This window comes from Eulemur rufifrons, chromosome 18 (assembly GCF_041146395.1).
Source record: "Eulemur rufifrons isolate Redbay chromosome 18, OSU_ERuf_1, whole genome shotgun sequence".
Taxonomy (NCBI): Eukaryota; Metazoa; Chordata; class Mammalia; order Primates; family Lemuridae; genus Eulemur; species Eulemur rufifrons.
The window spans coordinates 43,237,369-43,381,547 of NC_091000.1; positions in this window are offsets into that span (position 1 = coordinate 43,237,369).

A 144,179-nucleotide genomic window follows, 5' to 3' on the forward strand; every position below is an offset into this window, starting at 1 on the left:
TAACTGACTATTATGATTTATTTTCCACTTAATTTTTCATTAATGATTATTCAATTTATCATATATCATTTTAGAAACCTGCTTGAAAACGCTAACTACCCAAATCCTTAAGTGTATTTGAGCCAGTATTTATTCCTTATTTGTAATTTTATTCTTTTAAAAAAAAAACTAATGTTAGAAGAATTATATTTTAATAAAAAAATTCTATTTAAAAATCTGTGCTATTTGTAGTTCAAATTCCTATGACATAATATCTCTCTTTCTTCTCCCTTTTCCTCTCTCTACCTCTCTTTTTTTCTCATTTTCCGTCTGCCTTTAATCTTGATCTTTTTCTTCAGGATGAGCATGTATTTATATAACAATATTTTTTAAATGTTAAAAATATAAAACCAACTTTAATGACCTTCACATGCTTCTAATGGAAACTGACTTCAAAACAGTAATCAACTCAGTTTCACATTTTTATTCAAGACACTTATGTAAGGTTGGATTAAGTTGTTTGAACTTCATCCAAAATAAATCACAAAGATTGTGTCTTATTTTCCATATTTTTAATGTATTATTATTTCTCTTAAATCTTAACAATCTGTCACTATGTTCCGATAGAAATTGAGGTTTACAATAAATTTCTGTAGTCTATATAATAACGTTACATATTATTCTGTCATTTCCTTGAGTAGATATTTCATCAGGTTTTCAGATATTATCCTAGAACTTCTTATTTAATGACTGTTTTGATGCCAGCCACTTTCATATACCCGTGCAATTTCTGTAAACAAACACACACATGAGTGCAGACATTTTTATATTGCAGAAACTTACCAACTATTCCAACACAAAATCAGATAACCTCCTCTGAAATTGTATTTATATATCTTAGCCAGTCTTTAAAAAGGATAAACAAAGATGCTGTCAAAATATCATAGACATAGTCAATAAAGAACTATTTCACATTGATGATTGGGCCCCTCATAGCTGTTCCCAACACGATCATGGATGGTTTCATAGAACTCTTGTAATGAGAAAGAATCCTTAGATTAGTTTTTCACCATGGAAACACACAAAAAAGACATAGATTTTAGACAGTACCATAAGCTTTACTTTTTAATCAGTGAATCGTCTCTGGTTGTTCGGCACAATATTTTGTGGGAAATTGATCAACAAGTTAAAGAGGCAAATCAAAATTTCCAAATTGTCCTTGGGTGTTGGGAAATGTGTATAACGTCATTCTACAGAGAAACATTGAAAGAATAGTTAAATCAAAGATAGACACGTTTTTATTCTTATTGCTTAAACAAGTTTTGTTAAATTTTTCTTTTCTTACATCCTGAGGGAAACTAACTTATGAATGGCCTTTGATAGTACTTAGCTAGCATTCAATTTCTCATTTTACAAATACAAATGAGATAAATAACATCCAAGCTGTGAGCTAGTTTAAGGCAAATTGGGATTAAAAGCTTTCTCCTAAATTCTCACAGGAGAGATCTCTGAAGAGTTAATATTTGGTGGAAGGAAAGGTCACCAGAAGGAGTTCAACATCTTAGAGTAATGATAATTGTAAAGCAACCATGCTGGCCCAGATAATCTCTACATGCAGATGACAATAAGATATTCAAACATGCTATCAGAAGACAGTAATGGACTTTGACAGGAGGACAACATGAATACATTTAGCTCATGTACAAGCAATAGGAGTCACTGAGACAAAAAGCCAAACCAAACCAAAACAAAGCAATATGGACACTGTCACTGGAAATAGGATGATTCCTTCTAAATACAGACTTTGCCTAAAATTTAAATTAAAATTTAAAGCTTCTAACAATACCAGTCCTGGAAAATATAGTTTTGAAATTAATCAGGTCCTTCATGGCAGAGTATTTATGGATGACTTGAGAAAACATTGAAAATGAACATGATTAGATTCTACATAAACACTTCACCAATTGATTTGAAGGTTTGAGTTGGGCTCATTCTAAAGGATGCTGATATTTTACTGAAATCGTACTTTTATTGTAAGCACACATACATACTTATATTGTGGTAGTTAGGGAATTAGGAGATAAAAAGTAAGCTTAAAGTAACAGTATATACTGGAAATAACATTTGGCAAAGTATCAGGAAACAGAGTTTTGCCATTGATTAACTTGCTTCTTGACTTATTTTTTTTTAGTTTCCTTAACTACAAAACGATTTTTACCATGATCTCTCAGTGTTCCTTCAGCATGAAATTATATGATTTCTGAGATTGTTTTAATATTAATGAATGTCACATCATAACAAATTTCAGAAATGTAAGAAGAGTTGATAAGATAAATATGAATTAAGAATAACATTAATTATCTGGGTTGATATCTAACAGACACAATTGAAAAGATCCTTGGGGATTAGTTTGGTGGTTTTTCTTGCAAAAAACAGTTAATCAACAAAATCAAGTCAATGCAATGAGTATTGAGTAGATTCAAGATATTTTTAAGATAGTTCCTATTTTGGACATACTCTGAAAACTATACAATAAATCTATCAATAATAAAAAAATGCCACTTAAATATGTATAACAATTTTAGACCCTATATCTTAATGTCTTCATGTAATCTCCTCTGATAATTTTCCTGAGAAATACAGAGGCTTCCTGTTTGAGATATAATAAACTACACTTTTGATTCAAAATCAGACATTACGATTTAGGAAAATATTTGTAGAGGATAAACTACTCCAGTATCAAGAGAGCAGCAGACATTTCTTTGCCTCCCTCCTCTCTCCCTTAGGTGCAAAAATATAAGTCTTGGGAATAGAGGATTGTCTTCAGGTAGAAAGATCCCAGAAAAACCAAGGATTTGCGTGGGTTTCCAGACAAGAAAAAAATATTAGCAATAGGTAGCCTTTGACTAAGTTGGAACTTTTACCTCTGCAGCTAACGTCAGAGGTGGACTCATTCAATACACATTCCAGTTTCCTTCTCCCTGCTTCCTTTTACTATAGAGACCTGAGCAATTATAGATAGAATAATAGAAGTTACTAGTTTTGTTTCCCCCAGGAGGTTGTTGCATGGACAGTTTTATTATCTGGAAGTTGTTGCTGGTCCTTTGCAAGCTTGCTTTACAGATGGATACACTTGATACCACAGGGACGTTATGGGTATTGATCCTGGTAGTTTTAAACTCTAAGGTTTGGCATAGATTCACAATGTCAGAAACAGCTAGTAACAGCAGACTTTCAGTACACTAATTTACCCCGGTCATATAGTGGGGCCCACTTCCTTTCCCTATGACTGCTCTGTTTTTTAGTGAAGAGATATCATAACGCAGAAAAAGTGCTTGTGTGTGTGGGTATGTGTGAGCACATGTTCTGGAGCAGGAATACAGAGTACAGGAGCCCTCTAAGGAAGGTAGAGGAAAATGATACTGAAATAAACTAAGGGCATTTTTATTAAAACTATTTAACTAATATAGTGATGTCTGGTTAAGGATCATTGGTAAGATTATGAAATTAGTTAAGTACAAATTAATATAAATGAAATGTTATATCTGCTCAATTCAACCAATAGAAATGGCTTTGAGTGTTTAAAGTTCTAATTTTTAATATTTAAATCGTGATAAATCATTCATTGTCTCTAAATTCTTTCCAATTTTTGTGATGTTTAAAGTCCAAGAAAAATCTGTGTTATTTGAAGATTTTTTCTCAAAAAAATTGCAAGTACGTGGATTGATTCCTAAGTATTTTATTTTTGCTTGTTTTGTTTGTGTGATTTCTTGTAAAATACAATGTCATCCAGTGTGAAAAATGGACCGACATGAGATTTCAAGCTTGAATATGGAGGAAATGTATAGATTAATGTTTTGAGGAACATACAGAAAGAGTATCAGGAGTGAATGAAAGTTTGGCAGATGGCGCTGTAATGAGTCACTAGAGGTTAAAAACCATGAAAATGTAGCAGACGCTATTGGTACAGTTTTGTGAATTTCTCCAAAAGACCCTAGCAGTTCAGAAGCAAAAGGAGAAAGCAGATGGTGAAGTTTAACTTGGTATGGAATCAAAAGGGCAGGAAGAATAAAGAGACAAAGAAATGAAAATGATGGACACTATTATCCCTGCAAAGCTGAAACCAAGATTTCCTGTAACTACACTCCTGAGAAGAAACATTTACTACATAAAACTACTTCTGCCCTGATGTCTGCCCAAGTGAATATGATATCAGGTTGGGTGAACAAAATTTGTCCTAGGATGACTTTTCTAACAGCCGTGGATTTGCTCCTCTTTCTAAATTTTGTAGGTGTGGGACCAGTAAAATCTTGCAGATATTGTTACAATTTTGGACTTTTTTTCCTAAGAATAAAACATGGAAGACTTACTGTTGAACTAATTCAACTTTCTCTGTCTTAAAGAAACCATTTCCATTCCAGGAAAAGACAGCCAAGACTATAAGTGTGGAAGTAACTTTATTCCCTGGGGGAATCTACAAGGGCTACCAGGAGCTAAGATCAAGCTGAATTAGCACTGCTGAGGATGAGAATTGATGCTGGGCTTCAATTTCTTTGGGCTTTAGTTCAAAAAGGAAAAATTTTGATTTGGGCTCTAATTTCTTTGGGTTCCAAATGAAACATTTAAAAATTCCTTCAATTTAATAAAATGAAATTTTACTTTATTGAATTCTAAGTTACAAAAATCATTTAACTTTTTCTCTGGGAGCTTTAGAATACTAAAGTTCATATACAAATCATTTAATCATATACATATATATATATATCACAAACACGAAACACATATGAATCTAAATTTACTCTGTTGGGAATGCCGATTTTTAAAAAATTGCTTTCTAATATTACAAAATGAGCAGTTTTATCTGAGGAGCTAACTAATGGATCCTGTGCAGCCCGTGAGGGACTTGACTCTGCAGAATGGTTTTGCATTTGTTTTCCTGGGAGCTCAAGGAGTGTCAATATTCAGGGACAGATAGTATAAATTTTCAAGGTAGGTATTCAGTACCAATAGGTAGGGCATAAATATCAACTTTAAAGCCATGTGTGTTACAAATTATCTAAATAGGATTTTTTTTTTCAACCTAAAGACCAGGTGGTAATGAAAGGCTTCTTTGTCATCTTCCTTTGCCTGTAGGTAGGTTCTGTGTTTTCCCTGCTCATCCTTTTACTAATGATAGAGCCCTTTGAGGATTCCTGCATTTGTGTGGGTCTACATTCCACTTTCATCTTCCATAGGCTTAGATCTCATGTCCTTCCTCCATAAAGATGTTAAAGGTCAGACCCTTTGGTTACTAGCGAGTATCCTGTGTATCATTCCAGAGTGGCCAGTGCATCCTCTTAACTATGTGCTTGAGTGAACTGATTTTTGCTCTTCTCTATTACTGGAAGAGTTTTAATCTAATTTAATTTGATTTGAACCTATGCATTTCATTAAATGCTAACATTGTATGTGCCATTTCTATGTATTTGCAGTGGAAGAGTTTCTGGCTGTCTAGTTAACAGGTTGCTGCAACCAGAAGTTTTTATTTTGATATTATTCAATATTTAAACTTTTAAAATAATTTTTTCTATACTAGTCTATTCAAGTTTATTATTTCCTGGGATAATTGATAAGCGATGCTTTATAAAACTGTTCCAGTAACTTTAAATTTCCAAATTTCTTGTTATAGAATTAAAATATATTATTAAATACTGAACAATATTGAGGTTTATTGAGTGTCTACCACATTCTAGGTACTGTGTATGCATCAGGGACATAACAATGCCCCAAACAGTCTTTTTCTTTGCCCTCATTCAGTTTATATTCAAGTAGGGAATCCATAATGCAAACATAAAAAAATATAAAGAATTTTTGAAAATCCTTAGGCTACATTTTATAATTTTGCACATAGCAAAACTAATAGTGGTTTAAAAAATAGAGACATAAAATTATTTCACAAAAATTGTATGGAAGTAGTCAGGCAAAGGCTAGGGCAGGGGTAAAAACTATGAAATCAAGGACCAGACACTATTTTCTCAATCCACCATCTGTAATATGATGGTGTTATTTTTGATCATGATGATGATGATGGTATTATGATGTTGTTTTCTTATGCTTGTTGTCATGGTTTGAGGAAATTCAAGACAGTGAAGTACTTTTATCTCCAGGATCAGTGTTTAGTGCTTGTATTATACATTCCAAGAGAGTCCAATCATTTAAATGAAATAATAGATAGGTTTGTCTTAAAGAATCCTATTTGGCACTTATGTGACCCAATCTTAGGGGGCATATTGTTGTCCATGTGGATTCCACGGTAGTTGGATAGATTGGTAGCAGGATTCATTGCTCATCACTGCTTCCTCTCTTTTGTATTCAATTTTAAAACAAATTATTAACATTTGAGTGCAGATGTCTTTTATATAGAATGTCTCTTTTGTTCTTTTGGGTAGATGCCCAGTAATGGGATTGCTGGATCAAATGGTAGATCTACTTGTATCTCTTTGAGGTATCTCCATATTACTTTCCACAGGGGCTGTACTAGTTTGCAGTCCCACCAGCAGTATGAGTGCTCCTATCTCTCCACATCCACGACAACATTTATTGTTTTGGGACTTTTTGATAAAGGCCATTCTCACTGGGAATAAGTGGTATCTCATTGTGGTTTTGATTTGCATTTCCCTGATAATTAGAGATGTAGAGCATTTTTTTTATATGTTTCTTGGCCATTATTCTCTCTTCTTTTGAAAAGTTTCTGTTCATATCCTTTGCCCACTTTTTGATAGGTTTGCTTGATTTTTTCTTGCTAATTTTATAGCAGGATAATTCACAATTGCAAAGTTGTGGAAACAGCCCAAGTGCCCATCAATACATGAGTGGATTAATAAAATGTGGTATATGTATACCATGGAGTACTATTCAACTACAAGAAACAATGGTGATGCAGCACCTCTTATATTTTCATGGATAGAGCTGAAACCCATTCTACTAAGTGAAGTATCCCAAGAATGGAAAAATAAGCACCACATGTACTCACCATCAAATTGGTTTCACTGATCATCACCTAAGAGTACATTTAGGAATAACATTAATGGGGTGTTGGGCAGATGAGAGGGAGGAGGAGGGGATGGGTGTATACATACATAATGAGAGCGATGCTCACCGTCTAGGGGATGGACACGCTTAAAGCTCTGACTTGGGGGTGAGGGGCAAGGGCAATATAAGTAAGCTAAACTTTTGTACCCCCATAATGTGCTGAAATTAAAAAAAAGGAAAAAAACAAATTATTAAAATAGCTGACCATAAACATAGAGGCTAGTGAAACAAAGTACCGTTTAATATAGTAACTCTAGACAAATATCAAGAACAAGAAATAAAAATATTATAAATAAACATATGAATTTATAATAAAAGAATGAGAGAGCTAAAAGAAAAAAAACTTTCAATCTGATGTAGTAAGTCAGGTTCTGAGGTCTTCTATTTAATAAATATAATTCCTATGATATGGAGGTTTAATGCATGACCCTGACAGAAGGTTGCTGAGGTGGATTAGATACTGAATAATTTTATTTTAAGGGTATGATCAAGAAAATTATTTTTAAAAATGCTTATAAATTTTAAAATAATATATAAATATAAAATTATTTAAATCCATCTTTTTCCTCTTCTTGTTTGCTTTTATATCTTCTCTGTTTTTCAATTATATTGTCAGTATTATTATTTAATTATTGCATTGCCAGAGCAAAGTAACAATACTAATATTACCAGTATTAATCCCCATGTATAATTTGATGGTTTAACATGTACTATTAATTATGTTTTGAAAATAACTATAAAAAAATTGTAGAAAGTGAACTAGAAGTGTAATTATGAAATATAAACTTCAACATGCATTATCATTCTCATATGAGTTACTAGCAGCAAAACAGACAAAATGTAAATCCTATGTAAGAAAATAATCAGTCACAAAATTTAAAATAAAATGAGATGCAATCTTATTGTGAACCTTGGAGATAAATCTGTCATTTGTGTCATAATTACATCTGGAGAATATTCTTTTACTAATTTTCCAGCTGCTGCAAAAGTTCTTTTTCACTCTACATGAGTGATGAAGAATTTGTTATAATCTTATTCCAAATACTGTCCCCTTGACTCCTTCATCTTCAAACAATTCCATCTTTGGCTTGATACTTTTGAGATCTCTAGATTCATTATGTATAGATGAATATTTCAAAGTAGAATTAATTATGTTATTTTAATACCATCATGTTAATTTTTCAGTTAAGGAAGTCTCTACACCAGAAAAAGGATTATTCTGGTATTACATATTGTGTTTATCTTTTCATCTTCCTTTTGAAAATTATGGAATTATAAGGTAATGTACATTTGCCTAACACAATTTTAATATGTACTTTTCAAATGGTTAATTTTCACATTTCATATGTTTTGAATATATAGAAATAATGGAATATTATACTAGAAATTATAGATACTGTATAAACTACAGGCAATACTGAAATATAGAAATTTTTAAAAAATCTGGTATTATAACCATTACAATCACTGTTATGATCATCTTTATTATTTTTATATTTTGAAAAATATTGCCAAAGAACAGGGTGAAGGAGATCGTGCATGAGCTCTGGAGCCTTTATTAAAGAGGAGAAAGTAATTAAAATATCAACTAGAAAGAGGATAGTAAAAACAGACAGAATTATTCCTTACTAAAAATAGACATTGACAATGTGACTTTATTATCTATCTATTATTTTTGCACCAACTTTTCAGTCTTTGAAGATGACACATGGTGAAACTAGATTTTTTATTTCTACCATTTGGTATTACTTGAATACATATAAAATATATGACAATAAAATTGCCACATAATTGTGTGAAGTAGACCACCAGATTTATGCTCATTTATTCCTCATGTCATACTATTATTTTTTTATACTTTTATATGAAACTATACACAAACACAAACACACAGCCATACACACAAAAACACAAACTTGGAGAAACTTTTTCCTGGCACTCTATTCACATTTACTGCCCCATTGTCCTTATCATCCTTCAGCCAAGAATGGCCATGTGACATTTCTGGAAAATGAAATATAGGTGGGCACCATGTTGTCATCTCTTATTTGAATTTTCATAATAGCAACCACACTTACCTATAATACTGGACTTCTCCAGAGAACTCTCCACATCACAGCCATTTTTAAGTTACGAATCTGACTCTGTCTGCCTAAACAATAAAAGTGGGCATTTGGGTTGTTTCCACATCTTTGCTATTGTGAATTGTGCTGCTATAAACATTTGGGTACATGTGCCTTTGTTACAGAGTGACCTTTTTTCCTTTGGGTATATGCCCAGTAATGGGATTGCTGGGTCAAATGGCAGGTCTACTTGAATCTGTTTAAGATACCTCCATAATGCTTTCCACAGGGGTTGCACTAGTTTGCAGCGCACCGTTTGGGGAGTGGTAACACTTGAAGGTGCTGACTCGGGAAAGGGGGGGTGGGGAAAAAATATGAAACTATTGTTTTTAACTTGCACTGTTCACTTAATAATTTATCATGAATATTTCCCATATTATTTCATATCATTGTACAAGAAATAATGTATACATTATGAGGACATACTGTATCTAACAAGAAAAAAAATGTAATTTCTAATTTTATAGAAATGCTTGTTCAGAAAAATACTTTCTCTCACTCCCTCAAAAAAAAAAAAAAAAAAGAGGAAGAAAAAATATTAGCATTTTTTCTCTCTTATTGGAGAAATAATGAATGTTAATTGCAGAAATATGGAAAATAAATAAGAATACAGATGAATATTATAATTATCCATAAATTACATCTTTAAAGTCTTATTTTGCATATAACTATAAAGTACATGTTTTCATTATTGTTATTTTACTACAAAATCAGGATCATTCTCCAAATAGAGATTTTTCTTTTAGTTTTTTCACATTATAATGTGAACATTTTCCTATATCATCAAATTTTCTAAAAATTATGATTTGTAATAAATAACATAAAACTTTGTCTTAAAAAAAAAAACAACAATAAAAGTGGCATTGTAAATAAATAAACTGAATAATAATGGTAGACACAGAGGAGGCAGAAAGAGAAGTGTGCAGTTAATAACCAGGAATGCAGGGTAGTGAATGTTGATCAGAATGTAAAGTGCAAAATCAAGGTCACACATGGTTTTCTGATTTAAAAAAAAACTGGCTAAACTATGATTCTATGAAGTCAGTTCGAGAATATAGGAGGATGAACAATTTGAGGAAAAGATAATAAGCTATGGTTGGAATATGTTAAAGTTTAGTTGACTATAGGGAATCCGGAGTGTGATACAGTAGATAATTTGATACATGGTCTAAATTTGGAGAATAAGATTTGCATTAGGAATACAGATTTAGAAGCTATGGTACGTGGAGCATGCGATTGTGTGTATTCCTGATAAAGACTGTGAGGAAACGTGAGGGAGAAGATAGTTCTCTCAAGAACTCCTGAAGTGCAGAAACATATTTGGGATCCAGCAAGGAGAGCTGAGGAAGAATGGTCAAAATAATGGCTGAATGGAAGAAAAAGAGAAGTGCTGCCTTTAGGAAAGAAGATGATGAGGATAATGAATTGTCTCCACTGAAATTAAGGGAAGAGAAGTAATTTGTGACGCTAGCAAGAACATCATATAAGGAGTAAGAGGGTGGAATAGAATCTGGCAAGCATTGCAGGGCAGTGAAAATTGAAAATAAACACATTTTAAAATATTGGTTATTAAGAATGTTGCATGCAAGAAAGGGTGTGGAACCAAACCAATGATTTTGTGTTGTTGGTATTTTATTCATTTGTTTTTGAGATGTGACAAACATTCACATGTTTAAATGTACATGGGGAGAAGACAGAAAAGGGAAAAGACATTGATACATAAAGCAGATCGAGTAAGAAATGACAATTGTTAGATCCTGACTCTACGATATGAAAGGTGAAACAATTCAGAACAGCAAAGTTGGAGAGCAGAGTTTTGATCAGAAAACGGCACATATTTTCAACAGTAAAAATGTAGAAAATTATCATAAAACAGATGAATGTGTGTTACAGAGATATTTGTAGATTTGTGTGAAGTAACACCTGCCCATGGCTTGTTTTCTCTCAAAAGAAGGAAGTGTTCTTCCTGATGGATTTATAAATGAGTTGGAGGTTCAGGAAGTTGAAAGCATAAAAGATCGTGTGGAGAATAGGTTGCTGATTCCAGAAACATAAATGGATTTCGTATGTCATTGAGAGTCCATGTGAAATTTCAGGCATTGACTTTAAATAGACTGGTACCATATGTAATATCATATGACTTTTTCCATGTATGCTCAGTAGCCCAGGGTTGGATGAGAATAGAGTTAGATCAAGGCCACAGAAATTTTTAACTTTGGAGAACCATTTCAAATAAGAATTCTCTATAAGGAATTATCTGATCCAAGTCTTCATTGCTACTAAACTTGTTCTTTCCTCTTTTATTTTTACTCTACATTTTGTCTTTAACACTGTAGCACTTTCCACAGTGTATTAGACATAATTCTTTATGTCTTATCTCAGCTGATAATAGTAAGGCCCTTTATTCATACTCATAGTTCTAATGTCCAGCACATTGTCTTGCATTATCTGCTTACTGCTGGTTAAAAGTTGACAGCCGGAGGGGAAATAGTCCTGAGATTTTATCATGATTATACATGGCAAGGAATATTCTCCCAGACCTCTGCTGGGTTAAAAAGGGAAAATCTAGAGTGAATTTGCATGATGGATCATAATGGAAACATTTATATGCTAAACATTAGATACTTTATTCATTTCGATATCTAAAATATAAAGCTCTACTGTCCAATACGTTAGTCACTAACACAAAGATGCTTCTGAGGACTTGAAATACAGCTAGTTCAAATGGAGATGTGCTTTAAAAGTAAAACACAAACCAGTTTTTACAGATAAGTATGGGCAAAAATGCCATATATGAATTTAATATATTACATTGATTGCATATTAAAACACAAATATTTAGATATATTGAATTAAATAAAATATGTTATTAAAAGTAATTTCACCATTCTTTTTACTCTCTTTTTAATATGCCTACCATAAAATTTAAAATTACATATGCAATTCTCATTTATGGCTCCCATTATATTCCTATTTGATAGTGTCAATATAGAAAATAATACTGAGCCAACATTTATAGCTGTTTTTTAAATTAATAACCTTTTTTCAGTAATAATGTTAATTTTCTAATATCTTGGATAATCTAATTTTCAAGGGTCACTGAAGAGTTTCCATATTCTTAACATGACATGCCACATAGCACATTGGATTTTTAACTAAATTCATTAATATAATTGCTAGAATTTTAATGAGTGTCAGAGTTTAATTAATAAATTAAATTCTTATAAAATAGTTAATATTCTTAAATCAATTCTTTGTGTGTTTGACATAGTCCGATGTTAACATTTTGTTTTTCTTACAAGTCATTGAATTTCTAATTGCAATCTATAGGCAAGTTGAGATCATTTAGCAAAATGCTTATTCCTGCTTAGAATAATAAATAAATTATCTTTTACAACAGGATCATTTTTAAAATTTCATGTATTAAAATCCATGTTTCTAAAATAAATTACACATTTATAAATTTTATTTATAGGAAAGTAACATGGGTAACATACATGAAAAGAAACAATATTTATATGACTAAGCACCCACATAAATTTCAGGAAACTTTGCATTCAGTAGTCTGTAATAGTTCTCACAAATATTTAAAATGATAAAAACAAATGTGTTCTGTAGCTTGATGTCATATTAATAAAAAATTGTTAGCTATTTTATGAAAGAACATACCATCTTTGTTCCTATATATGTTTACAAGCCGTGAGCTAAATGTCCGCTGCTACTACTGCTATGAAAACTTCATTAATATATTGGAAGCAATACTCTGAAATTTACTGTTAGATTTTCATAATATTTCTTAGACCTGACTTCCATTTTCTGTATGCTTGCCATCTACCTGTAATGCTATTAAAGCTACTCAAAATGCTGTGCTACCAGGAGAGAAACTATAAACAGACAACAAAAACAATTTATAGAACACTTTTGGAAAAATATATATACTTACATTCAAAAGAATCCTCATTTTATTGTAGTTTTATACTTTTCTTATTTTATAAGAACATATGTATACCACTGAAGATATTATTTAACTTATCTATTCTAAAAATTATTGTATGAATTAAACAGATAGCATGCACAATGAAATTTGATTTTACATGTACATATACTATTTTGCCATGAATAGTACAGTTTTGTACAGATATGCCTTCAATTATTCAGTTAATAATGAATTATCTAACAAAATTGACACTTTTCATTGGTACTGAATATCAAGACTAAGTTACATATAGATAATGTTCTAGGTTTTCTCTTTTAAACCAGTGGAAACAGAATTGAAGAACCCATTGTGGCCAGAAATGTAAACCCCATTCTGAGGATAGCAATAGACATAGAAAGTATGGGAAAATAAACATTTGCAAATGCCTATCATAATGATCATTTGTCCTATTGGTGGCCATACAAAATTTTTGACTACTTACCCCTATGTTTGGTATTTTCTACATTATGTATATCATCTCAAAGTTAAAGCCAGAAAACTATCTTATCATGACTTCCTTGAAGGTAAGATAGGTTTCACCAATCACAGGCATTTTTGCAGGAATTAGCACTGAATGCTTTGAAAAAGAGAGTTGAATGAAATGGTGCCTTAGCCACTAGCTACTTCACTTTCAATAGATTTAACTCAGGCTCAGGAATCATATTCAATCTGCCTAGTCATGTCTTATAAAAACATTTTATAATTTTTGGAATATATGGTGAAGAAAGTTTTATTATATTTATATTTTGCCATATAAATTTTGTCACATGGTACCTTTGTTGCCGTCTTATAGATAAAAACTATAAATGCGTATTTTATAGTAGAACCTGAAGAATACCATACACACGTATTATAAGTGACCAGAGAAGCCAAGGTACAGGTCAAAGGAAAGAATGTCAGAAATAGTTTTACCTGGGGAATTCTTAAACTATTTATCTTGTCTAATTTAGCATATCCAAATACAACATTTGGACAGAAAAAAATTCAATTTAAAATAAAATAAAAAATCCTGCTGGCAAATATTTTTATTTTACATCCTAAACATGAATAAACATTTTGCTAATTGATCTCTATTACCAGTAGATTGTAATTAGGAATTCAATGAAGTATTGAAAGAAGAACAAAACACTTGATATATGGCCACATCAAATGAGGGGAATTATTTTGAACATAATTTTATTCCAAACATTTTTGAATAATTGGGCTGTGGCATCCTTATTTATATTATAACAAATTTTAAATAATATTAGGAATTAAATGCCATTATGTAATATACCACATGGAGAATATGGAATCTTTTCAATTACCATTAAACACTGGGTTATTAGAAAATTAACGTTATCATTGGAAAATGTGACTATTAGCAAAAGGTAATGTAACCATCAATTTTACTTTAATATTATTGTTTATATCAGCTCAGCACTGTCCAACAGAAATATAGTGTCAGCCACATGTGTGAAAAACATATGGAATTTTAAACTTTTTAGTAGCCACATTAAAATGTAAAATAAATTATATATTAGTATTAACACATTTTATTTAACCCAATATATCCAACATATGTTCCTATTAAAGTACAGTCAGCATAAAATGTTAGAGATTTCACACTTTTTTTGTACTAGGACTTCTAAATCCATGGTTTATTTCACACAGCACCTCTCAATTCAGACTAGGCATATTTCAAGTTTGATAGCATTATGTGTCTAGTGTCCACTGTTTTAGATGGCATAGCTTTTACTAAGGGAAGCATATCCTAATAATCACAGAAATATGCTCTTATGTATATGTATGGATTATTTAGTTATGAAATTCCTGGAGCAAAGAGGAATATTTCTGGGGCAAAAAAAGCATGGAAGGGTTGAAGAGGATAAAGAATGAATGGGCTCTGTTCCCCACAGAATCATTTGATTTTGACTTGAGCCCATGCTAATAAAGGATTACAGGAAACCCTTTCCAAAGCAGAAGATAATGGAAAATTTTGGGGAGAATCTAGGCTCAGAAATGAGGCTTAAAATGAAATTATGAAGGATTTCTTTCCTCTCTAGTTCAGCATAGAACCCATTATTTTTTTAGGACCCCAAGGAAATAAAGCTATGGGGTTAGCAATGAATTACATTATTATCATGGAAAGTGCATTCTCTTCACCAGGGCCAGAGAGACATATTCAAGAAGTTTTATAAACAAGCAGATATAAAAAAAAACCAAACAAAACAAAACAAAACAAAAATGGGAACTGGAATAGAAAAGGAGGAGTTGGACAGACATACAGCAGACATACAGTCACGACTATGACATATTGGTTGAGAAGATATTGGTTAGGAATTCTTTGTGACTTCCAGGGGAAAAAAAATTAGCATTTTAGTTTGAGAATGTGGCAGGTATCAATCCTCCTAGGGAGAATATGGGAAATATTATATATACTATATTTTATATATATTATATACATGTTGATACTATATGTATCTGAAATTAAATAGCAACTTTTTATATTTATTACTTAATAAATGAAGTATTTAGGGATGGTTTCATTTCAAATACCAAAACTCATGTATCTACATTTCTGTCAATGATATTATTTCAGTATGGTAACTATAGCACATTATATTTATTGAGCAGTCAAACCTGTCTGCTAATGATAATCTGTATTTGCAGCTGCTCCTCAGTGCTAGCATCACTGCCTCAGCCCCACCTCAGGTCATCGGGCATTAGATTCTCATAAGGAGCACAATCTAGATCCCTCGCATGCGCAGTTTACAGTAGGTTCGCACTCTATGAAACTCTAATGTCTGCTGTTCTGACAGGAGGCAGAGCTCAGGTGGTGATGTGAGCGATGGGGAGCAGCAGTAAACACAGATGAAGCTTCGCTTGCTCACCCTCCATTCACCTCCTGCTGTGTGTCCTGGTTTCTAACAGGCTGCCCACCAGAAGCTGTCAGTGACCCTGGGTTGGAGACTACAGTCCTAGAAGATGGTTTACGGTTGCTGAAGCAGTACTCATTTACAAAAGTATATGTAAGTAACATAAATAACCCCCAAACTAAAAAGCACATTGATGGCAGAGGTGGAGAAGTGATAACAATGGCATATTCAAGAATCTGTGTGCAAATATGACGTAGTATGATGACAAGTAGAAGTAGAAGACATTAAAACATATGAAATCCTTATGTAAATAAGACAGCCAAGCTCTGGCTTGTTGACAAAAATTGGTGAAAGAAGTCACAACCTGGCAGTGTATTCAATAATGAGGATTTATTCCTTAAGCAGGGCTTTGAGTAAACATGATCATAGGAAAATATGAGAAACAGCATTAATTAATAAAAAATAAGATCCAAGTCAGGTTCAGAATTATTGATCAGTAGACAATACTCCATAGAAATAATAACCACAACAAATACTGTAGGTGAAAGATTCTGTACAAAAATATTCAAAACCTGGTTTATAATACTAATATCTTAAAGTGCTGAAGAACTGCTTTATAGGAACAAATATAGACACTCTGAATGCAATGTGTTGTCTTCTGAGCAATTAGTTGAAAATTAAAATGATATACCTTTAATATTATTTTTCTATAAAAAGCATATTAAAAAGCTATTCCTGTCTTGATACCAAGACATTTGTGAATGTGGAAACATAATATTTAATAAAGTATATGTGATATATAGTATAAATATTTGTAATCATAGGTAAATAATTAAATAAGAAATTCAAGTAACTTATTCTATGTTTTCTTTAACTCAATGAAAATTCAATAAGCACTTCCTGTTTATAGGGCTGTGAGCTAACTTTTTTCTGAGGTGAACAAAGATGAATAAATATATAATTCTAGCTTCAAGGGTCATACAGCATAGAAATGAATATCTGTGATCAATATTTTCATAAAATAAAGTGACAAAAAATGAAAGTATAGAAAATGGAGTATTGATATGAATCTAACAGAGCAAATCATAGCCTGTGCTTCCGTTCGACCAGTCTGGCTAGGTGCTACGAAGTCAGCAGTGAAAAGTGGTCCTCTGAATCCCCCAAGGGTGCTGCCTTCTGTCCATGGTTTGGAGCTGCAAGTCAGGAGAAAGGCAGCCAAAGCTGAGATGGCAAACACTCGTTTTGATTTTGCCAACTCACACAATTACTAACTTTCAGCATCACTATTACAGCGATAATAATAGGCATAGCCAATAGTAATAACCATTTAGCCCTTATTCAAGAGTTGGGCTCTGAAATAATATGTCATGCAGCCTCTGCTACAGTCTAGTGTTATAAATATGTACATATGATGGTGTGAGAAGAGAGGAAGTAAGAAATAAGTGGAGAATTGCAGAAAAAGAAACAGGGCATGGCTGTGATATAAGAACTAAAGCGATAATATTTTATTCGTATAATACAATCCTAACATTCACTATAAAATTTCAAGTTTATATTTTGTGCAATTTTTTCTTTTTTTCTGTACATAATAGAAAGTGAAAGGATAACTTCAACAAATTTATGAAATTTAGAAGAGCTTCTTTTGAGGATATTTTGCCAAGCCTCTTTGAGGAAAACGTATATTTATTTATTTATTTTGAGAAAGTGAAGCAGAGAACCTCATTTGTTCTCCCTTTTTCATTTCTTTTTAAATAGTCCTCCAGAAACTTAAACCATTAGTGATTTAACAGCTAGTCTTCCTTCTAACTTCAATGTTATGATGTATTTTTGTATATATTTTTGGGCAATCCATGTTAATTTATATTCCTGCTTGTATAAGTGGTTTCAGCAAGTCCATAGGTATAATTGGATGAGCGCTGTGTGGGTCTATCTAATTAGAATTTTCAGTAAGTTGAACAGAAATTGCTTCTACTCGGATATGCATGTGTAATTTCCACTAAAGTGAGCAAGCATAACTAAGGGCAATGTTTTCCCCTTTGAGCACTTTGAATTCTATGCACTCCAGATGCTATGGAAAGTCCTATGATTATTCCCTTATTCAAACTGTTGATTTGTCATGGCAATATAATTCCTTATGAAATCACTTTCGTTTGTTTAAATGAAGTTTTAGACCCCTCCAAAGTAATATAAGTTCTGGTTATGGAGGCGTTAACTTTTCAGTGATGGAAGAAATATTTGCTAAGTGAAATGAAAATATTTGTCAAGGCCATCATGCTTCTAGTTTGATGATTCTGGACAGGATGCTGATACTAGCTGGCAGAAACATATGAACATCCCTGCAGATTAAAATGCAAATTTTATTGCTGAAAACAGCAATACACAGAAAGGCCATAGAGCCTTTTAGCTTTCTGACAGCAGCTTGCAGAACCAGTGCACTGAATCACTCAATATCTTTAAGTGTCTATCCTATTCTGGAACTCTAATAAACATCTGCTCACACTGTATGTATGCCAAATTCCAGTTTTAAGAATATACAGGCTTCAACATTAAATAACTGTTGGACTAAGCACTTTCTCTAGAGTAGATTGTGATTAAATATACTCTTAATTAAAAAAAAGAGGGCAAAGTAAAAGGTGACATATAACATTATATAGAGATCTTAAACCTTAGATATATTATTCTGATTCTATAAAAAGTCACACCTTGAACTTGATTTTTACCAAACGAATGTTATAATCCATGCAAAAAAATGAAATATTTTAATTTTGTAATAGAAACAAGAGATTGAGGGTTTTATTCAACAAACACTCATTAAGTGATCCTTAGATACCAGGGCCCCTGCTAGGTTAAGTGTACACAAGGAGAACGATGAAATAGTCTGTCCTCCACACACCAGAGTTCAGCAGGGAGATAACCTCATAAACAACTAATTTCAGTAGAACATGCTAATATCTTGTTTTAACAGTACATTCTATGCTCAAGACTAATTTTTTTTTTTTTTTGCAATTTCTAAATATAAAGAAGCTACTCTTGTCTAAATGGAAGAAAATTTTATTTCAATTTGGTCCTTAGTGATACACATTCAGAAAAAGTGAAGTTTAGTAGATAATCACAAAATCTAATGCTGTCATTATCTTATAACGACCACTGTGCTTTAGAATATAGCTACTAAGAATACCAAATTTGCTTGTGGCCAATGTTGGAAAATGGTGATAAATTTAGAGCTCCTTTTTCTAGGCTTCACGCTACCTCACATGTATTAAAGGGGACCTCCTGGTCACTTAAAGGGATATTTACATTTACTTAGATACCCATTAATATGTAATATACAATTTATTGGAAAATATTGCTTTTAGAGATCATTTATCACATTCTTTTAATTTTCCTAAATCTAATACTTAGACGACTTTATTTTCAAAAAGATAAAATATCTATTTTTGCCCAAGTACTTCAAATAAAATACATTATTACCCCATGTAGTTCAAAACTTTTGCTGTTTTCTGAATTTTGTGCAGTATAGTCAATGCTGATTCATCTGTAGACAGCTTAATATCTGTAGCATATTTTATATTAAAATTTCTCCTATCAACCAAAATAATTCTAGGCTACTATAAGCCAACCATATACTAATTTAATATGGTATAACAAAGTATAACTATCAATGTATGTATGTAAAAAAAAATCCTTGTCTGCATTCTGAATCCAAATAAAAATGGTTGGGGAAGGTTCTGTTTTATTATTTACTTTTAAATATATTTATGCTCTGCTTTTCTTTATCATTTTGAATATTGTAGAAATAATTGTATTTGCCTTATCTTTAATTTCATTCATGTGTGCTTTCATCTTGTTTCTCTTCTATTATCTTTAACACTGATAAAGGATTTTATCAACATTGTTTTTTACACAGCCTAAATGAGTGTTCTTAATGCATATGTCTAACATTTCCTTACAGTGTTCTTTGTTGCTAATAGTTTTCATTATATCACCACTGATTCTGAAAAATAAAAAAGCATGTATCAAATTTTACAAACCCATTTATAGTTTATATGCAACATAAATTATTCCATGTGGTGAAGAACTCAAAGAGAGGCTAGAAATCAAATACATATTAATGCTACTATTGTTTAATAGCTAAGAATATATTTATCTTCCCCTTACAGGTAGAAGGAGATACAATGAAAGATGAAAGGGTTGGGATTTACCTGTAATCTGAGAGGAGAAAATAACATAAAAGAATCATCACAAACCATTGTTGATTTAGTTTTCTTTACTCTGTGAGGGAGTTCAAATGTTAAAAATTAATGAATACCATCCTTAAGTGTTAAAGACAACAGTAGGCCGGGCGCGGTGGCTCACGCCTGTAATCCTAGCACTCTGGGAGGCCGAGGTGGGCGGATCGTTTGAGCTCAGGAGTTCGAGACCAGCCTGAGCAAGAGCGAGACCCCATCTCTACTAAAAATAGAAAGAAATTATATGGACAGCTAAAAATATATATAGAAAAAATTAGCCGGGCATGGTGGCGCATGCCTGTAGTCCCAGCTACTTGGGAGGCTGAGGCAGTAGGATCACTTGAGCCCAGGAGTTTGAGGTTGCTGTGAGCTAGGCTGATGCCACGGCACTCTAGCCCGGGCAACAGAGTGAGACTCTGTCTCAAAAAAAAAAAAAAAAAAAAAAAAAAAAAGACAACAGTAAAACAAACTATGCACAGATGTGTTAGTGGGTTGGAGTATAGTCCTGCTCTCTCAATGGCTTTTGTAATTAAAACTGTTGAACAAAGGGAGTGACTTGGCCAGCAAATGGCCTTGCATGTCAATGAGAGCTGGGCCCACTGCCATGGGTGCAAATTGAAGGGTGAGAAAAAGCCTCAAAAATATAATCTGTCTTCTACACATCCTTCTATGAAGAAAATCTTTCTAAACATCAAGGATTGAAAAAAAGTTAGAGAAATTGTAGCAATTTTGAGATTCCCATATGTTTGATATTTTAAAAGGGTTATGTGAGGAAACTTTTCTCTGTCTATTCAAATCTATGGGTTGGAGAAGGTGTACAGAGACACACCACACATCCCCTACACACTTAAGTTCAGGTAGACATGGCTTCCCATAACATTTTTCCTCTCTAAATAGTTTATTAATGATTTTAAACTCAGCCTTAATGTTATCTTTCATCCAATTCATCCAAATGAAAAGAGGACTGAAGCCAAGCATGTCATTAGTCAAGAATTCATGGTACCAATGCTACCAAAATAAGTCTGATCACATTCTAGCAACTGTAACTCTAATCACATAGTCGTTACAAGTTATTGACAGGGAAAAATAAACACATGGCTGATATGCTTTGAATGATAATTCTTTCATTTTTGTCTTAGGGATCCAAAAGTTGTTCATTTTCTCTGGAAATGCTTCTCTCACAAAATTCTGCAGCTTTAATATGCTATTGGAAACTATATGTTATATGTAGGACATCAAATACATACCATATTTTAAAGTACCATTATGACATTTTATCATAATGTGGCACATATTTACTAAGCTTTGAAGATATAATATTTATCTAATCAAAATAATCTATAGTTGAATAGGGAAAACATGGTGAACATGGGTATAAAATTTATATATTCATATATTTTTAAAAGGCAATAAAGGAAAACAGAATTTGTCAAAAGACAGCACATAGTAGCCAAGGTGAAGGTGTATATAATTAAAAGTAATGATACTATATATCTCATATATATATTTTAATATATGACATTTTATATTTATTGAAAACATACTGTTTACCAGTCACTGGACTAAGTTCTTAATATCATTTTACCCTCCTGAAAACTCTTACAAATTATGTAATAAGTTCTATCCCAGAGTTTAGAGAGATTTCCTTGTAATGAAAGGCTTAAATATACTTTTGAAAAGGTAGAAAATTTGAACTGTGTTAAGTGTCTGGCTATTAGTACCTGAAATTTTTATCATTCCAAAGTGTAGAAGAGGGCATGATAAATAAAGAACATAGTTTTAGGAAAAGATGTGGCAACAGATTTGTGATGATATCATTTAGAAAATATTGACAAGACCAGTTGGCAGTAGGGAAGTGGTGAGTGCAATGGCAGGAAATTGGTAGAATTTAGGAATGAGGTTTTCGGAGGATTTTGTGCACTTAGCTAAGGTTGCTAAATCTCCTGTGTTGCTTAATATATGCCAGATACTCTTTGAGAGGTTGTACATATAAGAAATAATAACACATTTTATACTTACAAGAGCCATATGAGATAGTTACTTTTGTTATCCCCTTTTATAATTGATGAAACTAAAGCCCAGAGTTTGACTTGCCCAAGGTCACACAGGTATTAAGAGACAAAGTGTTTGAATTTTCTCAGTAGGGAATGGAGAGTCATGGTAGCTTAATAAGTTGTGTAGGAGAGGGAGCTATTAAAGATTAAAGATTATTAAGTTTTTGAGACTAGTTAAATGGGAGAATAATACTGCCACTGACAAAATAGAAAGTCAAAAAGGGAATTCAACAGGGAGAATTTAACTGAAATAGTATGCTTTCTTCTGTATTTTTAGGATGTGAAGGAACTAGGATAAATTTCTCAAGGGCACTATTATGAAAATTGAATCAAGACCTACTCTTCTCTAATTTTTAATTTTACCTGATTCTCTACAAAGACAGAATCACCATAAGAATAGTAAAAATATCCTCAGAAGGGTGGTTCTAGAGGATACATTATTAGAAAATTGCTTCTAGTTTAAGTGTAAGTATAAGACTTTGGGACATAGCCAATTTATTTATGTATTTTCCAGTTATAGAGTGAAAGCTTGGGCCTGGGAAAGTAGAAAAAGAAGAAAACATTGATAACATATTTACACTAAGAACAATAGTGTCCACAACATGTCATTTATGTAGTATTTTTTAAGCACTGAAAGGATTGCATGCTAGAGCATTAGCTCGGGGTCTGTGCATCTCCCAGGAGCAGAGTCAAGTTATCATCTTTGAAGAGAAAAAAACCCGAAGTTCAAGTCTGGTTCTAAGACTTACTAATGTAATGCTAGCCGCATCTGTCTTTTAGCTTCAATATTGTCATTTTTAAACATAGGAATTATTTTAGAGATTGTCAGATTATCAATTAAACGAGATAGTACATGTAAACACACGTTATATATTACTGTATAAATGTGGTGCGTTTTATCACAAGTCCAATTTAAATGAGTGACCAGCATAGGGCTGACAGACACGTTTAACAGGATGGGAGAGTGCAGTATTGAAGTTCTCTTTGTGAGTTGAAAGAAACTGATCTCTTGAGTTTTGAGTTACACATCATAGCGTGAAAGCAGCATCAGTTGAATTAACAGTCATATTTAATTTTTGTTTTGAGAAAGTTGTCTGCATCATTTCCACATTTTATTTTACAGAAAAGCATTTAGGAACAACTTATTTTCTACATTGTGCTAGCTAGCAGGGGGGAAAGGTAAAGAAAAACATGTTTTTATGTGAGAGTCTGCGTGTGCCTACTGACTTTGTAGGTTAATCAAAATAAGTAATTAATTCTTTCTGTAATCTCATTCTTTCAATCTGACCATCCATTTTCTTAATATTTAATTTACTGCTACTTTTAATTATTTTCTTGCATCACACATATTAAATTGCTCTTTGAAATCACCATTTGGCTATTTTAATAATTTCTGTCTGATCTAAAATGTTTTATTTATCTAATCTTATTTTCTATTCAGAGCTCTCCAATTTGAAATCTGTATAATCCAGAATTAATTATAAAAAAGGGTATTATAATGTCAGAATTTAAGCCTTAAAAACACAATGCCTAACCAGGCAAAAATGCCGTTGGAGAAACGTCCTTGACAACTACGTTATCAAACAATATCAGTTGGGTTGGCAAAGGTTAAAACTGACAATTACCTCTGGTTGCTGCTCAAATGGCCACTGTGCATCCTGGCATTTTATTTATCTTATTTCAGCGGAATGAGAGTTTAAGTACACAAAGTAATCACCTGAAGGCTGAACAGATTGGACTAGACATTGTATCCTCATCAGAATTCAGCTGCAGTATAAAAGAATGAAAATCAGCATAAAATGGAGAGGGAATAAAAGATTGGCATTAAAAAAAAGAAAAATCCGTGTTGCTCCTTAATTGATATGAGGAAGAAAGGGGGTTGGTGTGACCTTAAACTTTGTTTTCCACCACTTTCTAGGTTGGTATATGACTATAAACTTAGTCAATTTAAAGATTTCTAGTTATCATTCATGTAATCTTAAAGAACCAAGTGTGATCAGAAAGGAAACAATGGAGAGGGCACTGTCATATATTCTTCTATAAACTTTCTCACTATATTGTGATTTAAAAGCATAAGTTATGCATAGCATTAAAATAGCCTCCTAAAAAATAATGCACCACCCATCATAATTGAACTATATACAATTGTGCCATAAAATATAGCTATATTTTTAATAAAGATCCATAACATATGCTGTCATGTGATTTTTGTTAAATAAGAAAGATTTCTGAAATAATTCCAGCTTATATTAAAATAAAACAGATGTTTTGTTATTAGTCACTCAGACTTGAATTAACACCTAATTATTTACATATGTACCTTGGAACGAATATGTACTGCAGTTTATGTCCCAGAATAATAAAAAAGTTGACAAATAGAATAAGTAATAAATACAACAAATACTTCTTAAAGGAAATTCTCAGTAGTTGTGAATTTCAGTTATTAGCCTAGAAATAGTTCAAATGGATAACTGTAAGTGACTATTGGGGGAGAACTTTATGAATAAGTTAAGTTGAATATATTTTTAGAATCTGAAACTGATATTTCAATATATATATACCAGAGGAAAAAAATATCAATTTGAGACATGTGGTGGGTATGGGATTAACAGAATAAGCAATATGAAATAGAATAAGAAATTTTACTTCCTCAGGATATATATTACAAGTGTACAGCAGATGATGGGAGGATGTACGTATAAAAATTCTTTGTAGGATTCATAGTAGTAGAATGAAAATATAACTGAAATGAAATAAATACCTGCTAATACAAAATTGCTAAATAAATTATAAGGCACCCATAAGATTAAGTAATATATAATCCAAAAAATTAAAGGCACTTCATATGCAATTAACATGAGATGCTCTTTATAATATATGCACTGTGTAGAACAGAGTGTTTAAAATAATCCTACATGTATCCAAATAATAATCAATAACTTACTAAAATTAATGATTGCAAATTTAAATATAAATTTTAAAGTTGGAAACTGATTACCTGTAAGAACTTATAATGAGGATAGTTATAGTAAAGAGCCTTCTAATATATTCCTATGCTTTTCCCAAAATTTGAAAACTTAAATATGATAAAATATTGTGTTTATAATGATAAAATAAATTGTGTTTTTTTAAAAAAAGATGATTATCTCACTTCACCCCTAATTGTGTCCATCTTTCATAAAAACTGGGTTTTTATATTCTCAGTCATTTAAAAATCCAAAATAGTCTTTGAGGAGATATTCCAAGGACTGCCTATCTGGTTCTTTATATTATTTTGAAACACATCACATTTTTTGTAAGAAAATTTCTGTATCTAATTCACCTGACAAAGAAACTTATTTCTGGGGAAAAGACTTAGTGTTCCTGTTAAATAAATTAGAACATGGTAATGATGTACATTCTATTTACATCTCTCTTAGAAAATGTGTATAATGATTTTGTAATGACTACCCTAAAAGCATTTTCACTATTCTAAATTATTTACTTAATATTGTTTCAAATTTAATAGCCATTTTATGATCTCTATTGTAGAATGCTGCTTATATAATGGTATAAAGGAAATCGTTTACATTTTAGATTAAATATTTAATGAAATGGAGAAATAATTAAAATACCATTGTACAACATGAATAGATTCTCCCCTGTAGGTTGAGCTTTAGTGTTCTTATTTGTTCCTGTGATTATAAGCCTTCAAGTATTTCATGATGAAACAACAGTATTTATAGAATAGGTTCTAAATCTAAATCTATTTTGCACAGAAAGAGTAATATGTAGTTTTGAACATTAAAAATAGGTTTCTAAAAAGATTCATGTGACGGAAAACACACCAGGTTCATGCTGTTTGCCTTTTTAAAATTTATTTTTCTCAAAATGACTGGGACAAATAAGCAAACAGTCATATAGTATACACTGTTGCAAATTTTAGTCCACATTTTAGAGATATGGAAGACATGGAATCAAAATTCCTGTGGATTAATTTAGGGGGCTCCTACCTGGCTTTGGCAGTGAGATTAGTGGTAACACATTTCCTGCAAATTGGGAAGCTTGAGCGAGATAAGTTTTGCAGTAAATACTGTTTCATTTTGTAATTCTTGGCTTTTAAGGACTGCGATCAAATGGAGATATTCAATAAGCATTGAAAAATGTGAGATTGAAGCCAAGAAAAGAAAACTACAGGTGAGATGCATTGCAGCCCTCACTGTGTTTGGACCACCCAAGGTAAAGGACATGAAGGAAAAAGAGTTGTGGAATAGCACACCAAGATTCTTAAAAGAGCCTAAGAAAGGGATCAAGGAGGTGTGCTGAGTTAAGGAAATCCTAGAGATAGTTTCATAGTGGTAGTCAAGAGAGGGGAATTTTTACAAAGGAGTAATGTACAGCAATGCCAAATGCAGCAATGAATTATGAATATAGACTACAAATGTTTGTGAATGATATTTTTCCACCAACCTGATTCCTGTCTGTATTATCTTACTAAGTAATATTTGTGATGCTCTTAGAACAGTAACCTGTACATAAAGAACACCATGGAAGTGTTTGATAAGTAAATTTCCAACAATTTAGAATTAGAGAGGTCACAGGTGACTCTGCAAAGAGAAAGAAAGAGGTTAGTGGGCTAAGACTTAGTCACAGAAAGCAGAATTAAGGGTTTATAAAGCTGTAGTGATGCAGGGTTGAGTGTTCAAAGCGATCATCCCATTTTTATAAGTTAACTTGGTAAAAAAAAAAAAAAGTCATCTGTGGTGGGGACCTAGGACTTGAATTCTTGAATTCAGTGGTAAAAATATAGAATTGTCATTGGATGGAATTAGGTTTCTGCAAAGGAAAAGATTTAAAAAAAAATCCTATTGTCAAAAAGGGGCTGGCTTAAGAGCATTGCTTGCATCTTTTGGTTTATCTTGAAACTTCTGATTGTCCCATGTGAGGCGACCAAAGGAGGAAACTCTCCAGTGCCATTTGTGGGTAAGTACAATCATACTGGCCCATTCTCTGATACAAAGGTAGTATTTTTGTCCTCAGTTAATACTAAGAAGTCAAAGGAGGACAAAATATTTTAAACCTTTATATCTGCCCCAAACAATTGCCACTAGTGGTATTATTTTTGTGGTGGAAATGTGGGCAAAAGAGATTTAGCTTCTAACCTAAGATCAAAGTCACTAGCAATGCATATACAGGCAGAGGGCTCCAGGGTCTCTGAGTAGAATATGCCATGGGCCGGATAATGCTTGTACAGATAAGCCATTTGATATGAAAATGAATCACCTATGCTTTTTTTAAGTTTTTTGTTTTCTTGTTATTCAACTATTATATTGCTAAGACAATACAAAGGAAAGTATTAATATTTTAAACACTATAAAATGATGATTAAAGAGACTTTGATAGTAATTAATCTTCCTTTACAAAGCATGTTTATATATTTGATGTAATAAGAATTCATTACCTAGGCCTGCACCTCTTTATGATTAACTTTTATATACATAGAAAACAGAGGGACAAACGCTTCCATTTCATGACTTATCAAAGAGATGAAGAATAATATCACAACTGATATGAAAGTGCAAGAATAGAATGTCTTTTACATTTGTGCTGTTAGCGTGGGCTTGGAATGACACAGAAGAACATAAATAATAAAATTCATTGAGAAATAGTCAATAAAAGTTGCACATCACTTCATGGAAGGCTAGCACAAAATCGTGGGTGATTCCACAACAGAAAATATAGCGTGCAACATGGTTTGAATATTGGGGAAGCTTCCTAAAAACCCAGCCTTCCTACAGTAGATTATACCTCATAGAAAAGAGACATCAACCTCTCCATAACCCTGAGCATGAAATGAGGAAGCTCACTAAAAACAGCTGCAGCTGCTTTTTCCTGAGAAGAAGAGGTGATGATGTGGTAACAGATGCTCAGCTTCTCCCTCAGTGACAGAGCATATTGGTGATTTCAAGTAGGGCTGGCATCTCAAAGAAAGCAATTAGGTTCTTTCTGAGTGATGGTGGTAAAGAAACCAAAGTAATTAGGACAGATTAAAGCAGAGAAAGATAAACATCTTGCCCAAACAGAGGTTGAAGTTATATAACCACAATTACTTTGGCAGGAAAAAAGAAGTCGTGCATATGGTCATAGGCAGCAATGCCTTCACATTTCAACTATTTGTTTCATATGAAATGGTTATTAAAAGTATTTAATTTAACATGGCATATGCAGTCACATCAAGAAAGTATGTTTGGTCAAAATATTTGCTGATGATCTTTTGCAACAGCTAAACAGTGTATGAGGATGGTTTAAAATGACTTTTTGAGAGAGTTTTAAAAATTTAATACTATGTAGATATACTTACCATAGACTCTGGGAGATATTGTTTGAGTTTAAAATCTATACTCTGAAATAGAAAAAATAAGATAAAAATAAAAAATAAAGAAAAAGTCTACACTCTGATTTTGCAGAGGTATTATCTAGTTGGCCGACAGAAAGTGCTATTTTTCGGACATGCTTGCCTGTTTCTACATTCCTGCTGGTCTGTTACTGTGACGTAGTGGGCAGCGTCCTGAATGTTACATGCTGGTGACATACACGTGCACAGGTAATAATATATATAAACTACTTAGTTTAGGCAATGCAACCAATAAATACATCTAAAAAGTGACTTAGTCATAGATTCTTTCAGTCTTCTTAAAACCCAAAATTAAACGAGAAAATGATTCTGTGTCTCTAAGACTAGAAAATTGAGCAGTTGAATAAGAAATATATGAGCTAGTGTCAAACGTGCAGATTAAGAAGCTGGCCTCCTTACTTCAACAGGTATCAAATTGTCAGTGACACAGTATCATGGCCAGCTTCAGACTGATGTGAATAATTCATACCTGTCAGGGAAGAGCAGCCCTTCTCTGACAGCATGCCCCTCCCTCACCCCCACTTGCCTGGGTGACTCTTCTAGATGGAACTGAAGATGCTAGAAGTTACTTATGTAATCCAAAGATTTAGGAGCTAATCATGAAACTACTTAGGAAAAATGGACTACTAATAAAGTGACATAAACAACTATCACTACTGGTAGCTCTTCCCACTCCATTTGTCACACACAGATGTTTGGGCCCTTTGGAGCCTAAAAAAAAATTAGACTAAGATCGAGAGACACATTTATTTTACCATGGGATTCAAAAAATGTCCATGCCCAAGTTGAATCTTTGAAACAGCATTAAATTTATATAAATTCTCACCTTTCTTTAAGTACCTCAGTCTCCTCCTAATTCCATCTCCTGCAGAGATGGAATCTCATGGCAACCCATACAACAGTAGAAGCTAATGGCAAGATTTCAGATGCTATCTTTTTGAAGGTCTACTTAATTTTTCCTTTGATGATTCCCTATTCATAGCACTTAACAATAATTTAGCCATTGTACACTAAATGTTCCAAATACATCTTTCTTCCTTTTTTTTCTTTCGGAGCATTGGAACTAAAATAAGAAACAACAGGGAACAATAACAGGAATTGAAATTGCATGGCCATTAATCTGCTAGCTATAAGTGGCATGTTTTTTTAGAGATCCCTTTATACATGCTTTATTTTCTATTCAATACATTCAAGGTGTACAGCATGATGTTTTGATACAAATATACATAGTGAAATGATTACGATAGGTAAGCAATTTAACATATCTGTCAACTCACAAAGTTATTATACCTTTTTCTCTGTTAAGAGGCATAAAATCTACTCTCTTAGAAAATTTCCATTATGCAATACTATATTATAAAGTATAGTCATTATGCTGGACTTTTTTTTACATCAATAGATTTAGGGGGTACAAATCTAATACAAAGTTGAATTCCATTGCCTGTATTAGTATATATTGTATGGTGGTGAGGTCTGGGTTTTTAGTGTGCCCGTTGCCCAGATGGTGTGCAGTGTAGCTGATGGGTGATTTTTCTTCCCTCACTGCCCCCCATGCTCCCTCCTTTTGGGTCTCCAACATCCATAAGACCACTCTGTGTCCTTGTATAGATAAATGACATGTTATTTAATTCGTATTTTTATTACTATGAATGAGGTGGAAGGTCTTTTCATTTACTTTTTTTCTGAAAACTGTTCAAGTCCTTTGACCATATTTCCATTGTATCTCTTATAACATAAATATTCACCGTGTAATGATATTTTCAAATCTTGCAATGCCAATTATTCCTAGTATGTCTCATTGTTTCTACCAATTTGTGGCTAATGAAGTTACTGAAATGGAAAAAAAGGCATCTTGAGAATGACCGTGTAACAGAGAATGGGGTATCTAGGAAAGTTTGCTTCCCCTAAATATTGGGTTCTCTTTAATTTTTTTAGTATTCCTCGAGAAATTAATTAACAACATATTAATTTTCATATTTATAGTTCCATCATGATGCAGAAGATGGAAAAGACTGCATTGACTATTTGCTAGTTCTTAAAACCTTTAGTTGTTAGATAAGAGTTATGCATGAAATAAAAATAATATGAAATAAATATAACTAAAATGTTTTAAGACCTGAATTTTTTAATCTAAAAATCAAATACAAATAAAGTGTGAAGTTCAGCATTGACTAAGACAAAAATGTTTTGAGTTTAGAAAAATAAACTTACTGAGTGCTGTGGTATCTCTGGAATTTCAAGAGGTATATATGTGTATTACTTTATGAGAAAGAGTACCTTATAGGCCAAGAGAAGGAAAAATAATAATAATTTGAAACACAATAAATTAATTTAAATCCATCTGACATGTTCAAAGTTTTTAATATCAGTGATTTCACTTATAATTTTTTTTACTATAACTATAATACTTCAATTCTCATAACTTTGGTTTCCAGATATGATGAGTTAAGGATATGGCGCCAGTTTCCTTGTGAGACTGATGAAGTAATACATTACTCAAAGTCATTCAGAACTACCAAACATTTATTTTAATATAAAAACATGACATTATTTTATAACTGACACCATATATAGCTAAGCAAAATAATATTAATTTATATTCTAAGAAAGGATATAGGCAAAATTTATTGGATAAAGGTTTTGCATCAGGTATTTTAAGACATTTGAACATTTATTAAAAACGGAAAACACTAAAAAATCAAAAGTAGCACTCAGATTCAGTGAAGACAGGAAGAATATCAAGTTGATTCATCTTTTCAGAATTTGAAATGATCAGACGGCACATGTGATGTGAGAAGTGGATAATTTGGAAGCTATCCAGGGAAGGCTGAAAGCATTAGTTCTGATACACAGTTTACTTCATATGTATTAGAATAGAGTGCTAGAAATGAAATTAGTATTTAGAAATATGTGTTTGCCCTTGTATTAAATCAGCCCTCAGAGGATTAGAGCTGAACTCCAGTGAACCGAAGTTAGAATAAAGATGAGATAACATGCAGGAGAGCTTCACTAAAAGAAGAAACAATCTGCCAATGACCAAGCACAGCCACAGCTGTACAGAGTTTGGAAAACAAGAATAATTTTGGTCTCTTAATAGCAGAAGTGATTCCCAAGTCACACCAAAAACTGACAAGTAATATCTATTATGGTTTACTTCTATTCTCGATGAAAATAGCTCTGTAGATAAACACAGATATATCAAAATTGACATCACTTCCCTATTCTTAATTATAGAAGACCATAAACCAGATTCTAGAGGGATTTTCCACTAATTGTGCAATAATATAGGTGGATTAGAAAGCACAATTTTTGACTAAACATATTCTTTATGCTGAACTCAAACTGGACAGGTAGAAACTGTCAGACTGTCCCCATTCCACTCCTCTACTCCTTTCACTTGAGCACACAGTGACTGAAATGTGAAGAAAATCATCTAAACAAATTGGGAACCATCTTCAGTTCTAATTTGCTGAGTTTGTTTAACCTAATGTCATACTTTATCTACCTTCCACTGTCACCAGCTTTCTTATTTTTACATTTATTGGTATATTATAACTCACAACGCACAATTCAGAGAAAAGTAGAATAAAGGGAAATGTAAAAAGCATCCTAACCAAGAGGAAAATACTGGCACCCTGTGCAAAGTCAGGAATTACAGCAGCAATGGATGATAAGGGATGTAACTTTTTATGCAAGACAGATTCCAAAGCACTCAAGCCGCATCTAAAGCATATCTGATGATCAGAAGAGTAAGAACTCTGATCTCAGTTCCTAAGGTCAGCTGAGAAATAAGTACATGCTGAGCATTCCAGATTAAGCCAGGTCATTCACATCAGCATAATATAGCGATTTTTAATCCTACCAAACATAAAGAAAGTACTTTATTATCTTGAAATGGTATCCATAGGGAATATAATCCACCTACACACATAATTAAAAAAAAATCCCTAACTATACTATAGAAGATGAATAAAATTATGTAAAATAAAATGTACTTAATATGCAAGGTGAGGATAATTTTTACCAGAGCAGTAGACTCTAAACTGGGGTAGATATATGCCTGAGAATACATAGACTTTCTAATGATTTTATTGTTTATTTTAGAAAAAGTTAATCATGACATCAAATAAAATTAATGGATTACATCCAAATGTTTAATTATGATCTCTAAAAGATAGCCTCAAAAGCTAAGCACCTGATCAATATGTACACTCACAATTACTGAAAAATAATATATATTCTGTCATGACCTTTACTTTAAAAATTATTATTTTAGCTCCACTTCATTATTACAAATTTCTTAATGGAAAATAACATGATAATTTAATTATACTTGTAACATGCTATGTCTATATCATGTTAATCTGTATTTAAATATCCTCGTCAGTCCATTTCACATAATGCATTCAATGAAATTTTTCTCCCTTTTCCATAATGGCTTTTATTATATGCTTCAAAACACATCAATATACAAGAGGGAGTGGGCAAGACAGCTGACTAGAGACACTGGTAGCCAGATTGTCCCAAAAAGAAGAAAACGTTTCAGGTGAAAAAGCATAGCCCAGGCACAATACTGAGAGGAAGGTGCCAGAACTTACCCTTATTTGAAATCCTATGGGAAGAAGTTGTGGAGCAGAATAAGAAGGAGCAAGATGTTGGCACAGACCAACCCCTGAGGGATTTGGAATCTGACAGAAAGGATAGGTGGGAACGTTTACTTTTTCTTCCCTCATACCTGAGTCAGTCTGCCAGCTCCCGGTCTGTTGGAGATTCCTTCTACCCTGACAAATTCAGTCACTGCTGCCATTGGTGAACTGAGAGCTTCTTGGGAACAGAGCAATAGGTTGCAGGCCCAAGTTGGGTCACTTTCCCCCACCACAGAACCAAGCTGAGACATCAGGCTCTATATTGCCTACTCACACGCTGGGTCCCTTTATCCTGCCAGGGAAGTCACAGCCCCTTCGTCTCCTTGAAATGGGATCCCACAGGAACATTCCCTAGCACCCACTTGGGACTATGACAACCACACAGGAGCAGGGAGACACAGGAGAGTGGCAGTATTCCTAGAGTTATGACCCATAGGGTGAGCTGCCCCAAGGGGACTGGGAAGTGCCACGAATGCTTTGTAGGACAGAAGGCAGCAGAAGGCATGCTTTCCTGCACCTGAGAGCCCCTGGCTCACAATCCAAAGTTGTCTGCATCCTCCCACTGGAGAGGAGTCCATAGGGGAGGAGAGTATCCCCATCCCAGAGAATAAGTAGCACCAGAACCTAGGAAGGGATGTGGAGGCAGGGACCTCCCCTTCTCCAACCACCCAGTGTTGTGGACATAGCTGCCTATGTTCCCAAGGCCAAGATTTTGGCATGGATGTGCTGTGAGATGGCCAGTTCTAGCCTTGCAGTGGGGATACAACCCCAATAGTACTCTGCTTATTGCATCTGGGTTCTGCATGGAGGATGAGGCTCACTTGCTTCCCTTCATAGACACCACTCTGCCACCTGAACACTGTCCCAGTGGTCCAAGTACCAGTCGACCCAAATTGCCAGAAACACCACAGTGGATACCTATCTCCATGAGCCAAAACGTAGTATACCTCTCCCTCTCTAAACTGAGCAACAGAGCTCCTGGCAGAGGAAAACATGTGAACTGCAAAAGCTATCTCGTTTGAACTGAGAGAAGAGGTTTCAGATGAGAACTGAAATGTAAGACCTGACACCCTAAAAATTCTAGAAGTAAACTTAGGAAAAACTCTTCTGGACATCGACCTAGGCAAAGAACTTACGACTAAGACCCCACAAGCAAATATAACAGAAACAAAATAAATAAATGGGACTTAATTAAACTAAAAATTTTCTGTACATCAAAAAAAAAAAAAAAAGAGTAAAAAGATAACTTACAGAATGGGAGAAAATGTTTGCAAACTATACATCTGATATATGACTAATATCCAGAATATACAAGGAACTCAAATCAGCAAGAAAAAAATAATAGTTCCTATTAAATGTGTGCAAAAGACATGAAAATAACATTTTTCAAAAGAAGATATACAAATGGCCAACAAACATGTGAAAAAATGCTCAATATCACCAATCATCGGGGAAATACAAATTAAAACCACAAGGCGATACCACCTTACTCCTGTCAGAATGGCCATTATGAAAAAGTAAAAACAGAATAAATGTTGGAGCAGATGAAATGAAGGTGGAACACTTATATATACAATGTTAGTGGGTAAACTAGTACACCTGCTATGGAAAACAGCATGGAGATTTCTCAAGGAACTAAAAGTAGACCCACCATTCAATCCTGCAATCCCACTACTGCATATCTACCCAGAGGGGGGAAAAATAGGGTTATATCAAAAAGATACCTGCACACTTATCCAGCACAATTCACAATTGTGAAAATATGGAATCAATGTAAGTGTCCATCACCTGATGAGTGGATAAAGAAAATGTGGTATATATACACCATGGTGTCCTACTCAGCCATAAACGAAAATGAAATAATGTCTTTTGCAGCAACTTAGATGGAACTGAAGGCCATTCTTCTAAGTGATGTGTCTCAGAAAATGAAAAACAAATACCACATAGTCTCACTTATATGTATGAGCTAAGCTATGGGTATGCATGGTGACATAGAGGGGTGCAATGGTCTTTAGAAACTCAGAACATGGGAGGACAGGAGGCAATAAGGGATCAAAAATTACCTATTGGGTACAATGTACACTATGTGGGGGATGGGTACACTAAAAGCCCTGACTTCACCTCTATACAGTTCACCCATATAACAAAAAACCACTTGTTCCCCCTAAATCTATTGGAATAAAAAATAAAAATAAAAAAAACCACATCAATATATTCATTTCTGCAGAATGCAATATGGGGATTTGATCTGGTTTAAGTAAGGTCCCCTGCAGTAATGAAGCTGAGAGCTGAAAATGTGATGTAACAAAGAGGGAAAGGAAAGAGACACAAAGCTATGGGCAACAGCATTTGCCAAATGGTGGTAACTAGATGGCATGTCACACAGGAATAGAATGCAATGGCAACAGTATGATGCAAAACTGTTAAAAATAAAATAATTGAAAAATCAGAATTTTTAACTGATAAAGATATGTGTTCTCTCTCTCTCTCTCTCTGTGTGTGTGTGTGTATACTGGATATCATACTTTTGAAATCCAGCCTAAATTTGAATCTTTGTGTTTTATGGCTATTGCCACTCCACATTTAACCTGCAACAAATAACTTGCTTCTCCTTTTTTTAATTGCAAGCTATAGTGATAATAATCATTGAAGGGCTCAATTTGGGGTAGATTCCCTGGTCTTGAAATTTGCAATTATTTTAACTTATTTTGAGAATTTTAATGTTCTTCTTATTGCATTTATTTTTGTTGGGTTTGAATCACCTTCTTGCCCATTCACATTTTAAATAATCTCAAGTCTGTGTCATCTACAAGCCCAATTAGTGTTTTTCAGATATCTCCATTCTAGTTTTTGGTGTTAGAAAAATATATTGACCAGCATGTTAATAGATATGGCAGCTTTACAAGTGTATCATTAGAGTTTTATTTTAGATGACTCAAACATCAGTGACATATAATGTTTATTATATATATTTTTAAAAAACAGTACTAAATAAAAGCTGGGATAATCAAGGAAATTTTGTGAAGAAAATGGAATTTGAGTTGCGTTTCCATATCTTACCAAAAAATGAAATGTATTTTTATATTTTGCAAGTTATATTTAACACCATGCTAGGAACTACAATGATCTTCACAATGTTTAGTAAATGGTGCTGAAAACTGCTATTCTCTTTCTCTCTAAGTTTTTTCTCAGTCGAGGAAAATTAAACTTAAATACTGAAACTGAGAACAACTAAACTGAACAATAGTCAAAACCATGGCTTCTGTGGCATTTGAGAAAAAATTGTTATTTATTAAATGAAAGTTTAATATATAAAGATATACTATAAATTTGTTAAATTACTTTTGTTTTACCATCGCCTTATCTAGGAAGCAATGATAAGGATACTTCAGGGATCAAATACGTATGATGGCAGAAGTAAAAACCATTCCTTACTATCTCCTTGTTTCTCGAGGAGGTGCTTCTGAAATTCAATAATCTCAGTAGCTGACAAGGAGCAAGAAGCCTGCTGGGACAGATGAGTCCAGAAATGCATGCCGCTCTCTATCTTTTCTCCCATTTAAGTCCAGCTTGAGGTGGAAGATATGTCCTTCCGCTTAACTCTGTCAGGGTGGAAAGCCTAATAGGTGCTCATGGCACAGGTGGAGAAATATTTCTCACACGGAGATTAAGATATATAAAAGTAAAAAAGTTTATTTTATTCTTTTAGAGGGGGGAGAAAAAGAAGGAGAGAGAGAGAAGGGAAAGTTGGGTGGGGAAGAGAGCAGGGAGATGCCGTGGCATCCCAAAGAAAGAGAAGGGGGTGCCAGCAGCAGCAAGGCCAAGTAGCTCATTGATTTTAAGGGGGATGACAAGAAAAAAAAAACAGTGATGGCTGTCAGTAGATAACAAAAGCAGCAGCAGGTAGATAACAACAACAACAAAAAAAAACTGTAAGGATGTCAAAGTCCAAGAGTTGGTTTCCTGCCTTCCTTGGAGAAGGGATTATCACAGGATGTGACTCCCTCCTGGAGATATGGTTGAGGTTGTAGCTCATTCTGCTGTTTACTTAGGAACTCTGTAAAAACAGATTCTCAAAAAAAAAAAAAAAAAAAAAATTGAAAGAGAGAGATTTACATCTCTTTTCTGTTCATTCAGCTCTTTCCAGAAGTTGTGAACAACAACAGAACTCCTGCAGGGTGCCTGTTAGTGAGAGAACTCACAGGATTGATCTTTAACGTTACTGGGGAGATTGTGGGATTAGGTATTTTCCTGTTATTTTTGCAAGGCCGCCCCTTTCAACTCAGCCTCCTAAGGTTTATAATTTCTTGCTGTTCCAGTCCCATAATCCAGTTTGACACTCTTACCCAAAGTGTCATACGTAGCCCAGTCATTTCTGGGATATATATTTTATTTCTTGCTTCACCACTAACCTATTTCTTGATTCAGTGTAGCAGGACATGCTACCATTTACCACAGATTGGCACTGGAATCTCTCTTCTGCAAATGGGAAAACTGAGATGAACAGAGACTGCAGAGTTGCTCTAGGACTAGTAGGACTTGCTGGTGAACCAAAGATCCCAAACCAGTGATCTTTTTTTAATTCCTGTTGTAGCTCATGAAATTCTAATACTTTTTATACTGATAATTATTTTGTTAGAATTAAATGCAACTTTTCTTTAGAAACCTTTTTCAAAGAGCTGAATCATGTTTGAATAGTACTAATGATTTCTTTATAACCTTATAGCTACTATGAGGTGTTTCGTATGCCTATGTTTGATTTAACAAGAGCAAATAACTATTTATAAAATCTTAAAAGAAATCTGTTTACTATTAAAAGAGGTAGGCTTTTGTTATTATTATTAACTAATAAGTTCAAGTAAAATAGCATGTACTGACACAATTGGGGAAATGTTAAGCTAAAATAATTTGATTTTATTTTAAATAATCCACGTGTATACTGTTCATGTTATATGGCTTGGAATTAGTAAGTCTATTATTTCTTGTAAATCATAGAAAATTAGAAGTTAAATTTTTTTTTGTTTCAAATGAACTAGAGTTTAATTTATTCCATAAAAAATTCATATCTATCTTTACATTGAGAAAATGATCTTTCTCAAGTCCTTTTTATTCTAGATCTCCATGTGATACAATGACAACTTTTGTGGTAGTATTGGTTTATAGAGGGGCTTTGCAATTTCCAAAAGATCTCTACTGCTGGAATCAGCATGCATAAAAGGAAACATAGTTGACAAAGAGAACAGCAAATCCAAAGCATAAATTACATCCTCAGAAAAAAAAACAGCATGTGGAAGAGATACAGCAAGGGAAACAGAAATGAATAGATAGAGTGCCCAGTGCTGCAGAATGGGTTCTTAAAAGCGGTTGCTAAATGTGCTAAAGCTATCACAAATTTTCAACTCGCATAACAAAAGAAAATTACAATGCAGTCTTTCAGGAAAAAGAAGAGTAGGCTTAACCTCTCATTAGTTTTCTTTAGGTACTGTTGAAGAGAACTTTTATCACTTCCATCTTCTAATATTCTTTAAGTGATACTTTTTTTAAAAGATGTTCAAACACTATCAATGTAAAGTCCTTGTCTTTTCTTAGCCATTGATTTTGTGATTTAAATAAATAGTTCCCGCTTCCTCCCAACCCCATTCTTTTGAATGCAGATAGAGTCTTTTAGAAACTCAAAAACAGGGTGACTGGACCTTAGCATTAAGAGAAAGAAGAGGGAGGGGGAGGTCACCCTTCAGGCCTTCTGAAGAAGGGAGAAGATGTAGAGCTATTTTTGCTAGAAGAAAGAGTTTAGAATTTATTTCAAGTGCAAAGGGAATCCACTTTGAAGAGTTATGCAACTATGTGGAGAATAGTTTGTAGGGGTTAAATATGGGAGAAGAGAGAACAGGTGGGAGGCTATTTAAATAATCCAAGAATAGATGGTGGTTAGCATGGTGATAGCAGAGCTGGTACAAAATGGAAATGTTAGATATAAGAATATATTTTTAAGACAGAAACAACCAAGAGTTACCAATATATTAGACATTGGGGGTTGAAGAGAAGGTAATTTTGGGGTTTGGGGTTTATAATCTTGTCTGTTCTTTGTTCTAGGTGTGCTCTTGGCCGAAGAATGACCAGACACACCAAAAGCAAGGTAAGCAGAAAACAAGGTTTATTGAGGAGAGAAAGACAGGATTATAGAGCACGGACAAGATGTAGGTTTACAGAGTAAGAGCAAGGTACTTTTGCCACACAATGGTGAACAGGCCTCTTGTCCTAACCAAAAAAAGGCCTTGGTTATGGTCTGGGTCTCATTTATAGCATCTGGATTGAGTCCTCCCAGTGGTTCAGATGTTGCCATGAACCAGGTTGATGGATAGTTGGGCGTTATATCACCTGTGCCTTACTGTGCATGTGGATCTCCCATGAGCCCCTCTGAATGGCCATTTGGGGTAAGGGTGAACTGCAATGTAGATTTAAGCTAATGACATGATAATTAGGCTTGGGTTGGTCTAGGTCACCTTCCAGACCCTATCATACTTACGCTGTTTGGCCTGTTGGCTAGAGTCTTCCGCATTCTTTTGAAGTTGGTGCATTAAGTTCTGACTGGTAGATTGGTAGGGCATTCCCTCCTCCCCCAGGCGTGGTAGTGGCTTAGGATGCTCTCTTATCCCCAGGAGGGGCTGGAGGTCCCTAGCTGTCTACCTAACAGTAAGACTAAAAGACAACTCCTTGATTTTTGACTTGAGCAAATGATTGGAACTGGCAATCTTTACTGAGCTGGGAAAGATTAAAAGAGAATGGAATGGGAGTGTCAGGAACTAGAAATGGTTTTTTGACGTGTTAATTTTGAGATCACTATAAGAAATCTACATGAGCATGCTGAGTAAGAAGTCCGAAATTGAGAGAATATAAACTTAGGGGTCAGCAACATATAGCATTTGGTGTGATCTATGTTCATGAGCCAGTTGAAATGAAGAAACATGCTGTAGAGAGAGCAGGAATAACTTTTTGAGAAAAGGAGAGGGAAGAGAGTCCAGAATACAGCAGAGGTACTGCCTGTTGGTTGGTAAGTGCAGAGATCTTTTATCCACAGTAGTGGGATGGAAGGCAGAAAATACAGATGCACATGCATGTGTAGTAAACCCTGATAAGATGAAATGAGTCCCCTTAGATTGTTTCTGTTTTCTCAATAAAGTATGAGCTAAAGTCATTAGCTGAGACTGAAGAAGGAAGACAGTAAAAGAAAATTGAGAGGAACATAGAAGATAAGCAATGGAGATTTTTCATAGTAAGAAATTAAAGAAAATATAAATATATAAAATGTCAGATTTTTGAGTAGAATGAAGTGACTATTGGAAATGGGTAGTCTTGAGTTAGGCTGGAACAAGTCATCTCTGATATGTGCAGTCATAAAGAAGGCAGAAAATTGATTTTAATTGAGTGTCACACTTTTCCAGTTAAGTAACACAGATGGAGAAGGAGAAAGGGAGTGAAGGTGTTTGCCAGGGTTTTGTTATAATTAGGAACATTGAATCCAAGTTGAATAAGAAATAAAGACATGGCTTGGAGAAAAAGTAATTCATAGAAAAATATGATTTGGAGTTTTCAATAAATTCAAAATGTTGGGGAAAAAGTGATCTAGTATAATAGGAAATGATGCTCAGAGAAGTTTTTTTTGTTTGTTTCTTTTTGTTTGTTTGTTTTTACTTATCTCTGAATTCTCTACCTACCTACATTCTTCCTCACCTCTGACCCACTCTGTCATCCATCACACTACTCATCTAAATATCATTCCTACTCTGTCATCATGGCTAAGAAAGCTGCTGGTACTTACGCTGGATTCAATTCCCTCAGCAAAACATTTATGGTACCCCCAAAATTTTAAAAAGTCACTTGGATTTCTGTTATGAACTCGAACTGATGTCCCTCTATACACAGACTTAATACCTTTATTCCAAAAGTTCTATCTTCCCACATTACGCTACACAGCTCATTTTTTCTTATTCTGTGTTTTGTTTAATCTTGTCCATTTAAACCTCCCTTTTATGATTCAGTATGTATACTATGGTAAAATATATCTAACCCCAAAGTTCCTTTAAAAAAGCAATATAATTGCAAGAAATTAGCTTGAGTGAGCATGAAACTATGAATATGCTCAAAAACACACACATGAGCTCTAAAACTGCATTCAGTGAAGGATGCATCTTTTAAAAGGGAGGCATTTTTGTTTGAATTGGGATATGCAAAGTTAAAGATAAGACATAAATTCAGACAGATGTTCTGCACAGTAAAAAAGGGAAGAATGTGACTGTCTCTGGAAAATCAGGGAGAAAAAAAACATTGCTAGTAAAGTTGCCACTACACAGGGAATACATTAGACAAAATCTGAGTAGGAACATTGGCTATTGGAAAGTGGATGTATCTAAGGAGATTTTGTATTTATTTTGTAAAAAAACATGATATAAAATCTCTCCTTTGTATACACACTATAATAAATTCTATGTCATCCAAGTATTTTTTTTTTAATTTGCTCTATTGAGGATAATTAAAGAAGGAGAGATACTCATTTTTGGAGACATAAGAATGAAAATAGCATGCATGGCTTCAGAAAAGAAGACGATAAGTTAGCTACAATCTCAGACACAAAGTGTCCCACAAAGTACATATCTGTTTAATATACCCTTCCTTAATGTTTCTACACTACAATATTTCTATCTTAATCAAACTTTCTATTAATATATACATTGTTTAGGTAATATTTTAGCACTTGTTTATATACTGCTATCTATAATAACCTAATTATTCTATTGTATAGATATTGTTTCCAATACAGGAATAATGTAATCCAAATTCTCTTTATTCCTTTGGAGGCTAGCATCTTGACAAAATCCATTTGTTATAATGCTAGTATTTTAGAGTTTAATAACCAAATATAGATGCATGGTGCTTTATCAATAATATCAGATCATTTAAAATATACAGCTTTTTAAAATCTTAATTAGCAGATATATTAAAACATTAAATTTTGACATTTGTCACTGTTTTTTTGTTTTATATTTTATTCTAAGTAAAAGTGGTAGAAGAGTGTTTATATGCAAGAAATATAGCCAGGAAACTAGAATCTTGAGTTATTTGTTTTCATTTTGTACTTAAACTTGTATTTTGTAAGCTATCAGTAGCATTAAGAATCAACAAATATGAGTCCTGAGGAAAATCTGGTCTGGACAGATGGATAAATGCAAGTATAACTGTTTGAGACATCCAAAGGGACTCATAATTTTGATCGTTTTTTTCCTACCCAGAAAATCTCCTGTATTAGAAAATGTCATTGCAATTAGACAAACAAAGACCATTGTCCAAATCCTGGCAGCCAATATTATTGCTGCCAGTACAATATCCTAATTAACTTTTGGGGTATTGTTTGAATTACTTAGCTCCATTTGTTGCTTCTATCCTTTTATCTCTTTTCTAAAAGTGAAGGTGGACTTAAACTAAATTAGTAACTGGTTTACTTTATAAAAGAAGAAAACAGAAGATATCATAAGCATAAATGGCATAAAGTATACTTGATTAAGCAAAAAATACCAAAAATTCCTTCTTTACTACATAATAGATTTCAAATTGCCAAAGTCAAATAACAGATGTTGGAGGTATGAGGATACACCTTCAAAGAGTGAAATATATTATGAAATCACTAATGATATCTCAACTTTTAGGCACCTTTTGACAATGTAGTCTAACATTATTATATACGTTTAATTTTATACTTTTATTTCACAGTAGATCATGCAGGGACTGTGTTTAGAATTCAGTGACTATTTTATTGAGATTAAAAGTTTGCTGCAATGGGAAACCTAGTTATTTCTAGGTTATTTTAATTGCATTAAGAACAGGAATCCTAGAACTCTCATTATTAATATTAGTGATTTTTTTTACTTTTCTAGTTCCTGATTTTGATGAAAGAGTAAAATAAAATTAATATTATTTTGGATATTAATGTTATATAACATAAATTGTCATAGCACTAAAAATGAACCATTGGCTAGAATGTATGCTACAATGTAACAGTTTAATATTTGTTAGTTGATGTATGAAAATCTGTGTGCAATCTAAGTAATCCTCTTTAGGCATAATAATTGAAGTGAAAACCTCAAAAAATGGAACTTAAAATGTCAAGAAAAACACATATTTATATTAATGAACCATGTTAATTATAATCAACTTATTCTAACATTTGAACTCTCTCAAGCAGTTAAGTTGTTCTGATATTTAATAGATACCTTTCAAACCCAATTGCTACCCAATTTACCCAATAATTGGCTTTTGTTTAACACTTGGGTCATATTTGTTGTCCAAATGTATGGCTTAGATAATCAAGAATCTTTTAGATTCTTGGTGATATAGCATCCAATTATTGTTTCAAGTAGACATTTCCTCGGATCATCAAAAAAGTAAGACAAGAGTATAAGTAAAAATTAGCCACTGTCATTATTTTCTTCTTATGTCTGAATTCATTAAACAAAGATAGAGAGGATTGTAGTGGTGGCATACAGGTTATAAATATGTCAGTATGAACCTAAATGTCTACTACTGAATCTATAGCTACTGAATGGGTTGCTACATTCCATGAGTTTGTTTTCCTCTTTTCTCCCAAGTTACTGTAAAATTATAGTTCCCAGTTGTGCATTTAGAATGAAATAAAGTCTACATTGCCAATATAAACTGGCAGTCTTTTTTTTCTCTTTAGCTAACTTCTTTTAAAAGGAGACATTAATGATTTTGTATTTAACTAAATATACAATAATAATTTGTGAGTCACAATTTGGTTTAGAAGAGAAATTGATAACATTCCTAGAGACTTGTGACATATCATGCATCTAATAATTTTCCAATAAATGAATAATAAATAATATGCATATAGCCATTTATAAACACACTAGTGTATATTCATTTACTAACTATAAAAAATTTATATTATTTTCAAATATTCTTCCATATTTAACAAGAGGACATGATCAATATAAAGCTACTGTATGACTCACCCAAAACTTTTTGATGGTATTTTTATGATTTTGATTTAAAAAGTTATATATCTCTTTTGATAAACTTGTTCTATGAAGTGTACACATATAGGTGTAACACATGTGTGTGTGCATAGGTGTGTGTATAAAATCAATAATGATTGTTCTAAAAGTCAGAGGGAATGAATAGGGGAATTTCATTGCTAGTGTAATTGTTTCACCATTATAGAAAACAATGAGAATTTTTGAGGGCTTTAGGGAAGACAAACTTAAATAAATAATTTGCCATGTTTCTTATTTACTGATAGTGAAATAAAATAAACTGAAAAATATGAAATTGTTGAACATATCAATATAAAATAAATGTCCTCAATGTGACTGATAAGAAACACTGTTGATTTTGGTTGTGCTACTTTCATAAGCAGACTTAACCGTTAGATACCCAACATTGATCTGGATGAGTTAAGCTTGACAGAGGATGGTGGCAGTGCCACAGATCATACATTGCTTACAACATTTTGCAATGAAAGGCTACCTGAGGCAGCGTATTAAAAATATTACAGTGCTACTTACTACTTTGAAATATTAACAGTTCCACAGACTTGCCACGATTTCTTACTTCCTCCTAATCGATGATTTTAACATTAGATGATTAGGCTGTGTTTCAGCAGTGCATACTTTATGGCCACATACTGTTATACTATGTGCTAAAAGCATTAACATTTGAAAATATTTATGTTGGCTGGATTTTACTTTTATGAGGAGAAATTACCTCGGATCACTATTATTCTCATTGTTTTATACATAGTTAACTATACAGTGTCTCACCTTTTCCTCAGTAAACAACCAGTTTGTGTCTTCATTAGTTCGATTCCACACTCCTTAACAAAAGTTTCTGCCCAGACCATTTAATTTTTTCAAAATATTTTTGATAATATATAAAGAATCTTCTATAAAATCCTATCATAAAGACACTCTAGCGGTGCATCCTCATCGCCATCTTTCAGTTTATGACTTCAGTCGTCTAAGTAGGTGTTGTAAGTCTTTCCAGTGTCGAAGGCTCCCTCTCCTTTATCATTCACCAGGGAAAACACTGCTGTGTTCTCCAAGCACTTATACACAAATCATATTAATCAATAAATTAAATGAAAACTTTTTCCTGGAAACTCACTAAGTACCTAGTCCAGTTTTAGCCATTAAAGGAAATAGAAAAGTTTAAAATAATTTCCAAATCTAGATTTATAATACTGATCTCATATGATTTAGTCCAACAACATATTGTCTTGATATTTCTAACTTCTGTTCCTGATAGTGCTTTGAATTAGTTACATATATACATTAAAACATCTTTTTCTACAAAATTACAAAATTTTTTCTTCCCCTGATTTTTTAAGACCTCAAATGTAATACGAATTCTTCCTCTCCCTTATTTTATCAGTGACTAAAATTTTATTTTACCTTAATAAAGCTTTTTAAGGCCACACTCTTGTTTAGTATGTCAGTGCCCAGGGATTCAGGCCCTCATTGTCTCCCATTACTAGACAATAGTAGATGTTCCCCAAAGCAGCAGTTTCCAACCTTTTAGACACCAGGGACTGGTTTCATGGAAGGCAATTTTCCACAGGGGTGAGGAACAGGGAGTGGGGCACGGAGCTCAGGTGCTGATGTGAGCGATGGGGAGCGGCTATAAATACAGATAAGCCTTCCCTTGCTTGCCTGAGGCTGCTCACTCCTGCTGTGTGGCCTGGTTCCTAACAGGCCACAGACAGGGATGCTCCATGGCCTGGGGGGTGGGGACCACAGCCCTAAAGTGTTTACCTGCCCTCATCCTTTTTCTGATTAAGCTATTCTAAAAATCCATTTGGAATGCACCCCTAAGTGTTCAAGATAGCCACTACCTAATGTCTAGACCAGCTTGTGATCAAAAAGCATTTAATAACAGTCTCTGTATGAAAAATTAGACTTTAATTTGTGTTGTGACCATAGGATCAATTTTCTCCACTTCATTAATGGCAGGCACATTACTGTGTGTGCTAGTATAAGAACTGCCTGTCTACTCTCAGTACTACACTGTTCCTGACTAGACTGTCTCCATTGGCTTTTATCAGCTATCTAATATTTGCCTGCCCTTTTTCCTCTCTTTCCTTCTGGGACTTTAATACATATATGCTACACCATTTTATATTATTACACAAGTTAATGAGGCTATGTTAATTTTTTTCACTCTTTTTTTCTTTCCTCACTTCACTTCGGGTAATTCCTATTGTTATAACTCAAACTTCCTAACATTTTCTTCTACAATTTTAATCTACTAAATTAATCTCGTGACTTTTTTGTAATTGTTAATATATTACACTCAAATTCTAGCGGTTTCATTTGTTTCTTTTCGAAATATCTGTCATATCATTCCCCATCATCTTTGTGTTTTATTTTAAATCTTTGTACATGTTATAACAGCTGCTTTGAGTTCTAACATACTACTTCTAGCATCTCTGCCATTTTTTGATATACTGCTATGGATTATCTTTTAGTCTGATTATAGTTTATGTTTGGCTGCTTCTTTCCATGTCTAATAATTTTATCATTTGTTAGATATTATGAAAGCTCTATCATTGAGTTTTTAAATTTTTTTCTTGTGCTCTTTGTAAGAATGTGGAAGTATATTTTATCTAATAGATAAGTTGCTTCCCAGTGAGTTTAATTCCCTTGAGATTTGTTTATAAACTTTGTTAGAGTGAGACTAGTTTACTCTAGGACTAGTTTAATAGTGTACTAATGGATGACATTTCTGGTATCTCTTCTAAATATTCTGTGTCTAGAATGAGGTTTCTCCACTCTAGCTGGTTAAAACTCAACATCTCCCAGCCAAGTATTTCATTAACATGCTCATGAGTAGTGTTACTTTCCCTGGCAGTTGTTTTATACTTGGCCTTTCGGAATTTTATCCAACATATGCACTGATTATTATTCAGCCAAAGCATAACTCCCTCCTCTTTTGTATTCTCCCCTTCATAGCCAACAGTGTTGGCTTCTCCCAACTCCAATTTCTGTTTCCTCCTAATTTGTTCAGACTGTACAGCACTTCTTGGCTTGTGCTTGCTACTTCAGACCAGGAATTACTGCTATACAGAAAACTGGAGCTGTTGTAATGATCATATTTTCTTTTTCTCAGAAATTATAGGCCTATGCTGAGTAATTTCCATTGTCTGAAAAATTGTTTTATATATTTTGTCCAGTGTCTATGATGTTAGAATTATTTTAATCATGTCTTCTTCACTAGTCAGTGAATCATAGAAGGCTGGTTTTTCAAAAATACTTATTCATTTGAATCATAGAGTGTTAACAGAATTCTTTAGAATTTGCCTGAGAAATTCTGAATTGCAGTTTCCACATGTGGGGTTAGGTATGTTTATTTCAATACCTCCATAAGTAGTAATGAAATGGAGCCAGAATTGAAAATCACAATGATAGAAGGCACGGGATTGTCTCCCTATATTCCTACTGTCTAATAAAGTGCCTAAACTTCAGCCAGCCAGGAAGTTCTTGTTGAATTTATAAATAAACATAGCTTTTGTGCTTTTACATATAAACAGTCTGCACGGTTAATATTTGTTTACGTTATATTGGCATATAATTATATTTGTTCTGAGTCATTATCATCATCAAGGGGATCCGATCTGAGGTGTAACTATAAAAAATGTCTATGCAGTTGTGATATTCAGGCAGGTGCCAATATATTTGTTTTTCCCCATGATATACTTGTATACAAAATGCCCAATTACATAATTGTATTTTCCCCTCAAATTTTTTGATTATTCTGTATAACGGACTGATGAAAACATGTTCATATATTTCCTTATAAGCAATCACTTAGACTAAAATATTTTTCAAATATAGTGCATTATAACAAAATTGTGGCATCTTTTTACTCTTTGACTTTGTTAAATGTGTATTAGCTAAATTAACACGATCAGTCACTACAGAATAAACCCAGAGTTATAGAATAAAATAAACATTCTCATATTATAAGACAAATACCACCACCATTATTCAATTGAAAAAGTAGATTTAAACCTCACTTCATTTTTGTAATCTCTTTTCATTTTAATCTAGCTATTAGTGATGTAGATATGTTATCTGGTATTTTCTATTATTATTATTTATTTTGACTTAGCTACAAACCCTTCAACAAAGGATTTAGCTACAAAAAGAACATAGCTTAAGAACTAGTCTTCCAACATCAAAATATGAGGCAAGCTGTGCTATGTCTGCTTTGATAATAATGTATTTTCAGAAATTCAAAAGCTTCAGGAATAATATATTTTAGAGATAAGTATGTATTATACACTGGGTTCAGTTTGCCTTATTTTATAAAGCCACCCTTGCTTTCCTTTCAAATTTGAAAGCCCTGCTTTATTATTTTGTCTTTATTTGCCTTAGTAAAAGTAAATTTAATAATTAAAATTGGACTTTTCTTATCTTTTGGTATTAGTTATGTTATATTATTAACTTATCGACTTGATGATTTCCTTCTCATTTATTCACCATTTCAATAATCACCTATTGAATACCTAGAATGTAAAATACTGTTAGAGGTTGTTTGCAGTATTCATAATGCAGACCGTGATCCTTACCCTCTAGGAGAATCAAGGTAGTAATAGAGTGATACCTCAAAAATAGCCATAGAAAATGAATAGACAATAAAATCAACATATATTTATTCTATGCTCTTTAAAACTCCCCACTAGATGTTAAGCAAAGGAAATAATTTGGTCCCCCTGGCTCTCTGCTGTCTCATCTATGTATGAAAGTAAATTAAATTTTCAGCAACGATGAAGGCGTGACTACAGGAATGGTATTAGTTGGGTTCAAAAATTGCACTCTTATGTATGGATCAGTTGATCACAATTTTCTCATTTATAAAATGAGGAGATTGGGCTGACCTTTTTAGCCACAATTCTAAGGCATGCTGAGACCACAGTAGTGTAATTTATTGTGAAAGAGAACACACATCATAAACCTTTTCTCCAAGGATTGCATTTAAGTTATCTAGACATGTTCAGCTTCTAAGCATATTTAGATGAAATACGGAGATAGACCCTAAATTTTGTTCTATAGCCATTACATAAAACCTTTAGCTGAAAACTTATTCTGAAAATTGATTTTTTTGCTGTATAATCTCTTCTGTTCTATTCATGAATAAAGAAGACAGAGATCGCTCTATGGGGGCTTTGTTATGATAATTTAGAAAGATATTTTTGATAGACTGCTTGATAACATTTTCGGCTATCAACCATCATTGATAACATTGTATACCTAAGAATTTCTCCAAATCCAATTTGCATTTATAGCAATATTGAAATCCCGATATTCCAAATGTAAATCTTTTTCACTAGATACCTTCCTGGGAGACCAAATAATTAAAAGAAGTTTAGAATGGTTACACATACCCACAAATTATGACTGATTTGTACTTTTTACCTGCTAATGGAGTGAAAAATAAAATACCACCCTTGAGGGTGGGATCTGCACCTGGCAGAAGGCTTGCCCTCTAGAGCCAACCAAAGCTAGTGGCTTGAGTGTAAATATGTTTCAGTTGTTGGAGGAACAATAGTTCTGTAAAGTGAGAGAAATGAAAGTTGATTCTTACATCTTACAATAATTGGGGGATGACTGAAACAAAGTGTCCCAGTTCCACAAATTGTGAAAGTGCTTAGAGGAATTGATATTTCAATTTGGACATTTATACTGATGCAGTATCAGTATAGTGCATGTGTGTGCATGCAGGGACACACACACACACGGACACACACACACAGACACACACAGACACACATATCTATGTCCCCAGGTCAATAACAGTGCTTGGCGCTTCTCTGTCTGTATTTATTCTGATGTTGCTCATCAGTGCTACTCCCATAATAGCAACCTTCTTTTCACTAATTCCGCACTCAGTTTTTTAGGGAATCTCCGTACCTGTGGAAAGTATAGTGGGCACACCCTAAAGTGTTCTCCAATGAGTTTGTATAATCCTCTTGAGTGCAGGTAGAATCTGTGATTTGTTTGTAGCCTGCAGAATATGGAAATGTGAAAGTATTTTTAAAATGTAATTAAGATACCAAATTAGTTGATTTCAACTTATCCTATATGAATAACTTGAACATCCTATGTGGGCCTCACTTCATTCAGTTAAAACCCTTAAGAGAGGGCCTGGGCCCCCCGAGGTCAGAGATATTCTCCTGTTGGATTTGAAGAAGCAAATGGCCGTGTTCAACACAGCTATTTATGGGACACATGGTATGGTGCTGGAAGCAGGTTAGAACCTAAGGGCATCCCCTGGCTGAGAATCAGAAAGAAAAGGGAAATCTCAGTGAATTCTGTCCACAGCCTGCAGGAGCGCGGAAGTGAATCTTTCCACAGTCAAGTTTCTGTTGAGACAACAACCTCAACTAACACCCAAATTGCAGTCTGGGAGGACCCTGAAATGGAAAACTCAGTTAAACCATACCCAACCCCTGATTCACAGAAACTGCAAGACAGTAAAAGTGTACCGTTTCAAGGTGTTTGGTTCGGATAATTTGGAAATGGAAGGAATTGGAAAACTAATAGGGATAATATTTTACACATAGGCAGGAGCAGGCATGTCAGATTACTCTCTGTGAGGCTGCTCAGGGAAGTGCATTGGAGGGAAGTACCAATGTAACACTTCGGAGACGTTTCCGATGGAGGCCTCCATAGCAAAGCTCCTCTACAGGGTCCTGTGGTCTGTGTTCTTGCTCATCTGGATGGAGAGATCTTTGCTTGTTCACTCCCTGAGAGCATCTGTTTGGGTCTGCTTGTAGGTCGGCGTGACAGGTAACCTTCTTTTCAGATTTGTTCACATTTTATCAGTGGCACTGCTTTTGTTCAGTCTTGCACTGAGCATGCCTCCTTCAACCTGTTTTTGTCATTTTCACAAGATGACTAAAATCCACACTCTCAGGTGGGGGCAGAGACAGATGATCTCCACTTCTTTAACATTCCCTTCACGTTCCTCATGTTGGCTGGTGCTTCATCAAACCGAAAGAAAGCAACAAACATAACAAAAACAAGATCTTGCCCACTGTCAGACCTGTGCCGATGGAAAAAGATGGAAGGGTGGAGGGATGATGACCTCTGCCTCTCCTCATCAGAAGCATCTGAACCAAGACTTGTGCTCACACAAGAGGCTTTCCTTCTTTTTTTTTTTTTTTTTTTTTTTGAGACAGAGTCTCACTCTGTTGCCCAGGCTAGAGTGAGTGCCGTGGCATCAGCTTAGCTCACAGCAACCTCAAACTCCTCGGCTTAAGCGATCCTTCTGCCTCAGCCTCCCTAGTAGCTGGGACTACAGGCATGCGCCACCATGCCCGGCTAATTTTTTCTATATATATTTTTAGCTGTCCATATAATTTCTTTCTATTTTTAGTAGAGACGGGGTCTCACTCTTGCTCAGGCTGGTCTCGAACTCCTGACCTCGAGCGATCCACCCGCCTCGGCCTCCCAGAGTGCTAGGATTACAGGCGTGAGCCACCACGCCCGGCCGAGGCTTTCCTTCTTTAGAAAATTTTTTCTAAGGTGAATCTGTATCAAAATAGGGAAATTTAATTTTCAACTCATCACGTTCAATGAAAAATTTAGTATTTTTACCTTAATAATGATTGTGGGTATGTGCAAAGAAATGATATAATTATGAAGACCTATTAAATTTGCATTATAATATCAATTCCAAAAAGTGGCATTTCTCATTTTAAATACATTAGTTGTTCTTGGAAAGGAATGAAAAGGGTCTATGATTGAATTAAAAGTTCAATATAAAAAAATATCACGATTGACTGATTCATTAATTTGATGCTTCAGTTGTGTATCTGAATTAAATACAGACCTATGCATATTTTATAAACATGTGATGCTGACAACCTTGTTGTACTCATGCAGTTATAATTTGAGAAATCCAGATATTACTCAAATTCATTTTCATTATTTTCACATGATGTCTATACTTGGTTTATGCAATACTGTTTAAATATTAATAGAGTCATTCAATTTTAACCCTGGGAGGTGAACTAATATAAGTCTACCTTTCAACAGGGAAGAAAACAAAGGCTTTTGGAAGTTCAATAAGTTAGTGTATTTACACAGGTAGTAAGTAATGGAACCAGGGCCTGTTTCCCTGACATAGCCACTTGTACCTAACACTGCACCTGAAATGACAGGGATTGTCACTCTTCTTAATATATGTCTTATAATTTATATAATTTTATTCAAAATAGCAATGTGTTTTCTGACTGTTACATGTAACTGTCAGTCATTAATCCATTTATTCTTATATAAGACTATTAATCATCTATTTATCAGCAATATTTCTTATCTATATTATTAAAATTGCTTAAGATGTGGGTCTACTCTCTTATTACTATTAATTTTAAATCATTTGTTTTCCATTTCTCATGCCAAAATGTAGAAAATTCAAGTTTTCCTAATCAATTTAGTCATTTTTGGTTTCATTTTATGGAGAAAAAAAGTACGCTTGATTATCTGTGATGCATTTCATTATTATTTCAATTTTACATGTAATGACTTATCTTCCCTTACGTTAAGCAACAAAGAAAATAATGACATACACTGAATATATTTTTAACAAAAATTTGTGATTAGTTTCATTTAGACCCTTAAGGAATGACACTATATTTAATATATTTTGACAGGTTAGGATTTGACAGGTTAGGAGAGAAATTGTAGAATAAAAAGACAATTCATTGTGGTCAATACAAACTGTAAAAAATGAATACATATTTTTCTAAGATTACCAAAAATCTTCCAATACCAGTGAATTGTAATATCATAAATAAGATGAAGTTTTAGGTTGCTTAATATAAATAAATCATTCCTGCATGAAATTTTTAAAGAGTACAGTTTGACATTATACAAAAACGTGCAGACAAAATAAATATAATTAAAAAGTTTCTTATAAATCTATTGTTTCATTTTCATGTTAAATGGTCATATTTTTTCTTTTTTACTGTGTTCTGATTTTAAGTTTGTGTCATCTATGTCACTAGTTGATTTATTATAATCAATATAGCAGAGGAACCTGTTTAGATTGACATTTTTATGACTTATATTTAAGTGATATTCTAGAAAGATTTATTTCTGATCTTTCTCTTCAGAATATAAGGCATTTATTTTAAGTGAAATATTTGGGGATCTTATGTATAATAAATATATAATATTTTGCAAGACAATTTAATCAATGCCTTGGTGATATTTTTTAAAAATCAGCAAAATTGGTAGCAAAATAAATATAATCTAATTTACAATTGAACACATTCAACAAATCAACTCTATTGAAAACAAAAATGTTTGGTCCTTTTTATATAGGTGGAGTATTAGGTTGAGTCCCTTGTTAATACTCAGGACTTGATTACTTCCCCAACTTTATGGATTCATTTTTCTTCTATTATAAGCATTTCTTCTACCACTTACAGTCAGTTACCCCCAGAGGTGAGAGACTGAAATAACTAATCCACTAGGAAGACAACACAGCAGATAGTCACATATAGAGCAGCATGTTTTCCACCTTGCACCGCTGGCCCTAAATTGGTCATCATAATTAGAGATAAAATGCTCATTCAAAATTAGTAGTTGTTGGTTTCAATTTTAAGGATTAAATACTTAAAATATAGTAACATAAAGTGGTTGATCATATTGACTTGACAGCAGTGATGATCTCTGTATATTTTCAGACTTATGTCAAAGATGTGTTTCAATTTTTCCCTAAAAAAGAAAAAAAAAAGAATTTTGAAAAAGTATTATTAAGACTATGTAGAAAAAAAATCCTTGCAGAAAGAGCTCCTGGTTGAAAAGTGTGAGATTTGTTTTCTTGTCCTAACCCTGATTGTTAATTTCTCAGCGAATAAGTTTTTATTCATAAAACAAAATTTGATTGGATGACACAAACCATTGTTCTTCAAACTTTAATGTGCATATGAATTGCCTGTTGATGTTATTAAAATGCAGGTTCCAGATTCCCATGATTCTGTAGTGTTGGAGTGGAGAAAGGTTCTGCATTTCCAGTAAATGCCCAGGTGCTGCCGATGCTGCTGATCCATGGATCATAATTTAAGGAGTCAGCACTTAAAAATTTCTCTGCGCTGTACAATACTGCTTTTCTATTGCCATTTAATGACTTAGATTTGGTCTCTTATAAGGCAGCATCAAAGCAGCCCATTTATAGGGCTTTTGTTTTTGTAAGAGAGAAGTGTGCATAATTCAAAGGACAGTGAATGAAGAGGCCGATCATGTTTCTAATAAGGCTAAGGGACAAAACCATTTTCATACATATACACAGGAATTAAGTAATAGCAATTTCATTATATTCTGTGAATTAGTATCATGTAGGAAAGCCATATAAAATACATGTGTACACACATTTATATATGTTCAATTACATATTAAAATATAGTAACTGCTTTATAAATATAATGTGGCAAGTCAATCTTACCATCCAAAGATATCTTCAGATGTTCAATGAATCCATGAATCCAAACTTCCCATCTCTGCCCCTCACCCACTGTATGTGTTTCCTATTGCTGCTGTAATAAATTACGACAACTTAAGTCACTTAAAACACACACATTTATACCCCTATAACTTTGGAAGTCAGGAATCTAAAATGGGTACCTAGGCCAGCATTCCTTCTGGACATGTTAGGGAGACATTGGGGAGAATCTTTGTTATTTCCAGCTCTTAGACATTTTCTACATTCTTTGGACTGTGGCCTCTTCCTCCACCTTTGAAGCCAGCCGTTGTAGCATCTTCAAATTTCTCCCTGACTTGCTGCCTTCTGTTTCTCTCCTCACGTCACCTTCCAACTCTCATCCTCCTGCCTGCTTTTTATAAGGACCCTGGTGATTACAAGGGGCCCACACAGATAATCCAGGATAATCTCCCCAACTCAGGATCCTTGACTTAATCACATTTGCTAAGTCTCTTTTACCACATAGGGTAACCTATTCCCAGTTTCTGAGGATTCGGACTGAACATCTCTCAGGGCCATTATTCAACCTACCACATTTTCTGTATCTTCCAAAATTTTGATGGAAGTAATTCATTCTAAAAACTTTCAGCTGGAAAAATTTCATCCTGTCCCTCCATCTGTGTGTGTCACTTTTGACAATTGTTGAAAATGTTGTTATGTTTGTTTATCTATCAAATTATTTATTAATGCATTCAAAATTATTCATTGAGCACCTATATATGGCAGGGTCTGTGCTACATGCTGGGAACATTGAGGATGAACCAAACAGACATCAAGTTTCATTCCACAAATGTATTGTAAGTGCTTCCCTATGCCAGTCACTGCTCTAGTTTTTGGGAACACAGAAGTGATCAAGAGTTAAGATTCCTTTTCATTTCAAGCTTACATATTGTGTGATGAAATAGATACAAGGTTAATACATTAGAAATTTGTCCGATAGTGATGCCTTCTATGCAAATAGTTAAAATCAGTTGTGATGTGACGGATAATAGCCAGATAGCCATTTCTGATTGCTTTGGCAGGGAAGGCTTCTCTGAGCTGGTGACATTTAAGCTGGGAGATGGATAACTTTAATGACCCAGCCATGTAAATATCATGTTTCACACAGAGGTAACAGCTACTGCAAAGGCCTTCAGGGAAAAGAGTTTGGCCTTTTCCTCCTAAGCACCAAAAGACATAAGGTGTAATGTCATTTTAAGTAAATATGGCGAGGGCAACGAGTGAGGAAGTGTCCAGCTCAGAGGCCTGTGTCGGCAGGGCTGGCTGTCACACCTGCACTTGCCTTCCCGTCCTACTCGCTGTGATCCCTCTGGTTCCACTCAGCCGTGCCACTGGGCCGCCTCTCACGACAATCAATTCTTCTGCATGCTCAGGCTGCACATCAGGTCAACTTGGCTTTCCCTCAAAATTATTAGTCTTTTTTTTATACATATTGACTTCCCAGTGCCAACCTGCTCTGTTCTCTATGCCACATCTAGACCCTTGTCCCTCTGCCCTTTCCTCTGACTCCTGTCATATCCCCACAGGCTCCTCCCTCAGCATTCTCAGTGTTCATCACCGTCTTCTCAGTTCATCAATAACCCAGTTCCATAGCCATGTTCCATATGTTACATGTTGAATTATGTCCTCCCCAAATTCATATGTTAAAGTCCTACACCTCAGTGCCTTAGAATGAGGTTTTATTTGGCAATAGGGTTGTAGCAGATGCAATTGGTTAAGAGGCCGTCATCTCTATGGGTCCTAATCCAATATGACTATGCACTTACGAAAATGGGAAATTTGGACACAGAGACACACACAGGGAGAATGCCGTTTGAAGAGACAGAGGCACACCCAGAAGGAAAACCATGTGAAGACAGAAAAAACCATCTACGAACCCCAAAATGCTGGAAGCTACTGTAAGCTAGGAGGGAGGCCAGATGCAGACCCTTCCCTGGTGCCTTCACAGGGAACAAGGTCCAGGTAGCACCTTGATTTTGGACTCCTAGTGTCAAGGCCATAAAACAATCAATTTCTGCTGTGCTAAGCCATCTATGAATAGTTAGCAAAACTTTGTTATAGCAGCCCTGGGAAATGAGTTTATCATGGTAGGTCAATCTATCACTCATATCAACAAACCCTGGAGCTTGTCAAACTTAGATTTGTTGAATTAGCTAAAAATCTTAAATTTTACCTTTGAACTTTCTGACTGCAACGTGAGATGATTCCAGCATTGTTCCTTGGCTACTCTCCCTAAACTACTTCTTTGACCTGACTTGACTTCTCTACATTTACCCATTGATTTCCTCCCAGTGTTGAGTTCTTTCCCTGCAGTCAACCCACTTGGCCTTTAACATTAACTGGCTCGTTCTAATAATTTCAACTTCTTTCTCTTGTTCTCTTTCTGTCTCTGACAAACCCTGATTCTGAATTAATTCTGCTTTTTGCCTTTGATGCTCCTTTACTTAACGGATAAATAGAGTGGGGAGAAAAATGGCCTGAGCCTAGACAAGTTTTATTTGCAGTTCTGTATTTTATGTAAAATGTGTACATAGTGGTATCTACAAATCCTATGCACATTATTTGGTAAGTTTTTACAAGTACATTAATTCATATAACCCACACCCCTGTGAAAACATAATGCATTTAAATACTCAAAAATTTTCCCTTATGACACTTCTCATGCAACAACCTACTCTTACTCTGAGGCAATCAGAGTATTGTTTTGTGTGCAGCTTTTTTCTTTCACAGAGAAAGAGAAATGAAGGAAATCTATGCTGTGTATATCATTAGCTCCATCCTTTTTATGCTGAATGGTATTACTTTGTATAAATAAGAAATAGTTTGAGTCACATTTGTGTTGTGTCCAGGTTTTGACTATGATGAATATAATTTCCATGAACATCCTGTGTATGTGAGTCCTTGTGTGAGCATGTGTTTACTTATTGTTGTTAAATAACTAGATGCAGAATTGCTAGGTAGTGTGATAAGTATATTTCTTACTTTAGAAGAAATTTCCATTCCTTTTCAAAAAAGGTTATAGCGTTTTACATCACCACTAACAATAGATAAGAATTACTGTCTGGGGAATGGTCATGCTTGAATGTTCTGACTCAGGGGGATGGGGGTGGGGGGAGGGGATGGGGGTATAACTACATGATGAGTGCGATGCGCACTGTCTGGGGAATGGACACGCTTGAAGTTCTGACTTGGGGGGGATGGGCAGGACATGGGCGGTGTATGTGGCCTGAACTTTTGTACCCCCATGATGATAAGCTAAAATAAAAAAAAAAAAAAGAAAGAATTATAGTTGCTCTGCATTCTTGCACATGAGTGATGTTTTCTGTATATATAATTTTGGGTATTTTTATGGGTGTACAGTGGTATCTCATTTTAAGTCTAATTTATAATTCTGAATATTAGATTCATACTTAGATTCAGATTTATAAACTAGGCCCTCAACTGGGCCCTCACCCCTGACTGGAAGACACTCTCTCCTAAAATAAGTCAAAGTAGCATGTGCCACTGGCCGCCTCTCACAAATTCTATCCTACAGAAACTCGGTATGAAGAATTCAAAGGACTGGGGTAGCAAGAATCTCATAAACTGAGAAAAAAACTGAGAAACTGCCCCTGAAATATCATACTACTCCAACTAAAAACTTAATTCATTAGCACACAATTTTTCCACGGGTACTGCTTCAATAGAGGAGGTGTTCTTCCTGTCTAAGACAGCTCTTGAACCACGTGATATATCTTGGTGACTCCTGAAGGGGTAAATACTATTAAACTATGTGCATAATGTATATATAATATATGGAGCAAAATATCTATGTATATATACATTTATATTCTTTCATGTAGATTTCTTTTTTTAGGAACAAATATGTGTAACTATTATGAAAAAATGGCACATAAGGATGACATAAATAAAAATCAATCATTTAGGCAAAGTGTGTGTGTTTGTGTGTGTGTGTTTGTGTGTGTGTGTGTGTGTGTGTAAATAATTAAGCAGTGAGCCCATCCTCAGCTAGGTAACTGGAGAAAAATATCCTATACCCTATATACAATAGAAAGTTGTGCTACTTGTTGCACAATTGAGGTATACTTCCATCAAATTTGCTCTGCTGAAGTTTTAGAGTATGCTAAGCAGGTGACAACATTTGTGCTCTCCCTCCTGTGACAGATTTACTGAAATAAGCTACCTAATTTCTCTCTAAAGAGAGAAATTTCTCTCTAAAATTTCTCTCTTAAGATCTTAAATAAAGTAATTATTTTGAATTTTCTTATAGATGTTTATCATATGGTAGCAAGTGAACTGAAGTTTATAATATTTATTCCCTTATACTTAACACTTTATTTTACTTGCTTTAAATTTTTTATCTGGCAATAATGGAAAACATTTTTTTGGCCATAGTAAGAGTAGCCTGTTTTCTCTGATCTCTACACCGGCAGTCTCTAGGTTATAGACAAGGTATGTTCCTGACAAAGTCTTTAGGTTGGATTTTTATGTAACTCAGATACCTGATAAACAGTGCACATGTCCAGTTTTAGTCTGGAATGTCAGTTCTTAGTGCTCTCACCGCTGAAGAAGGACCAGATGCACAAAGTAAGGCAAGCATGAGATGAAGTTTACTGAGGGGAAGCAAGATAGGATTATAGAGCAAGAGCAAGATAATGGGTTTACAGAGCATGACATATATGCCATGGATGGCGACTGGACCCATTGTCACAGCAAAGGGAGAGCCAAAGGAAGGGTGCAAAAAGGGCCTGGTTATGGTCTGCCTCTAGTTTTATAGTGCCCAGACTGGGACCTCCCTCATGGCTTGGAAGTCACCATGGAACTACTTTGATTGGACAGTTGGGAGTCACATGACCTTAGTGTTAAGTATGCATGCAGGTTGTTCTAAGTCAATTTCCGAATTCTATGGTACCTATGCTCCTTGGCCCATGAGCTAGAGAGTCATCTGCATTCTTTTGCAGCTGGCATGCTAAGTTATGATTGGCAGATTTGTAGGGTATTCCCTCCTTCCCCACGTATGGCAGTCACTAGGAAGATTAGGCTGGGGCAGGAACAAGATGGGGACAACAGCACCCACTTTCATCCTTAGGAGACCTGGAATCCCTTGCTATCTACCTAATACATATACAGTAATAATAATTATTGTATCATATAATAACAATACCAACAATATTATAATGGCTTATATATGACAATAATGTAGCATAATACTATAATAATATTAACAATAATACTCCTGTACTGTAACAGTAAATTACAGAAACTATTTTGCCCTTTCTTTTAATTCAAGCAATCAGAACACAGAAACAAATTCATACAAAAAGTTTAGATAGGAGATACGAGAAATTTCAAAAAAGAGTACTGAAGGTTAACATTCAACTAATATTGATCAATGCTAGGCTAATAGGAATATTATGTTTATTTAAATCTTCTAAACAAATCAATAATAATCTTTCCATTGCAATAATTAATCCACTATGCTGCTTAATAATAATTGATGCTTTCATTGGATCACTGCCTTTCACATGTTCCATTGTTACCAAAAGCTCGGCCACTTGTCCACGAGGACGAATCAGAAGAAAGAGGATAAGTGGTTTGAGAAGGAAGGAAGGAGACATTTTGTTACTTTGCCAGCAAAAGGAGGAGGATGGAGGCTCCTGTCTGAAATGCCATTGTCCTAATAATAATCAGAAATATAGAGCTTTTAAAGGATGGGTTCTCAGCTTCAGGCAATTACTATTTAATTACAGTTGATGATTCTGATCTTCCCATCTCTGCTGAAGACAATCTCTTGACCTCTACCCAGGACCTCCCTTTACCAGGTCCAGCTGAGCCATCTCTTTTAGCACAAATAACAAATGAGTTACCCTGCCCTTCCCAACCACTGGCCTGAGGCAGGGATGCAGGTTTTAGTTTTGAAAAAGGAGTACAGGATGTGTTAAAGAGAGAAAATATTTTGGCATTTTTTTCAGTTCATTCCCTCTATTACAATTATTCCTACTCTATCCTTTATAATTGTTCTGATAGTCAAGCAGCTGAAGCCTAATGCTTTCCCAATGAACAACGGCATCTGGCTTTTCTCTGAATGCTTAATTATTTCTGCTTTCATTCCATTGTAATCACTTTTCTCTTTGCTGCAGCATCATCTGGACTTACAGTGGACTTTTGCTTTGGAGGCCTGGCCATAAAGGGAAACACAGACTCACAAAATCAAATTAAAAAATTGACTAAAGTGATGCTCTGCTTAAGCGACTGTATAAACAATGAGCCTAGGGTAAAGATGCTGTGCCAAGGAACCGCTGACACCATGTAATGAAGAAAGTAGTTCCCAAATTATCCTTTGGGGAGCCTTGAGAGCCCATTCCTAAGTATGGAATGCAATAAATTGGGTCTTCCATAATCTGGGGACTGCCTGTATATTTGAGGGCCACTCCTAACCTCTTTAGCTCATAGGATAGACAGATATTGCTCCTTTTCTTTCCTGTCCTGAGATAGTATTTAAATTAGCAGGTTGAAGATCCATGCTAACTGCTTGGATAATCATGACTGTTTTATGATAGTTTTATGTTGGTTTGCGTGCCTGATTCTTTGTCTGCCTATCTATCTATCTGCATTTTACTTCCTGGAAGACTGAATTGTTTCTGAGAAACTGAATGTCAACATTAATAGTGAATCCTCTGGAAACCCACCAGGAGAAATGGAGTGAGAAGAATACAGATGGTCTTCAGCTTACAATGGTTCAACTTAATGATTTCTCTGATTTATGATGGATTTATCGGGGTATTAAATGCATTATTGACTTACAATATCTGTGACTTATGATGGCCTTATCAGGAGCTAACCTCATGGTTAACTCAAGGGGCAACTCAATTTTAATTAGAGAGAGTTGGAGACATTTAAATATACCTATTACAAATGTATGCATTGGATATATTTGGGGGGATATTTATTTCATTGGAATTTTATTCCACTGGATAAATTGGTGGAATTTTTATACATGTAGAAGCTTGTATTTGGGGAAAAAATTAACTCTAAGAAAAGTTTAGATTCCATCTGCTCTGCCATTCTTTATCTTCAGGGATAAAAGAAGCATATTGATTTAAATAGTTAACTCAAGAAAATTAATTAGATTACCTTCCTAGATGATGAATTTATCAAAGAATGTAAAAACAAATCTGAATGAAGGCAAACACACTTGTTTATCTTTTCCCTGGAACTGGCTGAGATGTAAACTTGGGTATTTTTATCTCTATAATAGACATTTACTGTAAGATAGACACCAAGAGAGCATTTTGAGTAAGAAATTGCCTTACTGACATGCAGATAGATGATCAAATACTATTTTTGTTTCTTCATTATATTTACATTTTCTCTTGGCAAATAGTTCTAACTAGCTTTCTTCAATGATTCAATAATTGCCAGACTGAAAATAACATTAAAAATACAATCTTTTGCTGTCAACTTCAAAGGAATTCTATGGCAATAATAATTAGAAAAAAAAGTATCAGAGATGTGTTTTTTTTTTTCTTGAGAAATACTTCTTTAAATTAGAAGTACACAGGATAGAAAAAAGTAGTTGGTGGCATTCTCTCAACAGAGTGTGCTAGGTTTCAGTCTGAAACCATTGGTTCCTGGTGTGGCCATGGTTGAAGAATGGCCAGATACACCAAAGTTAGGCAAGCATGAAAATGGAGTTTACTGAGGAGAGAAAGATAGGATTATAGAGCAAGGGCAAAATATAGGTTTACATAGAATGGTACATATGCCACAGATGACGACTGGACCCATTGTCTCAGCAGGACAAGCAAGAGGAAGGGCCAAGAGAGAGCAGTTGGCTATGGTCTGTGTCTTATTTTATAGTGTCTGGATAGGGACCTCCCTTGTGGTTCAGAGGTCATTATGGAACCATTTTGATTAGACACTTGGGAGTCACATGACCTGAGTCTTAACTATGCATGCAGGTTGTTCTAGGTCACTTTCCGGACTTTATGGTACTCATGCAGCTTGACTCATGGGCTAGAGAGTCCTCTGGATTCTTTTGCAGCTGGCACTCCAAGTTCTGAATGTCAGATACCTATGGTATTCCATCCTTCCCAGGTATGGAGAATTAGGGTTGGGCAGGACCAAGATGGCGGCAACAGCACCCACTTTCTTCCCTAGGAGTCCCGGAATCCCTCACTATCTACCTAAGAGGTGCATAACAAAATATAAAAATCAGTTATGAAGTTCTGTCAAATCAAATATCAGGCAAACAGTATTAAATGTTTTATTTATCATACTTTCTGCATACAGGTAATTACTATTAAAGGACTAATTTTCTGTTCTTTAAATTCTAAATGAAATAGGAAGGATAAGTAAAATATAGAATTTCTCTATGAAAGATACAAAATGTTTATAAAGAAGTAACCAAGAACATTATCCAAATTCAAATATGTTTTTTGAATAATTTTCATTCTTGTAAATGTGTAGATGTTTATCTCATTTCATGAACAATATTACAACATACCCTTGGAGAAATTAATTAGACATTTCTCTAAGGTTCTGGATATATATCTCATTTTATTATACTAAGTAGAATAAATTAATAATAAAATTATCAATTTTAGGGTTAATTTTTTCACATTTTAACATCAGTAAAATAAAAGCACTTTTATAATTAATGCTATGCCACAATTTCATTGGATACTTTAAAATTTTTTTCTACACTGTGCAAAAAAATAATGATGCTTCTTGGAATTAATGGCATTATTAGTTTCATTAAAAATAGTATGGATGGGTATATTCACACCTAAAGGGTGCAGTGCACACTGGGAAATGAGCACACTTGTAGCTCGGATTCAGGTGCTGCAAAGGCAACATATGTAACCTAAATTTTTGTACCCCATAATATTCTGAAATAAAAAAATAAATAAAAAATAGAAAATATGACAAAAAGTAATTGTGTAAGAAAATTATTTTTCTCAGATTGTTAAAAACTACATTTAGTAACTTGATTCTTACATCTTGAAAAAATGTTTAAATATAAATTAAATGTAACTGATGTTCATGAAATTCTTATGTTTCATGTTGTAGAGCAGTTATTTATTATATAGGAGAGAGGAATCAGCCATCACCTGTTTGTAAGCAGAAAAATAGTTAATTGGATTATGTGAATTGGTAAATTTTGAATCATGCTGTATAGTACTTGCTCAAAAGCTTCACAAAGAACTACTGTGCCTGAAAAGGGCATCAGATTTATTAATAAGATTTGGTTTAAATGATCTTCCAGTGCCACTTCAAAATAGTCCAAAACTTCTAGAAATATATTTCTATATTGTAATCATTATGATAGATATTAAATATTTCTTAAAATTTATTTTATTTCTTGATACTTTTCTTGGCTACTTTTAAAGGAAAATCATGTTGTATCTTGGTACATGAAAACAAAATCCATTATAATTAAATCCTAGCCTATATAGAGCACATTTCTAAATTTGATATCTAATTCTTTCATCTTATATTCCAACGACTTCAAAATATGCCAGTTGATTCCATACCTTCTGTCTTTGTAAATGCTGTTTCTTCTGCTGAGAATTCCCTAAATTTAATACAATTGTGTGTTTGACTAGCATACTTTTTCTTCAAGTGCCAGTTAATATATTATCACCTGTAACTGTAGGTGGATCATATTAGACAGGAATAAATAACATGGTACCTTAAAGAGTAATTACATATGATCATTGAGGCAATGATATCTTCTATTAATTTTTAGAAGCCTCTTACTTTTTTTCTTCCCAATGCCTCCATTGCCTTCAAGTTAGTTAATTTGGTAAGATTCATTCTTTTTTTTTTTTTAATATAACCCTATATGCAGTTAAATTGTCAGCATTTGCAGTGCTTTAATAAAAACAAAACTATAAGTAAAATTTGGGCAAGTATGTCTGATACCATTGGAGGTACTGAATTTTCTATCTTTTCTGTCCAATCAGGCAGTTAATGTAAGTCCTACAAGACTCTGTACTTTAAAGAATTCCCAGTGTTTCTCTTCTTATTGTATTGATAAAAATAGAAGACTAAACTGAAAATTTCCTTTCAGTGTAGTGTCTCTTGAAGATACTTTCTTTGATATTTCTTTTGTCATTCTATCACATTTTGATAGAAACCACTTATTCTGCATTAGTGTTAAGCCCCCACGTAATCAGCAGGATGTATACTACCATGATGTCCCTGAACTTCTAACTGACTGTCAGTTCCTCAGTTCCATCATCCTGAATGCCACATTTGGTGACAGTGCTTAGAAAACACTCAATTTTACTGATGTTCTATAGAGACCATCTGAGGTGTTGGAAATCATTTTATGTCTTTTTTATTCTCAATTTTTCATTTCTGTGGAGGATGGAGTCATCACTATACCTTATCCAAAAAAAATCATGCAGTTATAAATGGCATGCCAAAGACTTTACGGATTATAGTTTGTTTCTATAATTGATTATAATTTTTTATAAACCATAAATAATTGCAAGCACTTCTGTAATTGTAGATGACAGTTGTTACTTTGATAAAATCAATATCTCTATACATTTGCCATTTTTTTTTAAATTGAATAAAAACTTTATTGGGAGACATTTCTCATTTGTGACTATCATTTTGAGACATTTCTTCTTAGAATTGACAAAATTTTATCTATAATTTACATTTAGAATTTCATTGCTTATATATCTATTTTCTAATTTTTAAAGCTTTTATTTATTAATTTATCTTACAGATGGGGTCTTGCTATGTTGCCCAGGCTGACCTCGAACTCTTGGGCTCAAGCAGTTCTCCTGACTTAGCCTTCCAAGTAGTTGGGACCACAGGCACACACCATTGTACTTAGTCTAACATTTAAATTTTTTTATAAAAATACAGTCATTGAATTTACTAAACACTACAATATATTTCATGCTATCACTTTTATATTTTTAGCATTTATTAAATCTAATATTTATTTTATAAATTTTCTTATATTCAAACCAAAATCATTAGTTTGTTTGTTTAGATATATTACCCTATTATCAGTCATATACTCATTTTTTTACCTTAATATTATAATATGAAATGGTATTTACTTAAGCATCTCTTAATTTCTTAAGTTCTATGATAAACATTCTCATTTAATCTTCAACAGTGAAGTCTGTTTCCTAACCAATTGTTAACCAAACATCATCTTTTACATCTTCCATTATTTGTTTTCCACTGTTATCTGTAAATGTCCAGAAACATTTAACTCAACAACAGCTTAAAAAACAGGTATGCAGCATGAAGAAACTTACAGCTAAAATGACTTCTTGAAGATGGCAGACTAGAAGCAGCCCACACATGCTGCTTTCAAGGAGAGGACTTGCAAGTAGATGCTAACTGATGGGTGAACCTTCTTGGAGTGAGCATTGTAAATCATCAGAGAAGTGATGGGAGACGACTTAGAGTGAAGGAGGAGACAGGCAGATCCAATTGCCAAAATCAGAATGTACCTGGAGGAGGTGTCAATAGACAGGGAAGGGACATTGGAGAGAACCCAGGAGCTCCACACACCCCATGCAGACACTGTGCCTGAGCTGGGAGGAGTCCCTTACAACCACCATAGTCCTCTGTACTGATTAGGGAATTGTCTTGAGACTGTGCAGTAGCAATGGACTGGAGAGTGGTTTCAGGAGGGATCCGTTGGCTTCTGTTCCCAGGTCTTTCCAAATGATGCCATTCTGAGCACCTGGGTCTGGAGTGCTTGGTCTTCACAGGGATTGGCCTCACTGCAACTGCATCCACATTGCGCCTGCCAGGCTGGGGAAGGAGCAGGGAGAACCGATGCTCTCATACACACTGTGACTGGGAGCCGAGTGAACCCCCCCAACCCAGGAATTCAAATAGAGCAGGAACTGATGCCACTTGAGAAGTCCCATGGTAATAACCTCAGTGGGACCCACGTGGGGAGAGTGCCCTACCCATCCAGCAGTCCAGCTCCCATAGCACTCCATGGCACTACACCTGTGGTCCACCAGCTGTCATAGACCTGCTAGCCATGAGCCATCCCCCACTGGAAGCCACTATTGCACCTGGACCTGGGTGAAGTGAATGCTTACAGCCCTGACACCCATGGCCACTGACTATATACCTTTGCCCAGCAGCCACTGCACCACCATCGGGAAACCCAGGAAGAGCAATCTCCCACAACACGCAGCTCTGTGGAGAAAAACTAACCCAGCCACCTGCCCAGGCTTCCCACAGTGGCCTAGGGACCAATCCACCACTCCACATGAAGATCCTCCAGCACTGGTTTGGACTGTAACAATGACAGGGGAGTGGGACAATGAAGAATAGCTACATTACAGGCTCTCATTGCATCTACTTCTCTTCTGCTAGATCCATCTTCCAGAATAGGGCACAAATGTACAATCTAGAGACCACTTAAATGTTTATTGCAGCACAATTCATAATTGCAAAGAGATGAAATCAACCTGAGTGCTGTCAATTCTTGAGTGGACAGAGAAAATGTAGAGAGAAGTACACCACGGAATACTACTCATCCATAAAAAGGAATGAAATAATGTCTTTCATAGCAACTTGGATGCAACTGGAGACCATTATCCTAAGGGAAGTGTCTCAGGAATGGAAAAGCAAACACCACGTTCTCACTAATAAGTGGGAGCTAAGCAACGAGTAGTCACAGGCACAAAGAGATGTAAAGGAAATTGAAAATTAAGAAGTGGAGAGGTTAGGAGAGGTGTAAGGGATAAAAACTGACCTATCAGGTACAATGGATGCTATCCTGGGGACAGGCACACTGAAAGCTCTGACTCCAGCATTGTACAGTGTATCCCTGTAACAAAAACATTTCTACTTCTTTATTATTTTTAAATTAAAAAAAGACTTCTGGCCGGGTGCGGTGGCTCACGCCTGTAATCCTAGCACTCTGGGAGGCCGAGGTGGGCGGATCGTTTGAGCTCAGGAGTTCGAGACCAGCCTGACAAGAGCGAGACCCCATCTCTACTAAAAAAATAGAAAGAAATTATATGGACAGCTAAATATATATATAGAAAAAATTAGCCGGGCATGGGGGTGCATGCCTATAGTCCCAACTACTTGGGAGGCTGAGACAGGAGAATCCCTTGAGCCCAGGAGTTTGAGGTTGCTGTGAGCTAGGCTGACGCCATGGCACTCACTCTAGTCTGGGCAACAGAGTGAGACTCTGTCTCAAAAAAAAAAAAAAAAAGACTTCTCTCTCTACAAAATTGTCATTGTATGCTATTTCTATAATTAGTATAGAATTCTATTGGTTTGATATCAATTTGTATGTGTGTATATATGTAATATATCCATTAGACTGTAAGTGTCAGGAGGGTAGTTTTATCTTCTTGTTAAGTCTAGCAAAATGATCTGCATAGAGCAAACATATTAAATTTTTGGAAATAATAATGCATATCTTGTGAATTACAAATATACAAATAATGGAGATATCACTGTTGTATAATTATTGTTACCACAAAAATTCACTATTATAAATGTGACTGTAAAAAATTTCATATAATTTAATATATGTCATTATTTTTTATGAAATAGTAAAAGACACATATTTTTAAAGTTCTATGTTTCAAAAGATTGGTAACCGTAAAAGATTAGCAATATTTAGTTAAACAGGAGATTTAAGGAGATACTGCAATTTTCTTCAGAGAAAAATGCTCTTGTTTTTACATAGGTGCATTAGACAAGGTTCTTCAGAAAAGCAGAACCAATAGGAGATACACACACACACACACAGACACACAAACATACACACTGGCTCATGTGATTATGGAGGCTGTGAAGTCTCATTATCTGTCATTTGCAAGCTGGAGATCTAGGAAAGCTGGTGGCATATTTCTCTCTGAGTTCACAGCCTTGAAAACAAGGAGAGCCAATTATTGTAAAGCCAAGTCCAAGAGTAAGAAAAGAGACAAGATGTCACAGCTCAAGCAGTGAGGCAAGATATAAAAGAAAAATTATTCTTTCTTCCATCTTTTGTTTTAGTCAGGTTTTCAAAAGACTGGAATATGCCCAAGCTTATTAGGAAGGGCAGTGTGCTTTACTGAGTCCACTGATTCAAATGATAATCTCATCTGGAAACACCTTCATAGACACATTCAAAACCAATGTTTAATCTGGGCAACCTGTGGCCCATTCAAACTGACACATAAAATTAACCATTACAACAGATGACTCTCAAACCCTAAGAGATTTTGAACATTGCCTTGCAAACTTGTTGAAAGTCATGTTTTCCTTTCATTACTGTGCCAACATTTCAACTATTCCAAATAAATAAGTCTGGGATAAGGTCCAGGGACCTACGTTTTGAACCTTAAATGATTCTTATAAGCATGATCTGTAGACCGACTTGTAGAAGCAGTAATTTAGATCAGCATAGTTAATGGCCTTCGCTTATTTCTTTATAATTCATTTTCATTCATTTGGATAGGAGAGTAAGATATACTAAGTATTAAATTATGACTGCATAAAATTAACTGTAGTACATACTTACTGTATTATAAGAATGTAGTATATAATACATATAACATACAATATATGTGTTAATTGACTAGTCATGTTATTAGTAAGGCTCTTGGTCAAGAGGAGGCTGTTAGTAGCTATGACCTTGGGGAGTCAAGAGTTATCCTTGGATTTCCAACTGCAGTGGATTGGCATCTCTAACCCTCACGTTGCTCAAGGGTAAAATGTATTTAATTTTTTCCTTGTTCTTTTTTGGACTCTGATCTCTACCTTCCCACCATAGTCCTGCTGTCTCAAACCTTCAATAAAAGTGCCACTGCTGTAGATTTGTATTGACTTTTGTCTGAAAAATTTAAGATGAAATATATACATACAGACAGATCAGAAGGCAGAGAAAACAGCTCTGACAGGTGATAATTGAGACTAGGTCTAGGAGCAGATATCAGCGGTGAAAAATCATAGATGAACATAACTAACTGTTCAGGCATCATCTGAAATATTGGTAATGATAATAGGAGATTTTCAATAGGACCTGGGATAGAAGCAGGGGCTATTTTATTTGGATTAAGAGGACAAGGTGACTATAAATGGAGGAACTGGAATCCAAAGGGTTATATATATTTGTATATTAAAAACATTTTAAATGTATTTAAGCATATGTGGAATGCTAATAATCTGAACAGGTGTGTATGTTTCTTAATTATTTTAATTAAAACATTCTTAGAATAGTGATTCTGATTACAACTGGCAGATAAAACTGAAAAAGGAAAGAGGTATAAAGAATGACAATTTGCTGATCCACAGTAGAGCAGCTGCTGCAAATGAAAATTTTACAACAAAATTCAGAAATATGGAAGTGGTAATCAGATAAGATAAAAAGACCAAGTAGAAGTTCATGAATAAAATACATAAAAGAACAAAAATCCAACCAGCTTGCCCTTCTCCCCTTGTGTTCTGTGTACAACATACCAGACTTGAAAGGAAAACTGCTTAACTAACTTCAAGGATAATATAAAGGTTTACTTAGGCATTGACTCTGACATTGAAATTGAAAAAATGAGAAAAAATGATTCGTTCTGTAACTCTGTAAGACATCATTTTGAGGACGTGTGTGTAAGATGTGTAGGCTTGATAAAACCTCTGTATCATAAATTCAAAAAGCTGCAGCATGGTTTATGCCCAACAGATTTATCCATAGTCTAAGTACTTTAAGAAAGAAAGAAGGTAATGTTTGAAACTATGATACCTAGTCAGAGAAATCACAAAATCAGTTTTGAACTGTTACCGGAGATGATAGAACATGCACTGAGAAGTTCTAAATTGTTTATTTGGTAAGGAAACTGACTCGCTTGATCCAATGTCTGGCAGTTTCTATTCATTCCTCCTCTTGTCTAGTTTCTTTGTTTGATGCAGGTCAGGGAGCAAACTCTATTATATCCTGTGCATTTGGTAAGCACATCTTCCCTTCATTATCACATCTTTTTGTGCTCAAAGGATATTTGATGTAAGTGTCAGCTTTTGAACCCTAACGATGAATGTAAAGAAAAATTCAAATAATACTTTGAATTCACATCAAATACACACCAACACTTCAGAAGACAAACTGATCAGAGTTTTCTAAATGCCACAGACAATTCATTTTGAATGAGGAAAAATAATTAGCCTTGGAAAAAATTTATCACTTATGATTGAAAGGATAAATAATTGTAGGAGGTTCATTCAATATGTTCTACCCCAATTAAAACCAGCTACTTCTGATCAAATACCTGCAGAGAACAGAAGATTGCCGTAATTTTGCCTTACTCAGATGGTTTGTATTTTTCCACAGAAATTATTTTTTAATTTAACTTTAAGTTTCATAATAAATATATTTGTGATAAATTCATCTTCATTTTTTCTATCCTTGCTGCTTCAATTGGCTGATAACTTTTCTTTCTAATTAGGAACAAAGATTAGTATTGTAGGTTGAATATAAATGGAGACAGCCAAAAGAATTATAAGGCACATTTCTCCATAATTTAACATGATTGTCTCCTACAAATGAAAATCAAGGAAAGAATAGAGTTAAAATATAATGCTAATTTAAAATAAGTATTTTAAAAAGTTTGAAAGCAACAAAATAAAAACATTTTGTTTGCTATCATTAAAAAATTTTTCCTGCTTTGATCATAAATAGCAGTCATAAGCAAATAAATAAATGATAAAACCTAAGAGAAAAATGTCACAATAAATTGAAATGTCAAAATATGCAAATATCATTTTGCATCAATATTTTAGTATTTAAAAAATCAATATCAATCACTTTAAAATGTACGTCCATGGTTATCCTATAAAAGTCTTACAAAAGCCTATTAAATTCTACTGCTAATTTTGTGTTTGTTATTCAGTGATATTAAGTGAAAGATATTCTTGATTAATGATTCTCAGAAATAGAATGTTCTATATATAAAATTTGTGAGCAGAATTGTTGGTGAGAAATAGATCCTAATAACTAATATATCTGTATTAGCTTTTATTAATGATAAATTAGTGGAAATTGCCTTTAAAATGTAGCAACGGTTTAATAAGTGCATCCTCCAGGAATGGTCAACTAACATTTCCCAGATTGACCTTATTGTATGATGGGTTGACCTTGTTTTATGATGTTGTATGGTGAGTCAATGAAAAAAGGGTATAGAAAAAAATCAAGCTGTTAGCCAAGTAATGCAAAGAGAATGTGATCTCCTAAGTCCACAGGTTTTTCTCTAAGTTTTTTTTTTTTTAGCAGAGATTTAATGGTAAATCTGATATTTTTAAGGATTAATTTAGCCAAACCAGTTTGAGACATTCTTTCCTTTACATTTTAAAGTTTTTTTATTTGAAACCATAAAACCCATAAAGACTTCAGAGAATTCATAGCTTTCATACCATTAAAGAAGAATGTAATTCTGGCTTCTGATAAATTTGAACTTTGTTATTCTGGCATCGAGAAAACATATAGGTGTGAGTATCATTTCCTATTCATATAGTAAATACCTATTAAGTATAATGAGCCAACCTTGGTCATAATGCTGCAGAACATACGAAAACAGTGTACACCTTAACTCATTTTATATCCACATTGGCCACAGTTTCCCTGAAAAAATTCCCAGCATTACTGAGAATATGTCCATGAATAGAAAGAAAAAGAAAAAAAATCTTCAAAATTCTAGCATGAAAATAGTCTCACTTCTTTGTTCTAATTATAAGGAAATTTATCTGTAGATATCTGTGCATAAGCAGACATTTCTTCTTATACTGCAAACTTCATCAGTTTTTTTTTTTCACCCAAAATAAACCACATTAATATGGATTCATTTAATGACTGGATTCAGTCATAGCTCCTCTACTATTTTATTTCTGAGTCACTGTACATTCTTATTAAAAAGCAGCTGTGAATTGAGCTTTGGCATATTATCTGGACCATCTCTATTATGTCAAGGAGAGAGCACTTTTATTTCTAAGCTGTCAATGAAACTGTTCTAAGTTCACAGCAACGACAGATTTTTTTTTCTTCCCTATATTGAGGCTCTTTATTTCAAAGGATATGTGAGAGTGAAGGCTATTTGAGAATGAACGAGCTAAACATATTAATTCACAATATATGTTCACATTGCTCTTTCTCTAAGACTTTTTATGATATAAGAATAGGGCATTCTGAATCATCGAATAGCCTCTTTAAACAGAATACTTTGAATGTTTTAATGTTGTATATAGTTGCATTTTCACTTTTTTCCTCATATATAGATAGATAGATTTTTCTCCCTCCGTTAATTAATACAGAGAGGTTAAGTTTTGACTGAAACTAAATTTCACAGAAGAAATCCTTGGATTTGTTTGGATTCAGTCAAAAGGTCATACTCAAGGATCCAGAAGGCAACATGTGTCCCCAAGGCAGCAGGTTCTCCACCCCTGGGTTAAACTTTCTTCACAATATAATCTCATCATATTTCATAACAGTAATGTGTGCTATTCTATAAAGTAGCATAATGCTTATAAAAGAAATGAATGATCTATTGTTTGGAAGATGATAAAACTGAATGATCAAGAAATTCTTGCTCATCTAAAGAGAACTACTAAATGAAAAGCAATTCTACGAAGATGTAAGTGTTTGAGTATTTTATTACCATCTACTATATCAGTGGTCCCCAACATTTTTGGCACCAGGGACCAGTTTCATGAAAGACAATTTTTCCATAGGCTGGGGAGGGAGGATGGCTCCATTTATTGAGTAGTCAAACCTTTCTTTTAATGCAGCCGCTCCCCAGCACCAGCATCACTGTCTCAGCTCCACCTCATATCATCAGGCATTAGATTCTCGTAAGGAGTGAGCAACCTAGATACCTCACATATGCAGTTTGCAGTAGGGTTCACGCTCCTATGAGAATCTAATGTTGCCGCTGATCTGACAGGAGGCAGAGCTCAAGTGGTGATGTCAGCAATGGGGACCAGCAGCAAATACAGATGAAGCTTTGCTGGCTCACTCTCTGCTCATCTCCTGCTATGTGGCCCAGTTCATAATGGGCCATGGACCTGTACCAGTCTGCAGCCCTGGGGTTGGGGACTGCAGTAATATGACATCAAACAGAGCTCAAACATTGTAAAACATTTAGAAATCTCTAACAACAACAACAACAAAAAACCAAACCCTGAACCAATGAGATCAACCAAGTTAATATAGATGTTTGAAAAAAAAATGAAACATTTGTAAATATGTTTTTATAAATCTCGAAACACTCGGACATTTTCACATAAATACATTTATATGTTTGGATATTTATATACATATACAATTATTCTAATGTGTAAACAATCCATGATTTTCACATATGTAAGAAAGTATAATCCATAACTCCTTATCCCCTCCTAAATTCACTTTTATTCTCCATATCGAGTTAGTCAAAAGTATAACAAATGAGTGAAGAGCAATCCAGCTTTGTTACTGAAGAAATTGTGCAATCTCAGTAATTTATGGATACTCTATCATTCAGTCTCCTCCATAAATAAAAATGGAGATAATGATAGTATCTATCATGCTGGTCTTTTGTGACTGTTAATTATTAGGGTACAGAAAGTTTTTGGAATTTTACCTGGAACATACTAAGCCTTTGTAATGGTTAACTATTGTATTTAGCTCTTTTTGAGTCGAAGTAATTAACAAACAGAAGAGTTAAGAGGGATAATCTTTTGTATTGGTGGAGGGCACAGAATCAGGGAATGGAGTCAGTAAAGTCAGAAGATACTGCATAGAGTCGCCAGACTCTGGAAGAGAGAGACAAAATAAGCATAATTTCATGGAATTGTTTTATTATTTTGGAGACAAGGAAGAATGTAGGCAATAACAATGAAAATTCTTACCAAGTAGAATAAAGCTTAATAAAGCTGCATGGCACAGCACAGGAAAAAGATAAAATTTATTTTTTGAATGTTTCTGGGTCTTATATCTTGTTCCATTGATATATTTGTCTATTCTTTTACCAATACCACACTATCTTGATTACTGTAGATTTATTATAAATTTTCAAGTCAAGTAGTGTCAGTCCTCTGATTTTATTCTTCTTTTTCAACATTGTTTCAAATATTCTGGGTCTTTTCAATTTCCATATAACCTTTGGAATCAATTTTTCAATATCCAAAAAATAACTTACTGGGATAAACAGGAAACAATTGTAAAATTCAGTAGTAAACATTGTTATTACTAGGATTTATCAGTATTGCCCAGTAAAGGAATATGGGTAGCCTCACTGAAAAGTTTTTCCTTTTTTTTTTTTTTTTTTTTTTTTGTTGAGACAGAGTCTCACTTTGTTGCCCAGGCTAGAGTGAGTGCCGTGGCGTCAGCTTAGCTCACAGCAACCTCAGACTCCTCGGCTTAAGCGATCCTACTGCCTCAGCCTCCCGAGTAGCTGGGACTACAGGCATGCGCCACTATGCCCGGCTAATTTTTTCTATATAGATTTTTAGTTGTCCATATAATGTCTTTCCATTTTTTTAGTAGAGACGGGGTCTCGCTCAGGCTGGTCTCGAACTCCTGACCTTGAGCAATCCACCCGCCTCGGCCTCCCAGAGTGCTAGGATTACAGGCGTGAGCCACCACGCCCGGCCTGAAAAGTTTTTCCTTAGCATCTTGTCAGTCCTGTTTCTGCAACTCCTTGTCAACAACCAAGGGTTATCTTAAAGCATTATTTTAACTTCATATTTCCTCTAAAAAGAGTTGATTTTCCATGAGTATTTTAGAAAATATTATTTAATTAATCCTTTGGTTTATGCATTAACTAATAAATTATTAATGATGATTGATTAGGTCTAGGTAAATAAAATCCTTGTAATGGATTATGCAGAGCCATTTTGTAGAAATCAAAAGCAAAGTAATTTCACCGAGAGATTGTTTTCCAACATATTGTCCCTGACAGATGTTAATATTTTCCTCATATATTTTTACAAATCTATTTATTTAGTTTCTTTAATATGTTTATTAAGACAAGTATTAAAACTATATTGTACATTTTGAACAAGAATGTTTTAATATTACTCATTGACAAAGAATCATTCTGTCATCCGATTGTTTCTATGAATTTTATCATTTAAACTTAAAATTGTCATTATTTGATTCAATTAAAACATTAAACTCTTTTTACTTCATCAGTTAAACACTTTAGGAGTTTAAATATCGATAAATAATGTTATATTCTCTCTTCTCATTAAACAATTGTTTCTTTTTTGAGCATATTTATTAATTTCATTATTTCAATAGGTGTTTTAAAGAACTATCTCTAGCATTTGAAATATATATATTTTTTTACTGCTCACACTGTCATCTATTTGTTATGTGGTTCTTTTTCCATTTTATGGTAGGGTGTTTAGACTGTTCTTTTTTATCTTTATTTTTCTTACATATACATTCACATCTGTATATACATATATATATATAAAATACCTTTTCTCTTCATATAGCTTTGACTACATTATAGTTTATCATATAGTTCTAATTAATTTTTACCATAAATTTTTACCATAAATATTTATTTATACTGATTTTTTAAAATTTTATTTACGCTGATTTTATCTTCTTGATTTCCTATTGTTGATTTTCAATTGCATTAAATATATTAAATTTCTTGAATTTTATTGAGATTTTGTGACATTAAATAATTATGCTTAAATTTGTCTAGGTATCTAAGTCTGGTAAGAAAAGAAGGTGTGTTTTTTCTTTGCAAAATCTCAATAGAATGTAAAGCCCTGAAATATAAACAAATTCTAAAACAATGCTGTAGTCACTGTATTTCTTGGGTCTCTAAGATTTTCTCCATGAAAATGAAAATGAAAATGACACCTGCAGTTTAAAAGCTTGATTCTATTGCCATTTTCTGGTAGATAATAATGCAATGACGATCTTTAGATAATTTTGCTGAAAGTATTTGTTTTTAGATTATTTGTAAAGAACCAAGATTTTTGTTTGTTTGTTTGTTTTTTGAGACAAGATATCACTCTGTTGCCTGAGCTAGAGTGCAGTGGTGTCATCATAGTTCACTGCAACATCAAATTCTTGGGTTCAAGTTAATCCTCCTGACTCAGCCTCCCAGGTAGCTGGGACTACAGGCACATGTCACCATGCTCAGCTAATTTTTCTATTTTTTGTAGAGACACGGTCTTGCTATGTTGCTCAGGTTGGTCTTGAACTCCTGGCCTCAAGAAGTGATCCTCCCACCTTGGCCTCCCAAAATGCTAGCATTATAGGCATGAGCCACTGCACCCAGCCAAGAACTAAAATTTAAGATTTAAAATAAGAATACTTGAGTTTTACCACTGATTATTTAATCCCTTACATCTATTGATTGACTATATAGTTGGTTTTATTTTGGGTAAAATATTTGAATTTCTTTAGGATCATTTTTGGGAAATTTATTTTGTGCCTTTGTCTGGGCTGTGTTCTCTGTTTTTTCGTGTGCCTTGTTAGTTTGTGTTGAGAGCCATGCATTTGAAAGAACCACCAACTCTCCCAGTCTTTGTGAACCAACTTCATACAGGGAAAGACTTTCACCAACCAGCCCAGCTGGAGATTCTGAGGGCCTCTCAAGCCTTTTCTGTGGATGTGTTTTTTCTGGACTTGTGTATGCACATTCCCAATTACAGAAGATTTTACTCTTTCTTTCTTCAGGTGCTCATATTTCTTGCTTCCTCAGGTATCTGTCTGTAGGACTGTAGGCTCCCTGGACCTGCTGTAGTCTCCCAACTCATCTTTCTTCTTCTCAGCCCCCAAGCATGGGGAGTGTGCTAAGTCCCATCAGTGCTTCAAGATAGGTGTGACAGAAACCAATCCCTCAGGATCAGGATGCCCTCCGAAAAGCTGCAATTTTGGACAATCTCCTTTTCCCTTTTCCCACTCTTCCCTCCCCATCTACCCCTGGGAGAAGCTGCCAAGCTGTCTGCTGTGTGATAGGTCCTCTGAGCAGCAGCAAGCCACCTAGCTCTTTTTTGTTTTCAGTGGCCCACAGTCATCTGGAGTATACTGGATCTCATCAGTAATGACAGATGAGATAGAAAATAGTCCCTTGGATAGCCTTCAAAAAGCTGGAATGTTGGACACATGCTGCATTCTTTCCTTCTTCTCCTTCATGAGGCAGAAGATCGGTGTTGAGTCTTCTCCCCTGGCTCAATTCTGAGCCAGAGGGAGGGGCATTGGTGAGTGAGTGCCATGACATTTCTTACAAATGTTGATGCAGCTACTAATAGTTTTGTAATAGCCTGGGATGCAGAATCATCTTACCTCATTTATAGAACTGCCAAAAGGGAATTGGTCCATGTATTGGTTTTGAATCTATGTCTCCATGAGAGATGGAGGGTTTGGGGCTTCCTGCTCCACTGTTTTACTGACAACACCTCCAATCAATGGCTATTCTTGAATCAGACTCTTTATGTTATATTTTCTAGTTAATACAGTTTGGAGGAAGACATAGCCTGCATCTGTAACTATGTGAAACAAGACAGAGATGATGAATATGTTATCAGAAGAAAGAAGAGAGAAGTAGAGGAAGAAAGAGAAAGAGAAGGAGAGGGAGAAGGGGCAGGGGGTGGGGAGAGAGAGAGATTGAGAAGCAAGGCAGAATACTAGAATATGTCTGATATCCATACCAAAAGGCTGAAAAACTCAGAGCCTCAGGCAGATTTTACTTCTGGAGAATAATTGAAGAACACCTTAAATCCCCAAAGTTGACAGAGAATAGCACTTTTTTTATGAGCACAAACATATCCTGTTTTTCAGGAATGTCTATCATAAATTAAAAACAGAAAACTAAGGGCAGATCCTTAACTGGTGGATCAGAGCCTAGATTTATAGTATCTTCTCTGATCAGAAATACTTTAGTAAATACGAATGGAAAATCTACAAATTAGCATTTTTATTGAATTTATAGAAGTAACTATCAGGTCCTGCAATTATAATAACCAATATAAATTTGGTTCCTAATTTTTAGTCTGAAATATAAAATTATAGAAATTTACTTTAACTAGGAATATACAAGCAAATACAGTAGATATAATAAGAAGCTAGACACAGCAAAGTGAAATAATAGTAGTGAAATTATTGAGAAAGGAAAGATTTTTTAATATTCTGATGCCATTTCAGAAGTAGTAAAAACTCTAAAAGTCATGGTGCTGTTACTTGAAAATAAAATATAATGAGATTAACCTTTATCTCTACAAGAGATTGCTTTTTAAAGAGCAAAGATTTTAGTTGAATTTTGGAATGTTTGGCATAACTTTTACTCATTGTGATCTGGGAAGCAAGATGTGGCACAAAGATTTGAAATTATTTCTCTTCAATCTCATCTTATTGTTTGCTGCAAAATGTTCTTAAGATCTCTAAACCTAATGATATCTACCTCAAAGTTTATGCAGATTCTAGTGGTGTTCAGAATGTGGTCTATGACCAACTGTATTTCTGATGAGAATCGCAGAGATTATTTCAAAATGCAGTAATTTTCATCTTTCCTCAAGCCAGCCATCTAAATGGTGGGTTGTATTGAGATAGGGGGGCAAGTCAGGCTCCAAAATTTGACATTAAGAACTTCTAGAAACTTGATTTCCGGGTGAGAGCAAACAGTTTATAGCATTCCCGTTTGCTAATCAGAGTAACTAGGAATGCTTAATAAAGCAGAATGTATTAGATAAAGTCATCCTTAAGTGCTGAGCCGTTGGGGACTGTAGATGTTATAAAAGTAGAGAGGGGAGAACCTCATAGAGGTCATCTGATTTTTGTAGCCATTTCACTCTGGGGAATTTGCTTATTTGAGTGTAGGCAAAAGGCTGAGACTTTTAGCACAAAAGTCTTCATATGTATATTCATATATATATGAATGGTGCAAAGGGACAGAAAAACCAGCAGAGGTCTGGACAAAAAAAATTGGATCCTCTAGGATTCGACTAGCTTTTTTCTCAGGATAGTTGCTGAATTCTGGCAAATGCAGCCTAGGCTTAACTTACTAAGATCCCTGACTTAATTAAGAGGTTCAGAAACCACATCATCTGACTAGCACAACAACTTCCTTCCACTAGGGAGGAAGTCTCATCATTTGAGACCCTATAATTTTTAAACACAATGATATCTAGGTAATAAAATCACTAGGTATGCCAAAAGTCAGTACAATATGATTTTTTAAAATCCAGAGTATAAAAAACAATATAAAGACATTTGTACAGGATCCAAACTTTGATGTTAGCTAATTAGAACTTTAACAGTACCTCGAGTAATATGTTCAAGCTATATGGAAAAGAATAGGGACAATAAAAGAAAAATTGAAGAAAGTAACCAGATAATTAGAGTCTACAAAATTATTAAACAGAAAAACAAGAAATTATAATTATAATATCTGAAGCCAAAATATCATTAAAACAGTTTTAAAACACATTACACACAGCAGAGGATATGCAAATAAATTGGAAGACAGGCAAATAATAAATGTAACATGAAGCAGTGCAGAGAGAAAGAGAGACAGGGAGGGAGATAAAAGAGTAAAGAGAAAAAAAAAATAAATAAAAAAATAAAAAAAAATAAAAGAGTAAAGAGATCAAACATTCTTGATATTGGAGCAACATAGAAAAAAAGAGTAGGAAAATGGCAAAAACAATATTTAAAACAATAATGACCAAGAATTTTTTAAAAAATGTGTGCAATATAAACTAATTCCAGAAGCATAATTAATACCTATTGGAATAAGAACAAAAATATTATGCCCAGACACATCATAGTAAGAGTTTTGAGTACTAAAGACAAATAGAACAAATAAAAGCAGTTAGGGAGAAATAATCCATTTTCTTCAAGGAATAATTAATAATAACAACAATCACTGTATTAGATGTAATCTGACAACATACATCGTCATCTCTAGGGGTCTTTCAAAAGGAAGATTAAACACATTGTATAAACTATAATTTTACAGAGAGGAAAAAAATAGAAAAATAAGAAATTATAGATTAATCCAAAGGCAGGCATAGGAGAGATAACAGGCCATAAACCAAAAGAGACAAATAGAAAATTATAAGATGGTAGTCAAATTATGTATACCTAAATATGACAGTAATTATATGAGGCATAATTGAACTAAACATTTTAAGTAACAGAGCAAGAATGACAGAATGTTTTTATAAATCCAACTTTGGAAAAGAAGATACACTTTAAATATAAAAATATAGCTTGAAAGTAAATAGAAGTAAAGATATGCCAAGTAAATATAAATCAAAGAATAAAAGAGCAAACAAATATTGCACAGTATATTAAATCAAAAAGTACCCAAGAAGCCTGGTTCCTGTATCAAAACTTTTGTATGCTTTTTCAGGCCCCACCATAAGCAAGTCCACACATTTCTAATTTTTAATAGATCTGGGCCAAGTAAATTGAAAACCTTCTGGAAAGTATTTGTCATTCTAGATGCCATTAAGAACATTTGTGATTCGTGGTAGGAGGTCAAAATAGCAACATTTGCAGGAGTTGGAACAAGTTGATTGCAACCTACATAAACAATTTGAGGAGTTCAAGACTTAAGTAGAGGAAGGGACTGCAGATGTGGTGGAAAAAGCAAGAGAACTAGAATTAGAAGCAGAGCCTGAAGATGTGACTGAATTGCTGCAATCTCATGATCAAATCTGAACAGATGAGGAGTTGCTTCTTATGGATGAGCAAAGAAAGTGGCTTCATGAGATGGAATCTACTCCTGAGCAAGATGCTGTGAACATTGTTGAAATGTTTGAGTAGATTGACTCTAATTTTGAAAGAAGTTTCACTGTGGGTAAACTGCTATCAAAGAGCATCATATGTCACAGAGAAATCTTTAGTGAAAGGAAGAGTTGATCTATGTGGCAAACTTTACTGTGGTATTTTAAGAAATTGCCTCTGCCACCAACCTTCAGCAACCACCACTCTGATCAGTCAGCAGACATCAACATCGGGACAAGACCCTCCACCCACAAAAAGATTATGACTCAATGATGGCTCAAATGACTGTTAGCATTTTTTAGCAAGAAATTATTTTTATTTGTTATGTATGTTTTGTAGACATAATGCTTTTTTTCCACATAATACATTACATTATAGTGTAAACATAACTTTTATATGCACTGGAAAACCAAAAAAATCTGTGTGACTCGCTTTATTGAGATATTCATTTCATTGTGATGGTATGGAAGCAAATCCAGAATATCTCTGAGGTATGCCAACGTTCAGTACTTTCATACTCTTAGATCTTCCTCCTCTGACTCTCCCAAGGAGCCGCCAGGTTCATAAAACTGCAGAAGACTTTTGTTTGTGGCTTCCTTGGCAGAGAGGGAATTCCCACGTCTGTGCAGATCTCCCTGCACCACTCGGTGGGGAAAAGTGGAGCTGATCTGGGATAGGCGTGGGGGTGGGGATAGCAGAGATCAGGGCTTTCTCTGGATTACCTTCTTGCTTATATATAGACACGATTGCAATGAGTGATTAAGGGTTTGACAGTTACTTTTCCTCTTTATTTGTTGTCTTAATCAGTGACTCCAACCTCTGGCAGCTCAGCTCTCTGAACCCAGCTGAGCTTCTGACAGTGTACATTAAGGTAAGAGGCACTCTAGGGATAATGAGCAAATGCCATAATGGTAAAACAATCAATCCCCTGTGAAGAAATCCCTATTCTAAATCTATAAGCATAATCTATGTAAAGTACAAATCAAAAAAAAATTTAAAAGACATTGGGGCCATCTCTGTACCTTTCTCACCAGCGAATTGAACAAGTGGACAAAGTATCAGTAAGTTTATAGGACATCTGAAGAATGCCATTCACCAACTTTACCTAACTTGCGTAAATGGAAAACAGTAAGAAATCAATGTTGAAAATTATTTGACAGTAATAATTACAGCTCAATGTATGCATACCCTATGACCCAGCCATTCCATTTGTAGAAAAATAATTTTCAGGATATGTACACATTTTTTACCAAAGACATGCACTGGAGTGTTCATAAGGTTTAGTAGCAAAATCATGAAAATTCCTCAATGCTTAAGAGAAGATACATGTATAATTCATATGTATACACACACACACACACACACACACATATATATAATTGATTATAATTTGGCAAAGAAAATACATTAAGTATAGCACTCAACAATTTGGATAATTTGCAAATGGGATGTTATGCAAAAGAAGCCAGATATGAAAGCACAGACACAGTATGATTTCACTAATGTAAAGATCAAAAACTGAAAGAATGAATCTCTGCAGTACAAGGCAGGACAGCTGCTATCCTTCATCAGGGGAAGTTTAGTGGATACGTTTAGGCCCCTATTGTACTGGTAATGTTCTTCGTCATATGTGTACTGGTTGCAAATGAGGAAAAAAGTTGAACTCTTAACAGGTACATTTTTCTCTATGCATGTTATATTGGAATATGATTATGTTGGAGTTTAGTATTTAAAGCATTTTTAAAAATAAATAAATTACAAATAATTACAGAAGAATAGATATTGTGTAGCCCTTGGTATCAGTGTGAGATCCCTAGGACAGGGCTTTATTCTCTCAAGGTGAGTAGGTTACACGAAGATACACTTTCTCTGGATACAAACAGGACAAACTGTATTTTGGCTGCCATAAACAAGGAACTCTGGACAATAAAAGCTGTTGATAAAATCATTGCTATTGTTGCATCCAGAAAATTAATGCAGTTGCCAATGCCTCCTTCAACCCTTTCCTCCCTCTCCCCTCCCACCAGCTTCTACTGGGAAGAATTTACTTAGTTCTTAGTCTTTCATGTCACTGAGTTCTCATTCAATGTGCTGGTGGGTGATTCATAGCCTCACATTCCATCTCAAGGGAATCTTGGATACAGAGTCCAGAGTGTCTATGTAGGGAGAATTACTCTGCCTCACGGAGAGGGCACTTGCTCACAAACAGGTACTGGGGCCTGCGGGACTGTTGAATGGTGAGATTCATAATTGCTAACGTCTACAACAGTCAGTAACTTAATATATTTGTGCTGGTTCAATTTCAAGTTGGTTATGCTGAGATGACATTTCCAAGAATTCTTTTCCTCATATAGTTCTTGGTTACAGCTTACTAAAAGTGAAGTTGAGGAAGACTTAGGAGGTTAAGGAAAGCAGCAACAATTATACTTTATTGGTTAGAGGCAGTAAGAAATGGATGCACACAATCAATAACCATGAAGAGCCAACAACTTTCTATAAACTTCTACCTTGGCTCTGGCAGCAATCACCTACTTTAGCTGGACATTCCTAACTTGCAAATTTGCCAGCAAAAGCAAGGAAAACAGGTTCAGTTGCATTAGGGTGGGACAATATTACAATATCAAATCTAACACTATGACATTCATTTAAGAACTTGTTCAATTTCATCTTGTGTAAAATATGTATGTTTAGTGATAAATAATAACATCTAATAGTTTTAGAAATCAATATTCCTTCTTAAATTAACGTAACTAGTTTAGAAAAAAATGTTAGGAGTTATGTTTTGATCTGTTAAGGGTAATGTGTTTTTAGCCTTTTAATTAAGAAAAATTTTCAAACATTTGCTAATCTTGAAAAAAATGAATAAATGTGAGACACAATTCACATTTTGAATTATGCAAAACAATTATAAAAATAATTTCTAAATGAATTTCATTTTGGAAACAATTTTAAAACAATATTCTTTTGTTCTCTCTAAAGATGGGGTCATTATTTAAAATATTTTAATATTTACAATGCACATAATATGATAGAACTATTTTTATCTTTGCTATCACAATTGACATGTACAAAAATACATTAAACCGTTATTAAAGCTCATTTTATGAATAAGTGTATCCCCTAACTTTTGCATTGTTCCTTTGTAGCATCTTTATTACATTCTGAAAATGTGGCCACAGAATATGAGATTTACCTGAGGGCAATGATTCTATTCCATTTTACAGCTACACCTTATGTGTCAGCAAGTGAATATGAGAATCATAAAACATTTCTCACCCAAAAAGGAAGGTTAAATTTATGACCCAATGTAAATCCTCAATCAGTTGGAAATATCAAAAAATACACTTCTTATCTATATATCATTTTTAAAAGTCTAAATAGAAACAAGACTGCAGCAAAAAATCAAAATAATTTGTTATATTTTAAAATACATCTGATTTTGATAAAGTTCACATATGATCAATAAAATTTTGATAACTTCTGAAATAGTTTATTACTCTATTTTCTAATTATTTTTACTGTGCATATTTTTGTAACTAATTATTGCTTTAGGTTTCAAATCATTGAATATGAAACCACTTGTTTTAACTGGCTCCTTAAATTGTGCTTGAATGTGTAATATGTCAAAATAGGATTGAGTTATTACTCCAAATTTTATAAAATTGACATTGAAAATATTTTGCAGATTGAGGTGGAATTTCACTTTGAAATAATAAACAACCAAATTTCTAGCAGAAACAATGTATTGTAAGGTATTATGAGCATTACAAACTTGAATAAGGTATACTTTATCATATTTCTATTTCAATTGATCAATAAAACACTTGTAGTTGTTTTCTAATGAGTTTTACCAATGTATTAATATTATTTTAAATACCCATCTACAGCTCTTTATGACTTGACATATTCTAATAGACTTTGACTCCGTCACTGTCTCCTAGAATTAGAATCAAGGGCATATCCTTGAAGGGCGTGGTGTGGGGTTAACAAGTGGGTAATTATGTTTTTCTTGCAAAACAAACAAACAGGTTTCATAAGGACAGTGACTATGTTACAAGAAGAAATTGTATGGTGTTTTCCAAATCCATACCATATTTAAAGATTACTTCTGAAACATCAGAAAGAAAACAAACTAAAATTTGGTAGCAAATAGTTCCAAGACAACTGTGCAATATAGTGCAAGTTACAGAGGGTAGGGGAGACTTAGAATCCAACAAGTTCTTCAGATTGAAGTACAAACAGCTAACAAAATATAGTGCCTCAGGCTTCAAAACCTTGCACATTCTCTGAAATGCCAGAAGCACTATTTATGTCTTCACTTTTTGCCTTATTGCACACTGTCCCCAGATGATGTTGTACGTGGTGTAAATTAGACAGACAGTTTATTGAATATACTTTTAGTCCATCTTCTGTAACACACAAGGCATCACTTTCATGGTGTCACTTCAGAGGAATAAAGGCAGACTAGAGCAATATTTTAAGTCTGACCGGGTAAAAAATAGTTTGGGAAACTGCAAGTGCTATATTATTGTGATAGCTCAGTAAGATACACCTCACACTGGATGCAATCTTAACTACGATCATTGAGTCAGTTTCCTATATTTGCAAAAAATCCTGTGTAATAGATGCATATCACTCATGAAAAATTTAGGGGTTCAGGTATAAATTTATTCCATTCAGCTTATGCTTTACTCTCACTGTCATCATTATTTCCAAATCATGACATACGCAAATCTCTGAATTTTTGCTGGATCATGGAGCTAGAAGAGAGACAATAATGTTGAGATTGAAATACTTTACTCATCTTGTGTATTTGATGATTATTACGAGTCAGCCTATATATATATTACATTTTTTAAAAAACAGAGTTACTCTTAGAAGAAATGGGACTTAGAAACTCACATATCTAATCATAAAGAAGGTAACACTTCTGCAGAGACAGAAATTGTAAGGAGTGAATAAGTGGCAGTTTCAATACCTACAAAAGTATCAGGAGTTATGTGGTAGTGGCTCTAGTGTTTACCATTCTCAGACAAATGAAAAGGAAGTTTCTCATAGAAAATTAAATTGTATTTTGTGAATATGCACTTTCTTGTACCTTAGTTTGGGCTTTCTTTCAGACAAAGCAAGTTAGATGTAAATAATATGAAAAGAGTGATGTGTGCAGATTTTTGTAACAGAAAAAGGGACCACCCGAAATCCTAAAATTTGATATTGCTTTTTTGCCTAACCACCAGAGATTTTAGGGAAAAATATACCTTCAGTGAATAACATAATCAATTATATGAACTTGCTCTTTGTTTTTGTATATTTTAGTATAAATACTGAAAGTTTCTAGTAAGGTATATGAAGAATATTGTCTAGTCTAAGGCAGCAGAGAGAGCAGCGTCAGACAGAAGGTGTCTGCTGTTTGCAGGGTTCAACGTTTCTTATGTCAACGGCATGAAAGAAACAATCTGACTAGAGAGAAGATTGGGACGAAGAAGGAATTTTCTAAATCAGTGCCAGGGCTTTTTCTTGTTTATTTGTTTTCATTTTTATTTTTTTCAGAATTACTAGGAGAAAAGTGGTTTCAAATGGAACAATAGTAGCTGAGTTTCCTCTTACAAGAGAATGGTGAACCATCTGGTCTTTGTGTGGGATTGTATAGGTGATGCGGTTCAAGTTTAGCAGTCCATCTGACCTTTCAACGCAACGCAAACAAATTTGTTTTCCTCTCTGAGTGGAAGAAGATGGTGTATGGAGTTGTGATTGTCCTTCAGCAAAAAGTAGGCACTAGGATACTGAACTGGATTCACTAAAATTAACTCCCAACACAGATCATTAAGGAATATGTGTTATGAAGAACAGTCAGTCATGCTGCAAAATTCTAGAAGATGTTTATTTAAAAACAGAAACTCAAAATGAAACCCAAATGTAATCTGCCTCATATCCATTTTATTTCCTGCGTGTTGACATACTGGGAAGCTTCCTATCCTCCTCTTGTTCTGCCCCTGACCTATTACAACAAGCCTACATCTGAATCAATGATTCCACCAAGACTCTCAGGTAGCTTTCTGAAAGACTTCCCATCTTTTCAAATTTCAAGCAGCTAGTCATAAATTTGATAAGTTCAATTCAGAACTCTTTTGTTTAAATCTCTTATTTCTTATTCTCTTATCCCCTATAATCCAAAGTGAACCCTATCAATGTCTCACTTGTGTCTACATCTAAGTGTGATGCTTAATTTTAGGTATTGACTTTACTGGATTAAATAATACCTGGAAATCTGATATACCATTATTTTGGGGTATGTCTGGGAGGATGTTCCAGAGAAGATTAGCATGTGTGTCTGAGTGGACTAAGTAGGAAAGATCCACCTTCAATGTGGGCAGGCTCCATCCAATCAGCTGGGGGCCCAAAGAGAACAAAAACAGAGAAAAGCTGAATAGATAGATAGATAAATAGATAGGTAGATGATAGATAGATATCTGCTGGAGCTAAGGTGCACTCTTCCTTTCCTGTCCTTGGAAAAAAGAACTCCAGGCTCCTTCGCCTTTGAACTCTGTGATTTACACCAGTGCCCCAGGGTTCTCAGGCCTTCAGCCTCTAAGTGAGACACCATCAGCTTTCCTGGTTCTGAGGCCTTTGGACTTGAACTGAGCCATGCCACAAGCATCCCAGGTGTCCAGCTTGCAGACATCCTGTCGCAGGACTTCTCAGCCTCCATAAATTTTAGAACTTGTTTCTGAGTCTACCCACTAGTCCATCAGTTTTTCTTTTTATCCCCAGGTAGGTATTTCCCATGATAAGAAAAAAACAAACTTTGAACATATCTGTTCAGAACTGATATTGTTCAACATGCCTTTTAAACAATCATTTTTATTTTGTATTTGAGCATTGTGTATTTTACAAAATAGTTTCTGTGTGTTTTATCACATCAAACACTTAAAGCATTTTAAACCTTGTTTTCTGACTTTCTCCATCAGCTTCAAGTATGTTATGCATGCCTTCCTCCAAAAAATAAGCTCAAATACTCTTTCATGAAATGTTCACTTATTTTCCTCACTGCATCTACTTCAGTCCCATCTATCAACATCATTCAAACTGCATTCAGATTTCCTTAATAATTTAAGATTTAGTATGTTAGTGACTCACTAATACTAATCAGATAATCAATAGTACAGAAGACTAGGATTACTACTTGGGTCATCACAAAAAAAAAACCAAACTCAATTTATCAAGTACTTACATTAAGATTGTATTTTTGTTGACAAAATAAAACATAATGAACAGATTATACTTTCCAATGAGACATAATGTAGTCTCAAATTTTTTATGTGACAATGATAAAGAACTTTAAAACATCAAACATATCAAATTAATAGGCAGAAAATCATGACGAATACAAAGAAAAATATTAGTTCTGTTATTTTTAAATGGGCAGCAATAAATTTAAGTATAATTGCCAGGCAACATACTTGAAGTAGTAGTTAATAGCATAACACTGCAGTATGTAACTTCAAGTCGGGGGGAATGCCTCTAAGAGCAAAATAAGCAATGTGAGTCTCAGTCTACAAAGAGCATTTTAGGATCATGACAGCTGCAGACTAAAAATTCAAACACAGAATCCAAGACAAAAGCCAAATCACGTAAATTTGGAATAGAAAGCTCAGGTCTGGAAAATCTGTCATTGGTTATACGTTATATAAGACAAAGAAGCATCAGTAGTATCCCGGAGTTTGCTTATATCAACTCACAAAAGCCAATGGTTAAATTTTTGGGAAGTTATGAACTAGTTGTTAAGTTCAGCATCCTGTGTGACCTGTATAAAGATGAACTCATGAGATGGCCACTAATTTCTCTGGACCTTATGAAATGCATATCATTTTATTTTTACTTTTACTTTGGATGGATCCTTTGCTGTAATAGACATTGGCTGTGAGTGTAACCAGTTATACTGACATGAGTCCTTCTAGAGATTCACCCAACTTGAGGGTGGTTGTGGGATCTCTAAGACAGATGAACATTTGAAAAAACAACGTGTTCCTAGAGTTTCTTGAATATATTAGGGTTTTTTTTTTTTTTTTTTTCCCTGAGTTCAATCCTCTCTGTAAAGTTGATCTTGATAAAAATAAAACCGAAAGAATTTCCAGGCTTGTCTTTGTGAAAGACTTCAAACCATATAAAGCTTATGTATAAGAGGAATTAGACAAATTTACTGCTGAGATAATAAAATATTAATCTTGCCTCAATGTGAAGCATAAACAGGGAGAATGGCACAATGTTGCTCTATTCAAAATTAATAATTCTATGAACAATGATTCCAAAATACAAAAATAGTGAAGTTAAGTGGTAACATGGATAATTCAAAACTGCTACTAATTAAAAGGAAAAGAGCATGATACACCTCTATATACTCCTTCCATAATGATAGTGCATCCTTAAGATCTACTCCCACATATATTCCCCATATTTCTGTTTGTATTAGTTAGAAAAATCATACAAATCTTTGGAAGGTAATGTCCCTCCTTGCAGGTCACACTTTGCACCTCACCCTTTGAGGTCTGCTGGGGCTTGAGTCTGGTTATCAGTCTGGAAGTAAAGACAGATGTGGGGGCATGTCCTGAGGAGTCAGTAGTGCCTTGCAAGTCGCTTGCAGGGGCCTTATTTCTGAGGATGCTAACGCCCTCAAACACAGGTGAAAGGGCTGCTTCTACTGGCCAAGAAGACTCAGTAGAATTTAGGGGTGTGATACCCCCAGTTTCATTGGGATCTGCCTGTACCTCACCATTCCAGTGTTCAGCATCCCACCCCTTCCTAATCAATGCCCTTCCTTTAAGAGAACACAAGTTGTGAAGCTGGGACCTCAACTCACTTTATAATTCAGCCACTCACAGGATGAGGATCTGGATTTTGTTTTCATAAAGATCATTGCTGAAGCTACAGGTGATAAGGGATTCTTCTGGGAAGGATATAGAAATATGGAGATCATTAATGAGGAGTTTGAGCAGGGAATTTAAAGACCTGATCTCATTCTTTCTTTCACCACTTTCTCCAACACAAAAGCAACCAGAAAATACCAGTATATGCCTTAAGTTTAACTAAAATATCCTAAGGTTATAAATACATGAACACCCAGAACCTCACCTTTTATAAATATTTGATTACCGGTATCCAATAGTAATATTTTGTGTATCTGTATAGCCAAATTATTCCCTACATTACTAAAGCCTTCTTTATCACTGGAAATAGGGTTATCAATATCTTTAAATCTAATCAAATTACAGAGATAATTCTAGAAAATCTACAATCAATTAAAAAAATTCAGCCTCAAGATTCTATACCTCTAGCACCACATCCAATACTTAAATCAACATTATTAATAGAATTCAACTAGAGAAGAGGGACCAGTAGGAGATATATTTAAAAAGATTTGTTGCAGTAATTTGGCTTATGGGATTGTGGGGCTATTCAAAATCCACAGGGCAGGCCACTGGGAAGGGCTGGCTGAAGTTTTTGGGCATGAGCTGAAGCTGCTGCACTGAGGAGGCTTTTTTTTTTTTTTTTTTTTAAGGAAAAACTCAGCTCTGATTTTAAGGCCTTTCAACTGATTGAATCAGATTAGGGTCATAGATTGAATCATATTATTCAGGTTAATGTTCCTTACTAAAAATCAACTGATTATGTATTTTTATCACATCTACAAAATACCTTGCGAGTAACCTATAGATTAGGGCTCGATTAAATCATCGAGGACTGTAGGTTAGTTACACTAACACAATGAATGATCACAATATATAAAAAAAGAAGGTATGTTGGTGTTAAGGTTATATATAAATATGCTATGAATAGGCAATCTTTGCCTTAAATTTTTTTTACCTGTATATTGTGTGTATTTTGGTGATGGAGTTACATTTACAAGCTTAGATTTGCTTTAAAATACCTTTTGAGACTGTAAAGAAATAGTCCAAGTAATATTGCCATAAAAAGCACTTATTTCTGAGTAAACTGTCAGGCATATTTTCACATTTGAAAAGAGCCTTCTCTTGGGACAGGTAGGGGACAGGGAGAAAGTAAAACAACTGCAATATTAAGTAAATATTATAGCCACCACACTCCTAATACCAATGTTGCCTTTTTACTCCCTGAACAAATGACAGGGTATTTTTTATTACACTTTAGTCTTGCAGCATGCTGTTTTACCAAGTCAATATACAGTAGATCTTTAAGACTAAAGCAACAGAAGGAATAAATGGGGTGAAGTTTGCTATTGACATAACAGATATCCATTTACACAATTCCATGATTTAGAAAATAAAGAAAATCATTATTTTTTTCCAAATGACTATTTGAGGCTTTGAGAGAGAATATTGGTATTTCATTGTCAACAGTGAAGTATGAGTCTAATGGCAGTTCACATAGGTATTAAGTTAGTTACAGGAAAAAGCAAAAGGATACTCTTTGAAAAAGCTTAAAATGTTTGCAGTTTGTACCTCTTAATAACATTAAAATATCTCTTTTCACTTTTGACTATAATAGAAATTTGGTGAGAACACATACCTAGAACTGTAACACCTTCAAAAGTAAAATATTTAACTCAAAACAGAGCTAAGCATAAAGTAATGCATGTGTGTATATATATGTGGATGTATATATATATTTATACAATACACACATGTACACATACATGTATATATATGCATTATTTATTTTGTATATGTTTATACATACATGTATAAAAATGCATTATTAATGAATATTGTATTAGTCCATTTTGCACGACTATAAGAAATGCCTGAGGCTGGTTAATTTATAATGAAAAGAGATTTCTTTGGCTCCAGTTCTGCAGGCTGTACAAGAAGCATTGCACCAGCATCTGCTTCTGGCGGGAGAGATTCAGGGAGCTTCCAATCAACGTGGAAGGCAGAGGAGCAGGTATGTCACCTGACAAGAACGGGATTAAGAATCTATAGTTATACTCAATGAAAGATGAGGAGAGGTAAAATAAAGTTTTTTACTAAGTAATGTCAGTTAATACATATATAAGGAATGATATAATAAGAAACTCCCAATTTAACAGTTTATTTAGGCAAAGATCACCAACAGATGTTAAAACCATGGGGTGAAAGATTGCTGGGAGACAGGATATTCATGCAGTTTCAAAATGTCACATCACAAATTACTTAATTATTACAAAGGAAAATATATGCCTTTTCCATGGAGCTATCTGTCACTTATCACCTTAGCTAAGAAGAAGTCAAGCTTGGTATCATCAACAGTGGAATAGCTTGACATGATATAGCTTCAGATGTGATGCAGTAGGAAGTACAGAATATTCACTCTATGGTGTTTTATCGGAAATGTTTAACCTAAATAAAATCTTGAGGAACAATATGAATTCATAATGTAGAATGTTCTGGAATGGCCTGAATCCTTCAAAAGTTTTATGTCATGAAAAATAAAGAGAAACTGGGATGTGGGCAGGGATGTTTCAGATAGTTACAGATCAAAGAGGTATCACAGGCATATCATTTTGTGCCTATCAATTGGTTTCTGAAAAAAAAAAAACACAGCAGGATAAAATGGAGAAAAATTGGTGAACTCTGTTGACCACAGGTTGTGCTGTTAATAAAGTAAAAGTTGATGTTCTGAGATGTGCTAATGATGACACATTTGTGTAGGGGAAGGTTCTTCTTCGGAAATGCTTGTTAATTATTTAGGGGTGAAGTTTCATTATATTTGCATCTTAATCTCAGATAGTTGGTAAAAGGTAATGTTTTATATGACATGATTTTTAAAAAGATTTTTTTTTCAAATATTGACCATTCGGTATGAAATATGGAGAAAAGGAAACATAATGGGGGAAGAAAAAAATCGATCAAGGGCATAGCATACATAAGTGATCTTTTAAGGACGTTTCTGGGAATCTACCTCATGGTATATATCTGTCGAGTCCATTGGCCAGAACTTTGCCACACATCTCCACGTCCACAAAGAAGACTGGAAATGTAGGGCACTTTCTAATCATAAGCAAAGATAAATGTAGGGGGTCTATTACTGAGAAAGAAGAGAGAATAGATATTGGAAATAAATTAGTAGTCTTTGCCAGAGAGCTAGCATGAGTATAGAGAGTAAAAAAAATAGAACATGGAGACATGTATAAAACTTACAGAACTTACTAACGTGTAAGTGTTCACAGACCTTCTCTGACATTCCCCCACTTTCAAGGAGAGAAGATTCTTGGTCCTTGATTAGCTCCTAGGCTTTGCTTTCTAACAAAATGCAGGTAATTGACTACTCCACTGCAGTGTTTTCCTCATTTTTGAAAAATGAAGTTGATTTTCCCACAGAACACAGATTTAAATGAGATTTAATTCCTGGGGCGGGGAGGGGATGGTACATATGAAGGATGCTTGGTGCAGTGAAAGGAATGAAGAATTGCAGAGAACGGCAGTGCACGAATGAGGACATTGAATGAGGAAGAGGTTTTTGTCCACTTTCATAAATTAGAAAGTTTAGAGAAAGAGGGAAAAAAAGGCCCAGCAAAAACTAGGTTTTCTGGGAAATATCTGAGTCAATATTCAGAAATGAGGTGGCAGGAGGAAGGAGGGAAGGAGAGTGGTGAAGGGAGATAAGGGAGTAGAGAGAGTGAGCATGCCAAGGTGAGAGAGAGATTTATAAGATGTTTTGATGAATAACGACAATACAACAATTATGTATTTAATTATGAGACTAAAATTTTGGATTGCTTTCAGGAATAGTAATGTTTTTAGATAAAGAAGAAAACAAGTGTGTTTTAACTTTCTAAATAAACTGGCTAATCAAGTTTTCAGATAAATTATCTGTAAAAGGTTTAAGAATGTTTTTTTACGTAAAACTTAAGGGATTTTTGGTTCTATGAATCAGTCTGCAAGTTGTCCCATGTATTTAATAATAGTTACTATGAACTCACATTCTTTTTACTTGTAGTTGTTCTACAAGTGGCAAATTCAGCTATAATTCCATTTTTTTCCTATGAATTTCAAAAGAGAATGTGAGTAGAGTAAGATGATTAGCAGGTATGGACCCCAATACAAGAGTGGTAAAAGTTGTGGCAATAGTTTAACCAGAGCATGGATAAATAGCAGGAGAGAACAAGTAAAGCAGGTAGGCAGGGAGGTGATCACTGGAAAGAGGGATTCAGAAAAAATAGATTAAGAATAATGCATTTTGTAGTGTTATGCAGAGCTTAAATTTTTCTCTCCATCTTAAACAGTGGTTGTGGGTTATACCTGTGGCATAAAATTCCTGGGGCTTGATTCTACTAAATTGTTGAACAGCTTAGGTTCATCTGAGACAGTAGCCTTTGTAATGAGCAGTAGTTAGAATGGATATAGTCCAACAGTTTTCAATTAGCAGGTTCGTTGTGATACTTACTCTTGAGTTAATTTGATATTTATTGGACGTCTGCTTACATTCCAGGTGCAGTACCTAGTTTGGCAATATGCAAGTTAAAGAGGAGCATTTCCCGATTTTAAATTGCTCATGGTCTTGTGAAGGAAACTCTACTCTCCAAATATAAATAGCTAAGTGTATTGTGAAAGCACAGAGTTGGATATCTTTTGTGAGCAATGGAAGAACCAGAAAAATATTTTTAAAAATAGAAACTGAACTAAACTATAAAGGATGAAAACGATGATCTAGATTAGGGAGAAATACATGTACAGACACAGAAGACATGGCATGAAGGACTAGATGAAAAAAAAAAGTGTGTCTTAGTGGTAATAGAACATGCAAGATTAGACACAGAATGGCAAAAACTAAAGCTGCATAGAGAAGCTGTGACCATGTAAAGAAAGGCTTCAAAGTTATTCTAAATAATTTGGCTGTGTGTGTGTGTGTGTGTGTGTGTGTGTGTTCAGTTTGCAATTCCTAGACCTCAGGTGCATATAACTGTACTATTTGTCATATAATTCATGACATTAATTTACCATTGGTCAATGCATGGTTCACTGGCAGGAATATGAGTATGTATATATCTGCTTGTTTTTAAGAACATAAATATCAATATACCACTCACCCAACATGACGAATAAACAATTAACAATAGTTCATTTTCTCCTATGTGATACTACCCTACTCCATTCCCCTACCTCTAATCACTCAACATAGTTACTATTTTAAGTCTGTCTTTATCATTGGTTTTGTTAAAAGCTTAATTTGGTCACATTTCTAGGCATTCCTATGAAATGTATGGTTTCATGATAGATATTTTGATTTTGAAAATAGTATTACATTATATGGAGTCTTTGGGGAATTTTAAGCCAAATATTATATTCCTAGGATTCATGTATATTAGCATAGATATAGTTAATTTAGCACTTTCCAATATTTCATTGTTTTAATACCCCACACTTGATTAGCCATTCTCCTGTTGATGATGGGTATCTTTTTGCTATTCTGAAAAATGCTGTTATTCATATTCTTGGATATTATCCTAGAATACACTTATATTTCCTTTTTCATATGTACTTAGTGAAATTCATGGATTGTAAGGATTATAAATGCTACAATTTACAAGATAACGTAAAATTGTTTTTAAAAATGGCTGTACAAACTGGTCTTGTACAATATCTGTACAGTATCAATGACAGTTTGAGTTTGTGATGAATCACATTCTTTCAAGCACGTGATATTGTCATACTTCATGATTTTGTCTTGAAAATGTGCGAAATTGAATCTCATTCTGGTTTCAGTTTACATTTATCTGGTCATAAATATGATTGAATACCTCTTCACGTCTTCACTGATCGTGTGTATTGCCTCTTTTGCCAAGTGCTTTCTCATGTTTTTCACTTTTTATGTTAGGTTGTTACTTTCGTGCTGATCTGTAGGAGTTTTTTATATTTCTTTATTAATTAGAAAATATCTTGCAAATATCTTCCTATAGTATGAAACTTTCATTTTCAATTTCTATAAAATGCTTTTCATTTAGAGACTTTTCAGGTTCATATAATCCCAGTTGTCAATCTCGTTTTATAAGTGACAATTTTTTTTTATTTAAGAAATGCTTTACTACCCCAAGCTCAGAAATAGAGCAATTAAATTTTACACCAACTTTTAAAAAATATTACTTTTACATTTAACTTCTTATTTCATATGAATTTAGCTCTGCTTGTCATATAAGAAAGGAATCCAATTATATTTATTTCATATGAATAACTAGTTTCCTGCTCTATTTATTTAAAAATGTTTTCCTTACTGAACTTCCAAGCTAATGTGAACATATTACAGAGCCATAAAAGACTATCTATTTTTGTCTCTATATTCTATTCTATAAGTAAAATTGTTCAACTCTGTTCCATTAGTACATTATATTCTAATTAATACTATATTAATTACTGTGGTTTTATAAGTTTTGATACTCTGTAGTGCAAGTTCTCTCTCCTTACTATTCAGAGTGTCTTGGTTTTCTGTCTTATTTCCCTTTCACATCAAATTTTGAAATATATTATCAAGTGTTACAAAAATTGTATTAGTATTTATATTTGAATTGAATTAAATGAATAGAAAAATTTTGTAAAAAATTAATTCTTTACATTTGTTTTTCCTAGCTTTATTTAGATTTTTATATTTTTTTCTTAAAAGTCACATACATTGCTACATAGAAATATTATGAATTTTTAAATACATTTTTCAAAATATAAATATTTTAGTGTTATGAGTAAATTATTTTTCTATTAGTTTATTTCTGAAATATGAAATTGCAATTGACATTTACATGTAAATCATATTCAGAAATATCACAAATTTTTATATTATTATAATTTTGTTTACTTTTGTAATGTATACTAATTTTTTTGTAAATAGTGATGTTTTAATTTCCTCCTAACCATTTATTATTAAAATGTTACTAAGACAGTTGTTCTGTAATTACTAAATTGTATTTCATTTTGTTAAATATATTTTCTTGTTTATTGAAATTATATGATTTTCCTCCCTAATCTCTTAATATGTAAATTTCACTGTAAATAACTTAAATAACAAACTAGCCTCGTCCTCTTGAGATCAATCCAATGTAGTCATTGTGTATTTACTTTTTACTATTTTAAAATCAGTCTGCAAAAATTTTTCTTAAGAAATAATATCAGAAATGTGTCACTGAAATAAACTTCTTTTTTATAATAACTATTACTAGTTTGACATCAGGAGCATGGTGGCTATCCAACCTCTGAAAATGGTATATCTCTCAAATTATTTAAGACTTGCTCAGGCAATGTTTTGTGTTTTCAGTGTAAGGTTCTTGCATATAATGTATGAAATGTGTCCCTAAGTATTTCAAGTTGTTGATGCTATTTTAAATGCTATTTTAAAATTTCAGTTTCAACTTGATAATTGTTATCCAGAATATAAATGGATTTTTTAATATTAATATTAAATCCTACAAACTTGATACTAATGATTTTTTTGTAGCTTCTTTAGTATTCACTATGAATACATCTACAAATAAAGAAAGTTTTCTCTTTTCTTTCAATCTGTTATGTCTTAAGTTTCTTTTTCTTTCCTAATTGAAATGGCTAGGACCGCTAACAAAATGTTGAATATAGGATCTGGTAGCAGATATTCTTGTTTTATTTTGGATCTCAGAAGGAAATCACTTTGTACTTCACCAATATGTATAACGTTAGCTATGAGATTTTTTTTTTTTTCAATGACTTTTGTTGGGAAAAGTTCCCTTCTATTACTAGTTTGCCAAGAGTTTTAAAATTACTTTTTTATGAAAAAGAGTGTTAGATTTTGTTTTCAAATACTACTCCTGATCTACTTAGATGATCATATGACTTTTTTTTCATTCTGTAATCATTGTTGGTTGTATTGATTAGTTTTTAAATGTTAAACCAACCTTAATTTATTATTCAGTTTACATATTATTAGATTCTATTTAGTTACATTTTGTTAGTGATTTCTGCGTCTGTTTGCATAGTTTTCCCTTCTTGGAATATCTTTGTTTGATTTACGATGGTAGTTTGAGCTAGACATTTTATCTGCCTTTATTTTTCTGAACGACTTTGTGTGTGATTGGCATTATATCTTTCTCAAATTTTTTTTATGGAATTCACAGTGTAGCCATCTGCTTTGGAATGTTTTCTGTGGAAAGGTTTTTAAATTACTAATGCAATTTATAACTTTTTAAGTTACTTTTGGTTATTTGTGTCTTTTGAAGATTATTTCTATTTCATCAAAGTTGTCAAGTTTGTTAAAAGACAGTTGTTAATGATATTCTCTTATGATGCTTTTAAAGTCTATAGGCCTGGCTGGGCACTGTGGCTCAGGCCTGTAATCCTAGCACTTTGCGAGACTGAGGCGGGAGGATTGCTTGAGTCCAGGAGTTTGAGACTAGCCTGAGCAATATAGCAAGACCTTAACTCTACAAAACAATACAAAAATTATCCAGCTGTGATAGCATGTGCCTGTAGTCCCAGCTACTCTGGAGGCTGAGGTAGGAGGATCGTTTGAGCCCAGGAGAAGTTTTAGTTTACAGTGAGCTAAGATGATGCCACCTCACTCTAGCCCAAGAAACACAGTGAGATCCTGTCTCAAAAATACATAACTCAATTAATCAATAAAGTAAGTCTATAAGCCTGCTGTAGAATTTTTGCTCTCATTATTGATGGTGATTTATTGTGTCTTCTCTCTCTTTATCTTTACCATATTAGCTAATGGTCTATCAATTTTATTATATTTTCCAAAAAATAACTTTTGAGATTATTGATATTTTTTATTCCTTTACTTTCTATTATCAATTATTGATATTCTTAATTATTTCCTGTCTTGAAAAAACTGGGGATTATTTGCTTTTTTTTGTTCATTCTAAGAGAGATGCTGTGATTATTGATTGATATAGGTCTCTCTTCTTTTCTAATATAAGAATTTAAACTATAAATTTCCCTCTATGCACATATTTATCTGTATCCCACAAATTTTGATTAACTATGTTTATATATTTAATCCAAAATATATTCTAATTTTTATTATGGATTCTGCTTTGTCCCATGGGTGATATATAATTTAATATTCAAATATATGAGACTTTTCCATGTAAATTCATGTTACTGATATCTAATTTAATTCTGTTGTGATCAGAGGACATAGTCTGTACATTTTAATTTATTGAGACTTGTGGCACAATATATGATCTATGATAGTGAATTTTCCCTGTGCAATATTAAGTATGTGTATACTATTGTTTTGGGTATAATATTCATTAAGTATCTGTGGGTTAAAGTCAAATGATAGAATTATTTAAATCTTCTATATACTTATTAATTTTGTATCAATTTGTTCTACTAGTTATTGACAGGGGAGTGTTGAAATATCAAACTATAATTGCCAATTTGTCTGTATTTTTTGATATGTTGATTTTCCTTCATGTATTTTTGAACGTTGTCATTTAGTGAAACACATTTAGGATTGCTATTTCCTCTTAATGAATTGACACCTTTATCATTATAAAATATCTTCATTATCTCTAATAATATTTGTTTCAAGTCTACATTATCTGATATCACTATAGCCACTTCAGCTTTCTTGTGGTTATACTTATCATAATAAATATATGTATTTGTTTTATTTTTAACCCATTTATATCTTTATATTTTAAGTGGATTTCTTATAAACAGTCTAAAATGGATAAATGTGTTTTTTCACTCTGGTAATTTTTTTCTTTTGGTTGGATGGTTTTAACAACTTAAGATTTAATGTAAAACTCAATACAGTTTTGTTTAATCTAACATATTGCTCTTTGCTTTTTATGTGTTCCAGCATTTTAAAAATTTTGTTCTTCATTCTTACTAATGTAGTAGCTTTTATGATTGTCTCTATTTTCTGTTCTTTGGTTATTAACTATAGCTCTTTGTATTTTTACCCCTTGTTCTAGAGTATGCAGTTTTTATCTTTAACTCATCACAGTCTACCTTCAAATATTACGTTACTTTACCTATAATATAAAACTCATACAGCAATATGCTTCCATATACTTCAGTTCTTTTGTGCTATTATTGGCGTGCAATTTAAACTGACATATCATTAATTGCATAATACATTGCTGCTGGTTTCTAATTTTTTCTTCAAGCAATTATTTTTGTTGATTTCTGAAGCTCTTTTCTACTTAGTTCTCTTCTTTTCTGAACTGTGACCCAAACCTTCCAGCTGTTCAATCTTTCTGAATTCTTGATTTCCATCTCCTAAACTCAGTGAAGTCCCTATGCACTGTTTGAGTTTTCCTTCCCTGAATCTCTGGTCTAGAAATTGCCTCCAGAAATAGCGTGAGAGTGATTGTAACAATCTCCTAGTTGGGTTTCTCCTTCCAGGGCTCACAATCCTGCACTCCCTGCTTTCCAGTGACTGAAAGTCATTTCAAATATTTAGTACAATTTTATACTTGTTTATGGTGAAAGGTTAAATCCATTTCTTGTTATATCATTATGAACAGAGTGATCTTTCATGATAGCTGTGATTGATTACATTGGCAAACTTGGCAGAATCTGAGAAGGTAAATTAGAAATGCAGATGATAAATACTGAATGTGTAGAAGTAAAATAATTTTTCAACTCCTAAAGAAAAATGTATTATTGTTTTAGTGTCCTGTGCCTTCTATCCCAGACACTGTGTCCTATATAAAAAATAGCTTTTAATAATGTTCTTGGGAAAGGAGAAAATCACCTGGTCTAACAAAGTCAGAAAAGCATTTGCCTCATAAATGCTATAGACACACATCTAGGTCCTGGGTAAACTACTGAAGGAAGCTCAGAATTCACTTTACTACATAACAAAAATAGTCTCATCCTGTACTGTATGTAGAACAATAGAATGTATCTTTAGTTGCTATGTGTATGTACATTTTTTAAAGGCATATGTTAAATATGATAGTATAATTGTTTACTCGAATATTGCACATCAACAGTACTAGAGTAGGAGTTCTATAAGGACTAATTTTTTTATTAATTTTACCTGCCATGAATAATCAATACCTATATAAATGTCTAACATATAGTAGACACTTAATGTATATGTGAAATGTCTGAAAATGAATAATTAGGAGTACATACACTATGTGTAAACCATGGTTTTAACTGCAAAATTGTCCAGTTGAAAGAAACTCTTGTTTGATGATGTACCTGAGATATAGGTACAGACAAAAAATATGTTAATAATTGCATATGAAAGTTTAAAGCAATCAAAACATTTTAATGGAGTCAGTTACTGAATTTTTGCATCACAGAAGAGCTCATATAAAGGCATATTATTCACTTGAAACATTGATAGTCTCTGGCTAAATCATTGTTTTGCAATCTTCAACATACCTACAAAAAATTCTCTCCTCCTGGAAAATTCTTGTCATCAGATTGCAGCACTAAAGTTTGATAGACTGTGAAAGACAATTTTCATTCAGTACTCTTCTCCTATGCTTCTTCCAGGGGAAAAAAATGATATTCCAGTAAGAAAAAATGTGGGACAATTAGCAAATCAAGCTCAAGGATCAATCTAGTCCAATTACACTTTTTAATAGTGTGGAACGATGGTTTCTTCTACATCTTTCTCATGAAAAAGATAACAGAAAAGAAAATTGAACATGACAGTTCCACTTTTGTGGCAATTACTAAGTGAAAAAAATGTTACACATAAAACTCTTCATTCTTCTTATTAGAAATTTAAATCTGATTTCCTAATAACAGTTCTTTTTCTGAAATTATACTTTGGGTGATCTTCAAGATGAAACAGAATAATCATACAAATCAATTACTGTGTTAGTGACCTAAAATATTGTATAAAATGGTTCCTTTAATGTAATAGGTCAAGAAAATTATATTCTATCAGTACACATAAATTATTGGTATTGTGAGAAAAAGAGCAACTCTATGCATTTTGCAAAATATTGCATTTTCCATAAAATATTATTATTAACCTAATAATAAGATCTAGAGATATTACCAGAATTCCTTTAATGGCAATATAAAATAATCAATAACATTTTTTAGACTGAAAGTAAAAAATTCTAAGGACAGTACATTATTAGTTTTCATGTCATTGAAGTGTAATGTATATACTAAAAAAGTACATAGCATAGCTGTACAATTTAATGCATTTTTAAAGATTGAACAAATCCATGTAATTGGCACTTAGATCATAAAAGAGAAATTGCCAGCATTTCACAACCCTTTCCTACATCTATCCAGTCACCACCTCTGTAAGGGTAACCACTCTCCTAATGTCTAAAATAATACATTACCTTTGGCTGTTTGAAACTACATACAATGGGCTCAAAGAGCCAGTACTCTTTAATGCCTGGCCTCTTTAATTCAGCACATTTGTGATCTTTATCAGTGGTATTGTGGTTAATTTTAATTTTTAAATTCTCAATGCTGTGTACTATCACACTACATTAATTTGCCACAATTTAATTATCAGTGAAGCTCCTAGTGGATGCTTGAATTGATTTAAATTTTTGGTTACTATGAATGGTGCTGCAATGAAGATTCTCACATGTGTGGTCTGAAGAATGCATACACACAGTTTTTTCGGGTTTATATTGCCAAACAAGTTTTTTTTTTAATTAATCCACTATTTTTCACTTCCTCCATCAATGTAGAATTCTAATTGTTCAACATCTTCATTCACACTTGATATTATTTTCCTCTTTATCTATTTATTTATTTTTAGAGACTTTAATGGGTATGTAATGGCATCACAAGGCAATTTAAATTGCATTTCCTTGAAGATCAATAAAATAGGATATTCTTATTTGTAAAATATCTGTTCGGGTATTTTGCCAATATTTCTATTGCTTTTCTATATTTTTATTATTGATTTAAGGTATTGATATATATTCTGCATATGATTACTGTCTAGGAAAGAAACACACAGCTGTGAGGAAACTTATCAAGCAATTCACAGAAGGGGAAAAGCCAGAGGTTTCTAAATGCCAGAAAAGGAAAGTGCATGTGGTTTTGATAAACAGGTATAGAAACTAGCACACTGGGTAGAACACAATGAGGTCATAAGTTTACCCGCAGTTGATTACAAAAATTATTTCATTTATTGTTCGGGAAAGAGTATATAGTTCAGTCCAGTGGGGGTCAAATGTACCAGAATCGCTCAAAGTTTACAGTCCTTTATCAAGTTCAGCTGGTTACAGCTAGTATTGGTGAAAAAGAACATTCAATTTTGATATCTCTCATTGAAGTGTTGCTACAGGGAATTAAAAAAAAAAATGCTTGTGTTTAACAGTTACATTGGTTATTTGAACACATATACTTAACTCAAAAATATTTAAAATTATTTTTTCCTCAAACAATAGAGGGATTTCCAAATGCTTCATTTGTGATGACTCATCTGCAATTCTATGCTACTGTTGTCTAGCATTTAAGTTATATTTTGATTTCTCCTCCAAATCTGCAATTTATAAAGTTTTACAGTTGCCTTTGTTTAGTTTTATATTTAGATCAACTTAGTTCATCATTACTCCTTGAATGTCAGACTTTCCATTAGCAATCATTTTCCTGGATATTTAAAAAAATTTTTTCAACATTTTTTATAATGACTACTTTGCATGAAAAATTTCTGTTTTTGTTTTTCTGAAACTGTCTCTACTTTGCCTCTGTAATTGAATTTTTTCCCCATGAAGTATAGAAATCTGGTTGAAAGAGCTTCTATTTCTCAGGTAGTAATTTTTCGCTCACATTTGCAAATTTTCCTTATACTTTTGACACAGTTAATTTTTATTATCTGTTGACTAAATAAATACATGAAATTCAAATATCGGAAATAATTTAAGGTCACTTCCTACGATCTGTGTTTCCCATTGATTTCAACGTGGTGCCTTTTCCTTCTTTTTTTTTTCTTTTGTTTTACTGTGATCTTCTCATTTTTCTAGAAATTTTATCTTTGAGAGCTTTTTAAGACCTCTGTTGAAGTTGATTCCTCTCAGAAAGGATTTGTGTTGTTTCCTCCAGTCCTTTGGGTTGCAACCAGCCTGAGGCTCCTTTCAATTACAGTCTCTTCTAATCCTGTTCAAATCACACAAAGTGGATGAGTCCTCAAAACTCAAGTATAGTCTAGTTTATGATTACAAATTATAAGGGGGAGAAGTTGCTTTTGTGTTTTTTCCCACTTTCCAGTGCCAAGTTTGAAATAAGCCCTTTCCTTGAAGTTGCATTCTTATCTAGGGAAGGTTTTTCTCATTTTCTCTTACAATGAAGGTGTAGCCACATGGAGATTCAGATTTAAAAAAGTTTTAACATTAGATTTCTATTTGGTTAGGCCCTATTCTTTATCATCTATTCTCCAGCCTGTAATCCATATGTACATGAAGGCATTTTTTCCAAGTTTCAGCAGAAATTGTTCATGGTAAATTTATATATTGATACAGAACACTTCCTAGAGTTTCCCCCTAGTTTGAAGAATGGTTTTCTCTCTGTGTGTGTGTGTATGTGTGTGTGTGCACTTGTTTTAGATGTATATTTGATATATATATGTTTGTTAAATATATGATATATGAGTGTTTGGGAGTCTATGTGTGTGCATGCACCAGCTTAATGATTCGTTACAATATTTTGTTTGTTTTAAATTTTGTATCAAACATAGCTCAGGTGTTGGGTGCTTCAGTCACGATGCTCTCATGTGCCAAATTCCCTGAAATCAAGGGTCCTCCTAGGGCTGGCTCATTATCTTTACATGGAGTTGTTGTGTCTTTTTCGGCTCTTCTTGCTTGTGACAGTGTCCAGTTGAGAACATTCTTGTTTTGATGTTCTTGACAATTTTGAGGAATACTGCTCAGGTATTATTATACGATGCCTCTGTATTGAAATCTGTGTAATTTTTTTCTCATGATTAACTGGAATACCGGTTTCATGGAGGAATATCACAGGGGTAAAGTGCCATTTTTATCACATCATATTGAGGATCACCCATCACTGAGTGTTGATACCGACATTGATCACCTTTCTGAAATAGCTTGTCAGGGTTTTCTACTTTAAAGGTATCGTTTTTCCCCTGTTTTTTCCATTTGGTACTATTTAGAAAGAAGTAACCATGTGCAGACCAAATTTAAGGGTGGAGTTTATGCTCCCCCTTTCATGATTGAATATCTTTCCTTCCTCATATCTACTTAACAATGCTGTCTTCTATTGCTCCCTTATTTGCTTTATTCTTTTTCTCTTGCCATACATTTCTTTTCCAGCTTCTTTCCTGTATTGATTTCTTCTTTCCTTTGCCAAAACACTCTTTATTTTATGAAGAGCCTTTTTAAAATTTTTATTATTTTTCCATTTATTTATTTATTTATTATTATTTCAGAATATAAAAGCTTGGGTACATATATATGAAGAGCCTTTAAGGACCTTTAACAGATTTTGCAAGGAATCTACTGATCTTTAATCAGACTTTTTTTTTTTTTTGATCCAACTTAATAGTTGATTGTAAGGTCACTTTTTCACCTATGGTTTTGTTTTCTCTCTTTTCTATTATGCATCTTCCTTTTCTTTTCCTCCTCTTACTTTCAAATACTTTATGAAATTGTGCTCTTTCCTATAAATAGCAAATACAATTCTATTCTATTCTCAGAGCTTGATGGTATGAAACTTGGATTTAAGAACTGTTGATATTAATATTGTGGTTACCTTATGATTTCATTTATTTTGTGTCTGCAGAAAATCTATTAATTTTTTTTAGATTATATTATGTTTTCATTCATTTTTGAAATTTCATTTACTTGCCAGGCTATATTTCAATATATTTCCTTGCAGTTTCTTGTAGTAATGTTCTCATCTACAAATACAATAATGACTGCTTTTTAAGTTATTTGCGTGAACTGCCTATTTGCTTTCATCATCTGTACCTCTGGATGACGGTAAGTATGTATATAGTAGCAGGAATTCCTGAATGAATTTTTTGATACATCAGTGGTAAAGCCACCCATTCACCTTCCCCCACAGTTTCAAAAACTCTACTCTCATAACACTGGCCATCAGAGAAAACAGCTTTCTTTGAGAGGGGATCAAGCGTGAGCTTCAGAGTAAGGCAAACACACGTGAAGTCTCTGAGTCAGTTTCTATCCAAGGTTGTAAGGAAGAGGCCATAATGATCAACCAAAACTCCTCCCCAAATCTCACAGCCTTCCATCACCATTTGTGTTGATGACCAGCCATAGTAATCTTATTACATTTTATACATGCTTCTTCATCCACTCAAAACAGACCAAATTCTCCTCATTTGCTCTGTTCTAATCACCATACACCTGAGAATAGTCCCTTTCCTATCTCTTCTCCTTTTACTTCACTTCTGAAACCTTTCCTTTCAGCCCTTCAAAATTCATAATTTTCCACCAGAAAAATAATCTGATGAGGCTGCCTATCTCTTAACTTTTATATCTTTCCTCTAAATAAAAATCTATCTTTCCCTGGAGTTAATTTATTCTCTGTAAACCTTATGTGGTAGATATGTTTTTCTCCCCATTCCTCATTGCCACTAGAGCTGAGGGGAGGTAAGTACTCTAGATTTCATATAACCATTACCTGGGGTACTTTAAAAATAATGCTCCGGGTAATTTCATCAGAACCACAGGGATAGGACTTAGGCATTAGTATTTGTTAAGCTTTCTGAATGATTCCACTGTGTAGCTACATTTGAGAACTACTATCTAGGTTCTTATTGCCACTTGAAATTTATTCTCACTCCTTTATGTTTAAAATCTCCTATTTTTAATTTAGCTTCAAAAATGTATACTGCTACCTGCCCTTCCTATTGCTATTAACCACTAAACACCAGAATATTTTCTTCATTTTTTTCATAAGATTTTATCCTGGATCACTATCACTTTTGATAATAATACTATTTCTTAATGCTGATTAATGTTAATATCTATCTCGGTGATTCTGATAAGAATACTTCTTCCCCTTCACTTTAATTTCTCTTCTCTCAAGTTATTGTCCTCTACTGTTTGTCAACCAATCCTTTTCATGGACATTTCTAGTTTTTCATTTGGAATAACAAAAAGTCCTATGTAATTTTAATTTCAAGTGATACATTCTCCAAACACACACTTTGGTCTTTCCAGTGCTCTCTCTATAGTAACCCATCCTAAAGAGTCTATTTTTTCCTAAATGATCTCTATTGAATCTAATTTTATTCTCTCCTTTAACTCCTTCTTTACTAGTTTAATATATGTAGAAATAAAGGAGAAAAGAATAAAGGACATGAGTCTGGTGTCACTCTAACATTTAGAGTAAGAGAATTGAAGGAAACTAGCAGAAAAATAATGATAATTAAGAATGAGCATCTAGTGAAATGAAGAAAACCAAGGTAAGTCAAGTGAAGAAAATCTTTCATGGAAGAGAAAACTCTTGTCAATAGCTGCTCCCAGGTAAAGCAGGTTGAAGACCGAGAACTAACCGTTGAGTTTGTCAATGTGGAATTAAATGTCTATTTTTCTTAAAGTATTAAACTGTGATTAAAGTGTGTTTATTAGTCAAAGGGAAGAAATAATTGAAAGTAATGAGTACAAACAACTTATTTGAAATTGTAGATGTTTTGTGCTGAAGAGAATGACGTAGCAGAAGGGTGAATTGCTGGTGCAATATTCTTTGTTAACTGATAGGAAAGATATTTGTGGATGGCTTTAGTCAGAGGAAATTTGTACATTTTGTAAGCATCTCCATATTAATAATCTGATACCAAGCTCATTCTTTTCCCCTGACTCCTCCTAAGAATGATCCCAAATCCCCCTAGGAGCACATATAGATAACTAGGAGCTATCTTTGAGTCTCCTTTTCCCCTTACAGTCCAAATCTAATTCATCAGTAAGTCATATTGTCTCTAATTCAAAATATGTTAAGAATAAAGCTACTTTTCTCCATCTGCACTACTACTATCCTGATATAAGATGTCACAAATTCTAGCCTGGATTTCAATGGTACTTTATTCTTTCTGCTTCTGCATATGAACTCTCATCTCCACAAAGCTGCCAAGTGATGCAGGTAAACTGGAGGTTACATAATCTTACTTCTCTGTTCAAAGCACATTAATGGCTCTTTTATCATCCGAGTAGAAACCAAAGTCCTTACACGGAGCTCTAACATCTTGTGTCCCCAATCATTTCTCCCATGTGTACTTTCTCACCTCCAGTCACACTGGCTTCTTTACGTTTCTTGAACACACTAGATAGATTTGTATCTGCTTCAAGGTCTTTGTCTTTGTTTTCCTCTCTGTCTAGAACACTCAGGCTTCTACAACAAAATGTTATACACTGGGTGGCTTATAACCAACAGAAGTTTATTTCTCACAGTTCTAGAGGATGAGAAGTCTGAGATCAAGGTGCTGGCAAGTTTGGTGTCCGGTGAAGGCCCACTTCCTTGTTCATAGACACAAAGTCAGAGAGAGCAAGGAAGCTCTCCCTCCAGCATCGCTTTTCTAAGGGCACTAAACCCATTCATAAGGCTCTACCTTCAGGACCTAATCACCTTCCAAAGGCCCCACCTACAAATACCATCACATTGAGGATTAGGTTTCAACATATGAATTTGGGGGTGGGGCACAAACATTCATCCTATAACAAATCTTCATGAGACAATTCAATCTTTTGTTTTCTTCAAGTCTTTGCCGAATGTCTCATTCTCAAAAGCTTTTTTAGATCACCTCATTCAAAATTATACGTTATATTTTACCCATCTTCTCTCCTAATTTACTTTCTCAATGACAACTAGCTCTTTCTAAAATAAAATTTACTTTCAAAATTTATTTTCTGTTTTCTATCCATCCCATACCCAGTAAAATGCAAGTCCTACTAGGACTTAAATTCTTCCCACTTACTCTTTTTTCACTGCTATAACATAAGCTTTTAGTGTAATACCTGTGTTGTATCTTTATAAAACTTAAGTTTTCAGCAGAATAAAAAGCAAGTGGCACATGAAAATCCTTGTGGAACAGGAAAGAAGGCTGTCAGTGTTTAACTGTATTGCAGTGTTTGTCAAACAGATGCTAAGAAGTTTTAGGATATAAATACTTATTAAGTTGTGTGGGCATAACACCATAATACATGGGACTATTAGATATTACTTTTGGCTTAGGAGCCTCATGAAAATATCACCTAAATACTAAGGATTCTCTGGGCTGTAAGGGCTCTGAGAACCCTGAACCAGGATCAGTTCTTTTAGAAGATGCTACCTGAGAAATTGTCATTAATCAGCTTGGCCAGCCATTTGGTTTAGAAGGTATTTCATATAGTATTTGATTGATTCTATTTTCCTTAGTAAACTCTAATTTCCATGAAAAAAAAATTGTGTCTGTTTTGCTCACCATTTGAATGCTAATGGCTCTCACACTGCCTGCTATATTGTAGGAATTGAATTATATTAAATGAATATGAATGCTGTCAATAATTTTTGTAAACTTTCCGTGCTCTCAGCTATCATGTATTCAAAAATCCAATATTATTTATAGATTTGTTATAGCATAATAGATGAATATGATGTAAGCCAATTTCTCATATTAAAAATACAGTGAAGGCTCCTTGATAGTCATGGACTATGATTTATTAATCACTCTATCTCTAATTTTTAGTGCAGTGCCAGACATTCGTAGGTCTCTATGAATATTAGTTTATTCATAGAGAAGTGAATCGGAGGGGAAAAATGTATGTTATCATTCCCACCTACTGGCCTTTGACTTCTGTTCTATTTCTCATAGTTTATGATGTGGTTATTGTTCTCTTATTATGTTTTCATATGTTTTAATCCATAAAAGACTATGCCCCAAATTTTAAATGGAGTATGAGGTTTGCTACGCAATACATTTTAAAAATTAATCTTTGCCTTAGTAGGAACATAGTGCTTTTAAATGAAGTGATTAAGAAAAACTCATTTTTGGGCATAAGGAATTTTTATTAATAATGATGAATTGAAATGATTGATCTTGGATGTCATTTTGAATTATACATAATGATATGATTTTAGTATATATAGTAACTAAAGAAATAAATGGATTTATTATATAGGTGAAAATAATGCAAATTAAAATAGAGAATAGAGTGAGAAATTGGATTTTTCTTTTTTTTCCTCACTCAGTATTGCTTGTAGGAATATTCCTGGGGAAAAAAAAAGTAGGCTTTCAACAAAACAACTTGGACTGCTTCACAATTTCAGTAATATTATAAAACTATCACAATCAATTTAGAAACCCACTGGGGAAAAAAAAACATTTTTTTTTAAACGTTTCCGTTTGAAGCTCTGACTCGGGGTAGGGGGCAAGCGCAATATACATAACCTAAACATTTGTACCCCCATAATATGCTGAAATAAAAAAATAAAATAAAAAAACCAAAATATTTTAAAATAAATCAATAAACCAGTTTAAAGATTTTTCTTCTTTTCCTGGAATTGTGAGAAGTGTTAAAAGCTTAGATTTTTAATTTTACCTTCATATATACTTTTTATTTTCAACACTATGATTATTAACAGTCTAAGTTGAGTTAGGAAACTTTTTCTGTCATGGACAAGATAATACATATTTTAGGCTTTGTAGGACATATGGCTTCTGTTGAAACTATTCTACTCTGTCGTTGTAACATGAAAGTGGTCACAGACAGTGATAAATGAATGAATGTGGCTATGTTCCAATGAAACTATTTACAAAACCAGGTGGTGGGTTGGCTTTGACCCACAGGCTGTAGCTTGCCAACCCCTAGTCTAGGTGGATACAAAAGAAAAGTGTTCGGTCTAAATGTTAAAACTGAGCCTGTTGTGTGACCTGGGTGGCAACAAAAATACTAATGAAACCAAAATACCAATTTAATGTCATTATATGGTCAACTGCTGTATTTCAATTGACCTTTCCCACTATTACAGTAAATTAAATGTGCTAGAAAGCTGTACTTCTCAACGATTCTTAGTATTAACCTTAGCACTACTAAAGGTCTTTGAAGGAATGTTTGACCATCGCAACTATTTTTTATTCTTTATTTGTTATATTTTCCCTCAGTCTTAGAGGTTAGATTTGTCAATGCTATGTAATAGGGATTACTGTCTTAAGAAAAGATTTTAAAATTTTATCCCAATAAAAATGTCATTAAAAACACTCCTTCCATCATATAAGTTAATTGAGCATAAAAGAAAAAAAATGAAACTAATAGCAAAACAATGATCTGAAATCTTAGTCTGTATTATTCTAGTTCAGAAAAATAGTTTCTGAAGTTCTTAGAAACTTGTTTAATGATGAAATATTCTTTATGATGAATATTGTTAAGCTTTATTAAGTTTTCCTTTCAGGAAATACCATGTGATGGCAATATTTACTTTTGGCAAAATTAACTGTATTCCCACATGTACAAAGGCTAGTGACTCCCCATTAAGCCTATGTACATCTTCACTCAATCATGGTCATTCTAATTTACCTATTACAAATTAACTGAGAGAAAATGACTGAATGTTGATTTTGCTGCTAACATATGGTTTCTGTGTACATAAATATAATATTAATATATGAATATTAAAATTTAAAAAATAAAAATCTGAATGTATTTGCCATGGAGAGGGTCACATAAATGAAATTAACTCTATTTTCCATTCATTCTACATTACCTAATCCTCTTCTAATGCCGAACTAACTAATTTACAAAACTAATGGTAAGGAAAACAAAAAAACAAAAGCAAGTACTCCTAATCTCTAATTCCTTAATAACCCATGACAAAGCTTGGAGTTTATCACCATCATGCACTGAATGATGATTACATAAGGAAAAATGTATAACATTTCTTCCAAAACTTTAAATGAAAAGAGAACAGTCCTTTGTACATAACGTAACTAGTAATGAGTGATCATTATGAGAAAGACATTTTATCCAATTTGGGAACACTGTTATCTAGCTACATGGTTTCTATCTAGTGAGTTATGTTTCTATAATAATTTCAAGAGGCAAAATAGTGCCTCAGTGGTCATTTTATTAACAATGAATAAAACAGTATGAAAACTTCATGAATAATGTTGAACAAGTACTACATACAATAGATATATTCACAAATCTCCACCTATTTAGCAGTCAATTCACTTGCTATATTCACTTGATATATTAACTAAATTTGAATGTTAATCAAATGCTAGTATGTCCACTTCTTTGCGTTTTCTTCCTCCCTCTCACTGCAGTCTGCCTCAGCAGTTCTGAATTCCATGTAATGTGGGTCTTTGTTATTATTAAGCTTCCAAACACCCATCTCCCTGGACCCTTGTTAAGGAGGTCAATCTCGTATTACAAGACAGGACTCCAAACCAAAACCTTTCTTATCCAGTTCTATATATTTGATATATAATCCCAAACTTTAGGACCCACCCCAGGCAAGCTATTCTAGAACATGTGAGCTGTGTCCTGCAGGGACATCACCAGAGAATCCCTCTCCCCATGTTAGCATTCCCAGAATTTCCCAAGGCAGGTGATGCTGAGATTTGACCCTTCAATCCAGGTCTGATGGCCAGAAGAGGAAATGGGGATGAATCCTATGGAAGACTCACATTATCGTAAGGCATCTACTTTATTTGAGGTCTCTTTATGGTTTTCAAATAAAAGAAACAAACAAAAAAAAAGTCTCTATCTTTCAACAAAAGGAATGAGTCACTTCAGCATGCTTGGAGCATCCAAGAGAATCTGGGGATTCAGTTTTCTCAAAAACAAAAAATCTATATATCCCCATTCCAAATTTTAGTTTCCCAATATTTCCCTACAATGACCCTTTGATACAAGAGTATTCATTCTGTAGCCTAGGACTTTATCACTTTTTGAAATTCTGCCACTCTTAACAATTATGTTATGTGTCTGACTTTCAGCTACAGGAGATGAGTCCTTAGATGCTTCCCCTGAATACTTGGGGCACTTAAACTTTGTTTTAATTTGCTGACTAATTAATCGAAGGCAGACATTTTTTCTCTTAAACACATCAGTGTCACTTATCAAAAGCCATAAAAAGCCCCCCAGTTCCACATTTCTTATAGATGCCGTTTTCTTCATCCCCTTCACACATAAGGGATAATTCACGAGCTGTGGTAAAGAGCATCTCTTTATACCCTGTGTGCTGTTCCAGGTCACCACAGGTGAAAATCGCACTGCTACAAATCAGAAGACTATCAGTAATCTACCTATGACCAGTGTGGTCTTGTTTGCAACCTACCTGGTGAATGACCCGCTTCCAGATTAATCTCATCCTTAGAGTTTGATGCTAGGACTACTTCAGACATCAGTGGTTCCTGTTCGTACCCCTTGGTAGTAGAGTCCTGGGGATTATTGTGAAAGTGATCTATTGAGGGAGGGTCCTTTAAGAAGAAGGAAGTGGCAGAAGCAGGATAGGGTGACAGAGCTGACTAAAGATTTCTCTTGAATGGAGAGTAGCATCACTCTTGTCCCACAGGGAGGTGTCAACCAGGATTTTCACAATCTGAGACAAAAAAAGGACTTTAACTTCTTTCAGTGAGTCATTGAGTATTGAAGGCCTAGATGAGGGGTTGAGTGCTTAACTGCTCGGGGTAGGTTATCACAGTCTGACTGAAAGTGATTCTGTGGAAAGGTGGCATCTGTACACCCCAGCAGTCAACATATACAACATCTGAGGGACAAGCGCAGAGCCCAGGGTCTGGATAGGTCACATAACATACCCCAAATGCCTAATTTCTGAAAATCGTTTTGCCATTGGTGACCATAAAATCACCTCAAATAGTTTTATCAAAATGATGATGGAAGAAAGATCTCCAGTAAAATGTTTCTGGATTCAGAATAGATTTCAAACATGTGAGTCACTGGTGGGACAAAGATGAAAATAATTGTAAAATACTAAAATTGTGTTTAAAAATACTCTAAAACTATTAGTAAGCATGCAGAACTTTGCAACATAACATTGTTTCTAATGCACCCATTTATTCATTCATCACATATTGTGATCAATACAACAGGTGCATAATGAGCACCAATTATATGCCACTTGCTCTGCAAATCGCTGGGGCAAAAGCAGTAAACAACATGCCTATGTCTATCCTCATATAGTTGACAGCTCAGAAGGTTTATATGCAAAGACATAGATTCTAATCATACATAGAATATAGTATTATTAACAGGTCTGTGAGTGGTTACAATTTGGATGGATAGAAAAAAGCCCAAAGTAGGGAGGAATCACTTCCTATTGAAGAGAATGAAGAAATGTATTAAAGTTTAAACAGAAATTTAAATACATTGAAAAATAAGAGCTTGATATTCATACAAGTCCAATTTTTTGAAAACAAAAAACTTTCTAGGAAAAGACATTTTCATAAATGATGACATGTAGTCGTAGAAATGATAATAGTTTTTATCCTCTAACCTGAAAAAAAATTTTATGGTGGCCTCTGAGATTCCTACTTTACACATTCACTCACTCACTCGCTCATTTCTTTTCCAGTAATGGTACGCAGAAAACATTTTAGTATACTTATGTTGCAATGAGGTTCAGATTCGACAGGAAAGTTATTATAATTAATCAGTGTATTAAGTTTTATATTCACTTTTATGTGATAATAGTAACACTATAACTTACTGAGTTTTAGTTGGTCTCTCTCAATGCTCAATACGAAGTGGCAGCTTGGAAAATTATTTTCATTGCTGTGCAGTGAAACAATACGAAGCTCACAGAAAGAGCGTATTTCCTCATTGTTGGCCACAGAAAAACCACTGCATTTTCAGGGATTTGGGATCAGAACTCTGATGTTATTCATCCTTATTACACAAGTAAATATTCAGAACTGGTCTCAGTTTAAGAGAAAATATGACATCCTTTCTTATTTCTGCCTTTGATGATTTGTATGAAAAGATTGGTGTCTTAAGAAGATTTGTTTGCAACAGATACTTTCTATGATTCCATGAAAGGAAAATTAATGTTTATATGTGAAAAGGCATTCAATAACTAAAAGTGAGCCAAATTTATTAAATTTATCAAATTATTACTATAATTTGCAAGATAGTTTGATAGGTGTTCTTGACATGTAATCCCAAAATAGTGCATAAATCTGTTGAGAAAGTGCCAAACTGGCCCTGGTCTGTCATCATATTCTTTCCCATTTTGTGATTTCTACATAAGTTATTTAAATCTGTGGTCCCCAAGCCCCAGGTTACAGACTGGTACCAGTCCATGGCCTGTCAGGAACCAGCTGGTGCAGCAGGAGGTGAGTGGTGACCAAGTAAGCGAAGCTTCATCTGTATTTGCAGCTGCTCCCCATGGCTCACATCACCACCTGAGCTCCACCTTCTGTCAGATCAGTGGTGGCATTAGATTCTCAGACGAGGGTAAGCCCTACTGTAAATTGAGCATGTGAGGGACCAAGGTTGTGTGTTCTTTATAGGAATCTAATGCCTGATGATCCAAGGTGGAGCTGAGGTGGTGATGCTAGTGCTGGGGAGCAACTGTAAATACAGATTATCATTAGCAGAGAGATTTGACTGCACAGAATCAAATTGCACTTGCAGACTCATATCAAAACCCTTTCAGTGAGTGGCAAGCGACAATTAAGCTGCCTCTGGTGGCAGGCTTTAAGTCAGAACCTGACACTTATTTTAGTCAGCGTGGTCCACCCATTATTTTATGTACCACTTCCATCCCTGCCTCTTTCCTGCACTGTGCACTTGTGTCAGTCACAGTTTTAGTAAGCCCACAAGCTAACCCTAGCAAAAAAGAGTAAAACATAAACATCGTTGGAGAGCTTCTTTGCAAAGGGGGAAGACCCAACGATGAGACACAGAAGACTCTAAGACCACCAACAAACTGAAAGCTGAATTTGAGAAAATACCAAGAGTCCTACTTGGTTCATTGTGGCAGATGATCCACATTCTTCAAGCCCACTTTGAATAATATGTTGTGACCAGCGAGCTATCCAGCGAAGCCATAAAACCTTCAAAACTGCTTCACCACATGGAGACCAAGCACCCTGCATTGAAAGATAAGCCTTTGGAATTTTTCAAAAGAATAAAAACATGAACACAAAGAACGGAAGTAATTATTGAAGGCCACCACTTCATCCAATGTGTCTGCACTGGGAGCATCATTCTTAGTGGCTAACCGCATTGCTAAAGCTAAAAAGCCCTTTACTGTTGGTGAAGAGTTGGTTCTGCCTGCCACTAAGGAAATCTGTTGTGAACTTTTAGGGGAAGCTACAGTTCAAAAGGTGGCACGTGTTGCTCTTTTGGCTAGTACCATAACTAGACAAATTGATGAAATAGCAGAGGATATTGAAGCACAATCGTTAGAGAGGATTATGGGTCACCATGGTGTGTAATCCAGGTTGATGAGTCTACTGACATTGACAACAAGGCAACAATGCTTGTTTTTGTGTCATATATTTTTCAGGAGGATGTGCATGAGGATATGTTATGTGCACTTTTGTTGCCAGCCAACACCACAGCTGCAGAACTATTCAAGTCTTTGAATGATCACATATCAAGAAAACTGAACTGGTCATTTTGTGTTGGTATATGCACAGATGGAGCAGCTGCCATGACTGGATGGCTTTCTGATTTCACTACTTGGGTCAAGGAGGTCATTTCTGAATGTGAATCTACGCACTGTGTTATCCATAGAGAAATGCTGGCTAGCCGAAAAACGTCACCTGAACTAAACAATATTTTGCAGGATTATCAACCACATTAAAGTACATGCCCGTAACTCAAGTCTGTTTGCACAGCTCTGTGAGGAGATGGATGCAGAGCACACGCCTTCTTCTATACACAGAAGTGAGATGGCTTTCTAAAGGTAGGTCACTGGCCAGGGTTTCTGAGTTATGAGAGCTGCTCCAAAGATTTCTTTTAGAAAAGCAGCCATCACTGGCAGCACATTTCAGTGACACAGAATAGGTCACAAAACTTGCTTACTTGTGTGACATATTCAACCTGTTTAACAAACTCAATCTGTCACTTTAGGGGAGAATGACAACTGTGTTTAAGTCGGCAGATAAAGTGGCTACATTCAAAGCCAAACTGGAATTATGGGGGTGATGAGTGAACATTGGCATTTTTGACATGTTTCAAACCTTAGCAAAAATTTTGAAGGAGACTGAGCCAGGGCCTTCTTTCTCCCAGCTGGTGCATGATCACCTATCTCAGCGTTCAAAAGAGTTTGAGCATTACTTCCCAACCACAAAAGACCCCTGAACTGGGAAGGAAGGGGTCTGCAACCCATTTGTGAATAAGTCAGGTGAATTGACTTTGTCAGTGCTGGAAGAGAATCAATTGCTTGATATCGCAAATGATCGTGGCCTTAAAATTATGCTTGAGATGACTTCAAATCTCAAACGTTCTGGATTAAAGTCAAGGTGGAATATCCTGACATTGCCACAAATGCAGTGAAGAGCCTGCTTCCATTTCCAACATCCTATCTTTGTGAAGCAGGGTTTTCTGCAGTGACAGCAACCAAAACAAGATTACCGAGTAGACTGGACATAAGCAACACACTTTGGGTGTCACTGTCTCCCATCACCCCTGGTTGGGACCACCTAGTTGCAGAAAAAACAAGCTCAGGGCCCCCAGAATGCAATGATTCTGCATTATGGTGAGTTGTGTAATCATTTCATTATATATTACTATGTGATAATAGAAATAAAGTGCACAATAAATGTAATGCATTTGAATCATCCTGAAACACCACTCCAACCCCTACCCCAGTCGGTGGACAAATTATCTTCCATGAAACTGATCCCTGGTGCCAAAAAGGTTGGGGACCACTGATTTAAATTATGCTTATGATTATTTGCTCATTTTGATAAATCACACTGATAATTCAAAAATAAAGGCTAGTCAAAATAACCACACAATGCAATTGACTAGACCAAAAATTTTAGTCTGGTTATTTTTGTCATAGGCCGTACTCTAAATATTTTCTTCAAACTTTCTGGTTTAAATTATTTAATATCACTTCTCCTCTTCTGAAGACAGGCACAAGATAACACCTATTGTATGATTAATTTTATATGATTTACCCATACTAGGCAAATGCATAGAGACAGAAAGCATATTATTGGTTGCCCCGGGATGTGGAAGATAGGAATGTACATTCATGGTACAGAATGTTTTTCCAAGGTGACGAAAAAGTTTTGAAACTAGAGAAAAGTGGTAGTTGCACACTATTGATAATGGACCAAATGCCAAAGAATTATACACTTACAATGATTAATCATATGTTACATGAATTTTACCTCAATACAAATGAAAAAAATGAGTGCAAATATGTCTAAATATATGAAAGTTTTGCATTATATAATTTTTAAATTACCAATTCTATTAAAACTAATTGTCTTGGCCAGGTGAGGTGGTTGACACTTGTAATCCCAGAACTTTGGGAGGCTGAGGTAGGAGGATCACCTGAGGCTAGCAGTTCAAGACCAGCCTGGGCAGTATAGCAAGACTCTGTCCCTATAAAATTTTTTTTTTTTTAAACTTAGCTGGGCATGGTGGTGTATGCCTGCAGTCCCAACTACTCAAAAGGCTGAGGCAAGAGGATTGCTTGAGCCCTGGAGTTTGAGGCTACAGTGAGCTGTGATCCTGACACTGCACTCCAGCCTGGGTGACCGAGCAAGACCTTGTGTTTAAAAACAGACAAACAAACAAAAAAACCCTAGTCTGAAAAGTTACTTTTCTTTGCCTCTAGCTTTTTAAAATTTCAACATAGTATTTATATTGTTTTTGAAAACTCAGAATTTATTCTCATATACTATATTATTTTAGATGATCATATATGATTTTCACACCACTTTGTTTATCCACTTATGTTTTTAACGTATCATTTCCTCATAAAATACAATTTTTCTACTTTGTTCCCAAAGAGAATATTCTTGTTTATTTTTTGACTTGCCTGTTCACTATCATTTGGAAAAATCCTGTCATTCAATTTCCAATATTCTAATCATTTCTTTGACTTTCCTGTCTTCTGAAGATTATGCTATAAAAATACTCATACTTTCTTGTCATTCATACCTTATCATCTCTCTCTCTAAATTCATCTGGGGACTCCTCTTTGCTATATATATATTATTTTAAAGTCAAATCTCTGCATTTTGTATAAATATGATCTATTTTGACAGAAGCTTTCATCCAAGAGTTCAAAAGAGCTCAAATGCATTAAGTACAGTTATACATAATACAACAGTTTATTTTAGAAAGATGTCTAAATTCATCAGGCAATGTATCAATAAGAATTTATCAAGTACCTACTTTGTACTAATTTGTGTACATTATGATTCTGATATAACTAACTAAGTAGTTACAGAGCTCAAACTAAAGTTATTCAAATAATGACAGAAAAACAAATGTCTTTCAGGACAATTTGACATCTGAATTTATATAGTGATAAGTGTGATATTTTTTAAAAGGAAAATATGTCTCTTTATTTGAAATAGTAATTACACTGCAGGATATTATTTACCTGTAAGCAATAAAGATTAGGTTGATGTGCTGGAGACCAGTCAACCAACTAGTTACTAGATGCAATGGAGGAGATAAGGGAATGGAAGGAACATTGTTTGTGGACCCACAATGTCCTTATCTGTGTAATATGTTTACCTTGTTTCAGTCCATTCTGCTGCTATAACAAAATTCTTAGAATGGGCAATTTATAAATAATAAAAATTTATTCCTTGCAGTTCTAGAGGGCTAGGAAGCTCAAGAGTAAGGTGCCAGCAGACTCAGTGTCTGGAGAAGGCTACTTTCTCCGCTTCAGAGGTGGCGCTTTTTTTGCTATATCCTCACGTGGCAGAAGAGACAGAAGGGAATAAATTTGCTCTGTCAAATCCTCTTATAAAGGCACTAATCCTATACGTGGTGGTGGCTGGGGGGAGGCCTTAATGACCTCACTACCTTCCAAAGGCCCTACCTGCTAATATCGTTGCCTTGGGGTCGACGTTCCAACATAGCACCTTGGGTGAGCCTGGACTCTGGGGACTATTTTTGTTTGTTTTCCTTTGATGAGGAACATAAAAAATAAAATATAATCTGGCTATTTATAAATTCCATATTATTTTTCCCTTTAAATAGATGAAGAATTTGTTTTACTTTGAGAGACAATATTTATTCTTAGAAAAAAAGCACATAGTCAATGAGTACTTATGCAAAAATACATCAAAGATATGCTCCAAAATAGAGACACTTGAGAAAAAACATGGCAAAAGAAGGTAACTATCCCTGCCTACTAATGTACGGTTGTGTGGCAGTGTATCTTTTAGAAAAAATCTTCACTTACCTACCACACATTCATGTGACTGCACAGATTCTTGGCAGGGTGGATACTGATTTATCTGATTTTTGTTTTTGTCTGTTTAGTTGTTCATTTGCTATTTTCTTGCAATTCATGCAGAGTTAGAGAGCCCTATAAAATGTACATGTGTGCATTTTTTAAATCTCTTATTGTAATGAAGTTTAAAAGGAACTGAGTGAGATTGTCGCCGTCTCAATTCCACTATTGGAGTATAAATTACATACTTCTAGAAGTACTAGTTTTAGGCTAGTGCATTTTCTTGTATTTTTATTCAGGCCAAGAGCCACAATTAAACCCCTGTGACTTGAGGATGAATGTTTATTAACTGAAATAAACATTTTTTATTTTGTTACAGTAGAGGTCAATCCAGGGTATTTATTGCAGTCTGACATGCGATACATTTACCTTTTGTTTATTGATTATCTCTGTCTACCAGGGGGCCAGGGAATTATCTATTCTGCATATTGCTGTATTCCCAGGCCTAGAACAATACTTAGTATTGCATAGACACTCATAAAATATTGTTGAATTAATGACTAAAGGGAGAAATAAAGGCAGATATATTTTTACTCTAAATGTTTTTTTAAAATTCTATTTTGTCTTTTGAAAAATATGTAACATATTGCATGAATAGCAAAAACAAAAATTGTTTCACAAATATTTTTTACCTGGATATGTTATTACTATACAGAAACCTAGATATGTTGAGAAAGTTTATACTTTATTAAATTGAAATATAATAAGTTGAGGTTTGTGTGTGTTGAATTTAGCAGATATTAGGGTGCCAAAGAAATAATCTAAAAGCAGTTGCTAATATAGTTGAGAGCTGGAGAACATGTAGAGCTAATAAATAGCTAGAGTTTGCAAGTCCCTAAATCGTACTGTTTCATAATATAATGAGTTTTCTTTGTTTCAACCAGTTATATTTAAATTTAAGAGAAACTCCTATATGTATCCAAATATCACATGTACCCCCTAAATACATGCAACTGTTATGTACCCATAACAATTAAAAATAAAAAGTTAAAAAATTAAAATTGTAAATATGGATCTGAGCATAAGAAATCCGAAAGCAGTTTTAATTTTATGACTCCACATTGGATTTTTAACCCCTAGGACCAATATGTAGTCAGTAAATTCCAGATGCAGATAGAGACCTAGATAGTGGTTAAAAATGAATGATTTGACTCTTGTGGAAATTAGAATATATAAGACAAAATAAATGAAATGCAAATACTCTATGAAGGAAGAAAGGCCAAGCTAATTATAATAGCTCTGAAACAGCTATTTTTGAAGATCCCTAACAAATAGTTCATTCAAATCTAGCAGAGTTATCACTGTTACTACCTTCTTATGTCAGATTATCTGTTCATATCATTAATTGTAATATTTCAAAACTTTAGTTTGAGAAACTTTCATCAATTTCAGTGAAATGGGAAGATCTCAAGAGCTCAGAACTAGATTTAGACACTTTGTTATTAAGTCTAAATTTCCCAGACTAAAACATCAGGAATGAGCTGGACCAGAAAGGTCAATATGCATCAATGGAGAACAATTTTTGTGCAAGCCCTGTGATTATGAGAAGTTCATAATTACATTTCCAGAGATGCAACCAGAATTGGAAAAGACCAACAGTTGACGGCAGCATGGAATGATTGCAGTTCAGGGGAAAGCCTACAGTTTGTCTCTGGGAAAGAGGCGAGGGTTAGCAGGAGTAAAGCTGAATTTTTGAACCCAATTTTGGAAAGCACATGGAATGTGGTCAACTAACAAGGGTGAAAGGAGGCTCCCTTGGCTAATCTAACACTATCAAAACCTCTCATCTAGAAAGTGACATGATTCTAAAAAGTCAAAGGAGTTGTATTTTCCATCTGAGGCCCGTACTTGTGAAGAAAAGGAAAGTAGAGACTAAGAATCAAGCAGAATTTGATTTAGAAATCATTTGAAATAAAATTGTTGTGGATAAACAGGACCTGGTAGAGAACTTTAAAAGGAAGATTATTTTTACTAATATTATGAACTATCAATTATGGTTAATAGAAAGTAATTAACTATGTTTAAAACTATAGAAAATATAATAAATCACAAAAACGCAATTCATGAAGCTATCGGTGGCATCGGATTTTTCTTTTTCTACAATCAATGAGAAACTTATGGAAATCAATTTTTATAAAAAAATAAGATTTTATGTAGGTTTTGGTTTTATGCCATGAGATAATTGCTTTTAAAAGATAATCCCTGGCGGTGATGTTCTTAATTGCAATGACATGTATTATTCAGTGTCATGCTCGGTCTTCATTTTAGTGAAGTGAGGACACTTTTTTTTAAGAAAAACCTTGAGTGAGTACCTGTGGTTGGAGAATAGTCATAGTTCTTTCAAATCAAAGAAGAAAGATTGTTTCTCCCTCTTTTTGTATACATGATAGTGTTATCATAGTACATTGAGATTCAAGTAAAAAATAGTAAGTTGTGATGCCGTCTTCTAATTGTTAAGGACTGTAATTCTTGGTAGTTATTAATAAAATAAAACTGATATATGCACTAATTCTGGAGATTAATAAATACAATACAGTAAACATCTTGACCAGAAATAAGGCTTTAAAAAGTCCTACTAACTATAACACTTCTGGAAAGCTCACCCATGCATGTACATATTACATGCACTCCCATCAGTACTTTTCTGCCTCATTTATGACACATTTAACTATCAAGCAAGAATAAGCAAAACATAACTGCAAACAAAGTTTCTACACATTTTTATAAAAGACATGGTCTTAGGTGGCTTATTAGAGCTGTTCATATTCATTTATATATTAAATAAGATCACAAGAAATAATGTATGCAATAGATACACGCATAATTTTTGATAGTGTCTAACAATGAGCCAGAAGTAACTATCTTTTATTTTGGTCACAGAAAGAGGTGACACATAGTTATAAGACTCCTACATTATATTTTATATGGCTAGTTTTATTATTAATTTATGATTCTTCATTATTTTCAATACTGGTCCACAGTATTGTCAACTTTGCAGTTTTCATTTCACTAAATCTCTGTTCCAAATGGTACTTTCTTGCGCAACACTGAATCCTGACATTTACATATTACATGCACTAGAGGATCTAGCAATTTATTTTCAGAGAAATTACGGAGAAAGAATAGAAATGCCTTAAGGAATAACCACACTAACAACTAAAGATAGTGTTCCCATCATCATTTAACAGACATTCTTTTATTTTCTACACTTTATAAAATATCCACTAAAATGTAATCAAAACATTAATGACCAATTATAGTCCTTTTATGTCAATTAAACGCAAGGCACCCTGTGTAAGATGTTGTGTCATAATAAAGACTCCAGTATGTTGCCCTTAAAGAGTACAAATTCAAACCTCTATTCCTAAAATAGCAATAACATGAAGAAAAACCAGACAAATGAAAGAAAATATAATGTATTTTAAAATATCATGATATTTAAAATGAAATTATAGACATGGACTTCTATAAAAGTTTTGAGATAAAAATTAAATAAAAACAGAAGTGAAGTATTAGATGTATATAAGGATTAATATTTGATAAATAAGACCCATTATGAGTTATCATATTTAAGTATTAAAATGAAGACAACTGGTTATTATATAGTTCATAGAAATGAAAGTTAAAGTAAGTAAATTTAAAGCCACACATAATTAATAAATGATAGAATAAGAATAAAATATATGCATTCTGATTCCAACACACCAGTTCCTTTTCCTTATCTATTAGAAAAAAATTATTTATTTCACATATTCACATTTCTCTTTATCGGATGTATGGTTTGTGAATATTGTCTCACATTTTGTAAGTTGTCTATTAACTCTGTTGATTATTTCCTCTTGATTACTAGTGATACTCAATATTACAAATCATCAAGGAAATGTAAATTAAAAGCACAATGAATTACTACCTTACCCCTGTCAGAATGACCGTTATTAAAAAGTCAAAAAAAAAACAAAAAAAAAAAACAGATGCTAGCATGTATACAGAGATAAAGGAATGCTTATACACTGTTGGGGTGACTGCAAATTAGTACAACCTCTGTAGGAAACAGTATGGAGTTTCCTCAAAGAAATATTAATAAATGTAGACTTATCATTTGATCCAGCAATCTCACTACTGAGTATCTACCCAAAGGAAGAGAAGTCATTTTATCAAAAAGACACCTGCACTCGAATGTTTATAGCAGCACAATTCACAATTGCAAAGATGCAAAATCAACCTAAGTGTCCACCAATTTATGAGTGGTTAAAGAAAATGTGGCATATATTAAAATATATACCATGGAGTACTACTCAGCCATAAAAAGGAATGAAATAACGTCTTCTGCAACAATTTGGATGGAACTGGAGACCATTATCCTAAGTGGAGTATCTCAAGAATGGAAAAGCTAATACCACATGTACTCTCTAATAATTGGGAGCTAAATAATGTGCACACACAGGCACAAAGAGATGTAAAGGACATTAAAAACCAAGAAGGAGGGAGTTTGGGAGGGGGTAAGCTGTAAAAACTTAATTAAAAAAGTGGAAATTATTTTTCTGAAAAAGAAGTTCCAATAATAAAGCTTATTTTAAGGGGGAGGGGAAGCAAATCCAAACATGTGACCTCCCTGTTGAAAAACTCTCCATGAATATCCATGGTTCTTAGGCTAAATTAGGCTTAATACCAACACCTCTGACACAGACTGGTGGCTCTTCATGGTCAACTTCTGTCCTCTTCAGCACCTCCTCTAACCTCACTTTTCCAGTCTCCCTGAGCTCTGGCTCCACCCAGCAGCATTAGGTCCCAAGATTTCTTGTGCTTCCTGCTGCAAGAGAATCTGTGCCTGTTGTCCCTCTGCCTGCAGCAGTCCTGCCTCTTCCCTTTGCCTAGGCAACGCCTGTACATCCTTCAGACCTCAGTATGGTTAGAACCGCGGACTCTGAAGCCAACTACCTGGTCCAGCTCTACCAGTTGCTAACTGTGTGACCTGAGCAAATAAATAATGTAAACTTTCTGTAAAAACAAAAAAGTAAATAAAAAACAGTGGGCTCCTGTCCCCTTTGATCTTTTTCAGATTTATAGACCGTCATGAGAGGGTATAGGTGCCCTCTGGGTGAATATGTAAAACCACGGCTCCCCGGGTCCAGGAAGGAAGTTGATAAAGAGGGCTAAGGAGCCGGGAACACTGTGCTGAGGAGTTTACATACCAATACTGTACGCTGATTTTAGAAGCCTTACCACTCACACAGAGAGTGGGATGAGTGCAGCTGAACCAACCACTCTGCTGCCAAGCGGGAGAAAGAAGAGGGTAGGAATTGATGGTTCTTGAAACAAAAAGGTTAATTCTTCTCCTTAGTCTCCATGGTTCGATCATAATTGCTAAAGGGGAAGGGAGTTGTCTTTTTTGTTTTGTTTTGTTTTTAATCCTTAGAACCTAGCAAAATGTTCAGTAAGTGTTGAAGCATGAATGAAGGAATGTAGGATTGCAGAAAACTAGGTTAATACACTTATTTTTGTTTTACTGCTCTCAGTTTTGATGTTTAAATGATCAGCTTTAAACATTCTTAGGTTAGAATATATCTAATGTTCTATTCAGGTCTGAGTATCTATGACTTTTATAAATTAACTATGACATTCATAGCCTAATGTAAGCCATGTTCTTGTTAAACATTTTGAGCACAACATTTTCTATTCTTTCACATTTTCTAGCACATACAAAAAAAACCCCACAAGCAATAATTTCTTCTCTCTATACAGGATAAGTCTACATAGGATATATTATTGACATTTTTATAAAGTAAATTATTTAAAACAGCTTTCCAGGGAGATAAAAAAATTTCCTGAAAATACATATAAATCTATTTTTAAAATTTATCTTCTTGTCATAGACTTGCAGGAATAGCATTTTCATAGACACACACACACAAAAAAAAAATGCCAAAAATATGATTCTTCTAGACAACTATGCTGAAAAATAGAAATAATTATATTCAAACTAAGTGATAACCAGGGAAGAGGTGAAGTAAATAATATTATTTTTGAACCATTTATTATTTTACTACAAAATAATATTTATTTTATCAAATATTAATTATATCTTTGTAACATGTGCTTAGAAATTAAATACACCGTGGTATAGCTTTGATTGTACCATGTAATTACTTAAACAATTAATACTCAATTGTATCAAATAAAAATTGCCATAATGTCACTTAACTTGTTGAGTTACATTAAATATTGCAGATAATTGATTTCAGTTGCTTAGTTACATCTTTAGCAAATAATTGTAGACAAATAAATTATATTTGTTTCTCTTATTTTTATTAACGTACCTCTAGTCAGTGAAGATGATTGAGAATATCATATAACAAATCTTTGAAATATTATACAATTAATTAATAAAACAGGCATGTTTGTACCTATTATTAAAAACAGAAAAATGTATACAAAAACTAGAAATTTATTAGCCAAATGGGAAAATGTGTTTCCTCTTGGCTATACATTGTCTGTTATTTGCAAATGTTTTTTTTTAAATAATGACAATTGTTATAAAACAAGCAATGATAATTAATAATATATAATAAACCAAATAAACAATTGCTATTATAGTCATTGTATTTTTGAATTTGCATAAAGATATAATTCTATAATAAGAATTAAAAAATATACTTATTTAAATAACATGACATGTCATCAAGTAAAAAGCTGCTGTTTTCTTTTCATGTGGGAATAATTTCCGTTTTGGTAAGAGAATTGCACTGACTTGAGAAAATAAGTTGATAAGTGCTCTTTTCTTGTACATTTTCTGAAAGTACCTGAGTAATACCTTTCTTTAAAAAATTGATGGACCTTAACACTAAACTATACAGGCTTGCAGTCTTCTCTGTGGAAACATTCTTTAAAGTTGTAGGCTATTCCCATTTTCTATTCATGTTTCAGTTTTGGTAATTTATGTTTTTTTAAAAATCATCTATACACTTTATTTAATTTGTCGAATTTATTGGTATAAAGCTTCTCATACAATTGCCTTTTATTGGCAATGTGCATCTTCTCTCTTTTATCCTTTATCAGTCTAGTTACAAAGTGAACAATTTTAGTTATTTTTTCAAAAAATTCTCTTTTAATTTCCTTGAATTTTCTTCACAGTATGCTCATTTTTTTTTTCATAGATTTCTGCTCTTATCTGTATTATTTTATTCCTTCTACCTACTTTGGTCTAAATTTGATCTTTTCTTTCTTAATTTCTTACATTAGGAACTCATTTCTTCTTTCTACTTTTTCAACTTGGAAATTTTAAATTTTTCTTCTTTCCTACTATAAGAATTTAAGACTATCAGTTTTCTTCTAAGCACTACATTAATTTTTCCCATAATTGTGATATATAATATTGTATTTTTATTTAATTTGGTTCAAATTATTTTCTAATTTTTGTGTTTTTTAATTCATGAATTATTTAGAAGTATGCTGCTTAATTTCCAAATATTTGATTTTCTACTTATCTTATTATTGATTTCTAATTCAATTTTATTATAGTCAGAGAATTTAATCTGTATGATTTAATATTTTAAGTATAATTTGTTTACTATTAATTAATGATTAGTAATTAATTCATTTTATGTAGCCCAATAAATGTAAAAAGTACATTGAAAATAATGCACAATCCACAATCTGCTAATTTTGGTTGTACAATCCATACATATCAATGTAGTAAAGTGGTTGGTTGTGTTACATAGGTCTGTTTTGTGTTTTCTGATATTTTCTCTAGCTATTTTATTGATTCCTGAGAGAGGGATTTAAAAATCTTGTTTATTATTTATTCCTTTCTTTAATTCTGTCCACTTTTTCTCACATATTTTAAAGTTCTGTTTTGTGCAGACACATTTATGATTGATATATCTCCTTTATGAATGTGTTATGTATCATTATGAGATGTCCTTGTCCATATCTAATACTATTTATTATAACATATATTTTTACCTGATATTAATATAGCTACTCCAGACTGCTTATTCTTACTGATAGAGTGATATATCTTTTTCCAACCATTTTTTCTAACTTATCTGAGCCATGTATATTTAAAGGGTGTCTCTTACAGACAGAATATAATTATGTCTAGACAGTCTCATTCATTCTGGCAATCTCTAACTTTAAATTGGAGTCTTTAGTCAATTAACATTGTATGTAATTATTCATACTTTTGGCTTAGATGTGCCATTTTATTATTAGACTTCTACTTGTGTCTTGAGATTTTGTCTCTGTTCTTTTTTTGCAGCATTAATTTTAGTTATTTAATGTGTTTACAATTTCATTTTGATTTTCATTTTGACTTTGTGCCTATGCTTATTTGCTTTATTTGTAGTGATTTTCCTAGAGATTATAATATAATTCTTTGACTTTTCAAAAGCCAATTTGTAGTACTACTCTATCACTTTGCATAAAATGTAGAAATCTTTTTATGTCCATATTCCTTGTTCATGTTATGATTTGCATATGTATTAAATTTACATGGGTTGTAAAGTGCACATATTCTTTTATGATTTTTATTTTAAAATTATAATTTATCATGTTTTTCAAAATCCATCACAAGTCACATTAAACATTGGGGATTTTTGGTAAGCTGATGCCTCATTTTTAACAGCATTTCCTAGCTGATGACCAAGTATGTGGCAACAAGAGTCTTGAGGCTACAACATCCGGAGTCAGTAGCAGAGAGGCAAGCTGCAACCACTGCCCGCCCAGTTCAATAGTCCAAATTGATACAGGACATCAAATCACTGTATGTGAATGAATGTGAACACTTTTAATATTTTTATAAGAAAAATATTTCATGTAATTTACTTTCTGGCTTCAGTATAAGATGGAATATTTTAAAACTACTGTAGCTTCCTCTCATTTTTTGAGCAAGAATGGAGCATGCTGATTAAATAGTGTACAGTGTATGGTGTCCTAAAGGATAATGTTGAACTGGAGCTATAACATGCAGAGAAAGCGCGCAGTCAGCCATATACTGTGGAGTGCAATTATAATGTATTGTTTAGGTATTTTTGGTTTTTTGCTCATTATTTATCGATACACAATATTTGAACATATTTATGGGGTACATGTAATATTTTGTATCATGCATAGAACGTGTAATGACCAAGTCAGGGTATTTAGTATATCCATCACCTTGGATATTTATCATTTCTATGTGTTGGAAATATTTCAAGGCCTCTTTTCTAGCTATTTTGAAATATGTAACACATTGTTTTTAACTATAGGCACCCTACTCCACTATTGAACATTAGACTTTATTACTTCTATCTAACTGTGTATTTGTACCTATTAATCAAGCTTTCTTGATCATCCCCCACAAACAAATCGATACTCTTTCCAGCCTCTGATAACTATGATTCTACTCTCTATTTCTAGGAGATCAAAATTTTTTGGTTCCCATATAGGAGTGAGAATATGTGATATTTGTGTTTGTGTGTCTAGCTTATTTCACTTAGCATAATGAACTCCAGTTCCATTCATGTTGTTGCAAATGACATGATTTCATTCTTTGTTATGGATATATATTTAATAGTATTCAATTGCATATATATATATATATATATATATATACCACATCCTCTCTATCAATTGTTAATGGACACTTAGGCTAATTCCTTATCTTTGCTGTTGTGAATAGTGCTGCAATGATCATGAAGGTACATGTATCACTTTGATATTCTGATTTCATTTTCTTTGGATAAATACCCAGTAGTGGGATTGCTAGACCATATGGTAGCTCTATTGTTAGTTTTTTGAGAAATCTCTATACCAGTTTTCATAATGGCTGTAGTAATTTACATTCCCGCCAACAGTATATGAGTTCCATTTTTCTCCATATCCTCTCCAGCATCTGTTATTTTTTGAGTTTTTGATAACAGTCATTCTAACTGGGGTAAGATAATATCTCATTTTGGTTTTGATTTTCATTTCCCTGATGATTAGTGTGATGTTGAAAACTTTTTCGTATACTTGTTGAACATTTGTATATCTTCTTTTGAGAAATGTCCATTCAGATCTTATGCCCACTTTTTAATGGGATTGTTTGTTTATTTGCTGTTGAGTTGTTTGGGTTCCTCGTATATTCTGGACATTAATTCCCTGTCAGATGAATAGTTTGCAAATGTTTTCTTCCATTCAATATGTTATCTTTTCATTCTGTTCTTTCCTTTTCTGTGCAGAAGCTTTTTAGCTTCCTACAGTCCCATTTGTCTATTTTTGGTTTTGTTGCCTCTGCTTTTAGAGTGTTAGCCATAAAGTCTTTGCCTATACCAATGTCCTAAAGCATTTTCCCTATATTTTCTTCTACTAGTTTTATAGTCTGGGGTCTTACATTTAAGCCTTTGATTCATTTTCAGTTGATTTTTGCATATGGTTATGAGATAGGGATCTAGTTTCATTCTTCTGCATGTGGATATACAGTTTCCCAGTATTACATATTGAAAAGGATATTCTTTCTCAATGTATGCTCTTGGTGCCTTTGTTGAAAACCAGTTGGCTGTAATTATGTGGATTTATTTCTAGGTCCTTTATCCTTTTCAGTTGGTTTATGTGTTTGTTTTTATGCTAATAGCACACTTTTCCACATTGAGTATAATGTTAGGTGTGGATTTGTCATATATAGTCTTTATCATGTTCAGTAATGTTCTTTTTATGCCTATCTTGTTGAGTTATTACCATGAAGAGAAGTTGAATTTTATCAAATGCTTTTTCTATTGAGATGATCATATAGTTTTTGTCCTTTATTCTATTGAGGTGATGTATCTCATTAATTCATTTGAATATGTTGAAACATTCTTACATTTCTAGATAAATCCCACTTGATTGTGATGTATTATCTTTTTGATGTGCTGTTGGATTCAGTTTGCTAGTATTTTGTTGAAGATTTCTGTATCAATGTAACCAATGGAGGAAGATAGAACCCTTATCTCTCTCTGTGAGAGGGTAAGAGCCTACCTTCAACTTTGTGGGTGTGTGGCTCCAAGTTCTAAAACAACCTCTTGTCATAAAGATACAAGAAAGTTTGCTTTTGTGTGTGCGTGTGAATTGTTATTTATTTATTTATTTATTTTTAATATGAGAATATTATAGAGTTACAAATGGTTTGGTTACATATATTGCCTTTTCACCAACAGTCAGAGCTACTACAAGTGTGCCCATCTCCCAGACAGTGCACACCACACCCATTAGGTGTGAATATATCCATCTCCTACACCCCCTTCCCACCTGCCTGACATCTGATGAACGTTACTTCCATATGTTCACCTAAGTGTTGCTCAATTAGTACCAATTTCATGATGAATACCTGTGGTGCTTGTTTTTCCATTCTTGTGATACTTCACTTAGAAGAATGGGCTCTAGCTCCATCCAGGATAATACAAGAGGTATTAATTCACCATTGTTTTTATGGCTTAGTACTCCATGGTATACATAAACCATATTATATTAATTCACCAATGTATTGATGGGCACTTGGGTTGTTTCCACATTTTTGCAGTTGTGAATTGTGCAGCTATAAACATTCGAGTGCAGATGTCTTTATTACAGAATGTAATTTTTCCTCTGGGTAAATACCCAGTAGTGGGATTGCTGAATCAAATGGTAGTTCTACTTTTAGTTCATTGAGGTAGCTCCATACTACTTTCCATAGAGGTTGTACTAATTTGCATTCCCACCAGCAGTGTATGAGTGATCCTACCTCTCCACATCCATGTCAAGATTTGTTTTGGGACTTTTTGATAAAAGCCATTGTCACTGGAGTTAAATGATATCTAATTGTGGTTTTGATTTTATTTTCTCTGAATCTTCAGAATTTTGTAATATTTTCCATATTCTTTCTATTTTCAACTAAGTTTTCTTATTTTTTTTTTTAATTTTCCCCTTGGGTCATTCATGGGTGTTTGACACTAAAATTCACTTCAATAATGTATCTGGTGCCATATCTACAATTGTATATCGAAAACAAATACAAAAGATTGAATAATTTGTCCAAAAGCATAGATTTTTTTAAAATGCAGACATTTTTCAATGCTACTTATGAGTCAGATTTAGTACTATGTTTCATTCTGACTGATTGCAATATTAACTTACATTTAAAGATAGAATCTTGAAACAATGTTTAGAATACACATTGTTTTCTTTTTAAATTAAATACATTTTATTTAATTCTAGCATCACTCAAAATTTCCTACGTTTCTTTCTCCTCATTAAGAAAGCTATATGAATGCCCATGGGTGAATGAGAAGATTTTCCAAAGAAAGGAACACTGAAAGATCCCATTTCTTGCCACTCTTTCTCATTCAGATTTTATAACTGCATTCTTTGCAACTCAAGACACCATATAGGGGATGGATTGAGTCACCACACAGTTAAGAATTATAGAAATAACATCATTTTTTAAAAAGTACTATGATTTTATCTTTCTCTTATATTTATCAATGCTATTTATCAAATTAAAGGCTATTATTAATATTTTAAGCAGTTATGATAAACAGATGTGTGGTTCCTATGTAGAAACAACTCTACAAATAATGACATATTTGGTAGTAGAAAAGTGTTACATCTTTTCAGGAAAGATATTGGAAGATGGTAAGTGAAATATAATGTCTCCTTTAGAAAAAGTGTAACAGTTCTTGGAAAAAAATAAAATCATGATGAGGAAAAACCCACAAGTAATGCAAATGACCATAAAAATGTATGTAATTTATAAAAACATAAATGAAATGAGAATATTTTAGAAAGATGACAGAAATAAATAAAAGTGGTATTTTCTAAAGACCTATGGATACATATTGTTAAATTATTAAAATTGCTTTAATGTGAAATGTGCTTACATACCTGGGAAGGGAGAAGCTTGGATGTCAAGGACTTTGATTCACAACAAAATGACATTTATATTAATCAATAAAAACTGGAAGGTGATTTAGAAGCACATAAAGTAAAAACATTTTTATATACCTAACTATCCACCACTTTCTGTCTATATATCTTCTTTCTATAAAAATATCTTTTTAAAAAACGTTTACATTTTAGTATAGAGATCTCTGGTTTCAGCTCTGGAGGATAAAAAGCATGGAAATCATCACTCCCATTGTTATAATAGAAAAGCTAAACAAACCAAAAAACAATGACTTTCTTAGACCCATCAAATAATTGATGCCACAGAACAAACCCTGAAATACACAGAGACAGGCAAATTCAGAGACTCACAATTGAGATTAGCTTATCTGGAGCAAAAGTTTTGGGGGCCATAAACTGATATAAATACTTCAGAAGATTTTTGTAAATTGCTGGAGGCTGAGTGTGGAATAGAGAGTGAGAAACTCCCAGCACCCAGTCTTAGGGGGACCCTCACACTTTCATTTACCTCCACAAATACCAATAGGTTTCCTAGGTGAAGATCTGAAATATATATATATATGTATATATTTATATGTGTATGTTTTATATATATATTTATATATATTTTATGCACACACACGCCCATACACATACACATACTCATGTATTTTTCTGGCAAGGAGAGGGGACAAGTAACCATTTTGAACCATGTCCAGAGCATTCTCTATAATGGAGGCCTGTTTTCCAAATGAAATTGCTTTATCAAGCCTTTTCTAACTGGGGAAAGGATAAATAGCCTACTTCAGTTCCCTCTAGTTTTCCTGTCTCAGCTGGGGGGGCAGAAATTTAGTGTGTAAGATCAAATAGAAAAACTTTCAAATCAGAGCATTTTCTACATTATTGTCAGAGACAGAGATTCTCTACTATTTATATACAGCTTGATTTTAAGAGGTTTTAGATTTTTTAGCATACATTTGGTTAATTAGAGGATTTTCCTTGCTTAATTTTTGATGTATAGAAATAGAGACTTCATCAGAAATAAAAGGAAAATAACTCAAGGCTTTAAATATTACTGTATTTCACTCAACTTTTCTATATAACATAATTAAAATAATATACATATGCTATAGCTGTATTTCATCTTCCTGGAGGCAAATTCCTTAAACCTTGGCTGTATTTTTATAATGACTTTCAAATAAATTGAAATCTTTTTTTAAATATAATTTTCGAACACAGATGAAATATAAGATGAGAACTAATATTAGTTATATTAATGAATAGAAATGGCCATTTGTAAATGCCATTAAAATAAATAGCTTTTACTTAAACAAGCATAAATGAAAACAAACTTTAGCCCTATTAACTGATAATGTAAGTGTACTTCTAAGTGTAGATACCAGTTAAACTCTAAACAACAACAAAAAGCCTATTACAAAGAATTTGTTTACAATTCAGAGCAGTGGCAGGTTAATTCACAAAAGAAGCAGAGAGTCACTAAGTTTATTAGATAGCTCAGAATAGATTAAAACAAAATAATTGCACATGATCAGTTCTTTAACTTTTCAAGGCTAATCCTGTACAGCCAAAACTTGATTCTTGATCTTTGTCTTCTATTTAGCAACTCTAAGGTCACTGATTTTTTCCAATTTTGAATTAATCCATGTATAACTGAGATTTGCTTTGATTTTCAAACAACTCTCAAACTATTTAGAAGCAAAATTCTAATGATTTATTTGGTACATATTTTCTATTTTTCCCGATAATCTTCTGCTTTGAAATTAGCAAAGTTCAGATAGACTATCCTGATCTCCATTTATTATTATGCATTTTTAATGAATGGCTAAATATCTAATAATATTTTGAGTTTGGGACAGTTCTTTTTTTTTATTTATTTATTTTTTATTTTTATTTTTTTTATTTCATCTTGTTATGGGGGATACAGAATTGCAGGTTACATACGTTGCTCCTGTACCGCCTTTCCCCCCAAGTCAGAGCTCCAGGCGTGTCTGTTCCCCAGGTAGTGCGCATTGCACCCATCATGTAGGTATATATCCCTCCCTTCCCCACCCCCCCTTCCCGAGTCAGCACCTTCAAGTGTTACCACTCCCCAAACGGTGCGCAATGCACTCATTGTGTAGGCATACCCCCATCCCCTCCCCCACCCCCCACCTCAGTCTGATATCCAATTGGTGTCGTTCCCAGATTTGTATTTAGGTGATGATCAGGGAAACCAATTTTCTGGTGAGTACATGTGATGCTTGTTTTTCCATTCTTGGGATACTTCACTTAATATAATGGGTTCCAACTCTCTCCAAGAGAACCACAGAAATGTCGTATCTTCATCATTCCTTATAGCTGAGTAATATTCCATGGTATACATATACCACAGCTTACTAATCCAATCATGTATTGATGGGCATTTGGGTTGTTTCCACATCTTTGCTATTGTGAATTGTGCTGCTATAAACATTCGGGTACATGTGTCTTTGTTAAAGAATGACCTTTTTTCCTTTGGGTATATGCCCAGTAATGGGATTGCTGGGTCAAAATGGGGATACCTCAAAGAGCTACAAGTAGAACAATATGTGTCTTTTTGATTGATTTATTTCACTTAGCTTAATGTCCTTAAGATTCATCCATGTTGTATTACCGAATGTGTCGAATTTTCTTGTTTTTTAAGGCTGAATAATATTCTGTTCGATGTATAACCATATTATGTTTACCCAGTCATCCATGAATAGACATTTGGGTTGCTTCCACCCCTTGGCTGCTGTAAATAATGCTGCTATTAACATGGATGTACAAATATCCACTCCAGTCTGCCATTGACTACATGTTTATATTCCCCTAAAATTTAAATGTTGAAACTTAATCCTCAGTGTGATAGTATTTGTAGGTGGGATCTTTGAGAGGTGATTTTGCTCATAAGGATAGAACTTTCATGAATGGGATTAGTGTCCTTACAAATGAGACTCCAGAGAGCTCCCTTGCTTCTTCTACCAAGTGAGTACACAGCGAGAAGACAGCCAGCCATCTAGGAACCAGAAAGCAGGCTTACCAGACATTGCCTCTGCCAGAGACTTGATCATGAACTTCTAGCCTTTAGAACTTTGAGAAATAAATTTGTGTTGTTTATAAGTCACACAGTCTGCTATTTTTTTGTTATAGAAGTCTGAACAAACTAAGACAACTCCCTCGCTTTTACTTTTTAGGGGTATCTACCCAGAAATAGAAGTGCTGGGTCATATGATAATTCTTCATTTAGTCTTATGAGGAATCACCTTCAATTTACTGTTATTATTAAAAATATATGGTATTCTAAGTAATAAGAATCCCAGTGAAGTCTCATAGTTTGAGGAAATTTCTGTGATTTCCTACTTAAATAAAATATTTTATCATTTAAAATTTGTTCAAGAGATCTACTTTATGTACATTTTAGTAGCTTTTGATAAAATTAAAATGTATGGCACGTTTTCATATGCTTATTGAATATTAATTAACAGATTAGTGTTATTCTATTTAAAATAATTGGCTATAATAATATACTGCTCTGTTGATTTATTTTGATATTGAATATTAATTAACAGATTAATTTTATTACATTTAAGATACTTGTTTGGCTATAATATACTGATCTATTGACTTATTTTGCTTCTAAATTTATAAATTGTCTAAATTCATCTTAATTTAAACTATTAATATATTACACACCAAAATGCTTTTCTTATTTTATGCACATCTTATATATTATATATAATCTCTAATATTCTTTCTATATATGATATAAAATGAATAAATATTTTCTCTTGCTGTCTCACTACACAAATTAACCATTAATTAAAGAAAATCAGAATCAAAGGTTGCATTTCAAAGTTATAATTTATATTTAAAGTGAATGTTAAGACCTTTTTCTAGTGTGTTAAAACTATTCTATATACCTTTGATCAAATATGTAACAGCCTGATATATCAACTCCGATATTTTCATTCAATTCAGTCTACACATTTTTCCACATTTTTTCTCCACTTTTGTATGTTTAAATGAAACTACTTTGATTTCAAAACACCCACAGTATTAGCCTTACCAATATCTGAGTAATAGATTCACTTTTTGAATAGACACATCTTCCTTTTTAGTTTTGGTGCCTTGATGTTTTCCCAGATTGTTAACCCTGCTAACTTTGCCTCTTTATTTCCTATCTTTTTATCTTTCATCTTCCACTAATAACTCCATCTGCTGTTCAGTGAACTTGTTAAGTTATAATCATGTCTTCTTTCTGATCCTTATCTTTCTTCTTAGAAGAAAAAGTTTTTATCTTATGTTCTATTATTATTATATTCTTAAATCTAATAGTGGTAATGATAATAAAAAAGCCTTATATGATACTTTTCAGTTTTCAAAGCTCTTTAAATACACATGATAAGGGAAGATACTTTTTTTTTACTTTAAAAAATTTCTCAGCTCTCATTTATTATAGAAACTCGAATGATCACATTAATATTACATTTTAATTTCAGAGCCTAGACTATGAACATTGGCATCACAGATATATGTAATTCTTGCCATTATACTGATCTCAAAAATATATTCTTATACTCATTTTGTCCACCACATTTTATGAGTCATAAGGAATATCAAGAATAAAATTGTCAGAGAAAAAAAATTTCAAAGGTCAGAAGTCATTATTATTAAGGATGATTTCACCTACTCATTATCATTATTTTATTTTTTGACCTTGAGTTATTTTATGCAAGTGTTTTCTTTCTTCTTTAGCCTTTAACAGTGAGATTAGTTCTCATATAATATTGTACCCTCTACGAAAAAGTCTAATTTTAACACAGCATCAAACAACTTTCACAGACTCTGTCTTATCACTGAAATGCACATAATATTCATTGTCAAGCAACAAGGATATTGTCAAAGAGGAAAAATCCTTCTAGATATGCATGTTGCTGTTACAGCAACAAAATATTTTAAGAGCTTTTTTATTCATTATAAAGTGCTCAAAGGATTTAATTGTTGCATTTCAAGGGACAACATACTAGTTGTCTACATATAAGATAAAAGCAAATAATAGAGAAGAAACGGAATTTATTTTTCTTCTTTGTTATTTACTTTTCTTTTATATGTAGACAACTTTGAAGATATCTCTTATGTATATGTAATGTGGAATCAAATGGATTGGTTCCCACTTGTACACCTTACCTATGCAAACTCAACTAAGACATTTCTCCAGAGTGGTTTATTTATGTTTCCTAAAATATTTTGGAAGGACAATTTTCAGAGAAAATTATTAGATAAAGCAATAAGTTTTGCACAGATTGGTCTTCAAAATACAGTCCTTTAGCTCATCTGTCATAGGTTATAAAATTTAAAATAGGTATTTTCTAAAAGGATAGTCAGGGTTCTGCTTCTACTTCTTTGTAGGCCATGAGCTTTTCAGTTTTGCCCTGCATGAAATTATTTAATAGAATATATACACACACATACATACTATAATGCTGTTGTACTAAGTAACTATTGCTGCACAGCAAACCAATCCAAATTAGTGGCTTAAAACAAAAATAATTTATTTAGCTCATATATAGGCAATATAGGCATGGCTTATAGTTTCATATAGTTTCATATTTGCCCCACTTAGCTACAGCTGGGGCGATCTGAGTGGGGATGGAGCATCCGCTTCCAAGATAGTTCATTCATGTGCTCACGAATTGGAGCTGGCTGTTGGGTAGAAGCTTAGCTGGAATTGTGAGGCAGAACACCCACTGTGGACTTTTTGAATGGTCTGGGTGTTCTCAAAGCTTGGTGGTAGCTGGGTTCCAGGGATGCGAGAGTGCCCCAGGAGAACCATGTGGCAGCTGTATCACTTTTGATGAGTTAACCACAGAAGTCACTTCAAGTGTAGGCACATTTTCACCCACATACAGGAGCAGGAAACATTCATACCCCATCTCTCACTAAGAGAAGTATCAACAGTAAATTGTAAAAAAAACATGAAATAAAGAGAACTTGTGTGGTCATGATAGAAATACAATGTGCCTCACATTCCTAATATGTTGGAAAAATTTACATCTTGTTTTCTAATTCTGGCCCAACTCCCAAATGTCTATATATATTCAGTCTTACACTGAACTATTAATATAAATTTAAAATCAGACAATATTAGACCAAATCCTGGCTCATAAAGATAATGAAAGTTCTCAGGTATGATTTCCTTTCACTTCCGTTGCCCCTCCCCATATCTCTACTTAAGGAGCTGTACATAGTGAGTGTTTTTTTTTTTGTTTGTTTGTTTGTTTTGTTTAATCCACACTCCCTTTTACTTCTTTTACTGCAGACATATTTCTTCCCAACAGAGAATTGGCCTCACTAGTAATTCCTTTGTTTCCCTCCTGCATCTCTTTTTCTCTCTAACTGCACCTTCCACTTAACTTAAAAATATGTGCAAATTTTCCAGATTCAAAATTGCAATCAGACACATTAATACTATTAATATTATATAATCCCAACTCCTTCTATAACAATCCTCTAATGTCTGTGCTTCTCCACTCATGTTTTTCAAAGTAGATTACACTCTCTGTCTTAATTTTCTTTTCCATTTGCTATCCATCCCAACCCACTGCACTCTGACATTGCTTTATTCACTCTATGGAAATAATTCTGGCTAATATCTGCAAAGATCCTGTTGCCAAAGCTGATTGATTTTAGTCTTCACTTACTGAGCATTTCTGTTCCATTTGAACTGCAGAGTTTATTACTTACCTATTTAAAGTCTCCCTTCCATTACTTTCCTTGATACTACACTGGCATGATTCTCCTCACTTTCTCATCCATTCTTTCATGGTCATTTTTATCTATCCCCCTTCTTCCCTATATCATTTAAATTTGTACTTGCTTTAAGATTATATTTTCATCCATTTCTTTATTCACTGATTTATTTAAAAAATATTAAGCTATTAAAACATTTCAGAGCTATGCTAGGCACTAAAATTAGAATGATAAACATATTAAATTCCCTTCTGTCAGAAAGCCAACAGGAATATATAAACCAGGCACCTAAATAACCTCCTTAAAATGTAGAGCTGTGGTAAGTGCTATTTTGGAGGAAGGAAATCATTTTATATAAACATATGCAGGGACACCTACTGTCATTTTCCACTTTACCTACTCCCATTACTTTGTAATGGTGCCAGCTGTCTCCTGCAAACTCATAGCATCTTTCCTCAACTTGAAATTATATCCAAATATTTATTGGAAATAGGTTCCTGGCTCTCTCACAGGAAAGTCAAGCTCAACACAGTCAACATTTTAATAGCATTTTTAGTTAATCCTCTGTCCTGTGTTCCCCATTTGTGTCAGTAGTTTCACCTTCCAGGCCATCAGATATAACATTACTCCTCCCTCTCCTTTTCCATTCTGAATCAAAAAGTCCTTTGCTTTTACTTCTTAATTGCTCTTTATTCTGCTTCAATATCTATCCTCCTTCAATATCTATCACCATAGCCTGCGATATTCATGGTACTTATCACTTGAGTATTCTTATACTAACTTAAAAGCTACTTTCCCTGATTGTAGATTTGACCCAGTGAAATCCATCCCCTAATGTCTTCATGGAATTTATTTAAAAGAAGTTCAGATTAAGTCACTACTCCCTATAAAAGCCTCAATAGCTTCCCAACATATGAAGATCAAGTGTAAGCTCCTTAATTAGATAATCCAGTGTAGCTGCTGCCTACTTGCCCATCCATTCTGTTACTTCTCTTTACATGTAAACACATGTAACTGATTTTATTTCACTATACAGTTTTTTTTAATCCTCTGGATGATTTTGATCATGCATGTTTACCCTACAAGGAAATATTATATTTATTCCTCCCTTTAACTCGATTTCATACACTGTTTTGTTTCACTTCATATTCAAGCAATGCATACCTGACCCTCTCCTCAATGCACACATGCAAGCTTAGTTCAAAATGAACCTTCAAAAATTCTCCTATAATTTTTCTTGCATATTCTATACAATTTGTTTTTTATCATTCTGCTCACTTATTCATAAATATTTATCTTTCCCGTGGAGGTAGAGCTCCAACAGAATACAGAATGTGTGTGTGTGTGTATGTGTGCATGTGTGTATAGTTTAAGTATATGCCCTGAATGATACATTAGAGACTGAATATAAGAGTACACAAATAGACCTTGGCCAGATCACGTATGACAATAGAACTCTGACTCATAGCTTCTTCAGGAACCAGCCTAAGAAGCCAACCACACACTCCACAACTCTGTAGGAATCATTCTAGGACATTGAACACAGCCTATATAATAATCAGCCCAGAAAGATTAGGACTAGGTCAATGGCTGTAAGCTTCCCTATTTTTTGCCTCCACTTTCCACTCAGGACCAACCAGAGAAATCAAATATGCTTGCTAAACCAATTACGCTGGACGCCTAACTTTTACTTAACCTGTCTCCAGCTTCTCCATGTCAACCTACGATCAGCAAATACCTGAGGCCATTCCCTATTTTCCACTATAAATCTTTCTCACCCTTCTGCCTGCTTTCACGTCTCTGACAAATTCAAGTAATAGTGGCTGATTGCCTTGCAATAGCAAGCTCTAAATACACGGTACTCACTTGGGTGATTGTCCTTTATTTATACAGTTTCCTGAATACATCTGTACTGCTTTACCATGAACTCTGCTCTTCAACCAGACGTGGTGCACACTGAGGCGCCCTTCTCCTCCCTTCCCACAGCTTGATGAGTCTTCGCATTTGTGGTAAGTCAGCACCAGCTCTGAACCTCACTCTTTGTTGAGTTCCTTGGCTATTTAGTCTCTGTTTGTCACCAGGGTTTTGTTATTGGTTCCCATGTGTTTGGCATCCTTGATGAAAGCAGGGTATTTCTTCTTATCATCTTTTGCTCTCTTTTGTTCTGCCATTTTGTGTTGTGCTGTCTAAAAGCATTGTTTGCCACACAAAGGGGCTGAATGAGGTAGAACTCAGGCATTGGCTTTATAATCCTTTTGGAATGGGGCTCACAGACCATTGAGTTTGCTATTGCTGGTCCACTTGGATAACTTTGCTGTTTGTCACCAAGAAAGCGGCGATTCTCCTTCTGTTTCAGTTTCTTTTTATCTTGCAGTATTGGCTTTGATCCAGAGAGCATTTTCTCTGGTTTTCTGCCTTCCAGGGGGTACATATTGTTGGGTCTGCATTCAGAGGAGGTGGCCAACAGTTAGGTGGGCAGCTTGAGACACAAAATGTCTAAGCAAAAACTTCCAATCCATCACTGCTAGCTCTCATGGTAGTCTCTAAATTTAAATTCCCTCCTATTCCAAGAAAAAATCTCCTGCTTCTTATATGTATTCACTACAATCCTAATTTTTGTGATTTTGTCTCAAAATGGCATAATTTCACTAATATGATTTGGGCCTTCAATAGTGTTATAAGTTGAATTATGTTCCAATATTCATATGTTGAAGTCCTAAGCCCCAGTGTTTCAGAATGTGACTGTATTTGGCCATAGGACCTTTAAAGAGGCAATTAAGGGTAACTAAGATCACTAGGGTGGGCCCTAATCCAGTGTGACTAGCCTCCTTATAAGAAGAGAAGAATAAGACATAAACAGAGAGAGAAGACCATGTTAAGACATATGGAAGAGATGGCCACCTATAAGTCTTCAGATTGAACCAAACCTGCTGACACCTTGATCTTAGAATTCTAGCTTCCAGAACTGTGAAAAAATGATTTTTTTTGTTTAAGCTACTCAGACTGTGGTACTTTGTTATGACAGCCCTAAGAAACTAATAAAAATGGCCCCTCTGCAGAACAACTTGTTCATTTGAGAAGTGCCTTAAAAAAGAAATGGAATAACATTTCTGAAGCTCAATGGTCAATTGTTTTTGTATGAAGAGGCCTGATTTTAAAAAATTGATTTAAAAATACTTCCCTGAAATATTCTTTGTTTAAAGCTAACAGAACATTTGGCAAACATAGCAACAAGGAACTAAATTGCATCCCTGGTAAATTCTCCCTCTCTTTGTCCTCCACGTGCCTTCCTTTATCCATGTCTCCTTCTTCCTGCTTAGCTTTCCAGTGGCTTTCATTCTGAACCCGTATCCACTCATTTCCCCCTTTCCATTTTCTAAACTGCTAACCTTTTCTCAATGGTTCTCCTAAAACCCCAAACGTCACTTGCTCCTAAAAATTTATTCTGTCCGTCAGCCATGTACGCAGGTAATTATAGAATTCAAACTTGGGACCCAAGCTGATAAGATCTAGCACACAAATGATACTAGGTTGTTTATTTTTTTCCTAATCTCATTTTGTCAGATGTTTATACAAGTTCTGTGTGTCCTATAACTGACCATGTAAACTGTTGGCCCGACTGGTGGTGACTGACAGTTTTCTGTACT